Source organism: Brassica napus, chromosome C6 (genome assembly GCF_020379485.1).
Source record: "Brassica napus cultivar Da-Ae chromosome C6, Da-Ae, whole genome shotgun sequence".
Classification (NCBI taxonomy): Eukaryota; Viridiplantae; Streptophyta; class Magnoliopsida; order Brassicales; family Brassicaceae; genus Brassica; species Brassica napus.
Genome location: NC_063449.1, coordinates 15,703,655 through 15,836,500, shown reverse-complemented (window position 1 = coordinate 15,836,500; position 132,846 = coordinate 15,703,655). Strand labels below are relative to the sequence as shown.

The following is a 132,846-nucleotide window of genomic DNA, read 5'->3' as shown; positions in this document are numbered from 1 at the left end:
TCATACTTTATCTCGATCGTAACCTCATCACCTTCGTATTCTACCTTCCAAGAGAACTTCAGAGGACGTCTTGAGTCCACATCTATAAGCATACGTCCCTCCGTGAGCTCCATAGTGTCAATGTGCCCGATTCGACCTCCTATGTTTCTTAGGTTTACGTCAGTCCACAGATGGAGAGGAAAGCCGATCAAGTGTACCCAAAATGGTATGATCCACGGGTAATCATCATGCACAATGGGTTCCCAACGAACCAATACGAACATACATAAGTTGAAATGAAAGGGCCCCTTCGCCATAACGTAATTTAAATCCTCCTCATTTGTGAAATTAAAAGGAACTTTCCATTCCCTAGATCATTGGCCGTGATTCTCTCAGCCAAGCCCCATTGAGAAGGCATCGTCTGGAGTAGCTTCTCCATGTTTTGTTTCTTCGGGTTTAGAATCTTCCCGATCAAGGTCAAACCGAACTCCTTAATGACGAACGAATCATCCCGATCAATCAGTTTCACCTTATTGAAATATATATATAGATTAATATATATATAGTACATTACCTTATTGAAATCATCACGTAGATTTGTTCTTAATGTTGTTCTGAATACTTGAGTGATCTCCGGTCTCTGCTCATGTCTCCTCTTGTATCTTGTATTCTCTATATACTCGGCGATCTGATTCCATTATATATAACAAGTAAAACGAGACTAATAGTCTAGATATTCACATTCAAGGCAATATTAGCTACAAATCAAGACATACCATGGAAAATTCCTCAGAATCTTTACTTATTGGTGTCAAATCACATCTAAGGTGCTGGTAGTATGAAATAATACAAAGGATCCTCCTACATACATACCATCAATGGTTACACAAAATATAACAAAAAAATAAGGAATGCATACCTGTGAATCAGAGCTACTAGACAAAACCTTCTTCGCTACTCCAATTTCGTTTAAGGCTTCAACCTTTCATCAAAACATATATGTGTTACAAAAGCAGACATATCTAACCAAAAGTGAAAGGAAGAATAAGAAAGAAGATTCACCATATCTAACTTCTGTCTCAACTTCTCGGGTGTGTTGATAACAAACTCACATGTTATATACAAACCCAAAATCATGAGGTATGACGGTATAGAACTCTCTGTACCAAAATAAAATAAAAAAAATGTCAGCGAAATTAATGTAAACACAAATAATTAATAATAATAATGTAACCACAAAAGAAGGTAGAAGGATGTTACCACACACAGATGCTGACAGAATCAATATGTAAAACACCTTACCCGCTTAGTTCTTCAAGTCTAGCTTGCGTTTCTTCGTTTATAATCTTGTCTTGCTGTTCTTCAATCACTTTTGATATACTCTTCAGTACTTCATAACCCTGTTTCAAGAGGAGCAGTTAATCATCCGATTTTTGTTTTCTGTAGTAATCAATCTTCAGAGGCCGGTCTTGTACAAAGCCTAATGAAACATTTGCTTTGGCTTTTAAACTGTACAGAGCGAATATATATAGGTTTTACAATCTCCACATGTAAACAGAAAAATATTTTAAAAATGTCTAAAAATGCAATATAACAAAAGCAGCTAGTATAGCAGTTATTTCAGATACCATTAGAATTGTGGACTTGCTTAGCTTACCGAGTGGCAACTTATTGGCATCATAACCTATTTCAGCCATTTGTTTAACCATCATGTTATTTAAAAATGAGAGATACGAAACTTGCGACGTGAGGATCAAGTCTTGATGATTCCAAAGGTTTATCAACTTCTAATGATTCGCTAAGAAGACTCAAATTTTCCCCCGCACTGCTATTGTAGTCGGTTAGAATCGGTGTATAGAGGTTAAGACAAATCGAAGAAGGAATGAATGACGTCGTGTGAACATTCGACGGTTTAAAGTAAGTCTTTGTCTTCTCAGAGAACTTGTTAGTAAACGATACACGAGCAAAACTTTCATTACTAAAAGGGCCATGTAGTTTGGTTTGGCCTTTCACACCAACTCTTCCCCATCTCTGGTATAAATAGTAAGTAAGCTTATTATGAAACTGTGCAGGGTGAGGATCCGACTCTGCACAAACCACAAAAGATTAAGCAACCTACTTGGCTTATTAAGTTATTATCACCAGAGCTGGTCCTGAGAAACATTTTTATCTTGGTCCCCAACTTTAATAGCTTAATACATAGGACTAATGCCCCCAAATTATAAAAGATGTATTTTATTAAGTTTTACCTAAAATGTTTACTACTCACTAAATCTCATGACCGGCCTTGTTTATCATTGGTTTACAATAGAATATATAACGTACCTAGGACTTTGATAAGTTAGCAGTGCCACTAGCCTTTGTACAGAAGCGTAAGAGATCACAGAGGGAGCATAAGAGTGGCTAGAGAGGAGTATGAGATGAAGTAAAGACTCTGGAGGAGGAAGAGAGTCTTAAATGAAGAATAATGAATAAGGAGTTATACGTTGTCGTATTGTCTTTACATTTGAGTATTTATGTTGAGAAGATGTAAACATTCGCATTATCATAATTGATCATTAAAAACCTTATCTTATCTCTTATCCTTTCTTCTAAATCTCTCCCCTTTTCTAGTTACGGATAAGCTTGCTTATCATTGGTATCAGAGCCTTGATCATGCCTCCTAAGCAAGATCAGCAGTCTGAGAAGATCGTGGCCATGGAAGGTCAGGTCGCGAGTTTGGTGGGTGCTATCGATGGGTTGCGATTCGTGGCGGAGAAACACGACCGCCAAGTCGTAGATCTGGAGAAGCACGCGGAGGAACGTCATCAGCAGGTGATGGAGATGTTCAAACAACAATCGGTGAAGGGTGCGAGTCCAGAGAAGATCGATCCGAAGGAGAGCCACCGTGAGTCCGAAGGATCTGTTCCTAAGGCTCAAGGCTTGCAGATCCGATCAGAGAAGGGTCTCTTGTTTGTACCGGAGACGGCGACACCTCTGAGATCGGCGGAGAACAACCCTCTATCGTATCAGGCGGGTTCATCGGGGTTTTCAGCTCAACAAAAGCTGGATTCACCTCCGAAGAAACTCGATCTGCCAAACTTTGACGGGAAGAATCCAGATGACTGGATCTTCCGTATGGAGAAGTGTTTTTCGAGGAGAGTGAGAAGCTTTCGTTGGCAATGTCATGTTTGCTGGGGTGTGCAGTAACATGGCTAAGGATGATTCAAGACCGAGAGGAACCGTTAGATTGGACGGATTTCAAGGTGAAGTTGAGGAAGCGTTTTAAACCCACGAGAGGTGGAACGATTCTCAGTCAGATGCTCCGTCTGCGACAGACCGGCAACATCTCTGAGTATCGAGAGCAATTTGAGGAGCTATCAGCTGAGGTACCACATGTACCAAATGATGTGTTGGAGGAGATATTCCTACATGGAATGAAGCGCAGCTTGCCAGAGCAGGTGGTGCGGTTAAGGCCTGTGGGAATGGATGAGATTGTCAATATGGCAAAGATCATTGAGGAGCAGGAGAATGAGCGCAACTCGTACCACAACCGATCGTTTCAAAGGACCAGTTCTGCGCCTGCACTCAACTCTAACCAGCGAAGCTACAACTCTCAATCGAGTCAGACAAAATATGGCGAGAACACACCAGCGAGGAAATCAATGGACTCTCAACGTGATACCAAGGGTAGTGAGCAGAGGAGGACTGTTCAAAACCCTTGTCGCCATTGTGGGGAGAGGTTCTTCGCAGGGCATCGCTGCAAGGAATTTCAGCGATACAAGAAGTTGGAATTGGAGGAAAGTGAGGAAAAAAATGAAGAGGAGTTGAGTGATGATGAGAAGTCTGAAGATCAAAATGGTAATCAAGAGCAAGAGCTTCACGTACTGTCGTTAAATTCGATGGTAGGCATTACCTCTAAGAAGACTATGAAGATGAAAGGGTTGATTGGGTACAAGGAGGTAGTGGTTCTCATTGACTCGGGAGCGACATGTAACTTTATAGCGAAGAAGTTAGTAGAGGAGTTGAAGCTACCGGTGGTGGAGACTGTAGGCTTTGGTGTGGCTGTGGGTAACGGTGAGGTCATATCAGGCTCAGGGAAGTGTGAAGGTGTGGAAGTAGTAATCCAAGGAGTTAAAATTAAAGAAGATTTTTTGAGGTTTGAGTTGGGCAATATAGACTTGGTTCTGGGTTATTCTGTGGTTGGCTGAGTTTGGAGAGACTCGCATCAATTGGGGTCTCCACATATTGAGATTCCAGCAGAACAAGGAGTGGGTATCAATCTGCAGTGACCCTGAGTTATTGAAGGCGCAAGTGTCTCTCAAAGCGATGGAGAAGTTGTGTGGAAAGGAAGATGTTGTGTACTTGTTGGAACTTCAGACATTGTTCGAAAGTGCCACCACAGAGAAGGAGAAGAAGCCTGGCCAGATGGTGACAACCTTGCTGAAGAAGTTCGCAGGAGTATTCCAGATGCCAAATAATTTACCCCCAAAGCGATCAAGGGAACATGCGATAACTCTTCAAGAGGGGTCGTCGCCAATCAACGTGAGGCCGTATCGTTATTCTCACACGCAAAAGAACGAGATAGAGAAGCTTGTTAAGGAGATGCTGCAGGCAGGGATCATTCGTCCCAGCATCAGTCCTTTCTCGAGCCCGGTGTTGCTTGTGAAGAAGAAGGATGGAGGGCTGCGGTTTTGTGTAGACTATCGCGCAGTGAACAAAAGCACAATATCGGATCGTTACCCAATTCCAGTTATAGAGGAGTTGCTAGATGAGTTGGCTGGAGCTACCATCTTCTCAAAACTGGATTTGAAGTCTGGATATCACCAAATAAGGGTGAGGGCTGGTGATGTGGGGAAGACAGCCTTCAAACCCCATGAAGGGCACTACGAGTTCTTGGTGATGCCCTTTGGCCTCACCAATGCTCCCGTGACTTTTCAATCCGTAATGAATGATATATTCAAGCCGTACCTGAGAAGGTTCGTACTGGTGTTCTTTGACGACATCCTCGTCTACAGCAAAAACGAAGCTGAGCACAAGGAGCATTTGAGGGTGGTGCTACAGCTTCTCAAAGACAACCAGTTTTATGCCAACGAGAAGAAATGCGCGTTTGGGCAGTCAGAGATTGCGTATTTGGGGCATGTAATCTCGGGACGGGGAGTTGCAGCTGACCCAGAAAAGATTGTTGCAGTGGCCTCAACCTAGAAACATCACATCCTTGAGAGGGTTTCTCGGGCTCACAGGTTACTACCGATGGTTCGTGGAGGGTTATGGAAAGATAGCAAGGCCGTTAATTGATTTACTGAAGAAGGGATAGTTTAAGTGGTCTGAGAAGACGATAAAGGCGTTTGACATGCTTAAAACATCGATGACTCAGCTTCCCGTGCTGATACTGCCAAACTTCAACGAGCCATTTGTTGTTGAAACAGACGCTTCAGGAGTGGGCATTGGAGCCGTGCTGTTTCAGAATAATCGGCCCATTGCCTTCATCAGTAAGGCATTTTCAAGCAAGGGGAGAGTCAAGTCTGTTTACGAGAGGGAGCTTCTCGCGATAGTCTTTGAAGTGACTAAGTGGAGAGTACTTAACGGGCAATAAGTTCACTATAAGGACTGATCAGAAAAGTTTGAAGCACATATTGGAGCGGAGAGCTGTTTCAGTAGAGCAGCAGAAGTGGGCGTCGAAGTTGATGGGGTTAAACTACTCCATTGAATACAGGCCTGGGAAGGATAATAGAGTGGCAGATGCGTTGTCGCTCATTCCGGGAAAGGACGAGATGTTCGAGTTGCAGTTAACAGCGCCTCTTACACTTGACAAGGAGGAGTTGGCTCGTCAGTTAGCTCAGGATGCAGTTTTGAAAAACATAATGGATGAAGTGAATGATGGAGTAGCTGGAACGGAAGGGTACAATGTAAAAGATGGTCTGTTGTTTAAAGACAGTCGGCTAGTGATTCCGGAGAAGTCGCCTTTCATTCCAGCTCTCTTACGACAGTTCCATGACAGTGATGTAGGAGGTCATGAAGGGGTTCTAAAGACGTTTAAAAGGATGGTCAGAGAGGTGATGTGGATGCGTACTGACATCACAGTGTTCATCAAAGCTTGCGCCGTCTGTCAACAGAACAAATACTCCACCTTGTCGCCAGCTGGTTTGCTCAGACCACTCCCAATTCCTCAACAGGTGTGGACTGACATAAGCTTGGACTTCGTGGAGGGCCTGCCGTCCTCAAAAGGGTTTGACGTGATATTGGTGGTCGTTGATAGACTCACAAAATACGCTCACTTCATTCCGCTGCGACACCCGTTCACCGTGAAATCAGTAGCAGAGACGTTTGTTAAGGAGGTTGTGAAGCTCCACGGCTTCCTGGAGACTATGGTATCAGATCGTGATAAAGTGTTCTTGAGCCAGTTCTGGTCATCGCTCTTTAAGGCTCAAGGTACAGCGTTGCACAAAAGTACAGCGTATCACCCACAATCGGACGGTCAAACAGAGGTAGTTAACCGCTGTCTTGAGGCTTACCTTAGATACTTCGCAGGTCGTAAACCATCGTCGTGGATGCAGTGGCTTCCGTGGGCGGAGTACTGGTATAACACTTCTCACCACTCCGCTATGAACACCACTCCGTTCAAGGCCCTCTATGGTCGCGATCCTCCGAAGCTACTACGATTTGGAGATGTGCCAACGGCAAATGCGGAGGTAGAAGAGTTAATCAAAGGGCGTGATCAGTTGTTGCAGGAGTTGCGTGATAATTTGGTCACAGCACAAGCAAGGATGCAAGCTTCAGCGGATAAGAAGCGAAGGGATGTGGAGTTTGAGGTTGGAATGTGGGTTTATTTGAAGCTGCGTCCCTACCGTCAGACGTCTGTGGCCACGCGTAGAGCAGAGAAGTTAGCTCCGAGATTCTTTGGACCTTATCGAGTGGAGAAGAGAGTTGGAAAGGTGGCTTATAAGCTGTTGTTACCAGCGCACAGTCTGATACTCCCCGTGTTCCATGTTTCTCAACTGAAACTGGCTGTGGAGCCTAACACTAAGGTCCAGGAGCTCCCTTTAATCCTATCATCTACACTGGAGTGGAATGCAGAGCCTGAGGATTTGTTAAGCATCAGAAAGTCGAGTAATGGGCAGCAGGCAGAGTTTTGGTTAAGTGGTCTGGACTTCCGGAGTTCGATAATTCATGGGAGCCGCTTCAGAGTCTTATGAAACAGTATCCTCATTGCCAGCTTGCGGACAAGCTGAGTCTCTTACAGGGGGGTATTGATAAGCTAGCAGTGCCACTAGCCTTTGTACAGAAGCGTAAGAGATCACAGAGGGAGCATAAGAGTGGCTAGAGAGGAGTATGAGATGAAGTAAAGACTCTGGGGGAGGAAGAGAGTCTTAAATGAAGAATAATGAATAAGGAGTTATACGTTGTCGTATTGTCTTTACATTTGAGTATTTATGTTGAGGAGATGTAAACATTAGCATTATCATAATTGATCATTAAAAACCTTATCTTATCTCTTATCCTTTCTTCTAAATCTCTCCCCCTTTCTAGTTACGGATAAGCTTGCTTATCAGACTTGCATGATTATGAACTTGTTCTTGTTTTCACCAAGATGAGTCTGACTTAAGGTAGCATCGTAAATGTAGCTCCCCGACACAATTCATCGATAAAGAAATATGGTGAGTCTCAAAAGCCATTGAAACTTGAGACAAACGGAAACAGGAAAAAACTTGTTTCAAGCTAGGGCTTGTTGAATTAGAGTTTAGTAGTGACCTTTTGTAGACATGTCAATTAGGGCTGAAGCCCGTAGCCCGAGCCCGCCCAGCCCTAAAAATTACCGGGCTTGGGCTTAGCTTTATAAGCCCAAAAAAAATTGGGCCTTTCGGGCTAAGCCCATTTGGGCTTTGGGTATTTTGGGCTTAAGTCCGTTTGGGCTAGGGCCGGCCCGAAAACCCGAAATTTATATTTTAGCGTAAATATTATCATTTTTTCTTGTAATCGAAACTATTATTAGTATTGATATATTATTTTAATATTTTTATCTAAACTCTAATAAAGCAAATATAAAAGTTTTTAATGCACTTTATTGTTTCATCATTACAAGTGTTACATTTTAAATTTTACAAAAATACATTCTTCTTTCATGTACAACATGTTTTTATTTTCAAAATATAAAGTATAAAACGTTTGACCATGTTTATCATAAATTTTGTTCTCTTATATTTTTTGTTTTAATTGATATTTGATTATTTAAATCTTATTAAATTTGGTTTGTGTATAAAATGTTTTTAAAACATACGAAAAAATAAAAAATTTGTGATATACAAGAAAATTTTAAACTCACTTTATACTTTTTTTATTTTTTAAAAGTGAAACTCTTTTTTTAATAAAAATTCACATGTATTAAAACGATGGAAGTGACAATGACAAATTATTTTTCGAAAAGCCCACAAAAGCCCGAAAAGCCCTGTAGCCCTATAAGGGCCGGGCCGGGCTTTGAATTCTAGGCCCAAATTATTTTCGGGCCGGGCCGGGCCGGGCTCAAATATTTACGGGCTTAGCGGGTTTGGGCCGGACCGGGCCGGGCCAGCCCGAATTGACACCCCTAACCTTTTGTAAAACATGGAAACTGCTTTTGATTTCATCAGGAATCCAGGGATCCAATACTGCTGCACCTTTCTTTGTTGCTACGACTGTTTTGTTTTTCTCCTCAGCTTTAGTAGTCCTCTTCACTCTTTTTGTTTTATCTTTTGGTGTAGTTGCGAAGCATCCTGTGAGATCATTGATGACATTGTGACTTGTGAGAATAATGGTTGTTTAAGGCTGCATGAAGAATCCTATGAGAACAACTCTTGCACCACTGGCCGGGGAAGCTAAACCAAGTGCAGAGGTGATGGAAGATCTTTCTCGTCATCCTAAGACGCTGCAAATTCGCCATTCCTCCAATCATCAATTCAGATATTCACAAACTCAAAAAGAGGAAGCGTGTTGTTCAATTTAGGGCGTGCAAAGCTCTGATTAGGGTTTTTAATCTATTAATACCATATTGTGTGTTTTCTAATCGCAATGTGTTGTAATTGGAAGGTTAAAGACTGAATATTTCTGTGTTATTATTTCATAATATGAGGTTCCTTATATAAGGATTACAAGAAGAGATAAATAGAAATAGTACAAATCCTAATCTTACTAGATTTAGGATAACTACCAAATACATAAATGGAAAGATTACATCTACTAGGAAAATACATAAATGGAAAGATTATATCTACTAGGAAAAGGAAAAGAGTTTCCTTTTCTCTAAGCTTGTGGCCGCCTCTCTCTCTCCTCTAGGACATGCAGCTGCTCTCTCCTCTCTCTAGGGTTTCGGTTATCTCTCTTGGTATGGGCCGGTTTATGGACCGGGCCGGTTTATGGACCGGGCCGGTTATGGACATTTATTACTTGATTTATAACACTCCCCCTTGGATGCCATAACCATACAGGATTCGTAATACGCTTCACGTTGCCTCATTAAAACCTTATCAGGAAAACCCAGTGGGACAAAACCATGATGAAGGAAAAAGAGTACAACACGCACTACTCCCCCTGATGTGAACCTCAGTGGAAGTTCTTTAGTCTACGCATCTGATGCGTGAACTGTCCTGAACATGCAGGTGGGGAATTCGACCAGTTTCCTTACTAAGCCGTAACTAGACCACTTCGACCTCTTAGGTCGTTTCTCATGTCCTTTGACATCGAGTGTCCCGGTAAAGCATGTGTGCTAAACAATGTGAACCACATTGTCCTCGGAGATCACTATTGGGTTTTTGCAAATCGTGTTTGCATGTGTCCATGGTCTAGACATGATCGTCTACTGTCAACTGCTCTTTACTTTGGTCGGACAAACTAAGTACTTATGGACAATATACTAAACATGGTTATCATGAACCTATGTCTTGGTGTATCTTCTATACACGGATGTATATCAATGGCTTTATAATTTTATCATACTATGGCTTATTGGCCAGAATATATTCATGGACCCATACATATGGTCATCGATCTTTCTTGCCTTAGACAATACCATATATATATCTATCTCGGACATTGCAGTCCTTTATCCATCTCTTGATGGCGTCCTATGACCTATCTTTCCATTGGACCATACCACGCACTGGTATATATCTATTAGGTCATGGATCTCGATTGTACATTCTTATGGACTGCAACCTATTGGTATCCGATCGAGAGGGATAGATTTAAACGTCTTCTCTCAGCCTCACGGCAATGTCAGGTGAGAGTAACAGCAGTAGCAAACTATTCTGCTATGCCAGATCCTTACTAAAGGATCTGATGTCGGATTGGTCAATCCGGAGATCATGCTATTGAGATAGTAAGCTGAGGCAATCACCTTTCTTTAGGCTGATCTTTCTTTTCTACTAGCCCGTACTATGATCTAGTCGGTTCATGCTAGGGTTACAGATTAATAGATAATCTGTATAAACCTGTCTTTAGGTTGGTTTAGTATAAACACAAGGGATTTCGAATTTCTTTATAAATTCTCATATGGACTGGATTTGATCGTTCTTATAGAACTCCCTTTCATAATATATGCAGCTGCTTTATGTTTCAGTCCATGAACAGCTTAGAAACAATGTTGTTCTTTCATCCAGTGATCCATATGCTGCTTACTACATCTTTATATGTGAATCTAATTCTTTCATATGACCAGACCATTGTCAATTTCGAAATTTGTAGCAGCACCCACCACATAAGAGTTTATCTCCTTATAATATGTTCCATGGTCTCTGTGAGTATCCTTGTGTAACAATCTATGATCGAATGCTGTTAGTAGGAAACATGAACACCTTTAAACCTCGTGATCATGTATCATATCTCACGGTTTCGTTTCCCTCACAAGACCCATCTATTTCACTGGTTTATATCAGATGGCGTTTCTATGGCCAATACGCCTATCTCTTCTATAGATACTTTAAACCCCACGTTTATCTTTTCTTTAATCTTTATGAGTACTCTTTCGTAAGCTCATGATCCTCGTTTATATCTTTAAACTCAAGTGCTATTCTCTTTATGTATTTCTATACAAATATCTTTAATGTGTGTGTCGACACTTATATATGTATGTAGTTCCATTATGTTCCAGACATGATCTAATAGATTTGAGATCTTATTATCCAGGACCTTTGTTACCTAGTAGCTTGGCGTCCCAAGCTACATGGTTTGGTACCTTAGATGTGTAGCTGCGCAGCCTTTTCTCAATGTCTAGTATGGTTTCCTTATAACCTTGGATTGTCATTCTATGCACCATTCTTTCTTTTCCGAGGTTCCTTATCTTATGGAACACTTGGTCTATCTTGTATATACTTTATAGCAACTTGACAGTGTCTCTTTCAAGGACATCAGATTTCGTTTGATGCTAAGCTGGTTATGACTTAGTCATTCTGTTCTTTTCGGGTCAGTGTCTGGCATCTCGATTAGCTAGCCTTTTATAACCTTTTCTTTGGACGTCTACAGTTCTAATCCGAGGATCTTGCCAAGACCATGATGGTTGATACCATTCATTCTTATCATTCTTTCTTTGCTCTTTATACCAGCTTATAACTTTCTCTTCATAATGTTGGATAGCCGGATCCATTTGGTCATGCAACCCGTACCTTGCCACTATTTGATCACCCATGTTTTTGGCTCACGGTCTCTTTGAATTCGTGGAGAAATTCATACTCTTATCCAACATATATTCCCAATCCTTTTCTGAGATTCCATCTTAGACGGCACACATATGTATGTGGTGGTTTATTCAAAATCTCTTAAGATGGTGTATGTCTGGTTTATGACCCGTATTCATTCTGAGATGGGAATATATATGCTCACTTATATGGCCTGATGTAGTTGAACTTTTTATACATGTAAATCCATAATGTCCCTAAGCTCTAGGATGGATGTCCGAACCTTTATAGGTAATGGACTGTGCGGCCAAGCCTGCACAACACGGCCAAGCCGTTTATATCATGGTTCTAGACCATGTTTCACGAATTTGTAGTGTGATCATGGATTTAGGGTTTTTTTTTTATCCTCTCTCCCCTCATGAACATACTACAATTTTGTGGTGCTTAGGATAATAAAGCCTTAATGAGTTTTCCTTTGTGTACATGTTTCACAACGTGAGTTCTAATGGGAATACCTCTTTGTGCCTTTCAAATTTCAACCTTTTCATCAGTTGTGGACCAAGAAGGCTAATCTGGTCTTTGCCATATAGTGTATAAAATTTTGTGGGATATATATGAGTATAATCACCACGGCTCTTGCCTCTTATTCATACTGATATGTAGCATAGTTTTGATCAGTAGAGTACACATGTATAGTCTTGACCACTTTCTTATAAGGTCTTAGGCTATTTTTCTTTCAAAATCTGAAGGAACTTGTTTCCTTTTGTTTGCCCATTGTTTCTATTTAGAAACCATATTATCATAACACAATGGGTCACATATTATTGGGTGTATATAATGTCTTTTAAGGCAATGCCTTGGCCATAGTTTCTTACTAGGCTACTATACCCGTACTATAATGCCCTTCAGGCAATTCTTTATATCAATTAAATCATTCACATTATCAAACAAACTCAGACAAGATATAATAGCAATGAAATCAAAGCAATTCATAAAACAATAAGACAAGATGTCGATTTTAGTCTTTGAGACAATCAAAAGTCTCAAAATCCAAGAGGTCGTCCCTTTCAAGGTCGGAATCATCATCAGCATCATACCCGGTATCATGAACCATATGGGCTTCTGGGTTCGTGTTCTTAAGGCTCTCTTGATAGAGCTCAAATAGATGTTTAGGGGTTCTACAATTCTTTGCCCAATGGTTTTCCATCCCGCATCTGTGACAAGCTGATTTGGTCAAGTAAGACGGTTTGGATATGCCACCTCGACCACGGCCATAATTGCCTCGGCCACGGCTGGAACCACGACCACGGTTATTGTGGTTTCCTTGCCGGCCATAGCTGTCACGGCCACGTCCCTTGAATCTACTACGGCCTTTGCCGTGTGACTTCTTATTATCATGGACGTGGTTGCATTCTTTGGGATCTTTCTTTTCAGCCTCATTGGCTTCTGGTAATGCTGATGTTCCGATCGGTCTCATCTCACTGTTTTTCATCAGGAGTTCATTATTAGCTTCGGCCAGGAGCAGGCAGGAGATCAGATCAGTCTATGAGGTGAAGCCTCTCTCTCTATACTGCTGTTGCAGCAACACGTTCGTCGAATGGAACGTGGAGAATGTTTTATCAAGCAACTCTTTCTCGGTTACTTCCTCACCACATAATCTCATCATTGAGACTATCTTAAACAATACTGAATTGTATTCATCCACAGACTTATAGTCCATGAATCTGAGATTCTTCCACTCATGTCTAGCCTTTGGTAATAGCACCGTTTTCTGGTGATCATATCTACGCTGTAAAGCGGTCCAAAGGTCTAGTGGATTCTCCATGGTGAGGTACTGATCTTTTAGACCCTCAATGAGATGGTGGCGTATAATACTTATAGCCTTGTACCGATTCTTATCGGTCTCATTGTTACCCTTGATGATAGTATCACCTAGTTCATTTGACCTCAAGTTAATCTTTGTGTCAAGTGCACATTGCAAATAGTGTCTCCGGAGAGATTAAGGGCAGCATAGTCTAGGTTTGAGATTTTCGACATCTGAATCACATTGTCATTCGAAATTTAGGGTTTCACAATGTGATCATGTGGCCGCAAGTCAATCAAATAAAATCGGCCACAATCAATTCTTATTACAATCATGTTTCAATCAATTTAATCGACCATGGTGCGGATCAAACATAGTAACAAATAGATCAGGCCGCACGGCCATACAATTTTGTGATGCAAACAATTCAAGTTTGTAAAATCTATATGCTAGTCGATATTTAGAAACAAGACGAATGCAATTCAAATTCAGTTTCATAACTTATGCAAACAACCTTAGCCAATTCGATTTCTTATTTATGAAATTAGGGTTTTGATTTAAACAATGCTAGGAGTTGATTTTAGCAATATGTGATCAAGGTTTCAAGGCCTTTAGGATTCAAATTCAAGATTCAGATTATACAATCAATCTATCAATCCTATAACCTCAGATCATCAATCAAACAATCAAAACAAGAACCATTAAAATCGAATTCAAGTTTCTAGGGTTTAGGGTTTCGATTCCAATATTAGGGTTTCATAACTTCAGATTAGAAACAAATAAACAATCAAACATGTTCTAGTTGGAATCGATTCAATTACTAGTTATGAGATTGTTGTTTTTAGGTTATACCGATTTTAGGGTTTGATCAAGATCATAGAATTCCATAATAATGGATCAGGGTTTTAGGGTTTGATAATAACGTTCTCAGATTAACGGTATACCTTAGTCTTTGTAGGGTTGAGCTGGACCACCTAGGGAGAACGGATGGACCTCGGATGCAAGACGGATGCTGTTTGATCGCTGATCGTCCGGGAACGTTTGCCGGCTGCACTCGTCTGCGAGCTGAAGCTGATTGTCTTCTGGTGCGAGCTGGTTGATCACGAACACGAGCTTGCTGAGGACGTCAGGACACGAGCAGGGAACACCAAGGAGTTGAGCTGATCGTCGAGGTCTGAAACGGACAGGAAACGCCTTAGGGTTTAGGGTGGTCGCCGGCTGAGTTAGGGATTTTAGGGTTTTAGGTTTTTAGCTTAAATTGCAGAGAACAATCGTGCTGATAACGTGTTGTAATTGGAAGGTTAAAGACTGAATATTTCTGTGTTATTATTTTATAATATGAGGTTTCTTATATAAGGATTACAAGAAGAGATAAATAGAAATAGTACAAATCCTAATCTTACTAGATTTAGGATAACTACTAAATACATAAATGGAAAGATTACATCTACTAGGAAAAGGAAAAGAGTTTCCTTTTCTCTAAGCTTGTGGCCGCCTCTCTCTCTCCTCTAGGACATGCAGCTGCTCTCTCTCCTCTCTCTAGGGTTTCGGTTATCTCTCTTGGTATGGGCCGGTTTATGGACCGGACCGGTTATGGACATTCATTACTTGATTTATAACACAATGACCATTTTTGGGGTCTATCAAAAAGGAAACTTGCGCTAGGAAAGGCCCGATTATTTCCGAAGGTCAAGTTTATACTTTACTAGTGGTATGTCCGCGCTTCGCGCGGAATGTGGTTTAAGCAGTTTTGTACGAAGATGGTGGATGATGTATTTACGAAATGTTATTTCTGAACCGTGAAATTTTATTTATACGTTATTGTGTTTTGTATTTGTTACATTGTTGAACATGGTATGTGTATGTTGTTGTGTTTTGTGTGCATGAAGAGAAACATTTTTTTTTTTGTTCATTTTATATGATTGCAGTCTGCAGACATGGGTAAGAGAAGAGATGAGGTTAAACAACTGGCTGGTTTCTGATGGGCGTGGTGAGATGTTGAGGATACCCCTTCTTCCAGGGCATGTGTCTTGATTTCTATCAACCATGATCACTTCTGTTGTTTGTTGTAGATTTTTCTTAACCATTAGGAAAGCAGAGGTTATGATGCAGAGAAGTTTGAGTTTAGCTGCAGTAGGAGCTAGAGATGTAAACGGGAGTAAATGTCTATCGTTGGTGTAAGTCAGACGTTTCAAGACGGTTGGGGGTGGTTCATTAATTTATTTAACGTGTTTTACAATGTGCTGGCTCTTTTTTTTTTTTTTTTTTGGTGTAGGCTGATATTTTATTAAGATAAAACAGAAATCGTTCATTTGAGAGGTAAGGTCAGCGTATGTTGTTGAAACCTTAACTCAAGCTAGTGTTAATCAGAAGTGGAGAAACCAGAGTGAGTCTTACTTTTAAACCTCTTAAACAGCTGTATCACATAACCGGAAATCTACCCTTCAAACTTCAAAGGAATGATTTTGGAAAGTATGCCTAACATGTTGTATGAATTTGAACGTTATGCCTGAGTAGTCATTAAAACTTCCTAAGCAAATGCTTTAATTTATTGTTTTAATGCTTTTGATACCATTCTGGATATATCGTTGGGCAGATTTTCATTGCCTTGATCCGCTAGGAATCATAATTCGGCATGTGTTCTAATAATTTTGTTGGTCCCCTATTTCTCTCTCAAGTTGGTTTGAAAAGTCAGCAGGAGTTTGTCATTTTGAAAAAAAAAATATAACAGAACTTTTCGGGGTGTTTGCCTTTTAAAAATAAACAATGAACATTCACCGAAAAGTTTTTATAGATTTTGATAGAACTGGTTCTTATAGAGCATCCAACAACAATTGTTTCTTAAAGAATTTCTTTAAGATAAAAAAAATGATAATTAGAAACGAAAAGAAAGAATATACTAACGTAATAAGAAGTATATATTAGATAGAATCATAAAAACTCCATTAACCACTTATATTTTTGTATTATATTGTTTAATAAACTTTTTTTTGTCATCGTTTAATAAACTTACATTAGAATAATAATACATTTTCTTTGGTTAGAAACTTATTTGGAGTTCTCCCCCAATAAGGATGCTCTTACTGACCAAACTAAACAAAATATAAATTTAAAAAAAAAAACAAATAAAAAAAATCCCAAAAGATTCCTAAAGAAAGGTATTTCCTAAACTCTTTATTTAAAACAAAGTAATCAAACCATTGATTAGCCTTGGGCTTGGACACTCCATATGATGCGAAACTAAACATTGCAGGCCTTCTTGACTGTGAGCACGTCAACCTAAAGTTCTGCACTCTCAGCTTTGACTATGTTGGGGTCAAAAACAGTTACGACAAAGTTAACATTCAAAACGCCCGAAGAAGAAAATGAGAACTTTCTTCGACAAATATTTTTTCGAAATAGATACTTTCTTACGAAAAGCTTTGCGGAGAAACACGAGACATCAGACAAGAGCTCGAAAAAGGTCGCTACGCAATGACCGAACGCGTGTTCCTCTCGGTCGCTACGTAGCGACCGAGCTCTTCCAAAACGTCGATACGACATTAGTCCATGCATTCTCGTCTACCCTTTGATACTATCTCCCGAAGACCGTAGCGAACCCATTTCATGTTTCCCGCCATTCTAAGTCATTGATCAAACTTTACGGTAAAAACCGCGGAAAGTTCGTTCTTTATCGAAAGAAGCCGTAATAAACGTTTCGAGTCAGAAGACGGCCCAAAGGGACCTAAGACATGACTCGAGGCCCAACTTACGATTTCTTGACCAACAGCCCGTAAGCCGCATGACGGTTTACGCTTGGTTCGTAAGGAAAGATAAATGTCAAGTTTCCGCGGATAAATATGAAATTTTGAAGATAATTACGAAGATCGGAAAAAATGGAATATCTCCATTTTTATGTTATAACGGCTTAAGGGCAGAAGAGGAAAAGCGTAAACCGACCTAGGAGCCAGTATATAAGGAGTCCTAGGCGAGAGGCATGGGGAGGAATTTTTGGAGAGAAAACATAGCACTTAGAGCAATTAGGCAACTTTCCGTTTTTGTTATTTCAAGCTGCGACTCAATTAAGTTTAGCCGTCTTAGGGTTGCTAGAACTATGAATCTCGCCGACAGCTCTCGAGCCCAGGCTTATATCTTGTTGTAAACGCTCATACGCAAACTCGGAATAAGACTTCTCTTTGCTCTCTTTTTACGATTTTTATACTTTGTCGTAGTTATCTCGTGTTCTGATTGCTTGGCGTGTGGTATTAACAGATCTCCGGGACCTCTGGGAAATTTGGATTTTCCTAGTTTTCTAATTTAAATGGAAATCGACAGTGCGAATTTCGGTTCCCACAGTTTGGCGCTAAAAGGAGGGGGCTCTACGGATCAATCTAACCCGTAAAAGCCACTCAACAATCAGGAACGATATGCAAGACTCGACGTGCGCGAACGTCATCTCGTTCAAGGGGGGAGCAACGGTCGGTCGAGCCAAACCTCGAAACGATCTCCTTGTTATCGAGCTAACGATCCGAGATGTCGACGTCGCCAGGGTGCTAATCGAAACCGGAAGTTTGGCCGATATCATCTTCAAGGATACTCTCGAGAAAATGGGGATCGATCAATCCGAAATCGTTAAATACCCTAGCCCACTACTGGGACTTTCGGGAGAAACAACCATGGCCTACGGGTCGATTAATCTCGCAGTCAAAGCCGGAACCGTGACAAGAGTCACCGAGTTTCTAGTCGTTGACCGCCCCCCATCTTACAACGTTATCATGGGAACACCATGGTTGGACACCATGCGTGCCATCCCATCAACGTACCATCTTTGCCTCAAGTTCCCAACCCCTAACGGAGTCGAGGTAATATGGGAAAACCCAAGAGTATCACAGGTGTGTTACGCCGCAGAACAAAAACGAAAAAGACCAGACCTCGAGACCACTCCTAGAAAAGCGGAGAAAAAGATCTCCAACAAGGATTCGCGAAGTCAAGATTCAGCGGAACTCTTCTAGCAGTCTCGTAACATCACGGCCCTAGAGGAAAAACGTGAACCAACTTGCGAACCTGTGGTCACAGTCTGTCTCGACGAAGCATTTCCGGAACGATGCGTCGAGATCGGAGCCAATCTCCGCGAGCCTTTGAGGACAGAGCTCATAACCTGTCTAAAAAAGAACCTCAATACTTTCGCATGGGCCGCGGAAGATATGCCAGGGATCGACATTAACATAACGTGTCACGAATTAATTATCGATCCGACCTTCAAACCCGTCAAACAAAAAAGGCGGAAGCTAGGACCCGAACGGGCTTCCGCGGTAAACGACGAGGTCAAAAAATTGCTTAAAGTCGAGTCAATAACGGAAGTGAGGTATCCAGACTGGCTCGCTTACCCCGTAGTAGTCAAAAAGAAAAACGGGAAATGGCGAGTTTGCGTGGATTTTACCGACCTAAACAAGGCCTGTCCAAAAGATAGTTTCCCTCTGCCACACATCGATCGATTAGTAGAAGAAACGGCGGGTAACGAACTTCTGTCTTTCATGGACGCCTTCTCAGGTTACAATCAAATTATGATGAACCCTGACGATCGCGAGAAGACTGCGTTCATTACCGATCGCGGAACCTATTGCTACAGGGTAATGCCCTTCGGCCTCAAAAACGCTGGCGCAACTTACCAACGACTCGTGAACCGTATGTTCTCCGAACAACTCGGTAAAACGATGGAGGTTTATATCGATGACATGCTCATCAAATCCCTCCAAGCAAAGGATCACGTATCACATCTCGAGGAATGTTTCACGCAGTTAAATTCCCATAACATGAAGCTCAACCCGTCAAAATGCAGGTTTGCCGTGGCATCAGGGGAATTCCTCGGCTACCTAGTCACATTCCACAGCATCGAAGCTAATCCAAAACATATCAACGCACTGATCGATATGGCTTCACCGAAGAATAAGCGGGAAGTCCAAAGGCTGACCGGTAGGGTCGCAGCACTTAACCGATTTATTTCACGATCAACGGACAAGTGCCTGCCTTTCTACGATGTCTTATGGGGAAATAAAAAATTCGAATGGTCGGAAGAATGCGAAAACGCTTTCCAACAGCTGAAACGGTATTTAGCTTCCCCTCCAGTCCTTGCAAAATCCGTGGAGGGGGAACCTTTGTTCTTGTACATCGTTGTGTCGGCAACAGCTGTGAGCGGCGTCTTGATCAGGGAAGAACGCGGCGAACAGAAACCTATTTTCTATATAAGCAAAACCCTGTTGGATGCCGAATCTAGGTACCCTCTAATGGAAAAATTAGCATGCGCAGTCGTAACATCTGCCCAAAAACTAAGACCATATTTCCAATCCCACACGATCGTCATCCTCACGACTTTTCCCCTACGGAAAATTCTGCATAGCCCAAGTCAGTCGGGCCGATTGGCCCAATGGGTGGTCGAATTGAGCGAGTACGATATCGAGTATCGACCGAGAACAAGCGCAAAATCACAAGTGCTTGCAGACTTCTTGGTCGAACTACCGACAGGGACCATAACCAACGAGGAACCAAATTCCACCTGGCTCCTCCACGTCGACGGATCCTTATCCAAGCAGGGATCAGGCATCGGAATTCGCCTCACATCTCCAACGAGCGGGATCTTAGAGCAATCATTCAGGCTGGAATTCCATGCCTCAAACAACGAGGCCGAATACGAAGCACTCATCGCAGGGCTGCGCTTGGCTCACGGTTTGAAGATACGAAACATCCACGCTTACTGCGACTCCTAGTTAGTGGCAAGTCATTTCAGCGGAGAGTATGAAGCCAGGGATGAACGAATGGACGCGTACCCCAAACTGGCCCAAAATGTTGCTTAAGAGTTTGACTGTTTTGCCCTTACGTGAATTCCCCATTCCGAAAACGTCCAGGCAGATGTTCTCGCGGCATCCGAGCTACGTGGCGACCGAGCGGAACGGCGACCGATCTCGAGCCAAGCTCGGTCGCTACGTAGCGACCGATCTCGAGCCAAGCTCGGTCGCTACGTAGCGACCGAGCTTCCGTCCCACTCGGTCGCTACGTAGCGACCGAGCATCCATCCCGCTCAGTCGCTACATAGCGACCGAGCTCGAGCCAAGCTCGGTCGCTACGTAGCGACCAAGCGTCCGTTCCGCTCGGTCGCTACGTAGTGACGAGCTCTTCCGAAACGTCGATACGACATTAGTCCATGCATTCTCGTATACCCTTCGATGCTATCTCCCGAATACCGTAGCGAACCCATTTCATGTTTCCCGCCATTCTAAGTCATCGATCAAAATTTACGGTAAAAACCGCGGAAAGTTCGTTCTTTATCGAAAGAAGCCGTAATAAACGTTTCGAGTCAGAAGATGGCCCAAAGGGACCAAAGACATGACTCGAGGCCCAACTTACGATTTCTTAACCAACAGCCCGTAAGCCGCATGACGGTTTACGCTTGGTTCGCAAGGAAAGATAAATGTCAAGTTTCCGCAGATAAATACGAAATTTTGAAGATAATTACGAAGATCGGAAAAAATGGAATATCTCCATTTTTATGCTATGACGGCTTAAGGGCAGAAGAGAAAAAGCGTAAACCGACCTAGGAGCCAGTATATAAGGAGTCCTAGGCGAGAGGCATGGGGAGGAACTTTTGGATAGAAAACTTAGCATTTAGAGCAATTAGGCAACAATTGTATAATGTTCTCTCTGGTTTACCATAAGTTGAGCGACTTCTACTGAACGCGCGTTTGGTTAGTTTAGTCATCTCCCCATCAAACGCGACAAACCCAACCGTATCTGTCTCATCAGACACACAACTGGACACAGTACCTGCATGAGTTACATACATTATATTGTTTGGTAGTGGTGAGATTGTAACCAAATCTTAAACGCTTGTTACGAAAGAAAAAAAATTTAGTTGATCGAGTATACCTGAGAACACCAACTGTGTTGTTGTTATTGCATGATGCACATGTAATGGATGAGAATCCACGCTGAAGCTTTCTATAACATTTAATAAGTAGGTATTTGTTTTAGCCAGCAACATAATCTCATCATAACTTCATCAGTTGGTATACGATTACAGGTGTCTGTTACCTCGACCATATGTTGGCTGAATCTAATAGACACATGTGATGTGGGGTCCTTGAAAGAATGATTACTCCTTTTACATCGAATCCGCTTAGCTCAGTTTCCACCCTCTCTGAGCACTTGTTGGAAGGTGTTCAAGCGGTGAACGCTAATAGTGGGATCACCGTCGACTGCAATGCATAGAACACCACCGATAAGAAAAAAACGACTATGGGGAAATGAGTTTACATATATCAGATTCAGTGAAGCGAAATTACCTGCTCATCTACCAGACCAATATCATCCGCATAAGCTCTCCCCCTTTCTTGAATCTTGACAACTGTTTCCTTACTCCGACCAGCTTTCAACTCAGGCAGAAGCAGTTGAGGATTCACCATTTTCGTAACCTTCGTAGAGATGCTTTTGTATAATAAAAGAGATTGAGAAGAAAATATGAGCCGCCACGTTCCCTTCAGCTCCATACATATATATATAGGGTTTGAAATTATTGACCAAGCCATGGGAGGTGAAAGGATTAAAGGTCGTTCAATGCTACGATTGAATGCCATCATAAACATCAAAAATTAATCGCCGGGGAGTGGTGCCTCGCATTAATTTCGTCGATTACAAAAAGGAGAAAGATGTGTAATTCAAGACGACAGAGGCAAATACGGAAGGGATGAGATGATTTGTCTGATTTACATGGGCCACATAGCTAAACCAAAATTTACAAAACACAAACAAAACCATTTAGTTGGACTGTGGAAAACAGACCTGATGGATACATTGGCCCAACCTGAAAATCACATTACGTTTTGTTAATTAACGAAACGAAAATAAAGAGAACTGCAGAATAAAGAAGTGTCAGCTGTCAACAAAAATCTTTATGTACTTGCTGACGTGGTAGCGGGAGAATACAGATGAGCCTACTTTATTAGTACAGATAGATAGATAGATACCACGTTGATTTACTCTCTTTTGGAAATTAGCTGTCTAGTGGTTTGATTAAAATGTTTTTAATTTTCTACATTAGGTCTGAGTTTAGTCAAATTAATAGAAAAAAGGCTTTCGGGAAGCCAAAACTATCTCCAAGTTTCAGATTTCAATTTGATACACGCATTCTTCTCTTGACAATGGTTATGACCCAACAGATACCATCTTCATATTACTGTTCTTGTCTTAACGCCTTCAAGTTTCCAACTGTAGATGAAACTAGGGTTTCACCGGCGATTACAAAGGAGTATCAATGTCGAAGGCGCCGTCAGTTTCCAGATCACACACCACTGGGAAAGGGTTTGCTCAATCAAATCATGGTGAGAGATACTGTACCGAATCACTCTTGCAAGGTTACAAAGTTAGGCATCTATTTTTTTAGAAAAAAAAAATATTTTTTTTATTTACGGCTACAATAATTACAGAGGAATTACAGAGAATGAGAATAAAACCCATGTGAACATAAGTTTCTTTTGTCAAACTCAAATCAAAGAAATAAAGAAAAGTCTTTGGTCTTTGTCTACTTCAGAGTTGACCTGTTCATTAGCATACAAGAAGATACAAGTTGTTTAAAGAAACAAACTAAAATTAATAAAAATAAAACTAGTTGGCTTTTCTTGATTAGTGTCTACTAGTTGTATAAGATAATGATTTATACATTATGTGACTTGTGAGCACAAAAAAAAAAAAGAAGTTGACATTGTGTTAGAAGAAGTTGACTTGGACAAAACAAGACAAACTCTTACGTTCTTTTGCTTCCTTTGTCAGAAATGGATAAAACAGTCGCAATTTAAGAGATGATGACTTCCTGAAAGCACAGAGATGATGGTATCCAAGGCTCTTACGCTCCTTTGCTGTGTGGTTCTCATCAATCTTTCCAATGCACAAGATCAAACAGGTTTGAAAATTTTCAAATCTTTATATGGTCAAACAACGATTATGCTTTGGTCTCTCTTTCTTGTTATGTCTGAAAGTTTGTTAAAACTGGTTACGAATCAGGATTCATTAGCATAGATTGCGGGTTACAACCGGATAATTCGAGTTACACGGAGTCTTCAAAAGGTATAAAGTATGTTTCGGATTCGAGTTACACGGATACAGGAGCCAGCAGCTTCGTGGCGCCTGAGTACAGAGCAAACATGATGCAGAGCATGTGGTCCGTTAGAAGCTTTCCAGAGGGAGTCAGAAACTGTTACGAGATTGGTGTTAACGTCAGCGCCAAGTATCTGATCAGAGCGGCTTTTATGTATGGAAACTATGATGCAAGGAACGAGTTACCTGGGTTTGATCTTCACTTGGGACCAAACAAATGGGGCAGTGTTAAACTGGAGTCTTCTGAGGGAACAGTGTCCAAAGAGATTATATACTCTGTCTTGACGGACACGTTACAAGTGTGTTTGGTGAATACAGGAAACGGTACACCTTTTATATCGGTTTTGGAACTTAGACAGTTGCCAAACTCTTCTTATGCAACCAAGTCTGAATCACTCCAGCTCTTTCAACGGTTGGATTTCGGGTCATCGACCAATCTAACGGTCAGGTATCCAGATGATGTTTTTGATAGAATATGGCTTCCATCTACACCAAACGGGTCTAAGCAGTTTAGTGAGCGGTCGACTTCTTCCTCACGCAACAGTAGCGGTAAGTTTCATCTTCCACAAGCTGTAATGAGAACAGCAGTTGTACCGGAAACCTCTGGTGGGTCTGTAGACTTTGGATGGACTCCAGATGATCCTTCTCTTGAGTTTTACTTCTACTTGTACTTCTCTGAACTTCAAGAACCTAGTTCTGGTTCTGTATCAAAAAGAGAGTTCATCATTTCGTTCAACGGAAACAGTTTTGGGAGACCGTTTAGTCTTACCTACTTGGAGACCTTAGTTCTGTCTATTTCTAATCCTTTGTCGGAACAGAGCTTCCAGTTTTCTATTAGTCAGAGTCGAGATTCAACTCTTCCACCTCTTATCAACGCTATGGAGGCTTACTTTGTAAACAAGCTTCCGCAATCTTCAACAGATCAAAACGACCGTAAGCTCTCTCTCATCCTTGTGCTGTCCATTTCAGTTTTGCTGGTTCTGTCTTACTGTTTTTCTCTCTGTGAGCATTATATAGTTTCTGCTATGAGGAATATTAAGTCTACATATAAAGTCAAGAGAAACTGGGAAGGAGATGTGTGTGTGCCTCAAGCTTACACATGGGAAGGTGTGAATTGTAGCTACAATGGCACAAGCACGCCTAGAGTAATAGCTTTGTAAGTGTTATATCAACAGGTACATGCCTAGAGCAATATTTTTGTAAGTGAATCTCATTGGTTTATTTCTCTATGAAACAGAAACTTATCATCAGCCGGATTAACAGGAGATATATTATCTGATATATCGCTTCTTACACAGTTGCAAGTCCTGTAAGTTTGTAGCTTTTGTTGGTAATTACTATATCCAAATAGTAGAATTCTCTAACGTGTTTACCTTTAGGGACTTGTCTAACAACAATTTGACTGGACCAGTACCAGCTTTCTTGGCTCAACTTCAGTTCCTTAGAGTTCTGTGTGTATTTTGCTCAACCACACCTAACTAGTTATAGTATTTATAGCCCCCAGTAATTAGTAAATGACATTAGCCACTCTATATTTTTGCAGAAACTTGGGTAACAACCAGCTTAGTGGGCCTATACCGTCTATTCTCATGGGAAAAAGCGGCTTGTCGTTCAGGTACTCAAACACACTTCTCTTTCTCATTCATTACGTGCTTCAAAAGCGTTATATGATTCAACTCATAATCAATTGTATGTATATCTGCAGTATCGACGGGAATCCAAGTATTTGTGCTACTACAGGTGCCTGTGAAGAGCTCACACAAAACAAATCCAAGAAGAAGAAACTTCCCAGTTTTGTGATTGCCTTAGTTGCATCACTTGCAGGGCTCGTTCTCATCGCTACTATATCTGCAGCTATACTGTTTATCTTCATTAGAAAGAAAAAACAAGGTATGTTTCTTAGTTATGTTACTTGTTTTCTTAGTTTACATGAAATGGTCATTGTTGATTCTGAACGTGGCTTAAAATCTTGGTGCACCAGTAAATTGTCACCATTCGGTATATCTGTTAGGATTATTAGGAAAACCGCTTATACTAGATAATGTAGTTTGCCTAAAGAATATTGGGTTTTGATGCAGTATAAATACGGATCTAAGGGGTTTTAATTTATCCATTCACACAATTAATCAATATACAAACTTTAAAACAATTTGCTTCGATAGAATTTTTCTTTATAGTTTTCTTGCTTTCTTCAAGTATAGTTTGCGGGGTCATTCACAACATTTACGGTAGGTTTTACTATTCTGCTGCAGGTCGAACGGTCCACAGAACAATCACAGCTTCAAGTAATGGACTGTCATTACTTAGGAGAGATACCGGTTCAATGCCTCCATCAATGCAGCGAAGAGAAACCGGTTTCTCTACACGTCCGTCATTACAGAGAATAGAGAGTGGAATGACTGACCATGACATGAATGAAACAGCAGTGGATGGCTTTGATATGGAACCTGCAAACAGAAAGTTTACATACGCAGAGATTGTGAATATCACAAATGGGTTTGAGAGAGATCAAGGGAAAGTAGGTTTTGGGAGAAACTACCTCGGACAGTTAAATGGTAAGGAAGTGACAGTGAAACTTGTGTCTTCATTGTCTTCTCAAGGCTACAAACAATTAAGAGCAGAGGTATATGCCAAATCTCTTTCTGTAAGACAATAACTTGCCATGAATTTTGTAATGGACGAGATAAACTGGCGGTTATCTATGACTTAGAAGAGCTCATGTGCATGCTAATTGTAGGTCAAACACCTTTTCAGAATTCATCATAAAAACCTTATAACCATGCTTGGTTATTGCAATGAAGGCGATAAACTGGCGGTTATCTATGAGTACATGGCTAATGGAAACTTGAAACAACACATCTCAGGTTCTTTACTGCATTCACACTTGTAAAATGCTTTATATTCTTTTTACATTTTTGAATCCCGGGCCTGTAGCCCCCATACATCCTCTAAAGCAAGGCTCATGCCATGTAGTTTAACTCTTCTTTGGATTTGAACCTATGACCTAAAAGTTACCTACTAAATAATCTCTGAGTTTTATACACTAGGCCAACTCTTCATTAGTAAAATGCTGTATATTCTTCTTGAGGTAAAACCAGTGTTTGATTTTTGAAACTTGTCTTGTGCAGAGAACAGTCCAACTGTTTTTAGCTGGGAAGATAGACTTGGAATTGCGGTTGATGTTGCACAAGGTTAGCACTTGAAACCCACTCTGTGCTTTCTCTCTTGGAGTTTTGTGTTCTGTAATAAAACGTAAAGTGTGAATTACTCCCTTGCCTTTATATAGGACTTGAGTATTTGCATACTGGCTGCACGCCACCAATCATTCACAGAAACGTCAAGTGCACAAATGTATTCTTAGATGAAAACTTCAATGCCAAGTTAGGCGGTTTTGGCCTTTCGAGAGCGTTTGATGCAGCAGAAGGAAGTCATATGAATACAGCTATAGCCGGGACACCTGGATATGTCGACCCCGAGTAAAGATCTAAGCTCAAATCTTTGCTAAATTTCTCAAAAACAAAAAACTGCTATTTTCAAATAAAGATTGGATGTTTCACTGCAGGTATTACACATCAAACATCTTAACAGAGAAGAGTGATGTGTACAGTTTCGGTGTTGTTCTATTAGAGATTGTTACAGCGAAACCCGCTATCATAAAGGATGAGGAAAGGATGCATATAAGTCAATGGGTTGAGTCTTTGCTCTCAAGAGAAAACATTGAAGAGATTCTTGACCCCAGCCTTTGTGGAGACTATGATCCAACCTCTGCGTTTAAGACCGTGGAGATCGCTGTGGCTTGCGTTTGTAGAAACTCTGGTGACAGACCTGGAATGAGTCAAGTAGTGACGGCTCTTAAGGAGAGTTTGGCTGCAGAAGTTGAGAGGAAAAAAGATTTGCCAGTTGTGTCAACAGACTCAGTTGAAGATCTTGCCCTTGGCTTTGGTTCTAATCCACCTCCTCGTTTGCGATGATAAGTTATTGATTTTATGTTGTAATGATTGGGGTGTGAAAAACATTTGTAATATATATTTGCTTTTTGTGAGTTGGAGTAACAAAATGCTACAGCTACCACCCTAATTTAGGCTTTGTATGGTTTTGCTTTACAATATACAAACTCATTGCACTCCTAACAAAAAATGACTAAGATGTGAGGTGGTTATATCAGGAAAGACTTAGCATCTTTGTTGAGTGAAAAAAGAGTAGTATAGTTGTTGTGCTGGTAAGCTCGGGTATATGAAGAATTGGTCAGTGTCGGAATCACACAAGTGTAATAAGTAGACACCTAACCAAGGATGACTGACAAAGAACTCAATTCTCTTTATTCAACATCTCTGAGGTCAAAAATATGTTTGAATATCACAATACCTCAAGTATCATTGTGTAAGAAGAGACTTATTAATGATCAGTTGTGGTGTTCACAGTCCAAACTCAAGCACTTTTCCAGAACAAAACCAAGATTGACAAGTGTAAGATCTATTAGAACCCAAGAATCTTGGGTGCAAGTTCCAATAAGGGCTCCAATGCGCTTGGAGCAAACTTTCTAGCAAAGAGATAACAAACAGGAGACCTCTGATCATTGTAGAGGCAGGCTTTAGCTCCAGGAAGATTCTTGAGGAAAGCTTCTGTTACATCAGCCTTACCAAAAGTAGCTGGATGAGCACCACCACGTGACCAATCTGTATATGTCAGTGTCCGGTTAGCCAGAAAAATTCTATGTTTCATAGACAACATTGTAGGGAAGTAATGTTCATCAACATAACATGGTGGTTTACAAAACTCTTTGAATTTGGGATAGTAAGTGGTGTCTTGAACAATCTCAAGAGCGAGTTTCCGGTTAATTTCAAACCACTGAGACCCTTTTCTCCACTGGCTAAGTGTGATCTCAGGTTCCATACCGTTTCTGTATCTTCCTCTCCCATCAGGTCCTTCCTCGTCAGCACAACCCATGAAACTATATCTTGATCCAGAGACATAACCATAGATAAAGCCGAAACCGCTTAGAGGAATGCATGATTCAGACAGCAGAACAAACCATTCATTAGATATATCAAGCAACGCACTAGCTAGAAGCCTCCTTTCAGCGTCACACATACTCATCTCTCCCCATGCCACAGCCTATAATTCATAAGAAAAATTCACACACGTGAGGAGGAACACTAATAAAATGGCTGTAACCTGAAAAATCAAAGACAGTACCTGACTTGGGATGTATCTTCTGTAAAACACAGATGACCTATCAAAATCTGATCTGTAGTTAGGCAATGCATGAACATAGATTGAGTAAAGACCCTCATGTCCCTTAAAGAACATCTCCCAAAGTGGAGCAAATGGTAAAGGCCCCTTGGTGAGAAACATGAAAGCCAACTTAGGAACCCGTTTAAACGGATAGTCATGTCTCTTTGGCTCCATGGAAGCGCGCCAAAGCAATTCACCGTCATTCATAGTGTGCCAAACATTCAAAGGAGGCCTAAGAAAGCTCTCTAATGTAACGGCCTCGTGATCATACATAGAGACCAACGTGGTTGAAGACACAGGATCTTGAATCTTGAAGAACTTGATCATGTGTATACTAACAACGGAGATCCCAAGAGTCAAAACAAGAAACAACAACAAAACCTGAAGCAGACGTATTGACACAAGGGCCCTAGATTGGTTTGTGATTCTTGATTTAGGGGGTGGTGATGCAGCATTATCTTTAACCCCTTCTTCCATATCCATCACTTTCATCTAAAAGATCTCAACTTTTTTTTATTTTATTATGCTTCGACAATGTTTGTCTGACGAATCCATTGAGAAATGTTATTCTAAAAACTCTCATCTGATTTATCATTTTAGTGTAACATAAGCATAAACCTAGGAAACGCATAACGTCGCCATCCTCTGTAGTTTGACGGTTTCAGCTTTTAGTTTCACATTGGAACAGTGTATTTAAGAAATATATATGCCTGGGCATTATGGTTTTCGATTCAGTTAGGTTAATTTGGTTTAGTTTTTTCGGTTATAGGATCAATTCGGTTATATATGAAATTTGGTTCGGTTTCGGCTCAGTTCGGATAACAAAGTTGGAAACCGGCTAATATCCAATAAAATTTTGGATCCAATTGGTTTGGTGCCGATTTTTGGATAATCTCAATTAATTTGAATAAATTTTATGGATAAGTCAAAGTTTTCAAAGAAAATATCTGGGTAGCTCTGGTTTTGAAATAAAATATCGAGTAAAAATTTCAGATAGTTAGTTTTCGAATAATTAGATTTATAAATAATATTTTTAGGATATTTTTTATTGTAAAACTAAATATAAGTGATATTTTAAGTATTTAAAAACCTAGGTATCTATTCAGTTATTCTTTCGGTTCCAAAGATATATAATCACTTTGAATATTTATAAAATTCAGTTTGGTTTCGATTTTTTTGATTTGGTACAGTTTTGCTCTGGGGTTCCAAATAAATGTACACAGGCCTAGTTATAAACCTAATAGAATGATGAAAACTGTTTATACATTTAATACTCCACACTTAGAAACATATGTTTCCATTACAATGAGACTCTTTCATTACAATGGCCAAATCACTTTGCAGTAAAGTTCTTATATATCATATCCCCAGAAGCTTGACATTGCATTACACTTTATTGATCTTTACATGGAAGCCTCTGTAAAAAAATGACATTTCGACGAGTAGGGGAGATAGAGAGAGAGCCAGCAATGGCATCAAAGTTCATCTTTTTGGTAACTCTTATTTGGCGATGAAGTTTTCAAGTCGAGAAGATATCTTGTGGCCATGGAGGCATGAAGGGAAGCACCATAAGGTAGCAACTCTTCATTGACCTCGAAATAAGGTGAGTGAGGGCTCGCCATTGGTGAATGAGCTTCGTTTTGCATACCGACAAAGCTGAAATGTCCAGGCATTGCTTGTTGGTAGAAAGAGAAATCCTCTGATCCCATCAATGGTTGCATCTCGACGTAGTTCTGAGTCCCTAACATATCACCTGAAACGTTCTTGAAGAACATGTGCAAGTCTTTGTCGTTAACAGTTGGTGGGAAGAATGGTTTCTCCTCTTCAAGGAAATCAACTGTTGCATTGCACATATGCACGCTTGCTTGCCTTGTGATAACCTGAAACATTGTTTAAAAGCTTTGCTTTATGAGTAAGACAAAAGTCTGAACCAGTTTTTAAAAATCGGACCGACTCGGACCAGGTTCAACCATCAACCGGTCACGTAGCCGGGTTGAGTCTAATAACCAAATTAGATCTCAAAGCTATTGTACTGGATATAAACCATTAAAACTATAAATAATCCATAAACCAACCAATGAACTAAAAAACTATTTATATTTACAATATTTTATATTTGATACTTTTGAATTATGTATCATATTTACTAATATTACTTTTAAATTTATGCATTTAAAATATTTTGAGCCCGGTAAATGAACCAAGTTTAACCCGGTCGAACCATATTAACCGTGATCCGCTCCAAATAATTATCCGGTTCAGTCTCCGGTAAGTTTTTTAAACATTGTTCTCAACACTACACATCAGTCACCAGTGTGTACTAACCTGCTCAATTCTTTTCTTGAGTTGTGTAAAGCTCTTAGTTGAAAACGCTCTGAATGTACCACCGATAGTAACAGAGTCTGGAATCACATTAAAAGCACCACCGCCTTCAAATTTAGCAACTGTAACCACCTGCAAATACTCTCATATACATCAACACATTCTATGTAAAGACACTTGAACAGCTAAAGATTGTTGTATCTATATACCTGAGAGTCCAAAGGATCTGCCTCTCGTGAAACGAGGTGTTGTAAGCTAACAATAACGTTTGAAGCTGCCAGAATCGGATCTATGGCGTGCTGAGGAAGAGCTGCGTGACCTCCTTTCCCGCTTATCTTAGCTTCAAAAAAGCCGCTACCAGCCAACAACGGACCTTCTCTTGAGCTCACTTGACCTAAACTCAGTTGATTTGTAACATGTAACCCAAAGATTGCGCTCACATCCTTCAATACTCCAGCTTCCACGATCTTCTTTGCACCTCCTCCTCCTTCCTCAGCTGGTTGGAAAACAAGAATCACTGTACCCTAAGATGGTCCAAGAAATGTACACAGGAATCCAGACATCAAGATACTTTCAAAGATTTTAAATTTATATTAAAGAAAACACCAACCTGTAGCTCATCTTGGTGTTCTTTGAGCAACTTTGCAGCACCGAGGAGCATTGTAGTGTGAGCGTCATGTCCACAAGCGTGCATCTTCCCGGGAACCTTACTCTTGTGCTCCCATTCCACCATCTCCTACACAATCCACCACATAAGAAACTAGATCTATAAGTCAAATATAGAGAAAGCATTTTGCTAGAAACCAGTTAGATTTTCAAAAATAAAAACAGCTTAAAGTATAGTAATTTAACTAGCACTTATAACCAAAATCTTCATGGAAAAGAGACAAAACACATGTTCCATGAAGAGAGCGAACAATGTTTCAAAGTAATTCCACCAACAATTCAAGCAATTGCATAGAAAGATCCCACACAGAATCAAAAAAGAATTTTTCAACTAAAGTATAGTAAGTTAACTACTCTAAAGAGGCACATATAACTAGAATCTTTCATGGAGAAGAGACAGAACACATGTTCCTCGTTTCAAGTGTTCCATGACAGAGTCAAACCAATGTTTTTTTTTTCTCTCACATCCAATTTTAGAATACTGAAAATCAGTTACCTGCATAGCAAGTGCGTCCATGTCTGCTCTCAAAGCAACAAAAGGGGCTTGACCAGTTCCGACATATCCAATAACGCCAGTAACAGCAACTGGGTACTTGTAAGACACACCCATCTTCTCCAGCTCTGTCCTAACGAGCCTAGATGTCTCTACTTCCTCGTAACCTAGCTCTGGATTCTCGTGGATTTTCCTTCTGATCCCAATCATCCAGTCGAAAAAATCGTCTCTTTTAGCTAAAGCAAGAAACTTTGGAGGGATTTGAGAAAACCCATTTGAGGTTAAGGAAGAGGAAGATGAAATCTGACAAGAGTTGAGCAAGTGGATGATCAAAACAAAGGAAACCCATTTGCAGAAACTCATGGCTCAGTGAATCGAATCGATTGGGTTCGAAAGTTCAAACCAATCGATTTGGTGGTAGAGAGGAGAGATGAGATCGAAGAAGAGAGAGAGAGAGAGAGAGAGTTCTCTGCGTGACGATGAAGCAGGGAAACAGGAAGCAGAGAACGGTATTTAAATCCAACATAGCTGAAGCAAAAGACTACACGGGAACTTATAAAACAAACTAACTTTAATTGTGTTTCTTTTGCAAAATCATTAAAAATAATGTTTTTGTAATTTTCTTTGATCAATTATCAAAAATAAGAAAAAATATTATTTTCCCTTTTGTAATGATCATCAATTTGATAACCGTTTGAAAAGAGTGATGGGATCTTCTTTGGATTAAAACCTAAAGTGTAAATAAGCCAACCAAAGCGGTTCTACAATTCTTCTTGTGTCTTTGTTAGAGTTTCTGCATTTGGAATTTGTAATATTATTCAACAGTTTTATGGGAATACAAGCAGCCAAATATGAAGCCTAAAAGTATTCGTTTATAAACATTTTGAGAGATCAAATATAGAAATACAAGTTGTTCCAAAAATGTTTGTTTACTCTTTAATATCAAACCCCCCCCCCCCCCCCCCCCCCCCCCCCACCCCCCCCCCACCCCCCCCCCCCCCCACCAATTCAAAATGTAAGATGTTTATTTTTAATTTACATTTTAATGAGATTTTTTAAGTAATTTTTTAAAAAATTTGTACACTTATCTATAACATCATATATTTTAGAATAGAGGGTACAAAATAATGGTTGATCCAGAAATTGTTTTTTTTTTTTCATTTGAAGTCACAGTATCTTTTACATAAAATATATATTTTATTTATAAAATAAATATTATTATTAACTAACATTTTAAAACGTGTATTCCATTTTATATATTAAACTATTTATCACTAGTTTGGATCTTAAATATGTTTTCACTTTATATATATATATATATATATATATATATATATATATATATATTAATTTTATTAAAAACAACAATGTTCAACAGATTCACAACATCGAAAATATTTATGTGAATAATTGTTTCCTACTAATTTCTTATTAAGCAAAATAATACTATTTGACTTTATATTTTAACAAGAAAAACTATTAATATTATGATTACAATAAGCTTCATGATTATAAAGAAAGAATTCCAAAAAATAAACTTGTTACCTATCTTTTTAACTTATCTTGATTTTTATGAGTATAAATTAATAAAATGTTAGAATCAGTAAACTGGCATCAAATAAGTTTTATAATAAAAATTGATCAAATAAATATATATCACACAATTAATCAAATGAATTACAGAAATTCTATTAAAAGTTAATAACAAAACATATTAAAATAATTAAAAAAAACAAAATTAAATAATATCTTATATATTTTCATATTTAATATAAATCAAATAATATAATTATATAGTTTTCCAATACACTAAACTAAAAATGTTAAAACACTACTTCCCAAAATTTTATAAAACCGATTTTAAAATGCGGGTTAAAATCTAAATTTAGTTAAATTACTGTCATGTACGTCATATTTTCATTGATAAAACGAGAAATTTAAACGGTCTGCGACATCCACATCACTTTTTGGATGAATGAAATTAAACTCGTGATGTTAACTACATAACATCATTAAATTGAGGGATGTTGTCTTGCATAACATATACTTCGTGTAGCTAGGTATACATTAGTTTAGTTTGCATGGTTAGCCATGTGATGGTCAATACTTCATGTAGTCAGCAATCAGTTTTCCAAATATAAATGCAAAAACTTAATTATTTATATTAATTATTTACATTTTATTTTATTTATCTTTTATATATGTATATAAAATATTAATTTATACATAAAAATCAAGAAAAGTTAAAAAAAAGATAAGTAACAAGTTTATTTTTTGGATTTCTTTCTTTATAATCATGAATCTTATTGTAATCATAATATTAATAGTTTTTTCTTGTTAAAATATAAAATAAAATAGTATTATTTTGCTTAATAAGTAACTAGTAGGAAAACAATTATTCACATAAATACTTTAGATGTTGTGATTCTGTTGAACATTGTTGTTTTTAATAAAATTAATAATACATATATATAAAAAACGAAAACATATTTAAGATCCAAACTAGTGATAAAATAGTTTAATATATAAAATGTAATACAAGGGGATCATTTGTCTCCTTATTTATTTATTCTATGTATTGAGGCTTTAATTGCAAATATTAAGAAGGCGGAGAGAGGGAAACAATTAACGGGAATGAAGGTAGTCAGAGCCTGTCCATCGATATCTCATTTGCTATTTGCGGACGATAGTCTTTTCTTTTGTAAAGCTCAAAGAGAAGAGTGTCATACCATTCTCAGGATCTTAAAGTAGTATGAGGTAGTTTCGGGTCAACTCTTAAATTTTGATAAGTCCTTCGATTCAATTTGGGCACAAGATTGAGGAATCGGCCATACAGGAGTTACGAGATATTTTGGGTATCCAGAATATTGGAGGAATGAGATGTTACCTAGGTTTACCATAAAATCTTGGGGGCTCCAAGATAAAAGTTTTTAGTTTTGTGCAGGACCGGCTAAATAATAGAGTCAATGGTTGGACTTTTAGGCTTTTCACAAAAAGAAGAAAGGAAGTGATTATTAAATCAGTGGTTACGGCATTGCCAAATCATGTGATGTCTTGCTATCGTTTACCTAAGGCAACTGAAAAAAAAAACTGACGACCGCGGTAGCACAATTCTGGTGGAGTCCAGGGGGAAGCACAAGAGGCATGCACTCGAAATCATTGGACAAAGTATGTGTAAATAAGGATGAAGCAGGTTTGGGGTTCAAAGACATCACTGATTTTAATATAGCGATGCTTGGTAAACAATTATGGCGTCTGATAGAGAAGCCAAACACATTATTTGCTCAAGTTTTAAAAGATCGGTATTACAGGAATGTCTCACCCCTTGAACCGATTCGTTCGTATTCTCCGTCATATGGCTGGCGGAGTGTGGGAACCGAAATTAGCACTATCGATTTCCGTTTAAATTAGGAAAGTTAGGAAAACCCTAATTTCTCAGAGGTCCCGGGTATCTGCTAAACCATACGCCAAGCAATCGGAACACGAAATAAAGACGAGAAAAATAAGAAATCAAAAAAAGAGAAAAATAGATCTTATTCCGAATCCGCGTTTGAGCATTACAACAAGGTAAGAGCCTGGGCTACGAGAGCTGTCGGCGAGATTCCTAGTTTTAAAACCCTAAGACTGCAAGACCTAATTGAGTCGCAGCTCGAATAACAGAAAAGGAAAGTTGCCTAAAATGCTCTAAGTGCTAAATTTGATGTGTCTCTGATCCCCTTTTGCCTCTCGCCTAGGACTCCTTATATACTTGCTCCTAGGTCGGTTTGCGCTTTTCCCCTTCTGCCCTTAAGCCGTCATAGCTCAAAAATGGAGATATTCCAATTTTTCCGATCTTCGTGATTATCTTCGGAAACTTCACATTTATCCGCGGAAACTTGACATTTATCTTGCCTTACGAACCAAGCATAAACCGTCATAAGGCTTATGGATTTTCGGTTAAGAAATCGTAAGTGGGCTTCGAGTTGCGTTTTAGGCCTCTTTGGGCCGTCTTTGACTCGAAACGTTTATTACGGTTTCTTCGATAAAAACAAACTTCCCGCGGTTTTTATCATAAAGTTTGACTGATGACTTCGAGGGATGAGAAACAAAGAATGGTTTAGCCATGGCCTACGGGAGATAGCATTAAAGAGTAGACGAGAATGCATGGATTCGTGTCGTATCGACATTTTGGGGAAGTTAGCGACCGAGCCGTGTACGTGCTTGGTCGCTACGTAGCATGTTGCTGTTGATGACATTTTATATCGGACCTTTGTCGGCCTTGAAACTACCCTTGTTGGCTGTTTGCTTTGGCCAAGTGTGGCCGTATTTATGTTTTCGGAACTGAAAGCATGTGGCTTCGAATCCCAGCCGCTTTACGACTTTTTAATAAATTGTGTTTCGCGTTTTAAGAACATGTTTGTATTCGTTTGATTGTAGAGGGAAGAGTATGAGTTGTCATCTCATATCTAACTCTTTGTAGATCGTTATATTCACTGTTCGTTTTAGATGAGAATGTACGAAAATTTTGCTTTTCGGAACTTCATGAACATTGGAATACAAGCGAAGAGACATATTTGGGGATCTCGTATCTTTTGATATCATGCCTAGAGATGTTAGAGACCAGTGTGATGGGTTTAGGGCAAGACCTAGGCTTACTTCTGGGTTTAAGGGGTGCGATGACTAATTCGGCTTACGTATCCCGTTACAGTTTCAACTTGATTCCATACCGATTTAAAGTCCGCGATAGGTTCTCGGCTTATACGGCTTGTATGGTTGGAACCGAGCATCTCTCCAAGGACAATTTCTAAGTCTCCTGGAAGTACTGACCAAAATTTTGGATTTCTTTTATAGCGCTATTACCCTTGTGTCGGGTGTATGAGAGTTATCTCTACGAGATGGCTAAGTCTGTTTAGGACTGTTAAGAGTTTGTTGTGATCAGCAACAAACTTATTTTTAGATATTACCGTTTTTGAATCTTCGCGAAGGATATATGTTTTAAGAGGGTGTTAGTGCGTATGATTGTTTGGTCCTTCAAGATGGTGTTTTTATCGAGGAAGGTATTTTTGTCGAAAAATGTTTCTTCAAGCGTATGCGACGTCTCGCAATGCTGAAGATTGGTTTCTCTTTCGTATGCCGCGTTTCGTGCTCGAAATGTTCGCGGGCTTGAAGATGTTATGTGGTATTGCAAGGGTTTAGTCTTAACCCTGCGTTTGAGAAACATTTTGGTTTGTCTACGGATGTTCGCAGCCAAAATTGTTGTTCCTGTTTGGATTAGATTTGCGATCGAGGAGTTAGGACCAAGGGGTCGCGTAAATTTGTCCCCGGAAAGAGGCATCCTCCGATACTGTGTTTTGTGAGGTGTTGGCCTTCCGAGATTTCTTTCGTGTATATTTGAGGATGTTTCGTATAGCTATAGGAGCTCTGTTACGAGATTTCCTTACATGCCGCATTTTACGAGTAAAACACAGCAGGCTTAAAGTGAATCGTAGTATATGGAACTTGGTCGATTTTTGACAAGTTCAACCTTTCCGTTAACTGTTTGGTTGTTAGGGCTGAGTTTTGTTATGACGAATTTACTGTATGATTCCCGTTTCTGGGTCATACGATAATTGTTTGTGTAATTGTTACTTGGCGTTTCAAGACAAATTGCGGATTACCGTTTAGCCGTCAAGTTATTGGAGCGGTGGTCGCTCAATTGTTTTGGCTTTGCATGAAGGTTGTGCTCAGCTTTATAGCCAAGGACGTTGTTGGTAAAGAATTAAACCATGGCACTTTTGTGTTAACACCAAAGCCGTGTTAGTTTACGATTTTCCCTTAAAGGGATGCCGAATTCTGGTTCGGGCTTTACGGGAAGGCGTAGTTAGCCGAGGGCCAAAGGGAGTTTGTCGAGATTGATAGGCCAAGTAAGCCGGAGCTTTCATGTAATAAGATGGCCCATGGGTGTTGAAAACGATCTTTGCTTTAGGTTTCAGTTATACGACAAATATTTCGTATAATGTTTCCTTTAGTCGTATGAAAATTGTTTCCTTTTTATCCGAGGAAGACGAAGCCTAAGAGTCTCGACCCAGAACCCCTGCAGAGTCAGTTTCGAGGTTATTTCCTGCTCGGATATATCCGAGGTAAGTGAAACGTAGAAGTCAGTGCTCTACGATGATAGTAAATCAGATATGTCAAAGTAACGATGTTTCCGCAGATTTTACGGGATGCGTTTCTGCTTTGATTTCGATCTTTGGTGAGATTTCCTTGGAATCACTCATGGAGTTTTACCAAAGGTTATTTTGTTATGATCTAGTTGTGAGAAACTTTATCGATGATTTTCCGTGACTTACCAGGTTCAACGGAAACTGAAAGAAATGCTGGTGGTTGAAGATTTTCTCGTATAATTTTTGACTTTTTTACGAAACTCGTTTTATTTAAGTCGAAAGGGTCTTCCAGACTTTGGCTAATCGTCGAGTTTTAGTTTGATATTGGTACAGGTTTTCTAAACGCATGATCGCGATAAGAGGTGCTGTATAGTTCTCGAGATTATGTTTGTGATGTTTTAGATATGTTGTTGGCGTTTAGACAAATCTTAGATTGTCGTTTGCCTATTGGAACGATTTTATTGAGGCATCCGATCGCCTAAGTGTTTTCTGCCTATTACTGCGAGAATTTACTTTGTCAAAAGCATTTTCTTTTATGCCGAGGCAAAACGTTTTTTGAAGTAAGGGAGTATGCGAGTATAGTATACGTACCTACTCCCTTCCTTTTTTTTGAGGAATAGAATGACCGACAATCCGGGTCGGTTTGAAGACGACACTAGGATTGCGACTTGGTGGTTTTCAGGTTGGTAACTTGGAAGATGTCGGTTTTTAAGAAAGTTGCTAGGAACGAATCGATTTTAAGACGATTTGCGTGCCTCTAGTTCTTTTTTTTTTTTTGGGAAGCGAGCTAAGTATGTGTGGCAATCGTTTCTCATTTTTGCGAGAGTTTAGATCGGTTAGCAAGATCTGCGAGAGCAATAGGAAAAATTGCCTATGACTTAGTTCACTAGACTATCCACCTAAGTTTTAAGTTCCTTAAAATTCTATGGCAGTCTCAAAAGCGTTTTATTTCTTAGTACCTTCCTACGAAAATTCCAAGTTTGATCTTGAAACAAGTCGGACATACCTTAGTGTTCTCGGAGATGCAGTTTTGTCTCTTCTCAGTTTTGCTTGCTTATTTCCCATTCCTCTTCTCGTGTATGTTCGCCATTTTTGATATTGGGGTTTATCCTTTGAAACTTGACAACTATCTTCCGAACTTGACTATTATCTTCTCCTTAGATACGACGTAAATTTTTATAAAAAGGTTCAACGTAATCGTATAGTTGAGGCGGCTAAAGTGTTAAGTTAACCGTTGTCGTTTTATACGATTAATTTGAATTCATGCGAGAAAACAAGTCTTTGCGGTTTTTTATCGTAAAGTTTCAATGGTAACTCCAATCGAGACGACACAAGAGACGTTTCGATCGAGATTCGAAGGAGAACACAAAGGTGGAGGTAAGGGCGAGTAGGAGCAAGCCAAGGAGTTTAGACGAGTCTTACTTGTTTTCATCGTAAAATCTCAACGGAAACTCTGATTGAGACGAAACCAAAAGCGTTTTGGTCGGGATTCAAAAGAGAACGCAAAGGTGAATCTTTATGAGGCCTGACAGGTCGCTACGTAGCAAGTTTGATGCGGTCATTTCGTAAATGCTGCCAATTTTTCTACGAAAGTCTCATCATAAAATATTGACTCTTTTCACTTTGCAAATGATGTTGCGTAAAACATTTTCGAGTTTACTTTTACGAAAGCTGTGTCAAAAAATGTTCCTGAGTTTAATTTTACGAATGATGTTTCGTAAAATGTTATCAAGTTCGGATTGACGAAAGCAGTCTCGTAAAATGTTGTCAACCTTAATTTTACGAAAGTTATTCCGCAAAACTATTATGAGTTTAATTTTACGAAAGCTGTTTCGTAAACATGTTTTCGAGTTCGGATTGACGAAAGCTGTCTTGTAAGATGTTGTCAAGCTTAATTTTAAGAAAGTTATTCCGCAAAACTAATATGAGTTTAATTTTATGAAAGCTGTTTCGAAAACATGTTTTCGAGTTCGGCTATGGAAGAGCCCTTTTTCGGAAAAGTAATGTTTTGCGGCTCTTCTGCAACTTTAGTTTCTGGGTTCAAGTACCATAAACTTTGGCTGTGACGAGCTTAATTTATTGCGACTCACTTAATCAGAAATTTTCTCGTTTTCCGCAGGATTGATCCGAGGAAGTTTTGAGTAATTTTTCCGTAATAAGCTCGAATCCGACGATTCATGTTACCATGGAAGCGACTCTTAAGTATTTTATGAAACCTTAGGTTTCAGAAAACATTTTAGCAGTGAGGGAAACGATCTCCCGTTTTGCTTGGTTTCGTCTCCGTCAACCGTTTTTAGGTTTCAAATGATTTTTAAGAAATCAACTTTGTTTCTCCGAAAGTTATCAAGAAGAAGTACAGCCGTGGGGGTTGCGTACCAGATTTCATATTCCTCTTCTTTCTGCGAGTAATCTAAGGTTTTTCCGCGCGTAACCTAGGAATTTTCCGCAGTTTTTGGGAGAGCAAGTTTTATTTTTCCGAAAAGTTTTCGGAAAAAGTCTTTTGGTCAAACCCTAACACGCTGAGATTTCTCCAACTCCGTAATAAGAAGAAATTTACGGGGTTGGATAGATTATATTGTTGCATTAGTGTTCAGAGGGAGAAATCGCGAGCTCGTTTTAGTTCTCTTCCTGTGGCGGAAGGTCGCGACTAAGTTTTTGATTTTGTTGAACACTACGGCGTTTCCGTAAGGGTTTGCCATAGGAGCAGTCAGTGCTGCGAGTTTGTCTTTCATATATCCAGACATCGTTTCGATCAAGCGTTTTGTGGCCATGAGTAAGAGTAATCCGTAACCCCCCCCCCTCCTTCTAGCGCCAAACTGTGGGAACCGAAATTCGCACTGTCGATTTCCATTTAAATTAGGAAAGTTAGGAAAACCCTAATTTCCTAGAGGTCCCGGATATCTGCTAAACCACACGCCAAGCAATCGGAACACGAAATAAAGACGAGAAAAATAAGAAATCGAAAAGAGAGCAAAATAGATCTTATTCTGAATCTGCGTTTGAGCGTTACAACAAGGTAAGAGCCTAGGCTACGAGAGCTGTCGGCGAGATTCCTAGTTTTAAAACCCTAAGACTGCAAGACCTAATTGAGTCGCAGCTCGAATAACAGAAACGGAAAGTTGCCTAAATTGCTCTAAGTGCTAAATTTGTTGTGTCTCTGATCCCCTTTTGCCTCTCGCCTAGGACTCCTTATATACTTTCAACTAGGTCGGTTTGCGCCTTTCCCCTTCTGCCCTTAAGCCGTCATAGCTCAAAAATGGAGATATTCCAATTTTCCATATCTTCGTGATTATCTTCGGAAACTTCACATTTATCCGCGGAAACTTGACATTTATCCGCGGAAACTTGACATTTATCTTCCCTTACGAACCAAGAATAAACCATCATAAGGCTTATGGGTTTTCGGTTAAGAAATTGTAAGTGGGCTTCGAGTTGCGTTTTAGGCCTCTTTGGGCCGTCTTTGACTCGAAACGTTTATTACGGTTTCTTCGATAAAAACAAACTTCCCGCGGTTTTTATCATAAAGTTTGACTGATGACTTCGAGGGATGAGAAACAAAGAATGGTTTAGCCATGGCCTACGGGAGATAGCATTAAAGAGTAGACGAGAATGCATGGATTCGTGTCATATCGACGTTTTGGGAAAGTTTGGTCGCTACGCAGCGACCGAGCTGTGTACGTGCTTGGTCGCTACGTAGCGATCGAGCTTGGGTGGAGCTATGTCGCTACGCAGCGACCGAGCCGTGTGCGTGCTCGGTCGTTACGCAGAGACCGAGCCGTGTGCGTGCTCGGTCGCTACGTAGTGACCGGGCTTGGATTGAGCTCGGTCGCTACGTAGCGAATGAGCCGTGTGCATGCTCGGACGCTACGTAGTGACTGTGCTTGGCTTGATCTCGGTCGCTACGTAGTGACCGTGCTTGGCTTGAGCTCGGTCGCTACGTAGCGACCGAGCCGTGTGCATGCTCGATCGTTACGCAGCGACCGAGCTTGGCTTGTGCGTGGTCCGATGGCCATACTTGAGCTTGTCCATGGCCGATTTCGATACGTGTCCGTTGCCTCCGGACAATCGGTATTTAACAGTTCGATTGAGATTAGAACAAGATTTTACCGCAAGGTTTTTTTGTGAAGATTCTTTTTACGAAGAATAACTTTCGTAAAAAATGTTCACGCTGATTTTTCCGGAGATTTGGATGTTAACTTCGTCGTCACCGTTTTTGACCTCAACATGGAGTATCATATCTGCTAGATCTCTGGTAAGTAAAGGACTAATCAAACGGGTGGGATCAGGATCATCTATATCTATATGGAAGGATCCATGGCTCCCAACCACTCGCCCGAGACCAGCTAATAAAAATAAACACAACTATTACCTAGACCTCATAATGGATTCTCTCATTGATTCTACTTCGCGAACTCGGAATTCACAGGCACTTCAGACTTTAGTGGACCCACAAAATGTGAAAATTATAGAAAGTATACCACTGAGCAGAACTCATATGGTAGATAGGGATGAATGGCATTTCACAAACAATGGAAAATATACGGTCAAATCAGGATATCAGGTAGAACGGGTTTACCCAGACAGAGACAAACCACCATTAATGTTTGGACCCATGGTGGATGTATTGAAGGCGTTCTGTTGGAAGATACGATTCCCACCGAAGATGAAACATTTTCTATGGCAATTGGTCACGGGGTGTATAGCAGTCAAGAAGAATCTGCAAGCGCGGGGGATACATGGGGATATACGTTATGCACGGTGTAGAGCTGATGAGGAATCGATAAACCATGTGTTTTTTGAATGTCCCCCAGCACTTCAGGTTTGGGCTCTCTCAAAGATACCATCAAATCCAGCTATTTTTCCAACAAGCTCTCTCTTCACTAACATGGATCATCTCTTCTGGATAGTTTTCCCGGAGATGGATGATCATCAGTTTGCATGGATACTATGGTATATTTGGAAAGGAAGGAATAATAAAGTTTTTAGTAATCTGGATTTTGATCCTACAGACACGCTAAATTTGGCAGAAACAGAGTCAACACTTTGGGTTGAGGCACATATATTGAACGAACAGAGGAATGTACGACACATAGAGGTTACGACTTTACCGTCAATTCCAGGAAGATAGTGTTTCACATATGGTTTCTGGAAAGAGAATGATATTTTCTCCGGACAGGGTTGGTTTAATACTCTAGAAGGATTTGATGGGCTGTTGGGGGCGAGGAATGTTCGGGCTAGTCTTTCTCCTCTTCATGCGGAGATGGAAGCACTACTCTGGGCAATGGAATGCATGCGAAACTTATGTCAATTTCAGGTTTCATTTGCGACAGATTGCTCTCAATTGGTGAAGATGGTTTCGGAACCAGAAGAATGGTCAGCTTTTGCAAACTATTTAGAAGATTTAAAGGCCCTGAAAGAAAGTTTCTTCCATTCAGAGATTATCTATGTACCAAAGACGCAAAATACAAAGGTGGATGGCCTAGCACGCAGTGGCAGGAAGAAATCGTCTTTCGTCGTTCACATGGATCAAGATCTTTCGGTTTGGTTCACAGAGTCAGTATAAGTCGATGACAAAAAAAAATATATAAAATGTTATACACGTTTTAAAATGTTAGTTAATAATAATATTTATTATATAAATAAAAAATATATTTTATATAAAAGATACGGTGACTTCAAATGAAAAAAAAAACTCTGGATCAACCATTATTTTGTACCCTCTATTCTAAAATATATGATGTTATAGGTCAGTGTACAAACTTTAAAACAAATTACTTAAAAAGTCTCATTAAAATGTAAATTAAAAATAAACATCTTACATTTTGCATTTATATTTGGAAAAATGATTACTGGCTACATGAAGTATTGACCATCACATGACTAACTATGCAAACTAAACTAATGTATACCTAGTTACACGAAGCATATCTTATGCATGACAACATCCCTCAACTTAATGATGTTACGTAGTTAACATCACGAGTTTATTTCATTCATCTAAAAAGTGATGTGGATGTCACAGACCGTTTAAATCTCTCGTTTTATCAATTAAAATATGACGTACCTGATAGTAATTTAACTAAAATTAGATTTTGACCCGCGTTTTAAAATCAGTTTTATAAAATTTTGGAAAGTAGTGTTTTAACATTTTTATTTTAGTGTATTGGAAAACTATATAATTATATTATTTTATTTATATTAAATATGAAAATATATAAGATATTATTTAATTTTATTTTTTAATTATTTTAATCTGTTTTGTTATTAACTTTTAATAGAATTTCTGTAATTTGTTTGATTAATTGTGTGATATATACTTATTTGATCAATTTTTATTAAAAAACTTATTTGATGTCAGTTTACTGATTCTAACATTTTATTTTTTAATATAAATTAAATAAATTAACGAATTATATTATTTATATTTTTATAAACAAAAATTTCATTCATTTAAATTTAGTAAAACTTTCATATTAGATTCTTATTCTTAGATATTTCAACTTTCACTACGGTACCTTTCACTACCAATTGTAACTATATAAGATGTGAACTTTATATACTATTAGTAGACAGTAATAGTATAGTACATGTTTGTTTGTTGTTACATGAAGATGTTGTGTTGTTCACCTCAAGTCTTCATTCCGAGTTTTACCTCGTCATGATATTAATGCGTCCATAACTGTAAGTAATCGTTTAAATGGTGAATATTGCAAATGTGTTTGTAAAATAATACTATCAGGGGCGGACACAGAAAATTAGTAAATATGGTACACATAATATAAAAAGTGTTAATACAGGGATATCTAAACAATAAGTATGAGGCACATGATGCAATAACACTTAAAATAAATGGCATTTTTATAAATTTTGAACAAAAATTTCAAAAAAAAAAGAGTGGGGTACCTGCCACACTCTAGCCCCACCTTCGTCCGCCCCTGAATACTATACTATGAAACATTTTCGAATAGTATGGATACCACTTATTTCATACAAGTTAGATCTGTTTGATTAGTTGGAGACTATACTATAGCTTTGGTATAGCTTGGAAATGGCGACTTATTCTTACATTTTCCGTCTTACTTTTACACTTACATGTGTTGCTTGTGAACTAACATGTGTTTGGACGGTTGTTCTCATGGAACTAAATGCAACATGACAACTTAATTGGTACGACGCCTTAACAGAAGCCTCATTTGTGATAGACCATGGATTTGACCCACTTTTACTCATAGTTTATAAGTGCTTTAACTACTATTTATTATATTATAGACTCTATTTAGTATATTTATAAGATCATGAGTGATTTGGAAGAAAGTGATGATTTTGGAGCATTTTGGAGATATGATATCACTCAAATTACCCAAAAGAGTGAATTTACTCTCTCAAATAAAAGGTTCAATTGCAGTACTTAGGGATCGAATCCACAAGGAGCTAGGGAACCTAATGAATCTAATACGATTTGTTAAGTATGATGTTTTATGATTTAAAATGTAAATTTGCAGTTTTGTTGAGCAAGTAATTGCTCGATTGATTGGTTGAGGTTTTGGTGCTTAAAAGGAAATAGCTAGACTTAGGGTTTTTATTCAGGAAACTTGGGATTATAATCCTACAAATACCTAATGAGTTGCATGCATGATAATGTAAAGCTCAACTACTAAATCAACAAGTCAATCAGCTCTCGCATGTCTGGACTTGTCTATTAACTAGATCTAATGACCCAAACAAATGTGTTCGATCAATAGCAGTGCCGATCGATGATCCTATAGGGATATCGATCGATACACCTTTCACTCCGTCGATCGATTATCCAGTATGTATATCGATCGACGCGTTTCTAGTTAAGCTTTATGCACGGGTTGAATGATGCTTACTAAGCTCACTAGATCAGCTCTCGCCTTACTCTTAGCAAGAAACTTAGCTCAGTTAGAATGTTTTCAGGATGAGAATGAAGCTATCGCTTTTATCTATCAATCCAAGGGCATGTTCTAGGTAGCTAATCTAGAAACAAGCATTAATGACAATCCTAATGACTATTATCACAACTCAGCAATCTATAGTTGGGGCTAATCTCTCATTACCTATTTAAACTCTAAAATCTAACAGTGGAACTACTCAGACATGGCCAAGCAATTCATGAAAGCAATTAGGTAAGAAAACTTCATTAGAATAGTAAATAAATATTAATGGAGTTCCAATCACAAATTATAAATTTGGATCTTCTCTCCAATCTATCAAAATCATAAAAACCTTTTGCTGCAAGTAATAAAACTAGAAACACAAGAAAGCACAATCTGCCTCTAACATGGTGGCAAAGCTTATATAATTAGGTTAAAACTCGTCAGGTGTAATCTTGTAAATTGGTGAAGACTTGGGCTTCAAGTCGGCTGTGACCAAACGGGCTTTCTGCGCGCTTCTCTGTCGATCGATGTTCTGATGTGAACATTGATCGATATTTGTTCCTCAATATCGACCGATGGTCTAGCTAGATGGTCATCTCGGGTGCTTGCTCCAAATATCTCCAAAATGCTCCAAAATCATCACTTATCTCCAAATCACTTCTGATCTTATAAATATAATAAATAGACTCTATAATATAATAATTAGTAGTAAAAACAACTATAAACCATGGGTGAAAGTGGGTCAAATCCATGGTCTATCAACTCCCCCAGACTTACCCTTTTGCTTGTCCTCAAGCAAAACAAACAGGCAGTCTCTCTGAAAGAAGTTTGAAAACAGTAGGGACTCACACAAATTTAAACTTAGAATCATCACCTCTACAATATTGCAATCCACATTTAAGAAGTCATAATCACAAAAGCACATTATATCATATCATAGCTTAGCAACCAAATTCACCTAGCTAACAACTTAGCAAATCTTGTCTGACATTCCCCTCTACCAACCTCATTTCTTAGCATAAATAAAAGTGCAGGCTTTACCTTGAGAGTATCGATCACATGATGCAAGGATTTTCAAACAAGTATCTGGACCTGCAGGTAAACATTAGTTCTTATCCTCTCTCTCTACTAATTTTCTCTCTTAGTAAAAGTCTGCTTATATTTGCAAGATCATTGATCAAGATTGGACAGGCTTCCATGAATCAAGCCTTAATGGTGGTTGCCACCAAGTCATATTCACTTCTTTTTGACCTATATCCTATGATTATTTGTGAAGCAAGCCTTAATGGTTGTATCCACCAAGTCATGGTCTAATCATTTACCTATAGAATTCTTATGAAGCAAGCCTTAATGGTTGTAGCCACCAAGTCCTGTTCGAATCCCTTCCTAATAAATCTGTAATAGATATGTATATATATATATATATATATAATAATAATAATTTTTTTATAATATCTATATTTCAAAAATAAAGAGAGAGGGTGATAAATGTATATACACAAGGCTTTACCTTCCAGACTTGTTTGAAGAATCTGATCCCATGTATACCAAGCCCCAAGACAAGCAGTTGTGTCAAGTTTAGTGTTGGATGTCAGCTTTGGTTCTTTCAAACAATCTCAGCAAGTGTAACATAGTTGACAGATTGATCCACTTTAGTATCTTTAGTACTATCTGCAATCAGTAAGTTCTAGAATGGTGCTAAAGAGTGGTTAGATAACAAGCAAAAATCTAATAAGTTCATTATCCCTTTCTTGACTCAATAAAAACTTATGTTTGAAAATATTTTTAAAATTCATGAATAAACTAATATCAGTAAACCTCCCCCCAGACTTAAGCTACACTGTCCCTAATGTAAAATTCAGTCGGAGTTATGGTGATAATCAATCATAAGTACTCAATGTAACGAGTTAGAACGATATACTAGACTGGGATGGATGTCGACCGATGTAAGGATGTTGATATCGGTCGATGCAGGTACTGCTCTGTCGATCGATGTCGACAGTGTCTCATCGGTCGATACTTAGGGCAATCGTCTACTCGGATCTATTTTTGTTTCTTTTTATTTTTATGACCCGCAATAATTAAAAACCAACATAAATAGTATATTAATAAAAACTACATAAATAGTACCTAATAGTGGATTGTCTCCCACTCAGCGCTTTGTTATAGTCATTTAGCTTGACTTTGGAGGTGATTGGGCTAGTGATGTTGAAAGCTAGCACTTGTTAGGAAACTAGTCTCCATATCTTCTTTGCGCTTGTAGAACCATGTACCAGTGAAGTCTCTCATTGCTTCATCTCCTCTGCGCCATTTGTCCTTCATTATTGTAGTTGCATCTTCTATCTTCTGCAATCTATCTCTAAGACTCTCAAGAATGAACTGATGTCTCATAAGTCTAGCGTATGTGTCAGCTGAGATCTCCTCTCCATGGTTGTGTGTATCAGGCATATCTGATGTCAACTTTTGTACTAGCCTCCCTAGGTTTGAAGCTTCGTCGACCGATGTCTGATGATGAATGTCGGTCGATTTGTTGTTGCGTCTGTCGATCGATGCTGATGCTTCTGGTCGACGGGCAATGTAACTCTGAATCTCCACCAATTCCCCTTGAATAGCTTCTATCTTTGAAGTCAAAGCACAAATGCTAAGATCCATTAAGAAATAGATGTCATCACATCTCCCATCAAGCCTCTCTTATGTAGTTTCCAGAGCTCTGTAGATCTCTTCTACTAACTGATCTATCTCTTCCCTGGTGTGTAAATCTGGTTGAGACTTCATCGAATATGAGTGTGGTAGGTTGTCGTTGACCGATGCTGGTTTGCGGTTGTCGATTGATGCTGGTAGGAGACTGTCAATTGATGCTCATTGATGTCTGTCGATCGATGTAGGTCGAGCAACGTCGATCGCGCGCTGAATTCTGGCTATGTCTTGCTTCATCTCCTCCATGCAAGTAGTCAGCCAACTGATACTATCATTCAATGGATAGTAGACACTATCAAGTTTCATCTCGAAGGTTTCTTTGTTCTTCTCTTGTTCTCCACAAACTCCATAGAACATCTCATTGATCTCGTCCTTGGTGTAGATCTCTGGTACTAGCTTTGTTTGAGTGAATGAGCTAGCATGTTTTGGAAGACAAATGTAGTTTGGCTCATCTCTTGAAGCTCTTTCCAGAAGTCTTCTGATATCCTTGCTGTGAACACGAATGGCGTGTCCATCTAGATCTCTGGCGTATCCCTGATCATCTCTGTAGATACCATACTCATCCTTTTCTTCCCAGTAGAATCTCCTAGTACCGAAAAGATCAAAGGCCCTTCTGCCAAATTCTGGACGTCTGTCGACCGATTTTGGGACGTCAACGTCGACCGATTGTTGAGTTGGATGGCGAGACCTTTGTTTGAAGCTTTTGTCTATGCCACCAGCTGTGTCATAGAACTCCTTTGTAAACTTATGTTGGTGTTCTGGAATGTTGCATTGATGCATGAACAGATTGTCTGCTCCATTGGATGTCTGAAGGATGTCTGCGATATCTTCTCGAGATACGTGTAGTGTGTGTCCGTCTATTTCTTTTGCATAGCCATCTGGGTCCCTGAAAATACTAAATTCATCTGGAGTTAGATACTGGTTATCAAATTTATCTTTTTCTCTTACAGTGGTTTTTGGTTTTGGACGGATGTCGATCGATGTGGTATGATCAACGTCCATCGATGTTGAAGGATTGATGTCGATTGATGGACGGATTGCTCTGTCGATCGGATGGCTGAAACGTGTTCTTCCCCAAGCAGCTTCTGCTTGATTTTGATATGTTTCATCTCGTCTTTGCATGTTGAGAAGTTCCTCATATGTGAAACCCTCATGAAGTTCATCAGCTCCATGATCACAGTATGATGTCTCTGCTGCGTAGCTCTCGTGATAGCGATCATCTGCCCAACTGCCAATTGAGTAATCTCCCTCTCGGGTCGCGTCGACGTTAGTGTCGATTGATGGGAAGTAGGCAATGTCGATCGATGCTCGAAGGTGGTTTGGTTGGTGAGGTTGAGTGTCGATCGATGTTGAACCATATCTGTCGATCGATGGCGACTTCTTTTTCCAAGAGGAATGACAGAGAAGTCTATCTTCCTCGTCAAGATTCGCCCTTTGTTCTATGGCTCGTTCTTCCTCATAATCTTCATCATACTCCTCTGTATGCATGTTGTGTGTTGCCATGATGGGATTGTAGTAGTCGTTCTCCCATTCTTCTAGACTACTGTCGACAGATTCTTCCTTTGGTGTGTCGGTCAATATCTAATGTGCACTGTCGATCGATGTTGCAGTGTGAGTTTCGATCGATGCCGAGTATTCTGTCCTGTACTCGGCTCCACAGTGGCATGTTGCAATGATTCCTGGATCATTGATTCTTCTGGGTGTCGTCTGTGGCTTCTTGACTGGAATAGGGTTGTAGTGGATATGAGGATCTATGAGCGTTAGGCACAACTAATTGGTTTGCAAGTTGCACACTGCTCCCACTGTTGACAAGAAGGCTCTCCCAAGTAGTAGAGAAGAGTTCCAGTTCAGCTTGATGTCCAAGACATGGAAATCAACTGGAACTAGGGCTACCAATATGTACATCTAGGTCTCTCACAATTCATCTTGAATTCGTCTGGGAAAAATCCACAAAAGTGAATAATTCCTTGGAAGGCTCCACCTGCAGACCTAGATGGTCTGCCATAACCCTAGGTAGGATGTTGACTGATGCTCATGTGTCGTACAAGGCATGTGGAAACTCAATACCCTTCACCGCGCAAGGTATTGCAAATTTCCCAGGATCACTCTTCTTCTTCAATGTAACCCTCTTCCTCATCTGCTCTCTAGCTTCACAGAACATTCTCCTAATGTCTTCTTCTGTCTCTCTGGTTTCTCTGAAGAACATCCACAATCTGTGGGTATAATAAGTCTCATCGAATGGCTTTTCTAGAGGAATCCTGAAGACTCTTTTTCGGAAACTTTTCTTTTCCTTTTCATTAGCCCCCCTCTTCAGATGTTTCACCACTTTTTTCTTTCTTTTCGTTAGGGTTCTTTCCGTAGGAACCTTATCAACCTCCATAGAATCTATTCCATCATCTGAAGGTGTCCTGACGGCCTTTGGTAAGTTTTCTGAAGGTTTGGGTTTGGGCCTGAGTGCATTAAGACGTGCAACATCTATCTTCGGCATCTGCACTCGGTACGTAATAGGTGCTCGTCGATCGATGGGTGCTCGTTGTTGTCGATCGATTATGGTCTCCTGATGTCGATCAATGAAGGGCTCCTGATGTCGATCGATGACAGGGTCAGAATGTCGATCGATTTTCACGTAGACAGGGCTGAGCGGATGTGGGTGTTTTGCTGCGAACTCCTCGTGAGTCATGATCCTTATGGGTTTGCAAGATGCGGTTGATTCCGTAGGTGTTGTCAGTCAATGTCCAGGAGAGGATGTCAATCGATTTTGGATGACCTCTGTCGACTGATGTTTGTTGCTTGGTGTCGATCGACACCAATGTGAACCGCCGAAACTCATCAGACTCTCTACGTCGAAATCTTCTTCTTGCAGCTTCGTTTACTTTACAACTTGCCAGAAATCATCCCCAATGATGGCATTCACGTGGTGCCTCATCACATTATCTTCTACCCCTCTTGTCAAGGCTCCCTGCCTCTTAACAGCTTCACCTGTCTGAACGACCTGCATCTCCAGCTTCTTCACATGAGTGCTCAAAGTCTCAAACTTTGTGTTCAGGTTGGTGTAGACAGAATCAATCTTCCCATTGAAGTCCATTGTCATGCGCTGCTGTCCCTCCAGAACTCTATCAAGCATCTCCTCAGTCTTGCTCACTTGAGTTGGCGGTGGTGGATTCTGGTAGTAGGAGCTTCCATAACTCTTGTTGTTGCTATAGTTGTAGTTGTTGTTGTAGGGTTTCTGGTGCTGTGAACTCTGGTTGAAATTGCCCCTATTTCATAGGAGTTTTTGTTTCCACCCTGGTTTCCAGAACCTTGAAATCCAATTCCACTGATGAAGTTCACATCTGCTTCCTATGTTCTCCCCTCTGTGTCTACAGCATCTGCATCTTCAACCAAGCAGACCTGCTTCCTGAGAAGCTTGTGAACACTGTCCAGCTTTGCCTTCACCTCATCCATCTGATCATTCCCAAGGATGGTGGCATATCTCTTCCTCTCAAAATTAGTGTTCTTGGTCCTGCTGCTAGATGCTAGGTTTTCAATGACCTTCACTGCCTCCTCTGGATTCCAGGTGTTGAAGTTCCCATTGCTGGAAGCATCAAGAGCCATCTGGTATTGTACCGCGATGCCTCTGTAGAAAGTACTTAGCAGTTGTACTTCATTGAATCCATGGTGTGGACAGTCTCTCTGGTAAGACTTGAATCTGATCAAGGAGCTTCTGAATGATTCTGTAGGCTCCTGAGTGAATGTAGCAATCTTGCTCCTCAAGTCTTCAGCACGCGCTTCATCAAAGAAATTGCATAAGAATGCATTCTTGATGTCTCTCGAGGTTGTTAGAGATCATGGTGGTAACTGCTTAAGCCAATGCGAAGCATCTCCAGCAAGTGAGTACTTAAAGAGCTTGGTCTTCAAAGACTCCCTCGACTTTAATAGCAGATATAAGATCCTCGAACCTCTCCAGATGGTCCATAGGATGCTCGTGAGATAACCCATAGTAAGGTGTCTGTCCCACGAGTGTGTAGTACTGTGGCTTCAACTCGAAATCCCTCTGAATAGTGGGAGGACGAATGGCTGATCGGTTGGTGTAGAACTGATCTGGACGGTTGTAGTTAGCCAATGATCTGGTTCGAGCAGCCTCATCTACAGGTAGAGTAGTGCCTGTAGCATCAGTATCGGACTCAGGGATTGCAGCCCCCTGAGCATTTATTCTCTGACCTGCTGCATTACGCAGATGACCCTCCTGGTCATGAAGGTTTCCTCTATCATCACGTACAAGTATCAAAGTTGCAACCATGTCTCGCGGCTCAGTATCGATCGATGTTGGATGGAAGATGTCGGTCGACGGAAGATGAGTTCGGTCGATGGTGGTGAGCAGATGTCCTATCCATCAATTGCAACGAGAACATGGATATATTTTATTATTTTTCCTATGAATATTGAGCATAATCACTTTAATGTTATATGGGTTGGAGTCAACATAAAACATTTAATAATAACTAAACTAATTTTGGGTTACATTTAGCCCTGGGACAGATCCGGATCTGGAATATCCAGATATCCGGGAAATTTAGGGTATCCGGATCCGGATCCGTCGGATCCGTAGATTTAATATCCGGATCTGGATTCGTGGTTTCCGGATATCTGGGTTTCGGATATCCGTCTCGATATTCTATTATCCACGGATATCCGGATCCGGATCCGTCCAAATAATTAAAAATAATTTTTTTAACAAAAAATACTAATTTTTTTAATATAATACATAAATTAAATATTTATAAATATATTTATATATGTTTATAATATTGTAAAAACTAAAATATAATATTATAAGATTAATTCATGTATAAATATTAATATATCAAATATAAATATTAATAAAATTTAAAAATTTAATGTATTTTAAAAATACGGATCCGGATCCGGATATCCGGACCTAAAAATTAAGATATCTGGATCCGGATTCGGATCCGGACACCCCGGATATCCTATTTTCGGAGCGGATCTCGGATCGAATCCGGATCTCGGATAATAAGTCTCAGGCCTAGTCACATTACCCCGTACGAACATGCTGTCTTAGACACTGATCTGAAATGTTTAAAGTTGACAAAAAAAATAAAAGTTTGCGTCTGAGTGCATCTCACTTTCATGTACTGATTTTCAAATCATTTTTTTTCTTGTTTGGAGAATCATTTCATCTTCTTCAGTATCATTTCAAGTAATTTGTGACACGTGAAAAGGAAGAATAAATATTGAATGGTTCTAATTGAATTTGTTGGCCGGTCCATTTGTTGCTGATACAAACAGCTAGAACATACACATGTAGAACGTGTTCAATGTATTCCATTGGCGTTTTCCATCTTTCCAGATATTTTTCTCAATTTTAAATCCTTATATTGCAGAATATTCAGTTGGTTGATATTGATGACACGATGTCGAAGGTGATATCCACTAGCTTAACTTTATAAAAATCAAATGTACTTATCGAAACAAAAGAGGCAACAAAAGACACACACACATAGAGTTGAGTTAACTTTTTCCATTGCTGATCTCTAAAGAACAAAAGTTTCAATCTTCTAAGAAGAAAAGCTTTAATCTTTTTGTTCTCTCTTAAAGAGTTAAACCAAAATGTATGAAGGAACTGAGACTCAAATGACAAACACATAAACAAGAACTTGAGAATTCAAACAAACAATGAGTAAACAAGCAACTTTCTCATCTTACTAATCTAAACCCTTCAGTTTTACACCTCAACGACTAACTACTGCTATATATACATTTGCTCACTTGCAACTTCTCTTTTGTTTCTATGTCTCTGCATGACTCAAAAAAAGGTCTCAGTCTTTGTACCCAAAACCCATCAGTGATGACTTCTCCTAAAAATTTATCTCATGTTTTGACTGCAGATGGCAATGGTCGGTGTTGCGTTTGTCTCGCTGAGCCTTTCAACACTTGGTTTATCCTACTGAAGACCACTTTCAGCGGTATACAAGCTACAACCGTTTCCTTTGCCTTTCCTGTTGTCTGCATCTTGCTTCTTCCCGTCAGCTTCTGGCTCGTTAGAGTAGAGAGCCGCCTTGTCTTTATCGATACCGAAGAAGAAGACGATTTCTTCTTTGACTTTCCAAAAGCGCCCTGTGATTTCCTCTTCTTGCTCTTCTTTTCGGACAATAATGGCTTCGCCTTCACAACATCTTGAGACATCACCGTACCATTGCAATATCCTTCTTCTTTCAAGGCCTCAACACTTACAGGATGCCCGACAATAGCTTTCCCATTCAACTCACTCATTCGAGAAACCAGAGGAACACGGGGTTTGTTAGAGCTGGCTTTCACCTCAATCTTCACTTCGAACAGCGCAGGAAGAGGCAAAGGACTGCTGTTATTAGCTTCTTCGCCGTACACAAATCTTCTCGCTTCTTGTTTCTTGCTCATCTGCCTTGAGTTCCTCTTCCCTTTAAGTTGCCACTCAGAAGTGCTCTTCTCAATCCTGTTCAAATCACAGATGACAAGCTGTGTATCTGGTGGATTTGTACTACAAGCAGATCCATTAACTGCCTTTCCGGTCAGTGGAACATCATATAGTTGGTAAGAAGGATCATCCTCCGCAGAGACTGATAAGCTGGAAATGTCACTGTCTTTTGCCTTGGCTCCAACAACATTCTCGCATGAAACCCCGGTGCTGTCTGAACTATTGTTGATAACGACAGAGACACTTTTCATGGATTCCACAGGCTCCATTCCAGAGGTGACAGGGACACAGACTATAGCCGTGGTCTCTAGCACCTTAGTCAGTTGCCTGCGTCGGGTTTTTCTTTTAGAGCAGTCATTAGCATTTATGACTACTTGTGATCTTTTTCTTTTCAGTGACAACGGGGAGCATGCCTTGTCTCCTCCATTGGAGACTGAATCACAACCCACTTGTTGCCTGTACACGACAATAGCACCGAGATCATGTTCTTTGCCAATATCCTCAAGCCCTCTCATTCGCTTGATTCCTTCAGTCCCATCATCTTCTGAGTCATTCGGTGTTCTTCTTCTTCTCTTTGGCTGCACCTTCAGCAACGTTTCTTGGAAAGACATAGTGGGGTCGGGAGCTGAATCCAATCCATCTTCTACAGAGCTACAGAGATGTGCATTCTCAATCTGGAGAGCAATGTTGATGGCGTTTTCTCGGCGAGTAAGCTTGGCAGTCTTCTTCTTAGTAGCCTTTGCAGCAGCAACAGCCTTTGCTTTCTCAATGTGAGCATCATACTCTCCACAACGAAAGGCCTTGACGCTCTTGGACTTTTCAAGGACATACCACTCCCTGGAGTGAATAAGGAATCAAGTACACACACAAAAAACACAATGATTCTAGATATCTTAGAAATGGGCTTAAAAGAGTAGACTCACACGTTAACGTCGTCACGACCTAGAAGCTTTATAGGAGTGCCTGCTTGTGGAGTAAGCAGAGAGGTTTCAGGAAGTTCCTCAAGAAGCAGAGTTTGTGCGGGCCACCATGAGGCGTTACGGAGGCGAACCCAGACTAATCTTCCTACCGACGCATTAATGGCCTTCAAGTTTAGGTCATCATTAGCCTCCATTACCCACAAAGAACACAACCCCACCCCAGAGCTGCAAAAAAACGCCAAAACTTTCCAACCGAACTTTAAGAAAAAAAAATCGAAACTTTAGAATCTTGAAAACCTCAATGGAAGTCTCTCTCCTTTGAATCCTGCAACCAAGAAAAACCCCACCAACATGCAACCACAATGGATGAGCTGGTGGTCAAAGAAGCAGATCTGGGAAGAGAACCTACACTGAAGAAGCAGGGATCTCTGCGGCGGCGGCGTCTCTTGTCTATGTAAAGTTAGGTTTCTCCATCTGTTTATCAATCGGTAACCCGCATTTCCCTTCAGTTTTGAGAAGGGTCAGAGAGAGTAAGAGGTGAGAGAGAAACGGCTTGTTCTGTCTGGAGAGAGAGGGGTCAAAGCAGCCTATTCAAGATGAGAGACTCTAACTACAGAGCGTAACGACACCGTTTTAGGGAACTTTGTCCTCTCCTTTAGGTTATCTATCTCTCATAGCCCCACGAGTCAAATAAACTGTCAAGACATCTCAAAGGTGTCAACTTTGATAGCAATGACGGTGACTTTGATCAAACACCTTTCCAAATTTTCATACTTTTATGCTTTTTCAACAGTTAAAATCTACACAAACTGTGTGTGTGAGGTTTGTTGGAGATTGAATGGTGTTAGACTCTTTAATTGTACCAAGACAGAGAAAGTAAGGACGAAGAAAAACATCAAGACAAAGGTTCTGCTGCTGCTGTTACGTTTGATTGCTTGTGAAAGCTCCTTGTTTCCAAGCTCCACGTTCTTCGTTGCATTTTTAGTGTCAAATCTGAGTTAGAAACAGGCCCACAAGATACACACACAAAGAGAGAGAGATCCCCTAATCCTGACAGTGGCACTGACACATACAAATGGGGTTTTAGCAACTTAGCACAGCTGAAAACAGTAACAGTTCCAGTTCATACCACAAAACAGCGTAACATGACCAATACGAAGTTTCTTTCCCGTTTATAAAATTCCAATTCGAGGTAGCAATGAAGAGGCATCATGAAATTCTACTAAGAAAACAAGTGCGTTAACATGAGGGTTTGACTTTGAGAGGAGTTGATAAGTACTAACCTGGTCATATAGAAACTCTATCTGTTGGGCTTGTTGCAGAACATGAGTTGCCATCAAGTGGTTCAATGCAGACATCTCCACCATCTTAGTCTCCGTCTGCCTCGCACCATCTAAAAGATTACTTAGCTCCACCTACAAATATTACATAAATTGTCAAGATTTAGCAAGTACAAAACACATGCAAGTTTTAATAAACCATATAGAGTTGTCTTGTTACCTGAAGGGCTTGTGTTTCATCGTCTAAAAGCTGTTGTTGTTGTTGTATTCTACGAGGCTGGGCTTGAATTTCATCTGGTTCTATGGCCTCCGGAAGCACTTGCATCCTTTGCGTTCCTCTTGGCCAGAGTTGTATGAACTGCACTTGCAAAGCTCGGTTAATAATATCTTGGAAACGAGTAGCTCTAAGCTGATCAAACTGTAAAGTGACTGAATGAAGCTTTTCGCTCAGAATCAAAACCTTCCAACATAAAACTACCATTACGTCTACACATCTGAACGGAAAAAAATCTATAACAATAAAGTTGGGTTACTACATTGGCTCATACTCATACCACTCCATGTTTGTGTGCTATAGTATCAGAGCATTGAAGTTATCCTCCGCTGCTGCGAGGCCAAGCCATCCTTTGGAGTTTGATTCTTCATTTCTAATGCTGTTCTTGAGAATATCGATCTGTTCTTTGCAAGCTTTAATAAAAGCAGTAGTAATCTGCAAATAAAAGATTTTCTCGATGATACTACACAAAGTTATCGATCCAATCAACACAAAAGAGATAAAAGAAATGTAAGATCAAAATAATAACTCCCTCCCTCTCTATCTAAAATATTAATATATCCTGAGTTGTCTGAATGGTGAGATGCTACTTTTCTTAAGAATCATATGATATGGTCTGAAGCCTAGATAGTAACTTCAATAGCTATCTAAAGTGATAATTAATATACATTCATCTTCCTGAGTTTTTCTCAATGGTGAGATGCTACTTTATTCAAGAACCATATAATATGGTCTCAAGAGCTCAGATGAGTTACTTCATGTTCAATGCTATCCTTTTCATGTTCAGTAGTCCGGTGCAGATCAACATAATCCTTACGATGCTTCATCATAAACTGATCCAACTCCTTGATGCTTTCCAGCTAAACCAACATCACACACAAGACAAGACAAGATGCTAAATCTAATCAAACATCTTTCTTAAAAATGCTGAATCAGCAGCTCTAGTGAAAGAAAGGAGATGTCACCTTTGGCTTATGTATGATAAAAGACGCCATTGTCGATGCCTTTAACGTCCCTCATTTCTCACCAAGACTGACCCCATTGGATGTTTGGGGGTAGTTCAACAACACCCAGTGTCCAAGTTAGCAAGACCTTTTTGTCCTAGACAGACGTTGATTGAATGCATAAGTTTAATAATATAGGAACAATCTGATCATTGTTGGACACACACACACGAGAACAGATGCAACACAACATCATCTGTCAACATCGTCAGCAAATACTCTTACAGACACGATAACATATCAAATTAGGATTCTATTACACAAATGAAAAGACATGTAATGATTTCTCAAGGCATCTCAACAAACACAAGTTCGCATGTGCTTGAAGCTCGGGAAGAAAGTGTCAACTCCTTGATCATCTCAAGGTTTGGAACATCATGTTCATTTGTATCAGCCCAAATAGTTGCTGTCCTTAAGTGACGAGCGTTTTTCAAAATATAAACCGCAATATCTCTATCTTGTGGTCTCCCAAAGTATCCTTCCCAGTTCAAAATCCGTAGACTGGACAGCAAGCATTCAGGAACAGAACTCGGTTGGTTCCAGAAACCCATCTCATTGGTCTTTAAATCTGCATGTAACTAAAGAAGACCCCCAACCAGAAGAAGAATTAGATTTAATTAAAAACTATATTTGTTTACTGATTGTTAATCCAAAGAAACTTACATCTAGTTGAGAGATGACTAAGACTCTTAAGTTAGGAGAATCTTTGAGAAACTGAGCAAGGAGATTCGACGAATCATCTTTGCAAATACATAGCGTCAGATGTTCAAGCTGGTCGAAAACATTACCATCACCATACACATCCTGCCCCCACCCACAAATATTATAAACTTCATTAACAAGATCGAAGACTTGAAATTGATAAAAGTAAAAACTAAGTGAATACCTCTGAGCATACTGTAAGATGCTTGACAGATGTGACTGATCGAATAACATTCTTGACAGCAAAGGATACAACATCCACATGTGCTTTCTTCAGCTTAGGCATATTCTTAACCAAACAAGGACTATCATTCCAATCCGCAAGTTGGAGATATTCCAAACAAGGAGTATCAATCTCATACCGCTCCAATGAGGACCCATAATAAGATATATGCAAGCACAACTTCCGCAAAGACGGGACGCTAATAGTGAACTCTTGGATACTTTCATCCTCACGGAACCACACCTCTAGATCTTCAAGGACAGGACATATCGAAAGAAGCGCTTCAAAGGGTTTTTGATCTTCGTATACCACAAGCTCAAGTAGCAAAGTTTTCAAAGAGGGAAGACAAGCCTTGGAGGGAACATCCATGAGCGTCAAGAATCTGAGTTTCAAGACCACGAGAGATTTGCAAGTAAACAAGCTGTTGGGAACCATGTTTTCTTTCTTATCAGAAGAATAAGAAACGTCCAGCTCACGTAGATGGCGAGATACTGCAATCTCAACCCATTGTCTGATATCTTCAGGTTTAATGTTTTTCTCTCTTGACTCGTACAAGGAAAGAAGCAAGCGTTCTATGACCGGAGCTCTGTGTAATGGCAGACTCTTGTTGATAAAGTCCTTGAGTACAAGGAGAGACTCGTCTCTATCAGTGAAGTCAAGTTTAGGCAAATACATCCAAAGAAACTTCCATCGCTTAGAGAGAATGCAAGTGGATACAGCAACCTCTGTTGGAACTAACGATAGTATCCTCACCAACAGTTCATCAGGCAATCCACTTATGTTGTCCATTTCTTACAAATACAAGATACCCTTCAAGAACACAAAGACGATAAGAAACAAATAAGGATTTGTCTTTCAGACCATTAGACAAGGACTGATCTAAACTAAGACAATGACTCTCACCTTGTGATAACCGATTCAAACAGCTGCTCCACGGACAGAACTAGAATAGACAGTTTGTTTTTCTCAGGAGATTCGGAGAAGAGGGTCTCAAGTCGAGACAGGGTATCTATCTCCGTTAAAAGAAAAAGTTGGAGAGTTACTTCAAGAGTAAGAGAACTCTTCGAAGGAAACGACACCGTTTGGGACCTAAAGTTATATCGCCTTTTAGGCCAATCTCTCGTTAACATCGAGGCGACTCACTGTCCAGTTCGATATTCAGAGACAAATCTCAAACCTTTCACGACAAAAGGTTCCAAAGTTGGCCATCATGACGGGTTAGTTCGATCAAATGCCTTCATACCTTTTTTTTTGTTTAACATCAAATTTGAGCAATTGATGTCGGATTTTCTGATGTAGAGTACAAGGAGGAACAGGAGATGGAGATTGAAGCTCTTGAATCTATACTTGCTGATGACTTCAAAGGTGTTTTCTTCCTTCTTGAGAATTTTAGTTTCCTTTGTCTATTCAATGAACAAGTCTTCTTTACTACTTTGTCTTGACTTGTGTGGCAGAGATTCATTCTAGTGAAAGTGGGCTTAATACTTCTAACCGATGCTTTCAGATAACAGTCACTCCTCATGTATTATATTTCATCTCACCCTCTTTCAGTAATTTGCCACTGTCTTTGATTCTTCTTTGCTCTCCCTCCATAGGATGATGATGATCTGGAGGAGTCATCAATCCCACCAGGTTACTACTCTTTAAGAAGATCCCTTATGCCTCTGATATGCTTTTTTTCAGTCTTAGAGCTCTCAAATTTGTCTCCCACACAGAAAATTATCCGGATGAGGTTCCACTTTTGGATGTTAAAAGGTGATTAATTACTTCCACCCTTTTTTTATTAACAAAGATATGTGATGATTGAGTGTTCTTCCTCCAGTATCCGAGGAATCCATGTTAGTGATCTCACCATCTTAAAAGAGAAGCTTGAACAAGAGGTAAAGATCTCCCTTTCAACTTTAGTGTTTGATGATGATAAGAACTCTTCATGATACCGTTTTTCACAGGCAGCAGAAAATCTTGGAATGGCCATGATGTATACATTGGTCTCATCAGCAAAGGACTGGTTGTCTGAACACTATGGGCAAGACGATGGAGATGACTATGCCGAGGAAGAAACTGCCAAAGAGGATGAGGCATTGTTGTCTGCTCTGCTTTTTTCATGAGCTATATATGCTGTTCTCTTCCTGTCTAAATACATGTTGATTCAGGTTATTATTCCTCATGGAGAACCTGTTACGCTGGAGACGTTTGTGGCATGGAGAGAGAGATATGAGGCAGAGCTTGCACTTGAGCGAGCCAAGTGAGTAACTTTTCCTCCATATTCTTGTTCCCCTTGCTCTCATTTGTATACACTAATGAATAAGTATTGTTATTGAATAAACATCCCAAGGCTGATGCCTGAGTCTGCTCTTACGGCGCCTAAGGAGAAGAAGCTTACAGGAAGACAGTGGTTTGAGAGTGGCAAAGCGGTATTTCTCAGAAATCTACTTTTTCACAACAGATACCTGTTGTTGTTAACCATCCCATTTTTTCAGAGAGGAACAGTGGTCGCTGCTGATCAAGAATCTGAGGAGGAAGATGATGAAGACATTGACTTTGAAGACGATGACTTTGAAGGTAAAATGGTCTTTTTCTGTTTGGTTTGGTTTCCACGCTGAAGCAATGTTTCTTAAAGGATCATATTTGTTTTTTTTTTTTTTTTGATACACAGATGATGAAGAAGACATGCTTGAGCACTACTTGGCGGAGAAATCTGATGCAAGGGCCTGAAGCTAGGGAAAGCTTTACATAATGATTTTTCAAGCTTTTTTTCTGAATAGAGATCAGGATCACCTTTCATTGAGCAGCATTATTCAATCTCATATCCTCAGTTTTCCAAGCTTTGATATGCTCAAGACTTACCTCGAGACTTGCATTTCTCATATATCACTTTCACAGTCTGTCATTTATAAGAATGCCACTGAGATTTTGTAACTTTTTTGCTAGTATCAGAGCACAAAGCAGTTCTCTCAGATCAAATATCAAAAGACTGAGTAGTTGAATTCTTATTTAGAAACCCCTTGTTGAAGCTGTGAGTCAATTCAGTATGTCCCCTTATTATAACTCTTTTTGACCAACCTAGTAAAACTGCCAATACCAGAGCAAGTTCTCCCTGCCAATATCTATCTAAGACTCATTTTCAACATCTTTCGGTTCTGTTTAGACTTTTAGAGACACATTGCTGTATTTCTAAAGCTTCAATAATAAGAAATTGTGCCAAAATTAGCCAGTCTTTCTGGTGGGTGATATTTAATTGAAATAAAGATCTGAGATAATAATAAGTCATTGATAGTTTGTCATGTTTTTTTTTTTTTTTTTTTTTTTTTTTTTTTGATAGTTTGTCATGTTCTCGTTCACATTCATGCATTGTTATTCGTCATGGAAGCGAGTCAAAGCCACATTGTGAATATTTAAACTATGTTGATTTGCATACGTTCTGCAATTTAAAGTATAAAATCCACATCACTCTGCTTTTTCAAGATTTTAAATAATCGGTGGTGCATTTTGCAGATTATGGCTCAAATTCTCTAATTAAAATTTGTATTATTCAGGAAAAGTCTTGAAAAATAATAAAAAAACCTCCAATATATAAATAATGTGGTCCTTAGAATCAAACCAGCCATGAGGAATACAAATAGAATCACCCATCAAAAATGACAAAAGAGTCAGTAAGATGATAGATTTCGCAAATATGATTGGATAACAACAACTCATCGGTGTCAACATTTCAAATCATTTTATTTACAGCCACGAAGTGGAGGACTGACTACTATATCTGTTCTGATTTCCTTAGTGTTAAAAGACTTGGACCACACTTTCATTTTTTCATCTTTGACTTTTCTTTCAATATGTTCTTTTCTCACATAAATATGAGTGATCATGACTATATAGATGTATTTGTGATCATACAATTTATAATGACACGTGTAAACGCTGTGACTTTCTTCAAAGAAAACTAAAAAATATGTCAACTTGTTATGAACCAGATTGTGGATGGCTCATAACCAAGAGATTATGATTTGTAATCTTTCCATTTATCTATGACGGTGTAATCTCCTATATAAGGAACCTCTATGATATGAATAAAGATAGACTTTTCCATTACTTTTATAACACGTTATCAGCACGAAACTCTAAATCCCTAAGCTAATACCCAAATCGAAAAATCCTAAAACCCTAACCTTAGCCGGCGATCCGACGAACCCTAAACCCCGATCGCGTCTCTTGTTCCCGCATCTGTTCCAGCTCGCGTCCCCGATCAGCTTCAGCCCAAGGCGTTCCTGATCCTAGCTCAGACGTTCGCGACCCGAGAGCAGCTCCAGCACGCGACCTCTTCCTCGTTCGCGACAGCATCAGACAGCTTGCGTCCGACGATCAAGGCGTTCCCGATCAAGCAACAAAGGACGTCCGCGACCCGATAGAAGCGACTCGATCCATTCCAGCTCGCGTCCCGTTCGTGTCCAGCTCGCGGCTCAACTCCTTTGGTGGTCCGATTCAACAATCATCTAAGGTTAAAAGGTAATTCAAAACCTAAGAACCCATAATCGAACATGGATTGATTGATAAAGAATGAAACCCTAAAACCTTAATCTTTATGAATCAAAACCATAGGGTAATAGATCAAAAATCCTAATTGAGTAAATCGAAGCTCTAAAAGTTCGATACCCCCAAACCCTAAATCATGTTCCTACATGATTAAAACCCCAAATCGGTTTTTACAAGTTAAAATCCGATAAACCCTAACCCTATATCTATAAACCCTAAATAATATAAGTATCAGAATTAATTATAATATAATTATCAAATCACATATTAAAACCCTAATCAAATATTTTGAAATCAAAACTGTTTTCGGTTTTGATCATTGAAGTTTTAAATCTGATTGAATCTGATGCTATGTTGCTAGAATTGTTTGACCGTTAAATTGATAGATTTTTTTTCTCATCCTGTTTGGTTAATTGTTCATCTGATTTAAAATTGTTTAAACCGACCAGCCTGTTAAAACATTGATTGAATCCGATAGGTTGCTAGCTTGCTTTGCTTATATAATCCGATCCGATAGGTTGATAGATTGATTGAGGTTTATTTTTTTAAAATCCGAATGATCTGATTGCATGATTCTTGAGGTTTAATATCATCTGCTAGAATTGATAGTTTTGTAATCTGATATGTTTTAAATAGAAATCCTAAATAATCCGTATGATCTGATTTGGATGTCTTTGAGAATTGAGAATCCGTATGCTAGGTTGATAGATTCATGATAAAATCTAATGTCTTGAGGTTTAAGATTGTATGCTAAGTTCGATTAAATTGATTGATCTGATTATATGTTTTTGAGGTTTGATAAATTCAGATACTAGATAAATTATTTACACATGGTTTATGATAAATACCAATCAGCCTTGAAACTGATTCATTGAAATTCATGCTTGAAATCTATATTCGAGTATTGCTAAAATCAGCCTTGAAACTGATTCATTGAAATTCATGCTTGAAATCTATATTCTAGTATTGCTAAAATCAGCTTTGAAACTGATTGAGTGATTAATAAATCTTTTTACTAGTCTTACTAAAATCCATTGATTGCTAAACCCTAATTGCATGATTAATTAAATCCGTTTTTGCTAATCTTGATAAACCATAATATTATGAGCACATAGAAATAGTATTGCTGAGACTTGCTAGAAATTGACTGATTGATTAAATGCCTTTAAGATTGATAGTCTCATTGTCCTCACAAAATTGAAATCCGAATTGATTGTTTTTAAGAGTAAGGCCGCATAAAAATTATACCTAAATACTGAGTTTTAAAGATATAAGAATGAATGGTTTCCATATTGAAACTATGGGCGAAAGAAACAAAGAGTTTCTTCAGATATATGTATAAAATCTCCCAAGGCCATAATAAGTCCTAAAGACTATACCTGCATTCTCTACTGACCTAGACTATGCATAAATCAGTATGATAGAGGCTAAAAGCCTGCGAAAATATACACTTTATGGCACGACCGGATTGGCCATCCTGGTCCAAACATGATGCAAAAATTGATATTCAAAAGGCACACATTAAAAGATAAGAAGAGTTATCCCAAAGAATCTCACGTGTGTAGCATGTACACAAGGGAAACTCATTAGGCCATCACCAGTAAAACGGCTACGAACCCCTTTTTCATAAATAAAGACTATATGTCTAGATAATACTGGTGATTACATGTCTCAAGCGTTTAAATGATTATGGTATGTCCACGGGGGTAAGTGTGGACAATTCTGTGATACATGTCCATACCAAGAACGGCTTGGTCGAAATCTTTTAAAACGCAAATAGCTGATTGATAGACCATAACTTATGAGGTCAAAACTCTCATTCACAGCTTGGACCACACGAAATTTACATGCACCTAAGTTAATACGCATCAGACCATTTAGTGAGCATAGATATCCCCTATAACAATTATTAACGGGTCAAGAGCCAGACATACCCCATCATAAAACATTTGGATGTGCTGTCTATGTACTAATTGCTTCACCACAGAGAACTAAGATGGGACCTCAAAAGGAGGATGGAGATATATGTTGGATATGATTCTCCCAAAATAATAAAGTACTTTGAGCCAACTATGGGTGATTATATTTGAGGCCAGGTACACGGATTATTTTAATACCAGGAGGAGAAAAATAATAAAGCTGGTAAAAGAAATAGAATGGAATCAACCATCAATGTCTTGGTAAGATCTTTGGACTAAAGAATGTGAAATAGACGTCCAAAGATTATACATTTACAAAGCTAGTTAATCAAATGCCAGACACATTTGCTGACCCGAAAAAGAATGACTAAGTCATATATAAACCAGCTTGTAAAGGGTTTGAAGTTAAAGTTCTTCCTTGGAGATGTGGCTGGTTTTTGATATAATCTGATGCTGTCATCGGCTTTTTCATTTTCTGATCACTCATCTTGAATATCTTGTAGTTGTTGATTTTCTGTTGATTTTCCCTGTACATATTCTCTTGTTAGAAAGTCGGGTAAAGAATTTTTTTTCTCCTTTAATATATTGAATTTCAAAATCGAAAACTGATAATATTGCTTGCCATCTAGCAAATATTTGTTTTGATACTAGGTTTTTGACATCTTTTTGCAATATTTATTTTGCTGATTTGCAATCTACTCGCAATAGAAATTCTTTATTGACTAAGTCGTCTTGGAATTTCGAGATACAGTTAACAATCGAAAGAACTTCCTTTTTAACTGTTGAATAATGTTTTTGTGGCCATAACCAGATTCCCGAATGAAATCGAACTATAGGTTCTTCTTTTGAGTTTGGTAATTTTTGCTTAAGAATTCCTCCATAACCTATTTCTGAAGCATCAGTTTCAACTCATGTCAGCTTCAGGATTTGGTATTGATAGACATGGGAGTGTTTTTACCTTTTGCTTAACTTGTTTAACTAAAAGAGTATGTTGATTAGTCCATGGTTTTGGATTTTTTTGTAACCGTTGAAATAAAGGTTGAATTGTTTTTCTAAGGTTGGGTAAGAAGTCTGAAACATAGTTTAGACATCCTAAAAATCTTTGTAACTGGGTTTTCTCTTTTAATTCATCAGGAAATTTATCTGCAAATTCAACTGATCTTGAAATAGGTGTGATTGTTCCTTGATATATATTCTGCCCTAAGAATCTTATTTTTGCTTGGAATAAAGAAATTTTCTTAGCTGATATAACCAAACCATGTTTTTTGACTATATTGAGGAATGTGTTTAAGTGACTGATATGTTGATCTATTGAAGTTGAATATACTAATACGTCGTCTATATAGACAATTGTAAATTTCGAATAATTATTGATTATATCATTCATTATATGTTGAAATTCAAAGGGTGCGTTTTTAAGGCCAAAAGGCATTACATTCCACTCATAATGTCCAAATGGTACGGTGAAAGCTGCTTTATATTTATCTTTTTTGGCAATTTGAATTTGCCAAAAGCCACTTTTCATGTCGAATTTTGAATAAATTTTTGCGTTATAAAGTCGTTTTATTAAATCTCTTTTGTTAGGTATTGGATATTGTATCCATTGTAATACATCATTTAATGGTTTATAATTTATTACTAACCGTGGTACTCCACGTTCTTTTTCAGCTTGATTATTTACATAAAAGGCTGAACAGCTCCAGGGAGATTTGGATGACCAGATTAATTTTTTATTTAATAAATCTTTTATTTCCTTTTTACAGTGTTTTAATAATTCTTTATTCATTTGAATAGGTCGTGCTTTAGTTGGTATATTTCTTTCGTTAAATTCTTTTATATATGGGAGTTCAACTACATGTTGTTTTCTTTCCCAAAAGGCGTTTGGTAAATTTGAGCATATTTGGTTTAATATGTCATTTTCAATAGCTTTTATCTTGCTTATTATGTACGGCATCTTAATTTGTTCCTCTATTTTTTTGTATGCTATTTCATCCTGTAGATATTGTATATGATTTTGTTATCCTTTGATTAAGTTAATTGTCTTTTGGATTGAATTTTGTTGTAAGTTTAATATTTCTTTTGTTTTCATTAGTGATAAAAATTCAAACGATAATCTTGTTCCAAGTACTTTCGTGGTTATTCCTATTTCTGTTACTTTGAACGGATATATTTGCGTAAAAAATGGAATTCCTAATATTACTTCTTGTGTTAAGTTCTTTACTAAAATGAACTGATTTTTGAAGCAATATCCTTGATTACATATTTTTGCATATGGTAATTTATATTGAACCTTTAAATTACTTCCGTTTGCTCCACTTAATTTTTCAGTAGTTTTTTCATAATATTTGGTTGGTATAATTCCTTCGCGAATACAGTTGTAATCAGCACTTGTATCCATTAATGCTATTATATTTATTTTGAAATCATATCCTATGTGTAAGGCAATATTTGTATACCATTTTTGATAATTGATCTTATTAATTATTTGAATATAGTCTTCACAAGAGTTATTTTGTTTAATTTCTTTAATTTCTAGATTTGTATTACTTGTGGATACTTGAATATTATTTTTTGCTTCGATTAATGATAATCTAGCATCTGTTTGTAATTGTTTTAATTCGTGTTGATTTACTATTAATTGTAATTCCTTGATCTGTGTCTTTAATTGTTTAACTTCATTTTGTAGTTCTCCGGTAGTTACTTGTTTGAATAACGACCTTTAATCAAGAAATATCAAAAGATCATTTACCTCATATCAATCCAGAACATATATATCAAATAGGAACTTTTGATTTTAAAATGGCTTATTCAATTAAAGAACATGAACAAACCTTATCTCTACAAAATGAATTTGAAGAAATTAAATTATTGTCTTCTCTAGCTTTAGACAAATATAGACAAAGGGTTTTAATTACATCCATTTTGGACTAATTCAAATTGCTATAAAACCTCTGTCAAGGACAGGAATAGATTCACCAATATTAATGTTATTAAGAGATAAAACTCTTTTAAAAATTGAAGATTCTCTTCTAGGAGCAGTTCAATCAAATTTATGCAATGGGGCTGTATATTTTAATTGCGCCCCAATTTTCAAGTAAGCTTGCATGACCCAACCATACTCAATACTTTAACTTTAAATGTACATTTACCTGAAATAAAATTTCAAAATGAACGGCATGAATTTTATTACTCTATCGAGTTTACTTTAAGCAATCAATGTCTGAATTTAACCCAAGATGTCTATTACAAGATGATAAAGGGGAAACAACAATTCTAGCAGTTCATAGTAAAGATACACCAACAGCTACATACACACCAAGACAATTAAAATGGGATGAAATAACTATTTCATATCAATGGAAAAACGAAATTACTCAACCACCTAGAAATTTTGAACAAAAGAATATATCTAAGATAATTGAGCAAAAGGATGGAAAAATATTATTAAGGTTTGGATCTTATAAAGATCCACTTCCACCTAGAATAAGTTCATATCATTCAAGAGCTTATTTTTCTGAATATTGTACGGGTCAATCTAGTACAAATTCAGAAACAGAAAGTATAAATCAAAGTATTAGACAAGATGAACCAATAAGATTTAAAGCACATGTAGCAGAACCAGATCAAGATATGTATCCAACATCACCTACCCCATCATATTTTAAATCGATAAATGCTATAACTAAAAAATACGAAATTGATAAAAAATATATAAAGGGGACTTTTATTCAAAAGAAAATGAAGAAAAACGAAACTGGCATTTTAAAACTTTTTCTAAGCAACCACTGAGTATAGAGAAAAATGGTATGATTGTATGATACTAAAAGAAATGAATATTCCATTTTTCATATGGTTTGAATTTATTCAATAGCTCACAATATCGATTATCCATTTAGGACGATTAATGCAAGTACATCATTAAGCCAAGTATGGGAACAAGTGAATGGAAATAAAATTAAATCAATCCATCCACCTTTAAATGATTTAAAAATAAATACTCTAAACCGACAAATTTTAGCTACGCCCTTCAAAACTGGAGCTAACAAAGATGATAAAGAACCAGTGTTAATGCAAGATATTAAATCTATATATCAACAAAATAATTATCAAAGTCAAATACTATATACAATTTCTAAACAAATAGACAGCATCAATAATAAAATAAATGATAATAAAAATAATAAATTAGACCAACGTACTCAACACCCTTTCTCATCAACAACCTACCCAATCTTTAAACCAATAACAAGACAAATCAAATCTCCTGAAAACAAAATTTTAAAATCAATCTCGACAAGATTAGACAGATTAGACGTGGAAGCAGTGTTCATGGGGAAAACGGCTTATATAACTTTTGTGTATGGATATCCAAATCAACAACTGAGGGAACACGTATGGGAGCGATTAACTAGATATGGACTCGCACGGTCCGAACCCTGGTTCGTTATTGGCGATCTAAATGAGATTAAAGGTAACCATGAAAAAGACGGAGGATCTTTAAGGAACGCGTATTCTTTTATTCCTTTTAATAATATGATCAGAAACAGTGGATTACTGGAATTCCCGGCGAGGGGAAATAAAATGTCATGGCAAGGGAGAAGAGAGAAAGGAAAAGGGGCAGTGATGGTTAGATGCCGTCTAGATCGTGCTTTGGCAAATGAAGAATAGCATACTTTATTCCCATGCTCTTATACAGAATATTTAAAAATGGTGGCATCTGATCATCGTCCAGTGGTGGCTTATTTAGAAGACAAAGCTCCTAGGAGGAAAGGACAATTCCGATTTGATAAGAGATGGATTAGAAGAGAGGGTTTCATGGAATCAATATCAATGGGATGGTCGGACTCTAGGGGAGACAGAACTGAGGGTGCAGTGAAGAGTATAGTGGCAAAAATTAGTAATTGTCGTCATGAAATTGCTAAATGGCAGAAAAATAATCCACCTTATGGAAAAGAAAAAATAAATGAGTTACAACAAGCCCTTGAGGAGGTATAGACAGATAACACAGGGACTCAAGAGGATATAATGGAAGTATCTAGGAAATTACAAGATGCTTATAGGGATGAAGAAGAGTATTGGCATCAGAAAAGCAGGAATATGTGGCACTCATCTGAGGATCTTAACACAAAATTCTATCATGCTTTGACAAAACAGCGACGGATCTGTAACAGAATTGTTGGATTACATGATGTAGATGGGAATTGGATCACAGAGGATAATGGAGTAGAAAAGGTGGCAGTTAGTTACTTTGAGGGTTTATTTACCTCTTCTTCACCATCGGAGTTTGAAAATTTCCTGATTGAAATCCCACCGACTATCACCCCTCAAACAAACCAAAGATTGTTGAGAATAGCTACGGAGGAGGAAGTTAAGGAGGCTCTTTTTATGATGCATCCAGAAAAGGCGCCTGGACTGGATGGTATGACAGCGTTATTTTTTCAACACTCCTGGCACATTATTAAGGAAGATTTGGTGGAGTTGGTGAATGATTTTTTGGTTTCCGGAGAAATGGATGCTAGACTAAATATTACTAATATATGTATGATTCCAAAAACGGAGAGGCCTACAAGGATGACGGAATTGAGACCAATCAGTCTTTGTAATGTAGGGTATAAAATTATCTCGAAGGTGTTGTGTCAGAGATTGAAATTATATCTTCCTATGCTCATCTCAGAAACTCAATCGGCATTTGTGGCAGGAAGGTTGATTTCTGATAATATTTTTATAGCGCAGGAAATGTTTCAGGGATTGCGAACTAATAAAGCATGTCAAGGAAAGTATATGGCAATTAAAACGGATATGAGTAAGGCGTATGATAGAGTGGAATGGGATTTTATTAAGGAATTACTTCGGAAAATGGGCTTTGACCCTCATTGGATCAAATTGATGATGGAATGTATAACCTCAGTTCAATATCGAGTTCTACTAAACGGTCAACCGTGCGGTCTCATTGTTCCACATAGAGGCTTACGTCAGGGGGGTCCTCTATCTCCCTACTTGTTTATTCTTTGCACCGAGGCTTTAATCGCAAACATAAAAAAGGCAGAGGCAGAGAAACAGTTAACGGGAATGAAGGTGGCAAGAGCATGTCCATCAATATCTCATTTGCTTTTTGCGGATGACATTCTTTTCTTTTGTAAAGCTCAAAAAGAAGAATGTCAAACCATTCTTAGGATTTTAATGGAATATGAGCAAGTATCAGGTCAACTTATAAATTTTGATAAGTCATCGATTCAATTTGGTCATAAGATTGAGGAAGGGATCAGACAAGAATTAAGGAATATTCTGGGGATTCAAAATTTAGGAGGAATGGGCTCTTATCTGGGTCTGCTTGAAGATTTGGGGGAATCTAAGACACAAGTTTTCAGCTTTGTCCAGGATCGGTTAAATTGTAGAGTTACCAGATGGGCTTTTCGGTTTTTTACAAAAGGAGGAAAGGAGGTGATCATTAAATCAGTGGTCACAGCACTACCAAACCATGTGATGTCATGCTATCGTTTACCTAAGGCAACTGCAAAAAAGTTGACGAGTGCGGTAGCCCAATTCTGGTGGAGTCCAGGGGGAAGCACCAGGGGCTTGCATTGGAAATCATTAGACAAAGTATGTGTTGATAAAGAAGAAGGAGGTTTGGGGTTTAAGGACATCACTGATTTTAATACAACGATGCTTGGCAAACAGCTTTGGCGTCTCATATAGAAACCAAACACTTTATTTGCCCGGTTTTTTAAAGGTCGGTATTACAGGAATGCTTCACCCCTGGAACCGATTCGCTCATATTCTCCGTCCTATGGGTGGCGGAGTTTTGTCTCTGCTAGATCTCTGGTAAGCAAATGACTAATCAAAAGGGTGGGAACTGGCTCTTCTATATCTGTATGGAACCATCCATGGCTCCCAACCACTCGCCCGAGACCAGCTAATAAAAATCAACATAATTTATATCTGGACCTTACAGTGGACTCCCTCTTTGACTCCACTTCGTGTACTTGGAATTCACAGGCAATTCAGGCTTTGGTGGAACCACAAGATGCAAAACTTATAGAAAGTCTACCACTGAGCAGAACTCAGAGGACAGATAGTGACGGATGGCATTTTACCAAAAATGGAAAATATACAGTTAAATCAGGATATCAGGTAGAGAGGATTTACCCAGATAGGGCATGACCACCCCTTTTGATTGGTCCCACGGTTGACGTATTGAAAGCTTTTTGTTGGAAAATACAGTGTCCACCAAAGTTGAAACATTTCCTATGGCAGCTCGTAACAGGATGTATAGCAGTTAAGAAAAATTTACAAGGGAGAGGAATTCAAGGAGATATTTGATGTGCCAGGTGTGGAGCTCAGGAGGAATCGTTAAATCATGTTTTTTCGAATGTCCTCCAGTAATTCAGGTTTGAGCTCTTTCGAAGATACCGTCGAACCCAGATACTTTTCCAACAAAGTCTCTTTTCACAAATATGGATCATCTCTTCTGGAGAGTTCTACCACAAATGGAGGATCATCAGTTTGCTTGGATTCTATGGTACATATGGAAAGGCCGTAATAACAAAGTTTTTTGTAATTTGGACATTGACCCCATGGATACGCTCAAGTTGGCAGAAACATAATCTACACTTTGGGCGGAGGCTCAGGTTTTAAACGAGCAGAGAACAGAACCACGAACTGTGGTTACGTCTTTGCCGCCGATTCCGGGTAGATGTTGTTTTACAGATGGTTCTTGGAAAGAGGGTTATATCTTTTCCGGACAAGGATGGCTTAGTACGCTAGCAGGTTTTGATGGTCTATTGGGGGCGAGGAATGTTCGGGCTAGCCTCTCTCATCTTCATGCGGAGATGGAAGCGCTACTCTGGGCAATGGAATGTATGAGAAACCTACGTCAATTTCAGGTTACATTTGCAACAGATTGTTCTCAATTGGTGAAGATGGTTTCGGAACCAGAAGAATGGCCAGCGTTTGCAGATTATTTGGAAGATTTCAAGACCCTGAAAGAGAGTTTCATGCGATCAGAAATTATCCATGTTCCACAGACCCTTAACAAAATGGCGGATAGTCTAGCCCGTAGAGCTAGGAAGCAACCATCTTACGTTGTTCACATGGATGCAGATCACCCAGTTTGGTTTATAGAGTCTATATGAGTCTGTAAAAGTCGATGACAAAAAAAAAAGACAGATTAGACAAAAATAAAGGAATAAACATTATATATGAAGATGACAATGAATCTATCCAAACCTCATCTCAATCAGAAAATGGTATTTAAGAAATAAATCGAATAAAAAATAAATCAAAGAAACCATATTATCCTAGACATATTCCACCAGATTTACTATTTGAGGAACACCATAAATATACCAGTAACGAATACACTGGAGAGAGTATACACGAATGGAATATAGATGGTCGATTAGAATATGAAATGATGAACTTATTTCAAGAAATGGGAATGGCTGCAATGGCTTACAAAGGTAAAGGAAATGATGATAAACAAGCATGTATTTTGTTAGTAGTTGGATTTACTGAAGCATTAAGATATTGGTGGGATAATTCATTAGATACAATTACGCAAGATTCTATAATTAATCATGTTGAAATAAGACAACAAGAAGATGAAGAAGGATTTATGCATGATATAGAAGTACCAAATGCAATGGAAGTATTAATACATACTTTAACAATGCATTTTATTGGTAATCCTAAAGAAGAATAGAAAGTAAAAAATTATATTAACAAACTTAAGATGTCCAACATTAGGAGATTTTAAATGGTACAAATATGTTTTTATAACTAATATATTCCAAAGAAACGATTGTAATCAAGCATTCTGGAAAGAACGGTTTATCTCAGGATTACCATCTTTCATTGCAGAAAGAATAATTAGTAAATTAAAAGAATATTCAGGAGGACAACCAATCCCTTGGAATACAATCACTTACGGTCAACTATTTGCATTTATAAAGAAAGAAGGATTAGCTATATGTCAAGAACATAAAGATAAGTAACGTAATGATAAATTTAAATTCAAAATAACTATGGGATCATTTTGTGATCAATATGGTTATAATCAACTTAACCCTCCGTCAATAATTAAACGATTAAAACATAGATATAATAAAACTAAATATCATCATAAGAATAAATTTTTTTATAAAAAACCAACAAATCAGTACTATGCAAAAAATATTAAACACAAACCTAATAATAAACAAAAGATAGTATGTTGGAATTGTAAAAGACCTGGACATAAGTCCACAGAGTGTAAAATGAAAAAGAAGATAAATGAAATATTCCAAGATCAACCAGATATACAAGAAAAATTAACTAAACTACTAATATCAGAGTCAGAAACATCAGAAGAATCGAGTAGTGATAACTTTATAGATGAAATAGGAAATATTAGTGACTCTTCAATAGAATCACAAGAGTTGTCAGATAATTTTTGTAATTGTAAAGCTATTAACGTTATAACAAAAGTTATTGATAAACAATTTCTGCTAGATATAATTGATAAAATTGACGACCCAAAAATTAAAAAGGAATATTTAACCAAACTAAAAGATATAATATACCAAGAAAATCAATTATTTAGCCCTCAACCCTTTAGTTTAAATAAAATATTTGAAAAATATCCTACACAAAGTTTATTCAAACAAGTAACTACCGGAGAACTACAAAATAAAGTTAAACAATTAAAGACACATATCAAAGAATCATAAGTAATAGTAAATCAACAAGAATTAAAACAATTACAAACAGATGCTAGATTATCATTAATCGAAAGCAAAAATAATATTCAAGCATCCACAAGTAATTCAAATCAAGCATCCACAAGTAATACAAATCTAGAAATTAATGAAAATAAGCAAAATAACTCTGGTGAAGACTATATTCAAATAATTAATAAGATCAATTATCAAAAATGGTATACAAATATTACCTTACACATAGGACATGATTTCAAAATAAATATAACAGCATTAATGGATACAGGTGCTGATTACAACTGTATTCGCGAAGGAATTATACCAACCAAATATTATGAAAAAACTATTGAAAAATTAAGTGGAGCAAACAGAAGTAATTTAAAGGTTCAATATAAATTACAATATGCAAAAATATGTAATCAAGGATATTGCTTCAAAAATCAGTTCATTTTAGTAAAGAACTTAACACAAGAAGTAATATTAGGAACTCCATTTTTTACGCAAATATATCCGTTCAAAGTAACAGAAATAGGAATAACCACGAAAGTAGTAGGAACAAAATTATCGTTTGAATTTTTATCACCAATGAAAACAAAATAAATATTAAACTTACATTAAAATTCAATCCAAAAGACAATTAACTTAAACAAAGGAAAACAAAATCATATACAATATCTACAGGATGAAATAGCATACAAAAAAATAGAGGAACAACTTAAGATGCCATACATAATAAACAAGATAAAAGCTATTGAAAATGACATATTAAACCAAATATGCTCAGATTTACCAAACGCCTTTTGGGAAAGAAAACATAATGTAGTTGAACTCCCATATATAAAAGAATTTAACGAAATAAATATACCAACTAAAGCACGGCCTATTCAAATGAATAAAGAATTATTAGAACACTGTAAAAAGGAAATAAAAGATTTATTAAATAAAAAATTAATCAGGTCATCCAAATCTCCCTAGAGCTGTTCAGCCTTTTATGTAAATAATCAAGTTGAAAAAGAACGTGGAGTACCACGGTTAGTAATAAATTATAAACCATTAAATGATGTATTACAATGGATACGATATCCAATACCTAACAAAAGAGATTTATTAAAACAACTTTATAATGAAAAAATTTATTCAAAATTCGACATGAAAAGTGGCTTTTGGCAAATTCAAATTGCCGAAAAAGATAAATATAAAAAAACTTTCACCGTACCATTTGGACATTATGAGTGGAATGTAATGCATTTTGGCCGTAAAACGCACCCTCTGAATTTCAATATATAATGAATGATATGTTCATTAATTATTCGAAATTTACAATCGTCTATATAGACGACGTATTAGTATATTCAACTTTAATAGATCAACATATCAGTCACTTAAACGCATTCCTCAATATAGTCAAAAAACATGGTTTGGTTATATCAGCTAAGAAAATTTCTTTATTCCAAACAAAAATAAGATTCTTCGGGCATAATATATATCAAGGAACAATCACACCTATTTCAAGATCAATTGAATTTGCAGATAAATTTCCTGATGAATTAAAAGAGAAAACCCAGTTACAAAGATTTTTAGGATGTCTAAACTATGTTTCAGACTTCTTACCCAACCTTAGAAAAAAAATTCAACATTTATTTCAACCGTTACAATAGAATCCAAAACCATGGACTAATCAACATACACTCTTAGTTAAACAAGTTAAGCAAAAGGTAAAAACACTCCCATGTCTATCAATACCAAATCCTGAAGCTGACATGATAGTTGAAATTGATGCTTCAGAAATAGGTTATGGAGGAATTCTTAAGCAAAAATTACCAAACTCAAAAGAAGAATCTATAGTTCGATTTCATTCGGGAATCTGGTTAGGGCCACAAAAACATTATTCAACAGTTAAAAAGACGGTTCTTTCGATTGTTAACTGTATCTCGAAATTCCAAGACGACTTAGTCAATAAAAAATTTCTATTGTGAGTAGATTGCAAATCAGCAAAAGAAATATTGCAAAAAGATGTCAAAAACCTAGTATCAAAACAAATATTTGCTAGATGGCAAGCAATATTATCAGTTTTCGATTTTGAAATTCAATATATTAAAGGAGAAAAAAATTCTTTACCCGACTTTCTAACAAGAGAATATTTACAGGGAAAATCAACAGAAAATCAACGACAAGAAGATATTCAAGATGAGTGACCAGAAAATGAAAAAGCCGATGACAGCATCGGATTATATCAAAAACCAGCCACATCTCCAAGGAAAAACTTTAACTCCAAACCCTTTCTCAGCATTAGCTGAATATCCTCCTCTATCCTATTCAAAAGAAGTCGCTGACACGTCATCAAAGGCGAAAACACAATCATCAACAGCAACCCCAAACACTACCTCAAACACAAAACCGGTCTACTATACCAAACCTCAAAAGCAACACCTAATGACCACCCCATTCACCAAACCAATAAACCTTACTCAACTTAAATCCTTCGTCAATCGAGTCTTCTACGAAGACAGTCCTTGGCCAACAGACAACATAACCAAAAACCAATCCTTTTATGAGTATATTCTAGTAGACTCTAAATCCGTAGAAATCACCCATTATAAAGACAAGACAAACCCAAACCTTATCAACTATTCAACCTGCAAATTCCTACAAATTTGTTCTACACAAGACCTTGGTTTTATCTATCACCAAACAACAAAAGCTTTTTCAACCCCAGGCTATCATATCAATGGCTACACCTATACCGATTATAAAAATGCCTTTTTCCGAGACTTTTTACTCAGACCCTATGACCACTCTTGGTTCTTCAGTTTTGATCAAAACTGCACGAAGACGATACTGGGATGGTTCAACGAATGGTGGTACTGGTTCGGACCACTAGATTCAATCTACCCCGAAGAAGTAATCAAGACCTCCTACCCATTCTACAAAAAGCACGTATTTGATCAGCCAGTTGGAACCCTAAACAAAATCTGGTTCCACATTGACATGGGCATCCCATGGATATGCTCATGGCATTTTACCCTAGCTATCGCTCTTCAAGACATGCCTTATTCCCTCCTTCGGGAATTCAGAGTCAAGTGGTGGGGGAAGTATAACATCGACAGATGTTCCCTCGGCAATATCCAAAAATATTTCCAAATTGTAAACAAGACCAAAACAGCGATCCAAACCATATCCAAATCCACACCTCTCCTCAACCCAAGCCAAATATCCCAAAAAAATCCAAACTCACAGACCCATAAAAGACCAACTTCAAGTCCAACAAGTTCAACTACCTCTTCCTCTTCCCAAATATCATCAAGAAAAGAAAAAATGAAGACCTTCCTAGCCGAAATGCTAGACAATTTGAGGCAGAAAACAGTGATATCGAAGAAAGTAACCAACAAGTTAACGATACACAAGCCGAAGATCCTTACGGTGTCCCATTGGGTCAGGATCCGTTTGGATAAAAAAAATTGTCTATATTTAAATTCTGTTTTAATTTTCTGTTTCAGGTATATTCTAGTAGACTCTGTACATTATTTCTGTATTTTCTTTTCTATGTTCTCTTTTGTCTTTGTATTTTACCTACAAAATAATATACAGAGTATATCTCTATAAGAAGACTCGGGAAGTATTTCGAAGAAAAAACCTGTCCGACAATGGTGGAACCCACATGAAGATTTATGCATTCTGCCAGCAACCCACTCAAAACCGTCGGCACCACCCAAGACTCAACACGTGTTAAATCAAGTGTCGGCACCACTAGAAGACGACACGTTGCAAGACTCTATTCAAGCAACCTTTGCCTATAAATACGCACTCATAATGAAAGCAGAGGACACGAGCAATTTCACTCTCAAAACTCTCATCTTTCTAAAAGCTCTCCCTTCTCTCTAAAAACTCCCAGAAATTTTCCAAATTTTAAAGTTTTAATCTTGTAATCTCGAAAACGTGTATTCTATTTCAAGATCAATAAAAAGTAAGTTTAATCATATTCTGTGTACAATTTTTAAGTTTAATACATATTAAAACTTTGCTTATCATTGTCATATCAAAGTAACAATAATTTAAATACTAAATTATTTATGTATCGCGCTCACCAATGGTTGATTACACTGATACCCTTAATAAATTAAAAATATTACATTTAAATACTATAATTAATTTTTTATTTAGTTTCCTTATTAAATTTTCCAAATAACATATATAATAAAAATGAAATATTTATACAGTTTAAAAAGCAAATTTAAAAACGAAAATATATGTATATATAATATGATTTCATTAAAAAGGAAATCTCAGAAAATAATAATATTCCATTTAAAAAAAATATTTATAAGTAACATAAAATATACTTTTGAAATAATAAAATAGTTTCTTTATATCTATATTTTCTTATATGAAAAATATATATTTGTATATAATGTGAATACCAAAGCAAATCAAGTAATTACATAATATTTTAAAATAGCATAACACTATATACTTTAACGAGAGACATATATTATATTTTATTATTATTAAAATTATATGTTTTCTTAATATATAATTTGCTTTTAAATTTTTATGTTTATAGAACTTAATATATAATTAAGACACCAAAGAAAATCTGAATTCTCATTTTAAGATTATTTAAAATAAATTCCAATTTACCATTCAATAAATCTAAGGCATAAAATTATTTAGAATTTATAAAATATTTTAATTATTGTAAATATTGATATGTGTTCATGAACTTTCAAAAATATATGAGTTACTTTTGTATGTACGTATTTATATATATATATATATATATGCATGAGACTTTAGAGTATTATCGTTATATTAATTTATGTAATTTGGAATCAGACACTTTAGTTTATTTTTTTATTTTATTTTAAGTACAATATATCTTAAGGTATACATAATTTTCTTAAAATATATTTACATATTTAAGATAACAACCAACCTAAATGCAAATAAGAAAATTAATGAAAATTTTAATATATTTAGAATAAAAAATTTAATTGTTGAATTCAAAAAAATAGATGCAATCGAATATATCCAAATGATAACTAAATCGACTGTAAAAAAAACCGACTAGATATTACATATCTAAAATAATATGTATAACTAAAGTAATATAATATTATTAATATAAATTATGCATATAAATTATAAATTATTTATGTTTTAAATATTTATATCCGTGCATTAGCACGGAAAAATCACCTATTAAGAAATATATTAGTTCTAACAGAAATTATTGATTTTTTCAAGAGAAAAAGACAAAAATAGCATTAAATCAAGTTTTTGTTCCCAAACTAGCACTCAAGGTCCAAAGTCACAAAAATAACACTTAATGTTTTATCAAAAGTCACAAATTTAGGGTTTAGAGTTAAAGGGTGGGGTTTAGGATTTAGGATTTAGGGTTTAGAGTTTAGGGTTTAGGGTTTAGGGTTTAGGGTTTAGGGTTTAGAGTTTAGGGTTTAGGGTTTAGAGTTTAAGGTTTAGGGTTTAGGGTTTAGAGTTTAGGGTTTAGGGTTTAGGGTTTAGAGTTGAGAAATGAGGTTTTGGGGATAAGATTTCAAATTTTGAAAAATAAAAAAAATTAAAATTTTCAAAGGATAAACTTAGAAAGATGCTATTTTGGTCATTTTAGTTTTTGAGTGCTATTTTGTGATATAAACTTAGAAATGTGCTATTTTGTAGATTTGCCTTTTTTCCAATCTCATTATATACTTTCATTAGATATATATTATCATATATAGTACGCAGTAGAGCTAATTATGAAAAGATAAACAAAAAATACTGACTAAAAAGTGAAATAAAATACTATATCACTAAACGGACCGACATCCTTTGTTGTGTTATATTGATGATGTCTAAAAGAAACAGATAACCATATTGAATTTACTAAATTACCCTTGACGTTATTTCATTCAGTTCTTCTCCACTCTATTACTCTTCACGCGCGTCATCAATCATCCCTCGGGATACCCGGACCCAAACCCAAATGTATACCCGGATACCAATTCGACCCGGTTTCGTAACGAATCCCGACATCCGCACCCAACAGCGAAGTGAATCTCGGATCTCCAACCGGTAACCCGTATAACATCCGGGTCGGATCCATTTCCTGACCCGTCATTCTCCTCTCTTCTTCCACTGGTTTCGGTCGGGACTCCTCCTCAGAATTAGGTTTCTGGTCGGGAACAGCGACGGTTTTGTCCTTCAGATTGCTGCTCGACGGAGAAGAAGAATAGGACCGTTTAGTGTTCTTACGAGATCCGCCGCCGACGGGGATGTTACGGAGGGAACCGCCTTTGGTCCAGTAACGACGACAGTTTTTGCAATAATGACGTGGCTGAGACAGGTTGTAGTTGTTGTAGTAACAGAATTTGGTGTTGGGTGAGTCACAGCGAGGGCACTTTAGCTGCTGTTGCTCCGGTAACTCTGGCTGCTGCTGCTTAGCCGCCATCATTAGCATCGATTGGTGGTGGTAATACGCTGACGTCAGGTCCTGCATCTTTTTTTGTTTGGTTCCTTTGGATCAAAATGACGTCTTTCTTGAAAAATAGAAGAAAGTGAATGAAATCTAATGTCTTCAGAGTTTTTTAAAAGAGAAAGATGGAATATTTTTTGATGGTGGCAATTGCAGGTTATGAATAAGAGAGATAAAGAGTGGAGATATTTGGTTGGTTTATAGTGTATGTATGTGTGTGTGTGTGTGAGAGAGAGAGGATTATTTGAATGGAATCACAGAATGACAAATTCAACACTTACTTTTTGTCGTTTGCTAGATTATAATCAAATCAAAGTACCAACCTCGCAAGCTGAAATTAAAGAGTTTGTGATGATTTTCTAATTGACATTGGTTTGTGCTGATCGAAATTTCAAGACTAAATTTCTTATTTTCCTATTCTGTAAGTACGCGAATAGCTTTCTATTTCCAACTTTGAAAATTGAAATCATGGTTATGTTAATTTTGACAGATATTAATACTATTAGAAGACATTCAATTTTTATTTTACTTTTTTTTATAGCGAGCTAATCTTATATATTAAAACAGAAGTCACAACTTTGATTCATGTATGATTTTTTAAAAAATTGACATAATGGACCTATTTATAAAAAATCATGTTACATTTAATCTCTAATCTTATCATTTAAATTTTGGGCCTACCAGGAATTTTTATTGAGTTATCAATAATTGGATTTAAAGAATAAATGATCCATTGGACTTATAGATAATATAAATTAAATAGATATAATTTAATGTTGTAATACTATACCTCCATATGTTAAAATATTTAAATATTTGTAGATGTTACTTTTTAAAATTATAAAGATTTTTTTTAAATAACAAAAATCATATTATCTAACAATGATTAATCTTTACTACCTTAAACCAATGAAACCAAATTTTAAACTATATAGTTTATTTTAAAAATTAAACAAAAACTAAATGTTTAAATATTTACTCGATAATATAAATCTATGAAGCGAAAATTTTAATTTTTAAAAAACATTCTAAATTTTTGAAATATTACAATATCTTTGAATATGACAATAAAACAATATTTTACTAATTTTTATATATATAGTTACGATTTTAATAATAAAATAATAATCCGAAACTATATATATATATTGAAGAAGATACAAATACATGTGAAAGTTTAAAACAATCTATTCAATGAAAAAATATACCGTAAACTTATTATGTTTTAAAAATTTATAGACATACCAATTTAGAATTGAAAACAAAATATTTATATAAAATAAAACAAAACAAAAATCTGCGCGGTTGCGCAGATCGAGATCTAGTTATAACTAACATCACAATAAAATATGTTGTGAATGTAATCAAAATCACACATTTGGAAGTTTGAAAAATAATTTTAACTAAATAATAACATGCGCCTTGCGGGATGTAATTATTAGTTTTGTTATTTTTTAATAAGGAGAAATTAAATATGTTTAATCTGGATATCAGTTCGGTTTTCAGTTGTTTTTTGTTTTTAATTTCCTAAGATATAGCTATAATTCTAAATCGACATTTATTTTGGTTTGTTCGGTTCAAAATGTTGATGTTTTTGGTTTTTCTGGTGATAACCAAAAATTATTATTATTTATTTGGTTTCAGATTATATGAATTTTAGATAGTTCTCATGTCGAACCAATGGTTTCATATTATAGTTTCTAAGCATATAATAATTAAATAAAAATAAAATAAAATTATTGAGACATCATTTCACTACAATTTGGCCGATAACGAAAGAAACATTAAAAAAGAATATTTCAATTTCTGAAAGAATTAGATACTTCAGTTGTGGTGAATATTTGGTTATATAAGTGATCACGTCAATGTCCACTTGTATGTGTATGTAAAGTATATAAAAGTGGTTGATAAATATATAAAGATATTGTTAATCAATTTTAAATGACAATTTTATTCAAAATAACACATGAAAGATAAAATTCTTAAAATAAAATTAATTAAAAATAAGATAAGCCTAGATATTAGTGGATTTTTTTCATATAAATAAAATCAAAATTGTATCCGTAAATAGGAGTCGGTACGGATCGAATATCCAGGTATTCGGAGGTATTAGTGTCGATTCGATCCGTAGCCACCCGGATATTCAGTGCTCAGATATCCGGATAATTTTAGAATTTTCACGGACATCCAATTTGATCCGTAAATAAAATAATTTTTTTTTAAAAAATGAAAAATATATAAAACAATAATAATTCATTACAAAAATAAATTATTATTTAACTTTTTAAATTCTAATACCTAGTATTATAAATTTAATACATAAAATATTGTAAAAATTATATAAACTATAATATATATAACTTATATATAATTCTTTAAATATATTATATATGCATATAACGGATCAAATCGGATATCCGTTCATAAAAATATTAGTATTTGTTATTTTCTTCATTTTTATATTGCATTTTTGTATTTGATTTTCTTCGTAGGGTTACGGATATTCGGATTTTTCGGTTTTAATCAAAACGGATAACAAATTGAATCAAAAAATTATGAATATTTTTCTCGGCCTATCCGTAAATAATAAAAATAATATATGTATAATTGGACTTTTGATTTGTTATCCATTTTGATTCGAATCGGAAAATATGGATAGTGTGAGTTTTATTGGAACGTTACATGTGAGTTTTATATTTAAAAACAAAACGTAAAATACATAGTGTGAACACATTTATGTAGAGTTTGCTTGAAAACTTTCTACACGTGGCATGTCAGTGCGCAAATCACTATAAGACTATCACGTGTCTATTATAGTGTGAACATATTTATTACAATGTTTTTCGTTAATATATAAGGGATATATAATAAAATATTCAATTCTGATTAGTACATGATCTTTTAGGAAAGAATCCAAAACTAAATTTATCTAGGTTTATCTCTTAGGTTTAAAATGGATAATATCATACTAATCATTCGCGAAATAGTTGGAGATAAACTTGAAAAATCTGATAATTGGTATTAAAGTTAGGACGAAGAAAATTTGTAAAAAGACCAAAATATTTTCCAAGTTCGAGGATGACGATCAGATCATTGGTGAGAAGGGAAGATGTGTTGCAGAGAACAACAAACAAATTCTTTAAAGTTCAATTTTTGGAAGAGCATTCTCAAAGTGACCTTACGATTGAAGGTGCAAGAGACTTGTGTAGAAAGTCTTTCCCTAAATACAAAGATTAGGTAGATAAATCTTAATGGTGTTGTAAGGATTAGGTTATGTCCTAATGGTGATATTAAGGTTAAGTGAATAAATTATAATAGCGTAACAAAGACTAGGTGAAGAATCATGTTAGTAACTACGGAAATATAAGATGTGTGCTAAATTTCGTTGGCGGTTGGAGGCTAATGACTTGTGTGGTATTTGGCTTGTAGAGAAAATTTGATGTGGATACAATTAAAGTCCCACATTAGAAGTTTAAGCAACTAATGTGGTACTTGGCTTGAGACTGGTTGTTTTTTTTTTTTTTTTGACAACAATAATAACTAAACTATGATAAAGGCCCTACCGACTCGGAAAGTCCAGCCGGTGGGATGGAATCAACATAGAACACATCTGATGGGGAACTCCGAGCACCTCGTGCAAGCTTGTCCGCCACTACATTAGTTTCTCTTGGTATATGTTGAATCTTGAAGGAAGGAAAAAAACTCTTACTGCGTCGAAACTCGTCCAAGTGTGTAGCAAAAGCTGGCCATTCGTCAGGTGAGGACACCATCTTCACCAATTGAGAACAGTCTGTTGCAAAAACTACGTCTGAAAATCAAGGGTCTTTATGCACTCCATAGCCCATATCAAAGCTTCACATTCTGCATGTAGAGCTGATAAGCTTCTTCGGAGATTCATCTGCCCCATCATCTTCTCTTCTGATCCTACGCCCCTGCAGAACCATCACTGCCCGGAAAATTTATCATTCTCCTTCCACGCACCATCTATGAAACAAGTCCTCGAGTGACCCGAAGATTGCCAGTCAAAGGTTTGTGTATCCGAAAACTGCCTTTCTGGAATTGTTATTTGAGCCTCCGCCCATACCTCACTCTCCACTTCCGCAATTCGAAGAATTTCCTGAGGGTTTCCATCTCTATTATTAAAAACTTTATTGTTTCTATTTTTCCAAATGTACCATAATATCCATGGAAAGTTGTTAAAATCATATTGTTTTGGCAATCTCCAAAAAAGATAATCCATATTAGTAAACACCGAAGCGGTGGGGAAAATACCAGGGGCTGAAGGGATTTTTGATGAAGCTCAGGTTTGCAGAGCTGGTGGGCATTCAAATAAAGCATGATCACTGACTCTTCCTCGGCACCACAAATACTGCATCGTGTATCACAATTAATACCATGCGCCCTTAAATTATTTGTCACCGAAACAGTACCAGAGAGAATTTGCCAAACAAAGTGTCTAAGTTTCGGAGCACATTTAAGTTTCCAGCAGAAAGTTAGTAACGGTTTAATATTTGGACCATAAGGAACCAAATCTTGTGCTTTATCTGGAAATAATGATTCCACCCTATATCCAGACTTAACTGTATATTTTCATGACTCTGTGAAAGCTCATCCATAAGAATCTTGTCTATCATTCCGGCTTATAGCCAGACCTCTAATAATTTTGACATCCTCCGGGTGTATATATGCATTGAGCAAGTTCACATTCCAAGATTTTGTCAACGGATCGATGAGATGAACCACCTTCAAAATTTCGTCAAGACTAGTTGTTAATGCAATCAAAATTTCACATTGATTTTTTTTTTTTAATAATATCTTCTATAATTGGATATATAACTTTATTAATACGAAGTCTTTGGAAAAGGAACGCAAAACTAAATTTATGTGAACTTATATTCTTAGATCCATAATAAACAATATCATACTAATTTTTGGCGAAAAATTTGACATAAACTTGAAAAAGGCCAACAAAAAGAACATTGCTTCTGAAATTTAATTAACTTGTAATGAAATTGTAACAAAATGCACTACTTTAAAAAAAAAAATCATTATAGAGTGAGTCATTAAATTATGTATGTTCAATGCTAAATTATTTTTTTTTATCAAGTTCAGTGCTAAGAATGTGATTGGTAGATAGTGGAGTAAATAAAAGTAAAAAAAAAAATAGAGTAAAAAGGAAAGATAAAAGAGTAAATAAGTAAAAAGGAAAATAGTAAGCAGCGTAAATCATTTTCCAATCTAGAAACAATGAGATAAAAAAGTAACCTATTTACCCTTTTTCAAACAGTAACCAGTGCAAACAAAGATAACTTTTATTTTACCTGATTGGTAAAATATGAGCTGAACATGGAGTAAATAGTTTTCTCGATGTGTGACTCTATTGATGACATTCAGTCAGACGCTAAATCATTTAAATTTAAAATTTGCGCACAGAATTTAACTTTTTGACTTTTGAGTTTAACGGTAGTGTGGTTAAATATCAATGTTTTATTTTATTTTGGCAAAAAAAAATTAAAAGTAGGAATTAGTGAACTTTTTTTTTTTTTTTGAGCAATTTCTTAGAATTTTCCTCCAATGCCTTTCATTGACATCACTTCACGCGTTGAAACTTTGTCATTGACTTGTTGACTTAACTAATCTTGTAGAGTTTGTTTACTTGTGCTTGTCATTTTGATCATATTTTCTCTTAAATTTTATTAAACCACATTTATTTTTGTTTACTTGATTTTTTAGTTAGCAGTAAAAACAGTTTAAATTTATAATCAATGAGGACACACAAACTCAGACGATATGGTACTCTTGACTTTAAAAAAAACACAGACGATAAGATGCTTTTGAGTCTTGACCCCACTATGGCCTCAGAATTAACCGACCAAAAACCAGATTGCGTGCTTAACAAGCCAATTTTATTTTTCTTGGAGTTTGGATCGTGAAACTAGAAAATAAAAAAGGCATCATTAGACTTGAAACCCTACCTTGGAACATCGAATCACCATCGTCACTTTTTATCGTGATACACTGAACCAAAGCCGCACAAGAGTCAAAACCAGTTTTGACAATCTTTGTCGTCACGTTAAGCTACCGTCATCCATGACCGTTTGTATCCCGACCCTGACATCACTTCTACGGCTATGATCTCTGGCTCCCTCTCCCTCGGTCGAAAAATGCATCCCTCATGCTATGAAATTTGGTATCTGATTCATATGGACTTTGTCGGACTCAATTTATTTATCGCTCGCATGGTTCAATGTTGAAGTGTTGATAAATATCGATTGAATATGTTTTCATTTAAAATAAAATCTTTTTGCTATAAAATCATCTCAAGCAATTTATTAACACAATGTCAATGTGTAACACAAACATTTTCATTTATGCCCACATGATTGTGGTCAAGTGGTAGATAAGACCTGAGAATGTGCTATTACACTCGCCTGGGGTTCGAGTCTCCCTTGAAACAAAATCACAGTTACGTGGGAAGTTTGGATTTGGGCTTTCACCCAAACAGTTTACTTGGTAGCTATTAACCTGTGATAAAGCTATACTCTGACATTAATCGGAAAACATTCTAAATTTGGATTAGGCAGTGTAATAATCAATTCACTTTTTATCACTAAGTGTGTTATTTCTGAAACCAAACGGATCGGCCGATAGAGCATATCGAAAAAAAACTTTTCATTTATACATTTTTAACAAAAAAAAAATCTATACTCGTTTTGAATTTTGTTTTGCCCCATATATTTAATTTGTAATACTTAAGCATTTGGAATAATTTAATTTATCTCAACGAGAAATGGATTTAATAACCAAATTATTCGTTCAGTTTTAAAATTTAGTGAGAATGATATCTACAATGCTTGTTTTGAAAACGTTATTTAAATTTAGCGTCCCGATTTTATTAGAATATTATAAATAATACTTTTTAATATCCAAATTGTCCATTTTCAAATACTTGCATGAACCATTCCTATTATGGAGGGGTTGCATGCTTTGTTTTGTTTTTGTTTTATATTGAAAAAGTCAAAACAAATAAATAGGAAAATAATATTAGTAAATGAAATGTATTATTTTAATAAGTCAACAGAGGAGAAACAAGTTTAACAAAAAAGAATCAATAAAACAATGATTACACAAGACAGAAAAGATTGTAAAATAAACTAATCTTATATCCAATCCAAAAGTCATATGAGATTAGCTTTTACTAAAATCACGATTTCTTTCAATCGGATTTTCACCTCTTTCTTTCTTGATCCTGTAAAGTAGTTTCCAGGTGCACAAGTCCAGCATGATGATTAAAGAGCTTATGTGATCAATGATGATGATGTATACAGCGATTTCCTTTTTTTTGGGCTGAGTAATGTGGCTAACCATAGTACATGTACAAGCTATTTCCAGCGGCACAAGCAATAGAGTTCTCATTTGGATGCCAAGCAAGATGCAGCAACTTTGTTTTGTAATCAAGAGCATTGCTACTCCCATCGACTCCTCCTGCACTCTCTGATCCTGCTTTCACCATTTCAGTGTATTTACTTACTAATTTGATCTTAAAAGGTAGCTTAAATGAGAAAGGGAGAGGGAGAGAGAGAGAGAGACTGACCTCTACCTACAACACGCGCTATACTGCCTAGTCTGGATGGCCTCGAGGGAACTGGGACATGTCTCCTATGATAAAACCACAAAAAAAAGGTAAGGAAGATAAGATCGAGTACACTAACTCTTAATAGCTTTTACCTCATAGGATTCCTGCTTGCTTCTAAAGTTGCAGACTCGGTACTTCCGGGGGAAACACCAAACACACGGAACATATTGCTGGATAGAGCAATGTGAGCGAGCGGAAGGAATGAGTATAGATGATAATGCTAATAACAAAGAAACATGCTCTGCTTTCCGGGGCATATACCTGTAAGAACCTGTAGCTGCTCGCAGTCCATTGCCACTTATGCAACACTCAAACTTGTCAAAGATGGAATCATTTTCATATAAATCACAGAGCTGATATTGGCCAAGGGAAATGGAGTACCAATCAGCTACGCACCAGTTGGACAAAAGCAGTTCACTCAAAAGTATAGGAAACTTACCTTCGGTTTCAGATACTCATGAACCTGGAAAGTTGATACCGGACCTGAATCCATGTTGATGTCCCATAACTGACAAGGAGAAAACATAACTATAAGTTCAGTTTATCTTACGAGAAGAATTAGAAACCAGCCACTGATAGCTTTAAGGGCATAGTTATATCTAATGCCAATGAAAGTGTATGGACCTTGAGTGTCATGTAGTCACGGCTAAGGAGATATCTTCCTTCTTTTGCAAATTTGATGTCTGACACTGAAGCAATTATCTCAGTGAAGAACGACTTAGGACCTGCTGCCTCTGGTTCCTCAAACCTGCAGAAACACGCAATGTTAGCTTCAGTGTTTATATTCCAAAGAAAGGAGGTGCGAGAGATATTTTGATGAAACAAACTTAAACAGAATTGCAAAGTCTCAAGACTTACAATTTGGAATGTGAATCACATAAAGCTGATTGGCGCAGATCAAGCAGGCGAATAGAGCCTTTGGAACTGCTATAAGCTAACATATTGCAATGAGTAGGATGAAACTCTGCTGATGTGATAACCTCTGCAAGAACCATTGCCGTATTAGCATCCTATTGCTTATTGGAGTGAAAGAGCAGCAGTTACGCAGGGCTTTACCAGATAGATCTTCCATTTTCTCAGGCTTGACATCAACGATATTGAAACTCTGATTGCTAATCTCCAGATTCCAAAGATTTATTCGCAAATCATCAGCCGAAATAAATGTTTCTCCGTCGCTGATTTAAATAGAGAAGAAACTTTTACAATGACATCATAAAAAATTTCTCACAGGGAAAAAAAGCAAAAAATAATAATCAAAATCAAAATCAAAAAGGGTTAATATGATTGATTATATGAATAAGGTACCTGTTATTTGAGATGGAATTGATGTGATAATCATGGGCATGAGAATAGACTCTCCGACATCTAGCCACAGGGCTCGACTCATGGCTAGTTACCTGTATAAGCCAAAATTGAACTTTTAGTCTACAGACGAGTAGTAGTAGTATCAAGAAACTTTGAGAACCAATTCCAAATCAGAAGAGCACGGGAGATTAGAGCTAAGAAGCACAAGTCTAGCATCAATGAACTGTAAAATTCGAGCAAATTTGATCATTCAGAATGCATTTATTTATTTACCACTGGGAACCGCAGCGATGAGATTACTCCTCCGTTCCCAAGGCACGCGGTTGTAATGCTTGGATTGCTAGAGCTTGCGAGCGCTCCAGTTTTTGAAGGATCTGAATTTACTTCACAAACTTTCTTCATCTTCTTGTCTTGAACCTGTTAACACTCACATGAGTAAAGAAAAAGAAAAGATTTCACCTCTACATACACATCTCAACTGTTTATAGATAGAAAAAAAATATAACACACAAAGAAAAATTCTTTACAACATTCACGACTTAGAACCATTTAGATACAGTACGCAACCCAACAAACAATATTGTCAATGAGCATTAAGGTATCAGCTTAATCGTTGTACACCCTAAATATCGAGAAGCAACAGACACGATAAATAAAGGATGTTCTCACCTTCCAATACTTGATGGTTTTATCGTTTGTGGAAAGGAGAAAAAGAGCGCCATTGGCTGTTTGACACCATCTAATTTTGTTGATCTTCTCCTCTATCTCCAAACTCTTGAGATAATCAAACTGGTAGACAAGGATCACATATGAAAAGACAGAAAATAAAAAAAAGGTATAGCACACAACGTATTAGGAGAAGAGAGTAATGAATCATCATACCTCAGGGTCATGACTCTGAAACTCTGTTTTATAACGGAACTCCGGATGCCTCAGTGGGTGGTGATCAGTTTCTTCAAGATCCCTTCTAGCTCCTCCACTGCTCTGTAAATGATAATAGCATGCAACAACATATAACCAAATGTCAAATTCCCATTTTTTCAGATATGCTTCGCAAAGGCAAAAAAAAATAAAAAAGGTGGGGAAGTTACATTTCTGACATCGCTCCTCTCAAAGAGAACAACACGTCCTCCACGGTCCCCAGTAGCAAGATGGTCGCCGTAATGATCAAACTCGATTGCTGAAATCACATCAACTGCGGAGGAACACACAAGCTTCCAGTTTTGAGGATTTCAACATACATAATGAAAACAATACAATGTAATCTAGTCACAAGCTCAGCTACAAGCATACATAATAAGCCATTAAGCATAATTAACAATTACAAAACTTGACCAAAGAAAGAAAAAAAAAAACAAATCTAGTCACATCCTCTCCTCAAAAAAAAAAAAAAAAAAAGGGAATCAAAACTTTGATTAAAAATAGATCAAAGATGCCTTAATTCCAATTTCAGAGATTAGATCGATGAGTTTAACCTTCTTGAACTTCTTCACCAGCGCTGCGTTCACCGAAGACCTGAGAGAATCTCCATTCTAGAGGCAGATATGGATCTACCGAAGCTGCGACCATCTCCTCATCGTCACCGTTCATTCCCTCCCTCTCTCCGATTCACACAAAACACTCCTAAACTAGGTTCAATGGTTGATCCGACGATCAGGGGCACGCCTAGAAATCAATTACGATTGAGTTCGCCGGTTGTTTTTTTTCTGACGGCAAATCGAGGAAAGGAAGAGGAGAGAGTATGAGATGATTCCCAGATTTCGACAAACAAATAAGATCACAACACAACACAACACTCTCCCTTCTCTCTCTCGACTTAATTAAGAATGTATTTATTTTCTTTATTTTATTTAAATGTGATTTAATCATCTTTTTGGTTTTATTAGCTTTTTTATGGTAGGAGTTTACCGTATTTTTTCTTCTAAAGTTTAACATATTAAGGCAGAGAAATCACATTGTTTCCGAATTTACCTTCTCTGTAAATGACTATTTGACGATTATTATAAAAAGAAAGAAAATATATCTATATTTTGTTATTTTGCCCCACCCCCCAATTCTCTTATAACGTGTTGAGAATTTTTTTTGGGATAAAGATCTCTTGTTAGTAAAAACTACAATATTTGAGTATTTTCACATGAATTGACAGTGTTTTTTTTCCAATGTATTAATTGGTAAGAATGCACCCAAAAGCTCATGTAATTTGTCATATATCCTTGTTTCTTTTTAATATTTTTTATGACTATAATATTTTTATCTCTATCTCTCTCTTTTCTTTTTTATGTGTTCTAATCTCTTTATCTCTCGTATAGATTCTTCAAATCATCTTCTAATTCAACACAAATCTTTATTTTTTTATTCTGATTCTTTTGACATCCATAATGCTAATCTTATTATCTCACTCCAATTCCAATGTTTCTAATTTCGTCTCACAATCAACTTTTAGATAATATATACGTTAGTAGGTATTTTATTATTTACCTGCTATTATTTAGATTTTAATGGATTTTTAATCGAAACATGAAGTGTTAGCTGTTACAAATAGTTTTAGGGCTATTTGATAGATAACTAATTAATTGTTAATAGTTCCATTAACTGATATATGATTTGTTAGTCGATACATTTGTTTGATACATAGATTGTTAGATGATACTGAAATTATTAGCTGATATGTTAGTTGATAGGTAGATTGTTACCTGCTATGTAAATATTTAGTTGATAAATCTAGAATTACTTGTTTTCGATAAAGCATGAGGGTATTTTCGTCCGCACAGTGTCAAAAAATTACTCATTCTTGAGTTATCCATAATTATGGGCATTCAGCTAATTTGAACTTTAATTGAGTATATTCCACGCATTCACTCTATGTTGATGTGTATATAAAGACACTAATTGCAATGTGAGATTTATGTCTTGTGACACTATAAATTATAGTACGTTTTTTGTTTTGTTGTTGTTTTCAACATAAATTATTATTTTTGTTTAAAGTCGATTTGATAAAATACAATTAACTAGGATAAGACCTGCGCCTTGCGCAGGGTGAGTTTATTTGTATATATTATCGATAGTTTTTTTTATATATATGATCATTTTATTTATATATATATAGTATTTTTTGTTGTTATTATATAATTTTTTTTCCGATGGATCGGATCAATTTTTATTAAAAATAATAGAACAAACTATAATTAATACATCATGGGTTGATCGGATTGGACATTAAACAAATTATGACATAAAAACCTTATTTTTTTCATCGAACACATTCTTGAAAAAAGTGAACAGTATTGTTTTCACAGTTGAATTATTTTGACTTTTATCTTCCATATGGTTTTGAAAGCTTTCAAAATCAACCACCGAATTGATACATGTCATTTTAATATTTTTAGTCGTATACTTAAGGAAAACTTACATTTTTGTAATTTAAAGTCGTTTTAAAAAATTCAAAATATAACATCTAAGAAAAAATCTAACATATAAGAAAAATCTAACATATAAGGCGTCCTCATTTTTGTATTTTAAAGTTGTTTTAAAAAAAATAACATATAAGGTTTCCTCATTTTTGTAATTTAAAGTCATTTTAAAAAATTCAAAATATAACATATGAGAAAAAATCTAATTTTTTATTATATGGTTAATGTGATTATTTGTTTTTTTAATAATATAAAATTAAACAAAATGAAGAAGGATGCCAAAATTGTTATCAAATATTTATTATTCATAATCATTAATTGCCATATATATGTAAATCATATTAGGTAATTTCGTAACTTTTAATTAGGGAACGAATACACACTTCTTATATTTTAGGTTAATACAATGTTCTCTAGTGGACATTAAACAAATTATGACATAAAAACCTTATTTTTTTTCTCGAACGCAATTTTGAAAAAGTGAATAGTATTGTTTTCACAGTTGAATTATTTTGACTTTTAACTTACACATGGTTTTGAAAGCTTTCAAATCAACCTTCGAACTGATACATGTCATTTTAATGTTTTTAGTCGTATACTTAAGGAAAACTTACATTTTTTTTTAATTTAAAGTTGTTTTAAAAAAATAAAAATATAACATATAAGAAAAAATTTAACATATAAGGTGTCTTCATTTTTGTATTTTAAAGTCGTTTAAAAAAAAATAACATATAAGGTTTCTTCATTTTTGTAATTTAAAGTCATTTTAAAAAATTCAAAATATAACATATAAGAAAAAATCTATTTTTTTATTATATGGTTAATGTGATTGTTTATTTTTTAAATGATATAAAATTAAACAAAAATGAAGAAGGATGCAAAAATTGTTATCAAATCTTTATTATTCATAATCATTAATTGTCATATATATGTAAATCATATTAGGTAATTCCGTAGCTTTTATTTAAGGAAAGAATACACACTTCTTATATTTTAGGTTAATATAATGTTCTCTAGTGGACATTAAACAAATTATGACATAAAAACCTTATTTTTTCCGGCGAACACATTCTTGAAAAAAGTGAACAATATTGTTTTCACAGTTGAATTATTTTGACTTTTATCTTCCATATGGTTTTGAAAGCTTTCAAATCAATCATCAAATTGATACATGTTATTTTAATGTTTTTAGTCGTATACGTAAGGAAAACTTACATTTTTGTAATTTAAAGTCGTTTAAAAAAAATTCAAAATATAACATATAAGAAAATTCTAACATATAAGAAAAATATAACATATAAGGTGTCCTCATTTTTGTATTTTAAAGTCGTTTAAAAAAAATATAACATATAAAGGTTTTCTCATTTTTGTAATTTAAAGTCATTTAAAAAAAAATCAAAATATAACATATAAGAAAAAATCTAATTTTTTTACTATATGGTTAATGTGATTGTTTAAGTTTTTTTAATAATATAAATTTAAACAAAAATGAAGAAGGATGCAAAAATTGTTATCAAATCTTTATTATTCATAATCATTAATTCTCGTATATATGTAAATCATATTAGGAAATTCCGTAGCTTTTATTTAAGGAAAGAATACACACTTCATATATTTTAGGTTAATATAATGTTCTCTAGTGTTATATAATTATGGAATAATGTGATACCATTAGATTAAACTATACTTTATATTAGATGTTCTAGAATTCTTTGAAATGGAATTTAGAAGACATTTAGAGTGCCACCTAGGATTTGAGGTTTTTTTTAATTAATACAAAATTAAGGTTCTAATTTTTCAAATGCTTCTCAATTAATATATAGGGGATTTTGTATATTTGTGAGAATTTCCATATTATCTCATCATTAAAAATTATACTATTGATTAGTTTAGATGTAAATGGACTTTTTGGATAATTCCTCAAAAAAAAGAAATACAAGTTCAATTTTTCGATTGGTCAGCACACTTCTTATTTTTCTTTTACCCCACGTTGATCATCCATATCACAGACTGTGACTAGCCTCGGTGAGTGTAGGGATCATTCGTCATAGGAGAAAAAGGAAAGCTTATGTGAAGAAAAAGATTTAGTGCACAAAGGAAAAAAATGCGAAGAAAAAGAATGATGTTTCAACGAATATCGTTAGGAGTGCTTTACAATGTCGAGTGTTTGGATTGGTAGAAAGTTTCTTTTGTGAATCAATTCGAAGCTAGCAGATACACAATTCTTGCAAATTTTGAATCTTTATCTATTTTGCTTCCATTTATGTTTAATCTAAATACATTCCACATGTGACATGCTTTCCTCCTAGTCAATGTCTATATACCTTTGTTGTAAAGAAAAAAGGAAAAACCAAACCGGAGATCTTCCTTATCGGTTTAATTATTGTACCAACCCTATTTCTATTTCGAAATTTGAAATTCGAAATCCACAACCCTATTGTACCAACCCTAGCTTTTACAATTCTAATCTCGCTATCTCTCTAAAATGATCCCTCTTGCGACGATTTCTGAAAACCCTAATTTTCAGTTCTCCACAAACTCTCTTCCTATCTTTCAGTTCTTCACACTCTCCTTCCATTTTCGCCTCCGTAACACCGCCGTTCTCAGACTTCCGTATCAATCTGCCGCTGTCAGTCTCCTCTCCTTCCAGTTCAAGTCATGCAAGGTTTGATTCTTCCTAATATACACCTATTATGTTCGAATCCAGTAACGTCTGTTTCTCGATTCCAACTCAGAAACCAGATTTCACTGTCTGTTTATTTTTAAGAATTTCAACCCTAAAACTCAATTTCAACCCAGAAACTCGATTTCACCGTCTCGTACTCATAAACTCGATTTCACCGTCTTTCATTCAGATTCACTGAAGTTAATTTTTTATTCTAATCTCTCCATTTTAATTTTTTCAGGTAACAACCAACTGGACCACCGTCTCCCGCCGAGACTTTTCACCACCGACCGGTTCCCAGTGGACGTCTCAACATTTACTCGAAGCCAGACCTTCTTGCTTTCATCCGACATGTTCTCCGGGACACCCTAGAATTCCAGTTTATTAGAAGCTCTTGCTTCGGGAAGTTATTTGACCTCCCAACATGTCAATGTCCGGTTTCGTGTAAATTAACACACGCTATGTTGACCAGACACCTAGTTTGTGAAGACAAACACACTTTCTGGTCTATTTTCGGAAGCGATCCTATCAAGTTTGGCCTCCAAGAGTTTGGCACCATTACCGGTTTGCCCTGTGGAGCTTTTCCTGTTGGATACACCACTGATAAAGAAGACCAGTCTAAAGCATACAAAGATCCTTTCTGGATCAAGCTTATTGGGAAAAAGAGATTCACCACCATTGCTGATTTACGTCGGAAGCTAGAGATACACACATGTCGGGGCGTCAGAAGATACAACTAGCTTTGATAATAATTATCGATGGTGTCCTCATTTCTCATCAACAAACGCCACACCCTACTCTGAAGTACGTTAGGATGGTTCAAGACGTTGACACTTTCTGCTTACACCCTTGGGGGTAGAGAGTCTTTTCTCAAGACTATTGCTTTCATGAAACCTCCGAAGTTCGTCCCTTTGAAATGCGAAGACCATGTTTGAACACTGGTCTAGCTACTCAAGCAGGAAACATTTAGGCTTAAGGGATTCCCCCTGGCACTACAACTGCTCGCATACCAGGCGGTCCCAAAATTGCAGTCAACGATTCCAATTCCGTTTGATTCTCTTACAATCATGGACCTCATCGAGCCTCACCTTCCTCTCTACCCAGCGCCAAGCATCAGCGACATTCTAAGCGTCGAAGCCGACCCTGATTTGAGTTCTAATATAACTGTGTTTTTAAATTAGTCTGGCCGTGGTGTTATGCAGATTTTAACAAATATTTAATAAACTCTTGTCAAACTCCAGCTTGAAGTTACATCGTTGATAAAAATACATAGCCAACCACAACCTGGATGGGGAGTTTGGCCCGATGTATCCAACGAGATGACCGTGTGTCATACAAGGAGCAGCTTATAGCTGACCATCGTCCCTTCAACAAGGACCTTTGGCATGGTGGAGACACATCTGTGCCCATCATCAGCCCTCCTTCTGATGAAGATGAACCTATCCTTGAGAGAAAAACTCGCAAGCCGAAAGCACCATGCAAAAAGGTTCTCAAGTCTAAACCAGCTTCATCCAAAGTTCTCAAACCAAGGAAAACATCAAAGAAATCTGATACGGGCCATAAGCAGAGATGCATCAGCAGCTACTTTCATGCTGTGTCTTCTTCCCGTACCTCTAACGACAAAATACTGGAGCTCCTGTCTGGAATTTCAGATCAAATATCCAACAGACAAAAGGAGCAGAAGCTGCTGCGCAAATTGCTTAAGCGCAAGAAGACTCCAACTAGTCTCAAGCGCTCTGCCTTCCACACTCTCCGTGATCTCTCAAAGAAAGGCCACCAATCACACAAAGGATGTCTGGCTGAGCCAACAAACCAAAAAACTGCTGATTTTTCTCATCAGACGGTAACGTTCCTGTTTTTGCTACTTTGTAAATTTTCACCATGTAACTTTGACGCTTATCTATATTGTATGATTGGTTTCCTATACTTGTCATAGTCTCTACCGCCGATGGAGGAATATCACCCTTTCACCCACTCTCCCGTCGTCAGCCAGTACGCGGCACAGCTTTACGGCTCAACATCTGTCAGCAAGTCAACTGGTGAACCCGTACATGAACAAGCCGTCGAAACTCCAGCCGTTCACACTTCACCTATCCATACTTCCCCCGTCCATGACACAACCGACCACCTTGTTGCCGTCCACAACTCCCCAACACACAATTCCCCTATCAACAACACACCCATCCACGAGAAAACCCCCTTCCATCCAACTCTAACTACTCTCCCATACCTTCGTCGTCCTTCGGTCATCTACGATGCTAGTGACCACCCTAATAGCTCCGAAATCCACCACATCCTATTCCACGGTAAAGAAATCTTCGACCCTATTAGTCCTGACCCCCCTTCTCTCTCTAAACCGAAATTCGACTCATTACCCCTACCTTTCACCCCCGATACTTCTTCCAATAAGAGTTCAGACAGTCTCCCAGGTTTCGTAGGCCATGCGACAACAATCAACGCATTCTCAGCCCCAACTACATCCAACCCCTTTTCTGTTGCCAACTCCATTGTACCCAATATCCAGGTTCGAATTGTCTATTGTTAACTCCATCAAAACCTTTGCAAGTTTAACTGTCTAGTGTCTTAACTCCATTTTTGTTGTTTTTGTCTAGGATCAACAAACGGAAGACAACGACATTGTTGAACTGAGCGTCGGCTCTCCTGCTAGAGAAATGCACATACACATTCCATCAATTGAGGACAATTTCCTTGCAAAAGAGTTCTACTGCTGAAAATATGTCCCTTCGCTTGATCTTATCAGCCCACTACTTCAAATTCAATGGGATCTTTTCAAGAAGACTATTTCAAACTTTAAAACTGTGTAAGTTCAATTTAACTTGTCATTACTGTTTTCATTTTTTAAAGCTTAATCTAAAACCTATCGGCGACAGGTTCCATATAACTCCCTCCAAATTCGACTTCTCCAACAACTTCCTACTCCAACTAGCGCAGCCTACGCAATGGACAACAACTTATGTACACTTCCATCACACACTTTACAAGTTTATAAATTATACCGCCTCCTTATCTTGTCATTTGCTTACCAATAGCTTGTTCAAATTTCCTGTGCAGCACATGGAAATCCTCATGCACATGCTAGCTGCAAGGCATTGTCGCCTACTCGAGGAGCAAAAATTTTCTTTCATTACTCCTCACCTTACAGCTGGAATCCAGGCAATATCCAAAGATTTCTACAAGTCTAGGAAGAAAGAAACCTTTAAATGGGAGAGCAGCTGACTAATCTTGTTCTCCAGCCAGGCAGGAAATGGATGGAAGATGTGTTTCTTGTCTACACACCAATGATATGGGGCGCAAAACACTGGGTTGGTCTCGCTATCAACCTTGACTTGGGCCTTGTTGAAATCTTAGACCCCTCCCCACTTTATATGGCGACATGAGTGTTGGTCGTTTCATGGCTCCAGTTCTCAAGTCATTACCCTATTTTGTTAAGAAGGCTGCAAACTACCATATCGCTCAGTTCTGCGGTCTTGAACCTTTCCAATGGCATCGTATCCAAGACCTCTACATCAACGAAAGAGGAGGCGACAGCGGACCTGTAACTGCAAAGTTCTTGGAAATGCATGTACACGGTGATCCTGAACCTAACATGTCAAGCATCACATACCGTGAAGTTGATGAAATCCGCAAACAGTACGCACTTAACATTTACAAGACCATTGTAATGCCTGCTTACTACGGTCGAGCTTAGGCTTTTTCACTTTCCCCCTTCAAGCTGTCTTTTGTGTGTTTTTGTGGTTGATACCCACAACCAATGTAATATGTTAAACGTACCTCTATGCACTTTCTTTAGGATTTGTAATTTGTTAACGATTAGCAGTACAAGGATTTTATCTTTTCCTTTTTGTCTGCACATCTTCTAGATGGATTACATTTGATAATGGAATATGTGCAATAGGTTTGTATGAGTTATAGACGTTCAAAAGATTTTGTAGATAGAGTAAAACTATGGGACGTTGTGGACAGAATACATACTTAGGCCGAACAAATTTTAATATCGGTCCACTTTGGTTTTTACCAAACTGGTTATCCTATTAAATCAAATCAAATCAAGTTCAAACCAACCTAAACCAGTCTTTATATATCGCTCTATCAATCTTATTTGGGGCTTTTTGAGTAGGGTTCTTACTCAATATTTGTTGACACAAAACCACCGACAACACAGATCCACCGACGATGAGCAGCTCCCCATCCGCTACCTCCCATCAAGGAAGCCGCAAAACTGTCTACGGAGTCCAAACTAGATGCTGGTGTGAGCAAGGACTCGATACGTGGGTCTCCGAGACAAAGGAGAATCCTTACCGGCGATTCTACAGATGCAAAATTGCTTTACAAGTTTTGATTTAGAATTCCTATTGACTCAAATTTAACCTACCTCTTATAAAAACCCCCTTTATTTATGTTGTTGTTAACAAAAAAAAACAGAGACCCATTTGTTTAAGTGGATAGATGAAGCACTACTTGACGAGATAAGAATGGTAGATGCCAAGCGTTTGGATCTAATTCACGACTTGCAAAGACTCGCAGAAAACACTAAGGTCACGCTTGAGTCTCAGCGTTCTTGGATTGTGGGTCTGGATGAAGAGTTGCGGAAGGAAATCAACGCAAATCTGCTGCAGCTGACTACGACAATTGATGAGGCAACAAGGCAGATGAAAGAAGAAATTGATGCAAAGCTCAACCCTCACATCAGCTCAATGATCCCTACCAATGGTCCCATTCAAATATGGCAGCAGCTGTGGCAATCTTTGGAGCTATGACTTACCTCTATTGGAAGCTCCTATAAAACAATCTACTACCAAACAATCTACTTCAACAATTGTTCTTTTGTTGCATTGCAACCTTTGTTGTTGTAGTTCTAAGTGTTTGGATTGTTCTGATGTTTGTTTTAACTCTAATTGACTGGATTGCTCTTTTGTAGTTGCAATGCAACTTACGTTTGTATCTCAACTATTCACAAGTCGACAAACATGATCTTTTAGGACCAGCTCAAAGCAAATTGATCTGACAACCTCAAAACAAGTTGACCATAACCCAAATAATCTCCAACATAACATTCAATTCAACAAGAGTATTCATTCATTAAACACGAAGGTTTTTTCGTTTCAAAACAAAACACAAATCCGAAAATTAAAAATCACGTCGTGGATCTCAAAAACCATTTTCTCCACAGACAGCCCATCCCCGGACCTTCAACCAAAAAAAAACCAACATCCACATTAACGCCGTCCAGAATTTAACACGCTCATCCATGTTCAAGCCGTCCACTCTAAGCTATATTGGGTTTGTGCAGCTAGAATGGTTGTGCCCTTCCATACGATACCTACCACACTTGTTTGAAATCAGCTTCGTTTTCTTGGTTACATGAACCAAGAACATATGTTAAGTAACTCTGCATATTCGTCCACATGTTATGGGTATCTACAAATAATAGGCTTACCGAAAATTCACCAATCGAGGGAATCCTATTTTTCCTACGGCGACCCGGTTGTCTCTTTGTCACAAGGGGCATCAACACCATCTACTTCACTTCCTCAGGGATATCCACATCACGAGGATCTCATTCTGGACTGGTTACCCCAACATATGTCTCCCTCTATGTCGTTGTCTTGTAACAGTGACCCACCAAAGTCTCATAAGGAACTCCCAAACTGTCAGCAGCAATCATCGCATGGCCACATGGTATTTTGATTTTATCAAAATACTTTCAACTACACTGCTTGTTGGCGAGATGCACACGTTCTTTCTGACCAAACTTCCTTACAATTTCCAAGTCCATTCAGTCAAAGAATTGACTTTACTCCCCTTTATCGTTGCCATATTGTTTTTCATCTCCTTGTCCACCTCCACACTTACCATACCCATGTGTTTCTTTGCCTTCTTTCTCCTTGCACTGAACCACCTTGTCATCGTCCTTTGAATGAAAATAACCAACTCCATTATATGCGACGTTCTCCCCTCCACTAGGGCATGGTTCAACTGTTCCACTATGTTACTAGTCATGATGTTATAGCGGTCTCCCGGGAAGTTTGCCCATGACCAATGAGCAACACCAATCTTACCCACATACACGCCACACTCACTTCTCTGAGCCCTAACTTTGCTGTACAGATCCCTATAATCTCCCAAACGGTAAACCATTTCAGTTGCCGTCACCATTTAAGCCGAATTTTTGCTTGAGTAACGAGAGTTGACGTTTCTTGCCAAATTAACAATGCAACAACCGTGATTAGCAGAAGGATACACATGTTTCACAGCTATTTCAATGCATGCTGCACGGTCAGATATGATTGCAAGCCTAGGCGAATCACCTAATATCCTCTCCAGCTTCATCAAAAACCAAGTCCATGATTCTTCATCTTCGCTGTCCACAATGGCATAAGCTAGAGGAAAAATCTGAAAATTTGCATCTTGTCCGCTTGTCGTGAGCAACACACCTTTGTACTTTCCTCCTAAGTGTGTTCCATCTACAATCAGCACAAGACGTAGCTTCTTAAACCCTTGGATCGAAACCCAAAGGCAAGATATAGATAAAGGAACCGCTCATCACCATCCTCATCTACCTCTGTTTCAATATCAGCCACCGTCCCTGGATTTGCAAGTTTTAACATGTGCAAATACTCAGGCAGTTTCAAATAAGAATCTTCTTCAGAACCAAACATACCGAATACAGCCTTCTCTTTTGCCCTTTAGCATTTCATGTAAGAAGCAGTCATACTAAGGTCCTCTAGCACAAGCTTCTGCAATTATGATGGCACTGGACCTTTCCCAGGACAACCAAACTTCGATTTGTAAACAGCTGCAATCACCCGTGATGTTGCTTTACTCTTGTAGTCCTGCCTAAACTCTATTGGACAACTATGATCTAGTTGTGCTTTCCAGATCTCGTAATAGCCACACCCTCTAACTTCATGCACTGTGACACGTCAATCACACCTTGTATCAGGGCACTCCACAACAAAAGAATCAACTTTGGTCCTAGTTTGCAAGAAGTGAAACTGATTCCTTATAGCGTATATAGTCAGAGATATTTGGCAATCTTCTTTGTTAGCAAACAACTTCCCCACATAGATCCTACCATCACCTTCTTCCAAGTCCATATTTGGTATCTCTGCTGCAGCATAGCTTGTATCATCAAACAGTGGTGGAATATCAAACTCCTCATCATCTACCTCATCCAGCTTTCTTGTTGAAACCTGTGGCCTCCTGTCCACCCTCGGATTACTCTCGTTCCCACCCGTCCATGGATTATAATTGTCCCCCCATCCACGGTTTTTTGTCATCACCATAGTCAGCATTAACGTTTCTTGTACCACCCACTTCAACAACATGATCAAAAGCGTCTTTTGTGGTGTAATTGTAGCGGTAAGGACCACTCTTCTTTTTCAATTTTTCCACAGTCTCGTCCTCATTGTAAATAACAGTTACAACATTAGACCCCCAGAAATCGCTGTTAAGAAGTGGACTCCAGAACTCTTTGTCATAGTCTTTAGGTAGCACTTCTATCTCGTCAACCGCATCCCCAACATCATCTTCACCCACACTACTGCCGCTTAAATTGTTTCTCTCCCACTGCACTCCCATCCTTCATTTCTTCCTCAACCCTCTCAACCTCACGTACAAACTCAACATCCTCAAGATTCACAACACGCGCTTTGGGAACCTCCTTTCGAGCCTCTTTTTGAACATTTTTGGGAGCCTCCCTCGACAAAAAACCACGTCTCGACGAACCATAACTCACATTTGAAGTTCCCGTCGGTTTACAAGTCGCCAGCGTAACAAAACTCATCCCTAAGTCATCAATGAATTTGTTATTTGTGCAGCCAATCTCAAATCTAACAAACAGATTCATAGCTCCTTTCACTCTCAAGTGTTGAAGAAAGTATTTTATGGCTCCATCACTTGTTAGTAGTACCGGTGGAGTCTTTATCCCGGTCGCTAGCTCCAAACACGTCGGCAGCCAGTTGCTAAGCGCAGCCACAAACAAACCCTCGTCGACGCCAAACTCACGCAAGTGCTGCAGAAAGTATCTTATGGCTCCATCACTTGTTAGTAGTACCGGTAGGGTCTTTATCCCAGTCGCTAGCTCCAAACTCGTCGACGGCCAGTAGCTAAGCGCAGCCACAAACAAACCCTCGTCGACGCCAAACTCACACAAGATGTTGCCTTCAAGCTCTCTCAAGCTAATTCCTTCGTACAGAGGAACCAGCCGCGCCATCTGACATTTGTCAAGCACAAAATCTCACTTCCCTCCATTATCACAAACCCACTCGCCGCACATGACCATGCACTGGTCCTCCATTGAACTAACCTGCAACACAACGACAACTACTTAATAAAAACAGATCGATAACTTGCCTCCAATGTTTAACCAACAGCAAGAACAAATCTTACCTTCAGTTTCTCCCAAGAAAAAACTCAAAACATGACAAAACTGAGTTAGTATGCTCAGCTCCACAAAACCCAACACAATAAATTCACGTCGTTATCTGTCTGACTTACTTCTCAAGTTTCAATGTTGGCCTTTGATTTATAGCACAAGATCCAGATCCGACGATCAAGAATAAGACACTACAATCAATAAACCTAACCAATTAATGCCTCCTAGGTATAGAAAATAACGCGCTTCAGAAACCAAACCGATTTCTTTTTGGGAAGCAAAACAAAACAAAACATAACCGATTAATGCCAGCTTTCGGTAAGGGCATTATTGTCCGATTTTTGGCTTGGGCCCAGGTAAAGTGTCTCTAATGTGCAATATGCCTCGCAGTGCAAGAGAAAGACAGAATGTGGCCCATGATGTAAACAACACTTTTAATCTAACTTGTTGGTGCGAAAACATCATTGTAGTGTATTTCTTGTTATGGAGTTATACAGCAAAAAAGGTTCTAAAGCTTGTGGATTTATACCATGATACACTAATTCTGCTTGAATTTGTCTAGTATATAAGGATACACGATTACATGGTCACATGACACAACACAAAGATCTTCCACGCTCTTATGCTCTGTCTTTGACACTCTTATGCATTACCACCGAAAATAAGCATATATCTTTCGCACTCTTGTCCATTCACTGTTAACACTTAACACTTTAGATGTCGGCTGCAAGATTACATGAAATGTAAAGACTGTGAAAGAGATAATAAAGGTGAACAAAATTGTCAATATCTAGTAATAATTTTGAACTATGATGCATTTTCCTTATTCGACTGGTGATTATCGAGTGAGTGAAGGTTTTTGATAAATGTATTATATGGTTAGGCTGTTGGTTACACAATTAGGTGACTAATGACTTTTGTGTATAAAGACTAAAGAGTGTACAGTTGGGGTCAAAATCGGTCACGACGGAATCAATGTCTAAAACTCCTCGAAAAACATTTCTCGATTTGTGAATTTCGTATAATTTTTATTGAAAAGATTATACGACAAGTTATTAATATTGTTGGGGTCAAAAACGGATAAGACGAAGTTAACATCCAAATATCCGTAAAAATTAACATGAACGTTTTTACGAAAAGTATTCTTCGTAAAAGATTACTTTTACGAATAGTCTTGCGGTGAAACATTGCATTAATCTTGGTTCATTGATCGGAACTAAATAACACGTTCATGAAACATCGGAAAAGAATGCAAACAAGGTCGCCACGTAACGATCGACCCACGAACAAGCCGGTCGCGACGTAGCGACCGACCCGCGCACGAGTCGGTCGCTACGAAACGACCGACCCAGCCTCTCGGTCGGTCGCTACGTAGCGACCGACCAAGCCTCTCGGATGGTCGCTACGTAGCGACCGACCAAGCCTCTCAGTCGGTCTCTACGTAGCGACCGATCCGCAATCGAGTCGGTCGCTACGTAGCGACCGACCAAGCCATTCGTTCGGTCGCTACGTATTGACCGATCCATCACGGACCCGGTCGCTACGTAGCGACCGAGCTGTTTTGGACATCGATCAACGAGTACGAACCAAAACCATGCATTCCCGTCAGTTCCTCAATGCTAGTTCCCGAGTACCACAGCCATATCATTTCTCAATCCCATCGATTGGAGTTATCACTTAAACTCTACGATAAAAATCGTGGAAAGTTTTTTTTTATCGATAAAAATCGTAATAAACGTTTCGAGTTGAAAGACGCCCAAACATGTCTAAAACACGATTAGAAACCCACTTACGATTTTTTAAGGAAAAGCCCATAGATACTATGACGGTTTATACTTTGGCCGCAAGAAAGGATAAATGTCAAATTTCCGCAGATAAATGTTAAGTTTCCGCGGATAATCATGAAGATCTACAAAAATGGAATATCTCAATTTTCGAGTTATGAGGGTTTAAGGGCAGGATGGGAAAAGCTCAAACCGACCTTGGAGGGAGTATATAAGGAGTCCTAGGTTAGAGGCACAAAAGAACTCTCGGCACACAGAAACTTTGAGGCATTATTCTCGACATGCTCTATTTCTATGAATGGCACCCGATTACCAGACGAACGCGCACAAGCAGTTCGATCTCTTGGTTCACTCTTGAACTACGTTCGGCTTGATCCTCGAAAGGGGTACGTAGGCAGCCTTTCATAAGGTTCAGTCCGAAATCAATCAAAACCATTTTCATATCTTTTTCGTCTTCTGTTATCGAGTTGCGACTCAACTAGGTTTAAGGTTTTATGTTGCTAGAACTAGGTAATTCGCTGACAGCTCTTGCGGCCGAAGCCTTTATAATCTCTTGTAAAGATCGCAACGCTCTTACGCGGATTCGAAATAAGATCTACCTTTTCTATAAATTCGTTTTGTTATCTTTTCATTTTTTCCGCATTTATTTGGTCACTTGTCGTTGGTCTCGCAGAGAATTCGGAACCTCAGGGAATGTTAGGGTTTCCTGACTTTCCTCCGATTACGAAAATCGACGGTGTGAATTTTGGTTCCCACAGTTTGGCGCTAGAAGGAGGGGGAAGTACGGATTACTCTAACTCATAGCCGCAAAACGCTTGATCAAAACAATGTCTGGAAATACGAAAGACAAAATCGCAGGTCACAACAATGCTGGTAAAACAACTCCAGCAGCGACTGCTCCTATGGCCAACACTTACACAAACCCCTTAGTGCTCGAAAAAATCGAAAACCTAGCCGCGACTTTTCGCCACAGGAAGTGCTACGAAACGAGCTCGCGATTTCTCTTTCTAAACATAAAGGGAAACGATAAATTTTATCAAACCCCGTAAGTTTGGATCATTACCGAGCTAAAGAATTCTCAATGCGTAAAGGTTTTTACCAAAACACGTTTTCCGAAAACTTTTCGGAAAAGTAAAACTTGTTCTCCCCAAAAACGCAGAAAAACCCTAGGTTAATCACGGAAAAAAAGAAGCACATCAAATCGGGTACATAACTCACCGCTATACTTTTTCCGAATATCTTTCGGAAAAACCTTAGGTTAATCGCGGAAAAAGGAAGCACAGCAAATCGGGTACATAACTCACCGCTGTAGTCCTTCCAAATATCTTTCGAAAAACCTTAGATTAATCGTAGAAAAAAAGGAAGCGCAGCAAATCGGTTACGAAACCCCCGCGGCTGTACCGCTTCCAAATAATTTTCAGAGAAACGAAGTTGATTTCTATAGAATCACTCGAAACCTAAAACGGCTGACGAAAACTAAATAAAGCAAAACGGGAGATCGTATCCCCACCGCTAAAATGTTTTTTGAAGACTAAGATTTCGTAAAATTCATGTATCACTTTCATAGTAACAACCTCCGCGAGTCGTCGATGTTTGTCACCTAAATCTAACTTCGGAAAAAACTACACGGAACTTCCACAGATCAATCCCACGGATAAGAGAAAACCTTCTGACTAAGTTTGGTTGCAATATTTAACCTCGTCGCGGCTCTCGTTCATACAAAACTTGAAAACCTCGTTACGGAACATATCTCGTAAAAATTATCCTCGACAACATCTTGCAAAATAACCTTCGCAATAATTAAGCTCGACAAGATTTTACGAAACAACTTTTGTAAAATTAAAATCGATAACATTTTGCGGGATAACTGTCGTAAAATTAAACTCGATATTATTTTTTCGGGAAAAATTTCGTAAAACTAAAATTGGCAACATATGACAACCTTTAAAAATTTAACAACGATCATAGAAAAAAACTCTCGGATAAGGAAAGAGATGGAGCGAAATCCGAGAATCAAAATTCGCCCAACCGCTGTTGGGGTCATAATCGGTAACGACGGAATCAATGTCTGAAAATCCGTAAAAATCGGCATGAACGTTTTTACGAAAAATAAATCTTAGAAAAAGATCTATTTTTACGAAGAATCTTGCGGAGAAAATACATTTACGAAAAATCGGAGAAAGACGCGAACAAGGTTGCCGCGTAGCAACCAGCGCAAAAGCTGGTCGCTACGTAGCGACCGAGCTCTCTCCAAAGCTCGGTCGCTACGTAGCGTGCTCGGTCGCTACGTAGCGACCGAGCTCGAGCCAAAGATTGGTCGCTACGTAGCGACCGAGCTCGAGCCAAAGCTTGGTCGCTACGTAGCGACCGAGCTCGAGCCAAAGCTCGGTCGCTACGTAGTGACGAAGCTCTTCCGAAACGTCGATACGACATCAGTCCATGCATTCTCGTCTACCCTTCGATGCTATCTCCCGAATACCATAGCGAACCCATCTCACGTTCCCCGCCATTTCTAAGTTATCAATCAAACTTTACCGTGAAAACCGCGGAAAGTTCATTCTTTATCGAAAGAAGCCGTAATAAACGCTTCGAGTCGAAAGACGGCCCAAAGGGACCTAAGACACGACTCGAGGCCCAACTTACGATTTCTTAACCAACAGCCCGTAAACCGCATGTCGGTTTACGCTTGGTCCGCAAGGGAAGATAAATGTCAAGTTTCCGCGGATAAATACGAAGTTTTGAAGATAATTACGAAGATCGGAAAAAATGGAATATCTCCATTTTATGCTATGGCGGCTTAAGGGCAGAAGAGGAAAGGCGTAAACCGGCCTTGGAGCCAGTATATAAGGGGTCCCAGGCGAGAGGCATGAGGGGAAACTCTTTTAGACTCAGAACTCTCTGCACTTAGAAACTTAGGCTTATTTCTCGACAAGTTCGGTTTCTATGACTGGCACTCAATCACTAGACGATCTCGCCTAGGCAGTTTGATCTCTTGTCCAGCTCTACCAACTGAACTACGTTCGGCTTGATCCTCGAAAGGGGTACGTAGGCAGCCTTTCATAAGGTTCAGTCCGAAATCAATCAAAGCCTTTTAGATATCTTTGTCGTCTTTTGTTATCGAGCTGCGACTCAACTAGGATTAGGGTTTTATGTTTCTAGAACTAGGTAACTCGCTAACGCCCCCTGCGGCCAAAGCCTTTGTATTCTCTTGTAATGATCGCAATGCTCTTACGCGAATTCGAAATAAGATCTACTTTCTTTGTAAATTCGTTTTATCATGTTTTCTCATATTTTCCGCATTTATTTGGTTACCTGTCGTTGGCTCTCGCAGAGATCTGGGTCCTCTGGAAAATTAGGGTTTTCCTAAGTTTCCTTATTTTACGGAAATCGACAGTGTGAATTTCGGTTTCCACAGTTTGGCGCTAGAAGGAGGGGGGTACGGATTACTCTAACTCATAGCCGCAAAACGCTTGATCAAAACAATGTCTGGAAATACGAAAGACAAAATAGCAGTTTACAATAACGTTGGTAAGACAACTCCAGCTGCCACTGCGCATACGGCGAACGCTTAGGCAAACGCCACGGTTCTTAAGAAAATCGAAAACCTAGCCGCGACTCTTCGCCACAGGAAGTGTAACGAAACGAGCTCGTGATTTCTCTGTCTAAACGTAAAAGGAAACGATAAATTTTATCAAATCCGGTAAGTTTGGCTCATTACCGAACTAAAGAAGTCTCAACGCATAAGGGTTTTACCAAAAAATATTTTCTGAAAACTTTTCGGAAAAGTAAAACTTGCTCTCCCCTAAACCGCAGAAAAACCCTAGGTTAATCGCGGAAAAAGGAAGCACATCGAATCGGGTACATAGCTCGCCGCTGTACTTTTTCCGAAAGATTGAGCGACCAAGACACTCGGTTGGTCGCTACGTATTGAGCGACCTAGCCGCTCGGTCGGTCGCTACGTATTGAGCGACCAAGCGACTCGTCAGTCGCTACGTATTGAGCGACCAAGACACTCGGTCGGTCGCTACGTATTGAGCGACCAAGCCACTCGTCGGTCGCTACGTATTGAGCGACCAAGACACTCGGTCGATCGCTACGTATTGAGCGACCAAGCCACTCATCGGTCGCTACGTATTGAGCGACCAAGACACTCGGTCGGTCGCCACGTATTTAGCGACCAAGACACTCGGTCGGTCGATACGTATTGAGTGACCTAGCCACTCGGTCGGTCGCTACGTATTGAGCGACCAAACCACTCGTCGGTCGCTACGTATTGAGCGACCAAGACACTCGGTCGGTCGCTACGTATTGAGCGACCTAGATACTCTGTCGGTTGCTACGTATTGAGCGACCAAGACACTCGGTCGGTCGCTATGTATTGAGCGACCTAGCTACTCCGTCGGTCGCTACGTATTGAGTGACCAAGACACTCGGTCGGTCGCTACGTATTGAGCGACCAAGCAACTCGGTCGGTCGCTACGTATTGAGTGACCAAGCCACTCGTCGGTCGCTACATATTGAGCGACCAAGCCACTCGTCGGTCGCTACGTATTGGTCAACCAAGCCACTCGTCAGTCGCTATGTATTGAGCGACGAAGACACTCGTTCGGTCGCTACGTATTGAGTGACCTAGCTACTCGATCGGTCGCTACGTATTGAGCGACCAAGCCACTCGTCGGTCGCTACGTATTGAGCGACCAAGACACTCGGTCGGTCGCTACGTATTGAGTGACCTAGCTACTCCGTCGGTCGCTACGTATTGAGCGACCAAGACACTTGGTCGGTCGCTACGTATTGAGCGACCAAGCCACTCGTCGGTCACTACGTATTGAGCGACCAAGACACTCGGTCGGTCGCTACGTATTGAGCGACCAAGACACTCATCGGTTGCTATGTATTGAGCGACCAAGACACTCGGTCGGTCGCCACGTATTTAGCGACCAAGACACTCGGTCGGTCGCTACGTATTGAGTAACCTAGCCACTCGGTCGGTCGCTACGTATTGAGCGACCAAGCCACTCGTCGGTCGCTACGTATTAAGCGACCAAGACACTCGGTCGGTCGCTACGTATTGAGCGACCTAGATACTCCGTCGGTTGCTACGTATTGAGCGACCAAGACACTCGGTCGGTCGCTACGTATTGAGCGACCTAGCTACTCCGTCGGTCACTATGTATTGAGCGATCAAGACACTCGGTCGGTCGCTACGTATTGAGCGACCAAGCAACTCGGTCGGTCGCTACGTATTGAGCGACCAAGCCACTCGGTCGGTCGCTACGTATTGAGCGACCAAGCCACTCGTCGGTCGCTACGTATTGAGCGACCAAGCCACTCGTCGGTCGCTACGTATTGAGCGACCAAGCCACTCGTCGGTTGCTACGTATTGAGCGACCTAGCTACTCGGTCGGCGCTACGTATTGAGCGACCTAGCTACTCGGTCGGTCGCTACGTATTAAGCGACCAAGAAACTCGGTCGGTCGCTACGTATTGAGCGACCAAGCCACTCGTCGGTCGCTACGTATTGAGCGACCAAGCCACTCGTCAGTCTCTACGTATTGAGCGACCAAGACACTCGGTCGGTCGCTAAATATTGAGCGACCTAGCTACTCGGTCGGTCGCTACGTATTGAACGACCAAGGCACTCGTCGGTCGCTACGTATTGAGCGACCAAGACACTCGGTTGAGCGACCTAGCTACTCCGTCGGTCGCTGCGTATTGAGCGACCAAGACACTCGGTCGGTCGCTATGTATTGAGCGACCTAGCTACTCGGTCGGTCGCTACGTATTGAGCGACCTAGCCACTCGGCCGGTCGCTACGTATTGAGCGACCAAGCCACTCGTTGGTCGCTACGTATTGAGCGACCAAGACACTCGGTCAGTCGCTACGTATTGAGCGACCTAGCCACTCGATCGGTCGCTACGTATTGAGCGACCAAGCCACCCGTCGGTCGCTACGTATTGAGCAACCAAGACACTCGGTCGGTCGCTATGTATTGAGCGACCTAGCTACTCGGTCGGTCGCTACGTATTGAGCGACCTAGCTACTCGGTCGGTCGCTACGTATTGAGCGACCAAGCCACTCGGTCGGTCGCTACGTATTGAGCGACCAAGCCACTCGGTCGGTTGCTATGTATTGAGCGACCAAGCCACTCGGTCGGTCGCTACGTATTGAGCGACCAAGACACTCGGTCGGTCGCTACGTATTGAGTGACCAAGCCACTCGGTCGGTCGCTACGAATTGAGCGACCTAGCCACTCGGTCGGTTGCTACGTATTGAGCGATCAAGCCACTTGGCCGGTCGCTAAGTATTGAGCAACCAAGCTACTCGGTCGGTCGCTACGTATTGAGCGACCTAGCCACTCGGTTGGTCGCTATGTTGCAACCGACCCGCGAACGAGTTGATCGTTATTATTTTTTCGGAAAAACTTTCGCAACATACGACAACCTTCAAAAATCTAACAACGATCATAGAAAAAGAATATCGGATAAGGGAAGAGATGGAGCGAAATTTGAGAAACAGAATTCGCCCAACCGCCTGTCTCCATGGTCTCACCATCCGTCCTCTCGCGCCTTGATATGTGGCCAAAACTTCATCACCTGGCGAGTCTTACTGATCATCCTTGGCATCTCTCGATCGTCCCTGGCTATTCCTAAACGCTAAAAAGTTTTCGACGAGATGCCTATTCATTTTCGTAAATCCAATGATTCTAAGATTGAAACATGGATTACGAAAAACCGCAGACATGAAAGCAGAGAAGTGCATGAAAAGTTAATATTCTTGCTATTCGAAGTGGGCAGACAGACACAAAAAGAGAAGGGCAAATGAGCTAGCAAAACTGAGAAGAGACAAAACTGCATCTTCGAGAGAACTAAGAACTTTAGGGAACGTAAAACCTAGGTGGATCGTCTAGCGAACTAAGTCTTAGGTGATTTTTCCTGTCTTGATATATTGTCCCATTACTGTTCGTCCAGATCTTGCAAACCGATCTAAACTCTCCGAAAATCGAGAAACGATCGCCACGCATATCAAGCTCGCTTCCTAAGGAGAGAAAAAACTAGAGACATGAACGTCATCTTAAATTCGATTCGTTTCTGGCAATTCTCTCGGAACCGACATATTCCAAGTCTTCAACCTGAAAACAACCAAACAGTTAGCGGAAAGGTTCCACTTGTCAAAAATCGACCAAGTTCCATATACTACGATTCACTTTAAGCCCGCTGTGTTTTACTCGTAAAATGCGGCATGTAAGGAAAACTCGTAACAGAGCTCCTATAGCTATACGGAACATCCTCAAATAGACACGAAAGAAATCTCGGAAGGCCAACACCACACAAAGCACGGTATCAGAGGATGCCTCTTTCCAGGGACAAATTTACGCTACCCCTTGGTCCTAACTCCTCGATCACAAATCAAATCCAACAGGAACAACAATTCTGGCTGCAAACATCCGTAGTCAAACCAGAATGTTTCCCAAACGCAGGGCTAAGACTAATCCCTTGCAACATCGCGAAACATCTTCAAGCCCGCGAACATTTCAAGCGTGAAACGCGGCATACGAAAGAATAACAAATCTTCAGCATCGCGAGACGTCGCAGACGCCTGAAGATTCGTTCTTCGACGAAATTTCCTTCCTCGATAAAAACACTTTCTTGGAAGACCGGACAGTCATACGCACTAACATCTTCTCAAAACATATCCTTCGCGAAGACTCGAAACGGTAATTTTAACCATTAAGTTTGTTGCTGATCACAACAAACTCTTAACGTCCTAAACAGACTTAGCCATCTCGTAGAGATGACTCTCGTACATCCGACACAAGGATAATAGCGCTATAAAAGAAACCCAAAATTTTTGGTCAGCACTTCCAGGAGGCTTAAAAATTGTCCTTGGAGAGATGCTCGGTTCCAACCATACAAGTCGTATAAGCCGAGAACCTATCGCGGACTTTAAATCGGTATGGAATCAGGATGAAACTGAAACGGGATACGTAAGTCGAATTAGTCACCGCACCCTCTAAAACCAGGAGTAAACCTAGGTCTTGCCCTAAACCCAGCGCACTGGTCTCTAACATCTCTAGGCATAGTATCAAAAACATTGATACGAGATCCCAAAATTTGTCTCTTTGCCAATATTCGAGCGTCTTCAGAAATCCCGCAAGTTTACACACTGCGGAAAACTCTCGAAATAGATCACGGATATAGCAGTTCAAACAGAGTTAGATTACGATTTTTTAACCAAAAGCCCATAAACCGTCCCACGGAAACGAAGGAAAGGAAAGATAAATGTCAAGTTTCCGCGGATAAATACGAAGTATACGAAGTTAGATTACGAGATGACAACTCGTAATCTTCCTTCTACACCCGAATAAAATGCCATCGGCAGCAACACGCCTGATAACCGCTACATAAAAACTAGACCGTAAAGGTCTCGCTGGAAAACAAGTCATAAGAACCTTAACTCCAATACGAACTACGAAAGGCTTGATCCCTTCAACAAGGGTATGTAGGCAGCCGTCATAAGGCGCAGCCCCAATCTTATCGCGTTCTACTCTTAGAAGAGCGAGAAGACCACTTACCACGAACCTTTTCGACCATTAATTCCGCCTAACTCACCTAACTTGCCAAGCCACTCGCTAAAACCTCACGCTAGAAGCTCATGGTTCTAACGAGCTGGGGGGCTAACTGTTGGGGTTAAAATCGGTCACGACGGAATCAATGTCTGAAAATCCGTAAAAATCGGCATGAACGTTTTTACGAAAAATAAATCTTAAAAAAAAGATCTATTTTTACGAAGAATCTTGCGGAGGAAACACATTTACGAAAAATGGGAGAAAGACGCGAACAAGGTTGCCGCGTAGCAACCAGCGCAAAAGCTGGTCGCTACGTAGCGACCGAGCTCTCACCAAAGCTCGTTCGCTACGTAGCGTGCTCGGTCGCTACGTAGCGTGCTCGGTCGCTACGTAGCGTGCTCGGTCGCTACGTAGCGTGCTCGGTCGCTACGTAGCGTGCTCGGTCGCTACGTAGCGTGCTCGGTCGCTACGTAGCGTGCTCGATCGCTACGTAGCGACCGAGCTCGAGCCAAAGCTCGGTCCCTACGTAGCGACCGAGCTCGAGCCGAAGCTTGGTCGCTACGTAGCGACCGAGTTCGAACCGAAGCTCGGTCGCTACGTAGTGACCGAGCTCTTCTGAAATGTCGATACGCCATCAGTCCATGCATTTTCGTCTACCCTTCGATGCTATCTCCCGAATACCGTAGCGAACCCATCTCACGTTCCCTGCCACTTCTAAGTTATCAATCAAACTTTACCGTAAAAACCGCGAAAAGTTCATTCTTTATCGAAAGAAGCCGTAATAAACGCTTCGAGTCGAAAGATGGCCCAAAGGGACCTAAGACACGACTCGAGGCCCAACTTACGATTTCTTAACCAACAGCCCGTAAACCGCATGTCAGTTTACGCTTGGTCCGCAAGGGAAGATAAATGTCAAGTTTCCGCGGATAAATACGAAGTTTTGAAGATAATTACGAAGATCGGAAAAAATGGAATATCTCCATTTTTATGCTATGGCGGCTTAAAGGCGTAAACCGACCTTGGAGCCAGTATATAAGGGGTCCCAGGCGAGAGGCATGAGGGGGAACTCTTTTAGACTCAGAAGTCTCTGCACTTAGAAACTTAGGCTTATTTCTCGACAAGTTCGGTTTCTATGACTGGCACTCAATCACTAGACGATCTCGCCTAGACAGTTCGATCTCTTGTCCAGCTCTACCAGTTGAACTATGTTCGGCTCGATCCTCGAAAGGGGTACGTAGGCAGCCATTCATAAGGTTCAGTCCGAAATCAATCAAAGCCTTTTAGATATCTTTGTCGTCTTTTGTTATCGAGCTGCGACTCAACTAGGATTAGGGTTTTATGTTGCTAGAACTAGGTAACTCACTGACGGCCCCTGCGGCCAAAGCCTTTCTATTCTCTTATAATGATCGCAATGCTCTTACGCGAATTCGAAATAAGATCTACTTTCTTTGTAAATTCGTTTTATCATGTTTTCTCATATTTTCCGCATTTATTTGGTTACTTGTCGTTGGCTCTCGCAGAGATCCGGGTCCTGTGGAAAATTAGGGTTTTCCTAAGTTTCCTTATTTTACGGAAATCGACAGTGTGAATTTCGGTTCCCACAACCGCCTGTCTCCGCGGTCTCACCATCCTTCCTCTTGCGCCTTGATCTGGGGCCAAAACCTCATCACCTGGTGAGTCTTCCTGCTCATACTTGGCATCTCTCGATCGTCCCTGGCTATTCCTAAACGCTAAAAAGTTTTCGACGAGATTCTTATTAATTTTCGTAAATCCAATGATACTAAGATTGAAACATGGATCACGAAAACCACAATATTGGCAGCAGCCAAAACACGGCCATGAAAGCATAGAAGTCCAGGAAGAATTAATATTCTTGCTATTCGAAGTGGGCAGACAGACACAAAAAGAGAAGGACAAATGAGCAAGCAAAACAGAGAAGAGGCTAACCCGAATCTTCTAGAGAACTAAGGTATTTCCGACTTGAAATTTTGTAAATCAGACTTGGAATTTTCGTAGGAAATTACTAAGAAATAAAAACGCCTTTGAGACTGCTATAGAACTTTAGGGAACTTAAAACCTAGGTGGATAGTATAGCGAACTAAGTCTTAGGCAAAATTTTTTGTCTCGATATATCGTTCCATAACTGTTCAGTTAGTTCTTGCAAATTGATCAAAACTCTCTGAAAATCGAGAAACGATCGCCATGCATATCCAGCTCGCTTCCTAAAGAGAGAAAAAACTAGAGACACGAACGTCGTCTTAAAACGATTCTTTTCTTGCGATTTTCTTAAAACCGACATATTCTAAGTCGTCAACCTAGAAACAACCAAATCACAGTCCCAGCGTCGTCTTTAAATCGTCCCGGATTATCGATCATTCCAAACCTCGGAAGAAGAAACGTACACAACCCTTCAAAGTATCAGTTCAACCATTTTCTCTCTTAAAAAAAAGGGAGTAGGTACGTATACTATACTCATATACTCCCAAACTTCAAAACCTTTTGCAAATCGTCAAGAAAACGCTTTCGTCAAAGCAAATCGTCCCAAGTAGGCAAACGACAATCTAAAATTCGTCTAAACGCCAGCAACATATCTAGACGATCATGAACATAATCTCAAAGACTATACAGCATTTCTTGTTGCAATTATGCGTATAGAAAACCTGTACCAATATCAAACTGAAACTCGACAATTAGCCAAAGTCTTGAAGCCCTTTCCGGCTTTATAAAGCCAGTTTCGTTTAAAATTTTCTACGAGAAATCTTCAAGCACCAAAGCATTTCTTTCAGTTTCCGTTGTACCAAGTGAGTCACTGAAAGGCATCGAAAACATTTGTGACGAAGAAAACTCAAGAATAGATGTAATATCGTGCACATTAAAAGGAACACTTTCTTCCCGATCGTTGGCTAGATCTACCTCTGGTTGACCAATTCGTTCCAGAAACGAACGTGTCATGCGACTAGATCATAATGATAAACTTCGGTAACACTCCATGGGTAACTCCAAGCAACCTTCACCTAAGATCGAAATCACAGCAGAAACGTTTCTCGTAACTCCAAGCAACCTTCACCTAAGATCGAAATCACAGCAGAAACGTTTCTCGTAAAACCTGCAGAAACAACGCTACTTTGACATATGTATACATATCACCGATTTACAACCTTCGTAAAACCGGTCCCCATTACTTACGAGAAAAATCCTTCGTACAACCAAACCAAGTCTTACGAAGAAATTTTCGAAAATTAACATAACAGGTTTTATGAAGAAGTATGTTTTGTATAGCAAACACAAACCTGTAGGATCTGATTTTTGATGATCAATCTAAACTTTATCTCTTTGCATTACGATCTAATAGATCTCATTGTTTAGCCCTGCGGCTCGCTGGCTTCTGCCTTTCTTTTCCCTCGGTCACATCCGAGAAGGCAGTCATCCTGCCGCTGACTCCACACTGGTTATGTAGCAAACCTCTTGGGCTTCGTCTTCCTCAGACAAAAATGACTTGATTTTCATAAGACTATAGGTCACATTATACGAAATATTCGTCGTATAACTGAAACCTAGAGCGGAGAATTGTTTTCTATGACTATCGGTCATATTAACACGGATAACCCCGGCAAACTTGGCCTATCAATCTCGACAAGCGCTCTTTGGCCCTCGGTCAATTACGCCTTCCCGTAAAAATCCGAACCAGAATTCGGCATCCCCTTTAAAGACAATCGTAAATTAACATGACCTTAATGTTAACACGAAAGTACCACGGTCTGATGCATGACCTACAACATCCTTGGCTATCTGAGTGAACACATCCTTCACGCCAAGCCAAAGTATTTGAGAAACCATCGCTCCATCACTTAACGGACTATCCGCGATTTGTCTAAAAAAGTCATGTGACTATCAAGAAAATAATTATCGTATAACCCATAGTCGGAAATCATATGATAAATTCTTCGTAACAAAACTCAATCCTAACAACCAAATGGTTAACGGAAAACCTAAACTTGTCGAAAATTGACCAAGTTCAATACGTTCCATCGATAACTTTATAGCCCGCTATGTTTTACCCGTAAAATGCGGCATGTAAGGAAAACTCGTAACAGAGCTCCTAGAGCTATACGAAACATCCTCAAATGTTACAAGAAATAAATCTCGGAAAGTTAACACCGCACAAAGCACTAAGAAGGAAAACACTTCTTCCCAGGGATAAATTTACGGGACCCCTCTGTCCTAATTCCTCGATCGCAAATCAAATTATTAGCATCCGAACAGGAACAACAATTTTGGCTGCGAACATCTGTAGACAAACCTGAATGTTTCTCAAACGCATGGTTAAGACTAAAACCTTGCAATATCGCGAAACATCTTCAAGCCCGCGAACATTTCGAGCATGAAACGCGGCATACGGAAGAAAAAATCAATCCTCAGCATTACGAGACGTCGCAGACGCCTGAAGAACCATTTTTCGACAAAATTACCTTCCTCGATAAAGGCACCTTCTTGGAAGACCAAACAATCATACATACTAACATCTTTTCAAATACGTATTCTTCGCGAAGAATCAAAAACGGTAATATCTACCGATAAGTTTGTTGCTGATCACAACAAACTCTTAACGTCCTAAACAGACTTAGCCATCTCGTAGAGAAAGCTCTCGTACACCCGACAAAAGGGTAATAGCGCTATATAAAAAAATCCAAAATTTTGGTCAGCACTTTCGAGAGACTTATAAATTGTCCTTGAAGAGATGCTCGATTCCTACCATACAAGTCACGTAAGCCGAAAACCTATCGCAGACTTTAAAGCGGGATGGAATCAGGTCGAAAACGATACGGGAAACAGAAGCCGAAGTAGTCATCGCACCCCCTAAAGCCGTGATTAGACCTAGGTCTTGCCCTAAACCCATCACACTGGTCTCTAACATCTCTGGGCATAGTATCAAACACTCTGGTACGAGATCCCAAAATTTGTCTCTTGGCTAATATTCAAGTATCTTCAGAAATCCCTTAAGTTTATGCACTGCGGAAAACTTTCGAAACAGATCACGAATATGGCAGTTCGCACAGAGTTAGATTACGAGATGACAACTCGTAGTCTTCCCTCTACACCAATATAAAATGCCATCAGCTGCAACATGCCTGATAACTTCTACACGACATATAAACTCGACCGTAAAGGTCTCACTGGAAAAAAGGTCTTAAAAATCTTAACTCCATGGCAAACTACGAAAGGCTTGATCCCTTCGACAAGGATACGTAGCTAGCCTTCACAAGGCGGAGCCCCAATCTTATCGCATTCCACTCTCAGAAGAACGAGAGGACCACATACGACGGACCTTTTCAACCATTAATTCCGCCTAACTTTCCTAACTTGTAGAACCTCACGCTAAAAGCTCACATTTCTAACGAGCTGGGGGGCTAACTGTTGGGGTCAAAATCGGCCATGACGGGATCAATGTCTAAAACTCCCCGAAAAATATTTCTCGATTTGTGAATTTTGTATAAATTTTATTGAAAAGATTATACGACGAGTTATTAATATTGTTGGGGTCAAAAACAGACACGACGAAGTTAACATCCAAATATCTGTAAAAATTAACATGAATGTTTTTACGAAAAGTATTCTTCGTAAAAGATTACTTTTACGAAAAGTCTTGCGGTGAAACATTGCATTAATCTTGGTTCATTCATCGGAACTAAAGAACACGGTCATGAAACATCGGAAAAGAATGCAAACAAGGTCACCACGAAACGACCGACCCGCGAACAAGACGGTCGCTACGTAGCGACCGACCCGCGCACGAGTCGGTCGCTACGAAGCGACCGACCAAACTTACTCTCGGTCGGTCGCTACGTAGCGACCGATCCGCGACGAGTCGGCCGCTATGTAGCGACCGACCAAGCCTCTCGGTCGGTCGCTACGTAGCGGCTGATCCGCAATGAGTCGGTCGCTACGTAGTGACCAAACAAGCCTCTCGGTCGGTCTCTACGTAGAGACCAATCCGTAACAAGTAGGTCGCTACGTAGCGACCGACCAAGCCTCTCGGTCGGTCGCTATGTAGCGACCGATCCGCAACGAGTCGGTCGCTATGTAGCGACCGATCCGCAATCGAGTCGGTCGCTACGTAGCGACCGACCAAGCCATTCATTTGGTCGCTACGTAGCGACCGATCCATCGCGAACCCGGTCGCTACGTAGTGACCGAACTGTTTCGGACATCGATCAACGGGTACAACCCAAAACCTTGCATTCTCGTCAGTTCCTCAATGCTAGTTCCCGAGTACCGCAGCCATATCATTTCTCACTCCCATCGATTGGAGTTATAACTTAAACTCTACGATAAAAATCGTGGAAAGTTTATTTTTATCGATAAAAATCGTAATAAACTTTTCGAGTTGAAAGACGGCCCAAACAGGTCTAAAACACGATTAGAAACCCACTTACAATTTTTCAAGGAAAAGCCCATAGATACTATGGTGGTTTATACTTTGGCCGCATGAAAGGATAAATGTCAAATTTCCGCAGATAAATGTTAAGTTTCCGCGGATAATCATGAAGATCGAGAAAAATAGAATATCTCCATTTTCGAGTTATGACGGCTTAAGGGCAGGAAGGGAAAAGCTCAAACCGACCTTGGAGGGAGTATATAAGGAGTCCTAGGCGAGAGGCACAAAAGAACTCTCGGCACACAGAAACTTTGAGGAATTATTCTTGACATGCTTTGTTTCTATGACTGGCACCCGATTACCAGACGAACGCGCACAAGCAGTTCGATCTCTTGGTTCACTCTTGAACTACGTTCGGCTTGATCCTCGAAAGGGTTACGTAGGCAGCCTTTCATAAGGTTCAGTTCGAAATCAATCAAAACCATTTTCATATCTTTTCCGTCTTCTGTTATCGAGCTGCGACTCAACTAGGTTTAAGGTTTTATGTTGCTAGAACTAGGTAATTTGCTGACAGCTCTTGCGGCCGAAGCCTTTATAATCTCTTGTAAAGATCACAACGCTCTTACGCGGATTCGAAATAAGATCTACCTTTTCTATAAATTCGTTTTGTTATCTTTTCATATTTTCCGCATTTATTTGGTCACTTTTCATTGGCTCTCGCAGAGAATTCGGGACCTCAGGGAAATTTAGGGTTTCCTGACTTTCCTGCGATTACAGAAATCGACGGTGTGAATTTCGGTTCCCACATGTACTAACATTTGTTGATTAATGAGAAAAAAGGTATTCTTCTTAAACTGGACATGAAGATGAGATTTCTCGATCATTCCTTAATGAAGTGAAATAAAATGTAAAACAATGTTTTCTCAATGAGTTTCAATTATTTGAAAAGAAAATGAGATTTGAAAATCAATGTTTCATGAACTATTCTTTTTGCAGGCTCTTAATAAGTGTTATAGCTGAAAAGCCATAAGGTTTCACTGTTTTTTTTTAACATCAAGCTTAAGGTTGTTTTTCTAATGTCAACTCATGGAGAGAGAAAGCCCTAGCTCTCTAATGGCGAAAGCGATATGAAGATAGAAGTTAGTGCAATCTCCTACTTCTGTTTGATTAATCCTTGGTGATCAAACAACCACTCACAACAGATTGATCTTTGTCGTATGTTTGTGCTCGAATTCTTATACATCATTCTCTATATCCTGATTCCTTCACCTTCACGCTTCCTCGACGCCCTCTGTTCTCGATCTAAAGGAAATCAACTAGTGTATCTTTGTACGGTAGAAATCAAATCAATGGCATCATTCTTGAGGAAGATGATGATGAGCCGATACAATTGCTGGATCAAGCCGATGAACATCTCATAAGAGAATAAAGCTTGTATCGTATTGGAAAGTTCTTAAATTTAAAAAAAATGTGGAAAGACTCTTTGTAGCTATGCCGGAACAATGGGGTATGTCAGAAAAGATTACCGCTTGCGATTTGGGTAATGGACATTTTCTATTCAATTTTGATAATGAGGAAGATCTTAATTGTGTTCTCAACCAAGGCCCTTTCCATCACAACTTCTCTATGTTCGTGTTGGTACGCTGGGAGCCGGTGATAGACGAACACTATCCGTCGATGGTGCTGTTTTTGATTCACCTCCAAGGGATCCCACTTCATCTCTGCACTCATCAAAATCTAGAATCTATTGGTAATCGACTTGGGAAAGTGGACACGATTGATGCTGCAAAGGGAAAGATCAATGTTGAGATGGAATCTTCTAAGCCCTTGAAGTTCTCAAGGAAACTTCAAACAATAAATAAGGAGGATATTACCATTAAGCTCCACTATGAAAAGGTTTTTAAGCATTGTACCACATGTGGTCTTATGTCACATGAGGCTCAAGATTGCTTGACGAAGTAGAGTAATGTGATAAGCCAAATGACAACTTGAGAAACAGTGTTTCATCGAGTTCGTTCAAATGCTAGTAGAGGCGAACAGAGAGATGCTGGCTAAAGAGTAACCACTGGAAACGCATGAGTGATAGATGAGACCAGTTATAGGCCTTACAAAGAAGGAACAAGCTCTTATTCTCGTGTGCAACAGTCTTCTCATTCAATCCGTGTTAATCGAGCTACCAATCCTAGAGACTCTCGATACAATCCGTACTCCTATGTTCGCAAGCAGGATATTGCAGGAAGACATCAAGACGCTAGTAAAGAGCGAGTATGGAAGAAGAAACAGCTCAGGCCCTTGAAGATAAATGATCATCAAACTAGGGATACATCATCAAGTTCAGCTGGTGAGGCCCTTAAGCCTCGGTCAGCGATAACTGGTTCCATTGAACCAAAATCAAGAACAGCTACTGAGCAGCCTCTTATTGATAGCAATGTAACCTTCAGGTCAAACTCATCCACACGAACTCTTGTCTCAGATGTGGAAGCCAGAGCAGAGGACCTAATCCCTCCGTACAATGCTCTAAAAATTGCTGCCATGAATGAGTATGATAACGATAATGAAGAAGGAGATGCAGCTGATGCTGACATGGAAGAGCCTATTGGCAATGAGCTAATGATAATGGAGGAAGATGACTTGTTGGGAGAAGATCTTGTAACTTTTAAATCCCCAGACATGGAAGCTAACATTCAAAATATACTAGAGAGCTCAATCCTTATGATTGAAGCAAACCAAAACGCAGACAAGGATGAGGCTGATGAGGATGCGGCTGAGAAAACAGTAACAAGAAGTATCACACGCTCTCTGTTCCCAACATCACAATTGGGAAACCAGCGTCGAGCTTCGCCGCAAATCAATGCTAAAACAACACAAGTGGGGAATGTTTCTCGTGGTAGAAGGGGCTTACAGTCATCAGGTTCGAGGAAAGCTACAACAAGTGTTGGTAATCAACATAAAGTTATGGTGGATGTCAAATATCTGCCCCCCTTTCATCAATGAAGACACTCAGTTGGAACTGTCGAGGGATAAGAAACGACGTCACAGTTCGACGCCTCATGGAGATGTGTCAGAAGCATCAGACTCTTCTTCTTTTCTGAGACGCTGATGTTGTAAAACATTTAGGCTGGCTTAGGTTTTAATAAATTGTTTACCGTTGAGCCACTTGGCCTGGTTTAAGTTTATTTTTTATGGATGATTTTCAAGTTGTTGTTTTATTTTCGAATAATGTAAAAGCAGTCATTAATGGAATAAATGTCTATAAGATATTCATTTATGGGGACCCTGTTTTAGAAAGAAGAGATCAAGTTTGGGAACGTCTTAGGTGTTTTGCACTAGAGATGGTCTTTGGTTTATGATAGGTGATTTTAATGAAATAACAGGATACCAAAGAAAGAGGAAAACGAAGATCTGACACATCATTTCTTTCGTTCAATCAGATGATTTCAGATTGTGGTAGGCTTGAGTTTTCATGCACTGGGAACCAATTTTCATGGGCCGGAAAACGCCCCAATGGATATGTACAATGTCGTTTAGGTCGTGCTCTTGGAAACGAAGATTGGCATTAAAAATTCTCACATTCAAAAGTACAATACTTATGTATGTGGGAATCAGACCAACGTTCGATACTAGCAGATATCTTATCCAAACCAACAAGGAAAAGGAAAACATTCAAATTTGATGAGCGATGTCTGAATAGTGAAGAGATAAGACAGGTGATTATAGATGGCTGGAATTCTCGTGAGCTCTCTCCTAATGCAAGTATCATGGATCATATATCCAGTTCTAGGAGAGCTCTAGGACATTGGAAAAGAGAAAAGGACTTAAATGCTGAAAAACTAATAGAAGACCTCAAATCTAAGGTGGACAACCTCTACTCTGACGATGATGCCACAACAGAAGAAATAGGAGCAACACTTAAAGAACTCACAGCGGCCCTTAAGGAAGAAAAACAGTTTTGGAAGCGAAAGAGTAGAGTTTTCTGGCTCAGAGAAGGGGATTTGAACACAATGTTCTTTCACGCCATTACAAAACAGAGAATAGCCAGGAATAAGATCATGAGTCTTTTGGATTTTAATGGGAATCTAGTGGAGGATGAATAAAAAATGGTAGCCATTGCTACTAAGTATTTTAGAGATCTATTTACAACTTCCAATCTAGAGCTCATTGAGGAGGCCCTGGCAAATGTCACGACAACAATTTCTGACCAAGTCAATGCGGATCTTACGTCTTCTGTAACATAATGGGAGGTAAAGCTGGTCCTATTTGCAATGCACCCAGAGAAGGCACCTGGACCTTATGGCTTCACAATCGTATTCTATAAAAAATTATGGGACATTGTGAAAGATGACTTAACCCGTATGGTTATTTAATTTCTATTCGATGGAATTATGGCGGATGGTCTCAATGATGCCAATATTTGTCTGATCCCTAAGAAAGACAAGTTTAATGAAATGTCACAATTTCAACCCATCAGTCTTTGCAATGTCTATTACAAGATAATATCGAAGGTATTATACCAGAGATTAAAGAAAATCCTACCATACCAGATATCTGGGACACCGTCAGCTTTTGTTGCTAGAAGACGGATATCCGATAATGTACTGATAGCACATGAGATATTCCATGCTCTTCGGACAGATCCCGGCGGAAGAAATATGAGGATGACTATAAAGACAAACATGAGTAAAGCCTATGATCGGCTAGAATGGGATTTTATCAGTGCGGTAATGACTAAAATGGGATTCTCAACCTTATGGATTGAATGGATAATGTGATGCCTCACGTCGGTGAATTATCATGTCATGTTCAGCGGTTAACCTAGAGGAAACATTACCCCACAAAGCGGATTGCGTCAAGGAGATCTTTTGTCTCCTTTCATATCTATCTTATGCACGGAAGAGTTCGTTAGCCTTCTCAATCACGCAGAGAATCATGGTAAGATAACGGGAACTCATGCATTAGCCCTCCGGTATCACACCTTCTCTTCGCTGATGATAGCATGTTCTTACGTAAGGTGGAGCCTCGTAAATGTGATGAAATCATGAAAATTCTTAAGACTTATGGGAAAGCTTCTGGACAATGCATTAACTATGAGAAATCATCCTTACTTTTTGGTAAGAAAATACCTGGAAATGTGAAGGAAGCTGTCAAAACATCAACAGGAATTACAAATGAGGGGGAATGGGGATCTTGGTATTTCTGAAAAAAATAATGGATCAAAAAGGAAGCTGTTTGATTTCCTGAAGGAGAGGTTGCAAAGTCGGGTAAATGGATGGACAAGTCGATGGCTAATAAATGGAGGAAACGAAGTGCTGATAAAGTCTATCATTTGGCCCTACCTATTTACGTAATGTCGACTATGCTACTACCCATAGAGACATGTGAAAATCTAGGTAGTGTTATTGCACAGTTTTGGTGGAGTTCAAATCTGTCTAAAAGAGGAATACATTGGGTAAAATGGGAAAAAGAAAAACTGTGCAAATCAAGAGAAGAGGAAGGGATAGGATTCAGGATGATCCATGAATTCAATCTTGCCTTACTAGGCAAACAATTATGGAGACTAGTACAAGTCCCATATTCCTTAGTGGTTAGAGTCTTAAGGAGAAAACTAGATTTTGACCCACGTTTGGAAAACACGGATTTTTTTTTGAAATTACAAAAAAAATATTTAAAAAATATTTTTATATGATTTATTGTATAGATTTGATCACATTTATTCGGAACCACGAACTAAATTGTACCAAACTGAAAATCCTGAAATTAAAAATAAACTGAATTTCATAAGTAACAGAGAACCAAAAGGGTAAGTGAATTTTTAAAATACAAATTCTATACTTACTAATATTAATTACATTTAATTTCTAAATAACTAAACATTTTAAAAATAATATATATAAAAAATAAATTACCAAAAAAAAATTCTTTAAATTATTAAAATTATTTGAATTATCTGATATTTTTATCCTAACAACCGAAATTACATGATATTTAAACTGATAATCCAAAATTATCTATAAATTCGTAATTATCTGGAAAACCAGTATCGAACCATAAATTAATTGGACCCAATTTATTTTTTGCATATTATGCGATATTCAACTTTGCTAATGAACCAAATAAAAAAAACAAAACAACCCAACTAAAACCAAACCAAACTTTGTAAATAACTGTCCTAAATTCCGAGAAGCAAAACTCAAAATACTCAAACCAAAACCGAATGCTAAAGACTAGTGCGAAAAAGTATTCTATTTTTACAAATTGTTTAACTCCTTTTAGTGGGGGTACATATGTTGTTTATAGACGCATTAAGATATAAGCAGTATTTTTATCCGATCCTGACCCGTGGTCGAACTGATAAACCCGATAGACATATATAATCTGGATTGACATATGTTCTTCATGTAGCATTCTATCAGAGGTTCTACCAACTGGTATTTTTTTTACAAAATTTAGATTTAATAAAATTGAATTATTAAAAATCTGATAAAACCTTAAAACTTATAATTGCATAAAATTTAGTATAAATACACATAAGAAGGCCAATAATTTTGTAATTGTATAAAATGTAAATTCTAATATTTTACAGTTTAATAACATGATCGAAAAGTGATTAAAATTAAAATATGAATATATGCTCAATCGGTCAATAAATTATGTTACATATATAAGGAACATAAATTGAATAATATGCTTTGAATATTACACATTTACGTATTATTATGGAGATACATATATTTCACTGATAGTACTATACCAAAAATACATTTAATAATTTTTAGATGAATAAATAAATGACAATGGCAAAAAATATAATATTGAAAACAAACCAACGATATTCCCAAAATCTATATTATGTATTTATTGTTTTGACTGTTAGAGAAAATAAAAGTAAGACCAAAATATAATGAATAGTTAATGAATAGGTGCAACAACCTTTCATATGTAGATTTTTTAAGAATTCTTTCCTTTTAATAGTATAGATACTTCAGATATAACACGCCTTTGCGGCTAAACACAGCTGATGGGCCTTCATATGGGTGGACGAGTATTATGGCAGCAAAACCATTAGTTTTGTTGGGAATCAGAAAAAGGTACACTCCGGGAATGAGATTAGAGTTTGGGAAGAGCTTAGCTTACCAGCGATACCAGCAAGACCAGCTAGACCAATAGCACTTGTGGTCCACCCAATGATGTCAGTATGGAATAAACCCCAAAAGATGAGATTCAGAGATGCTTGAGAACTATGTCAATCCGTAGGATATCCCATTGATTCAATCTTTGGCCATAATCCAAAGATATCATTAGAAGGAGCATTTTAGAAGCTATACTAAGAATGAGATGTACACTGTTAAATCAGAATACTGGGTGGCCAGAAACGTTCTCAACAGGGACACAGTTGAATCCTAGGTAGAGCCGAGTATTACTAAACTCCAAGCTTTTGCTTGAAGGGTACAAGCTCCACCAAAGCTAAAATACTTTGTTTGGCAAACAATATCTGGACAATTAGCAGTGACAATCAACCTAACACATCATCATATGTGATGCGACAACCACTGCCCCAGATGTGGAGCAGAGGATGAACCTATAAACCATGCCTTATTTGAATGTCCCCCAGCTCTAAATACATGGGCACATGCAGAAAATCCAACTCCACGAGAGAGGTTCTCCAGTGCAAGCCACTATACAAACATAGATTATCTTTTTTTTAGCGGAAGAACGATATAGAAGACCCTGAGATGGACAAAGACCCGTACCCTTGGATTATGTGGTACACTTGGAAAGAGAGAAATGAAAAATTATTCATAGGAATAGACAGGGACCCTTGAGGCAGAATGTCATGCTTGGTTTGAAGCAAATCGCAAACATGAAGCAAATTCTGAACATGTCGCAAATTCTGAACGATGCATGATAGATGGATCATGGACACATGATGAACTCTTCAGTGGTTATGGATGGACATGGATAACTTCTAGGGGAATAACTCAGCTTTTGGGAGCACGAAACCAACGGCGAAGAATCTCACCCCTTCACTCGGAGCTCGACGCCCTCTCATGGGCGATGGAGTGCATGCTCCAGCTATCGACATGTCATGCTTTTGGCACCGATTATAAGGATCTAGTTTCCATGATTCAAGACCCTGGAGCTTGGCCTAATTTTTCCACTGAGTTAAAGGAGCTGATGAAACTGAAGAGTAGATTCACTGATTTCTCGATTTTCTTTATTCCTCGTTCTGAAAATGTATCGTCTGATTTATTAGCTAAGATAGCAAAATCTTTTTATAGGGACATGTACTATATGTTTCACATGTTTTACTGTCTTGATTTCTTTTTTTTTGGTAAAAATAGATATCATTTCAGAAATGAACCGTCTAAGTTTTACAAGTTGTGATTAACGATAATAAAATTTTCAAACTTGGTCTACGACAAAAAGATAAAAACATGAAATCACAAGCAATCGATATTTTAGTCATTCTATTCAAAATAGCGATACAAATCTTGAAAATCCAAGCGAAAGGACTGACCGAGCCAAGCAAAAAAAAAGAGAAGCCGAAGACAAGCGAAAAGAGGCACACAACGCTAACAAGAAACTGATTCATCCGGCTGCCCGAACAATCAAATCTGATGAAGAGTTATAATTCATTTTGTACAAGTCGTGGCACTAAGCAATACTAACACATCAGATTTGATTGTGAAAGGACTTCATATGTTAAATGTGATGAAAATTAAAATTTTGCCTTTAAAATCATGACTTGGTTATGTCAAAAAAAAAAAAAAAAATCATGACTTGGTCAAACCCACATGCATGGTTCCTCCAGAATTTGTTTGGTGTGGACTATCGAATTGACGGTCATGTCTTTTACCAACAATATCTGATTTGTTTCGAAACTTCTAGTTAATAAGTTAGGCTTATAACTTATAAGAGACCCAAATAGAGACACAAATAGAGAAATATTCTCCAATCATTTCTTTTGCATGTTTTGTAAGAAACTATTTGAAAGGTAAATCATCCAGCACAATATTCATATTTGTTAAAATTTTGATTAAAATATTTTATACTTTTTGCCTAACCTTAACATTTGGAAAAAGACATGACACACTGTAAGAATCGTAGTATTTTTGCCGTATCCAACTAAACATGCGTCTTGATTCTTGCCATTTTTTTTTTTGACAAAAAATTCTTGCCATTTGCTTGTATAGTTGTATCCTTTATCTTCAAAACATGATTTTACATAGAGACAGTGGTTTTATGGTCGTTTCATTCTCAGATCTATAAAATGTTATATATAATATAGTTATTTTTGTTCATATTTTTTTGACAAATATTTTGTTCATATTTGAACCAATATTTCATATATGTATGGGTTCCCCACTAGATCTTTCCTGATATCATTATTCATGTTTATCAACACTAAAGAAACATTTTCAAAAATATAGTCTTCATTAAGTGGTAAAAAACTTTTATACCATTATTTTCTATATATATTATAAAAAATTATATAAATAAATAAATAAATTTAAAAGTAAAAAAAAAATTCTTTTTATATGTTTTCGAATTATACTTTTTCAAATTCGAACTTTTTTATAATTTTTTTTTTTGAATTTTTTATTTCAAATTTTCTTTTTTCAAATTATTTTTGAAACTATTTTTTAAAATTTCTTTATATTTTTTAAGTATTTATTTATATATTTATTAGAATCCTAAATTTCACGTTTCAAGAACCCTATACTCCACCCACCCCTCAACTCTAAACACTAAGTATATATTAGTTAACTTTATGGTTATAAATATTTTTTTCTTTCATTAAAAGTTAGGGTAAAAATGTTTAGTGTAAACATGAAAAATGGTACTATCAATGTAGTATTTTTGGCAATTTTCCTTGATTTGCACCAACCGTTATTTCTCTGAAGGTTTCTATTTTTCTTTTTGTTGATAGAGGTTTATACTTATTTGACATTTTTTTTATTATTTTCAAGAATGCAATATAGTGAAAATATATCAAAGAATTTTATATTTTTATTAACCTAACAAAAAATTAAAACAATGTAGGACTATCAAAAAAGTCTTAGTTTAGTTGTTTGCATGACCCCTTTCAAAAGAGTTAGAAATCTGACTCAGATCCTTGGTATAAAACTACTTGGAAATAATTTAAAAATGTTCATCCTGTCTCAAGAGGATTATAAATTATTGACAATTAAAATGATTAAGTTAGTCCAATCGATGGTAAAAAATCGACATAAATCACTGCTAAAAAAATACTAATTACAAACACTGTGTG

General features: G+C 38.2%; 11 protein-coding genes across 16 annotated transcripts; 3 read left to right on the top strand and 8 right to left on the bottom strand.

Moving 5' to 3' along the window:
• Nucleotides 1-2,634: 2,634 nt before the first annotated feature.
• LOC106349777 (uncharacterized protein K02A2.6-like) lies at nucleotides 2,635-5,217 on the top strand. Its single transcript, XM_013789746.2, has 3 exons — nucleotides 2,635-3,094; nucleotides 3,166-4,076; nucleotides 4,138-5,217. Exons 1-3 carry the CDS (start codon nucleotides 2,635-2,637, stop codon nucleotides 5,161-5,163), a joined length of 2,397 nt encoding a protein of 798 aa, XP_013645200.2. The 3' UTR covers nucleotides 5,164-5,217.
• A 7,404-nt stretch (nucleotides 5,218-12,621) lies between these two features.
• On the bottom strand, nucleotides 12,622-13,428 carry LOC106408207. The gene is made up of 2 exons (XM_013849018.2): nucleotides 13,175-13,428; nucleotides 12,622-13,084 (listed from the first exon to the last, which is right to left on the bottom strand). The coding sequence occupies exons 1-2, from the start codon at nucleotides 13,426-13,428 to the stop codon at nucleotides 12,622-12,624; spliced, it is 717 nt and encodes a 238-aa protein (XP_013704472.2).
• Nucleotides 13,429-22,387: 8,959 nt separating this feature from the next.
• On the top strand, nucleotides 22,388-27,654 carry LOC106346507 (probable LRR receptor-like serine/threonine-protein kinase At1g51880). Of its 2 annotated transcripts, none has more exons than XM_048761789.1 (13): nucleotides 22,388-22,580; nucleotides 22,651-22,757; nucleotides 23,206-23,335; nucleotides 23,437-24,685; nucleotides 24,767-24,838; nucleotides 24,909-24,980; nucleotides 25,073-25,144; nucleotides 25,235-25,419; nucleotides 25,782-26,152; nucleotides 26,267-26,393; nucleotides 26,658-26,720; nucleotides 26,816-27,005; nucleotides 27,092-27,654. In XM_048761789.1, exons 3-13 carry the CDS (start codon nucleotides 23,260-23,262, stop codon nucleotides 27,498-27,500), a joined length of 2,886 nt encoding a protein of 961 aa, XP_048617746.1. In that variant the 5' UTR covers nucleotides 22,388-22,580; nucleotides 22,651-22,757; nucleotides 23,206-23,259; the 3' UTR covers nucleotides 27,501-27,654. The 2 variants fall into 2 exon arrangements, with proteins under 2 accessions (XP_048617746.1, XP_013641317.1); XM_013785863.3 differs by having other exon boundaries at nucleotides 22,391-22,757; nucleotides 23,437-24,462; nucleotides 24,547-24,685.
• A 172-nt stretch (nucleotides 27,655-27,826) lies between these two features.
• Nucleotides 27,827-29,773, bottom strand: LOC106351259 (glycosyltransferase BC10-like). The gene is made up of 2 exons (XM_013791075.3): nucleotides 28,726-29,773; nucleotides 27,827-28,644 (listed from the first exon to the last, which is right to left on the bottom strand). Exons 1-2 carry the CDS (start codon nucleotides 29,254-29,256, stop codon nucleotides 28,006-28,008), a joined length of 1,170 nt encoding a protein of 389 aa, XP_013646529.1. The 5' UTR covers nucleotides 29,257-29,773; the 3' UTR covers nucleotides 27,827-28,005.
• Nucleotides 29,774-30,010: 237 nt separating this feature from the next.
• On the bottom strand, nucleotides 30,011-32,819 carry LOC106346506 (IAA-amino acid hydrolase ILR1-like 4). Its single transcript, XM_013785861.3, has 5 exons — nucleotides 32,249-32,819; nucleotides 31,697-31,822; nucleotides 31,296-31,610; nucleotides 31,090-31,218; nucleotides 30,011-30,644 (listed from the first exon to the last, which is right to left on the bottom strand). The coding sequence occupies exons 1-5, from the start codon at nucleotides 32,606-32,608 to the stop codon at nucleotides 30,240-30,242; spliced, it is 1,335 nt and encodes a 444-aa protein (XP_013641315.1). The 5' UTR covers nucleotides 32,609-32,819; the 3' UTR covers nucleotides 30,011-30,239.
• A 21,756-nt stretch (nucleotides 32,820-54,575) lies between these two features.
• Nucleotides 54,576-59,092, bottom strand: LOC111213544 (uncharacterized protein At1g51745-like). Of its 4 annotated transcripts, none has more exons than XM_048761786.1 (7): nucleotides 58,856-59,092; nucleotides 58,171-58,750; nucleotides 57,837-57,974; nucleotides 56,746-57,751; nucleotides 56,634-56,661; nucleotides 56,340-56,561; nucleotides 54,576-56,253 (listed from the first exon to the last, which is right to left on the bottom strand). In XM_048761786.1, exons 6-7 carry the CDS (start codon nucleotides 56,528-56,530, stop codon nucleotides 54,834-54,836), a joined length of 1,611 nt encoding a protein of 536 aa, XP_048617743.1. In that variant the 5' UTR covers nucleotides 56,531-56,561; nucleotides 56,634-56,661; nucleotides 56,746-57,751; nucleotides 57,837-57,974; nucleotides 58,171-58,750; nucleotides 58,856-59,092; the 3' UTR covers nucleotides 54,576-54,833. The 4 variants fall into 4 exon arrangements, with proteins under 4 accessions (XP_048617743.1, XP_048617741.1, XP_048617742.1 ...); XM_048761784.1 differs by having other exon boundaries at nucleotides 56,634-57,398; nucleotides 57,620-57,751; XM_048761785.1 differs by having other exon boundaries at nucleotides 56,634-57,751; nucleotides 58,171-58,325; nucleotides 58,646-58,750.
• LOC125575383 (syntaxin-81-like) lies at nucleotides 57,428-58,097 on the bottom strand. Its single transcript, XM_048759670.1, has 3 exons — nucleotides 57,837-58,097; nucleotides 57,620-57,751; nucleotides 57,428-57,436 (listed from the first exon to the last, which is right to left on the bottom strand). Exons 1-3 carry the CDS (start codon nucleotides 58,095-58,097, stop codon nucleotides 57,428-57,430), a joined length of 402 nt encoding a protein of 133 aa, XP_048615627.1.
• LOC111213542 (FBD-associated F-box protein At5g38590-like) lies at nucleotides 59,003-60,936 on the bottom strand. Its single transcript, XM_022715328.2, has 4 exons — nucleotides 60,723-60,936; nucleotides 59,781-60,629; nucleotides 59,558-59,698; nucleotides 59,003-59,472 (listed from the first exon to the last, which is right to left on the bottom strand). Exons 2-4 carry the CDS (start codon nucleotides 60,606-60,608, stop codon nucleotides 59,182-59,184), a joined length of 1,260 nt encoding a protein of 419 aa, XP_022571049.1. The 5' UTR covers nucleotides 60,609-60,629; nucleotides 60,723-60,936; the 3' UTR covers nucleotides 59,003-59,181.
• On the top strand, nucleotides 60,797-62,776 carry LOC111213543 (RWD domain-containing protein 1). Of its 2 annotated transcripts, XM_022715329.2 has the most exons (11): nucleotides 60,797-61,036; nucleotides 61,119-61,184; nucleotides 61,274-61,341; nucleotides 61,415-61,451; nucleotides 61,535-61,574; nucleotides 61,642-61,699; nucleotides 61,769-61,897; nucleotides 61,973-62,064; nucleotides 62,155-62,233; nucleotides 62,300-62,381; nucleotides 62,476-62,776. In XM_022715329.2, exons 1-11 carry the CDS (start codon nucleotides 61,030-61,032, stop codon nucleotides 62,532-62,534), a joined length of 717 nt encoding a protein of 238 aa, XP_022571050.1. In that variant the 5' UTR covers nucleotides 60,797-61,029; the 3' UTR covers nucleotides 62,535-62,776. The 2 variants fall into 2 exon arrangements, with proteins under 2 accessions (XP_022571050.1, XP_048617745.1); XM_048761788.1 differs by having other exon boundaries at nucleotides 62,155-62,381.
• Nucleotides 62,777-81,736: 18,960 nt separating this feature from the next.
• LOC106430578 (dof zinc finger protein DOF1.7) lies at nucleotides 81,737-82,456 on the bottom strand. Its single transcript, XM_013871371.3, has one exon. It carries the CDS (start codon nucleotides 82,454-82,456, stop codon nucleotides 81,908-81,910), a length of 549 nt encoding a protein of 182 aa, XP_013726825.1. The 3' UTR covers nucleotides 81,737-81,907.
• Nucleotides 82,457-89,459: 7,003 nt separating this feature from the next.
• LOC106430603 (serine/threonine protein phosphatase 2A 55 kDa regulatory subunit B alpha isoform-like) lies at nucleotides 89,460-93,199 on the bottom strand. Its single transcript, XM_013871390.2, has 14 exons — nucleotides 92,849-93,199; nucleotides 92,465-92,568; nucleotides 92,256-92,357; nucleotides 92,043-92,162; nucleotides 91,647-91,790; nucleotides 91,374-91,465; nucleotides 91,125-91,243; nucleotides 90,927-91,050; nucleotides 90,693-90,816; nucleotides 90,508-90,576; nucleotides 90,330-90,421; nucleotides 90,161-90,238; nucleotides 90,027-90,091; nucleotides 89,460-89,932 (listed from the first exon to the last, which is right to left on the bottom strand). The coding sequence occupies exons 1-14, from the start codon at nucleotides 92,961-92,963 to the stop codon at nucleotides 89,793-89,795; spliced, it is 1,488 nt and encodes a 495-aa protein (XP_013726844.2). The 5' UTR covers nucleotides 92,964-93,199; the 3' UTR covers nucleotides 89,460-89,792.
• Nucleotides 93,200-132,846: the final 39,647 nt, after the last annotated feature.

What these genes read in the sequence shown, in the direction of transcription:
- LOC106349777 (XM_013789746.2), top strand. Translation starts at nt 2,635, where the DNA reads ATGCCTCCTAAGCAAGATCAGCAGTCTGAGAAGATCGTGGCCATGGAA. An exon ending in TCCAGATGACTGGATCTTCC is followed by an intron (nt 3,095 to 3,165) that starts GTATGGAGAAGT and finishes TGGGGTGTGCAG; the next exon opens with TAACATGGCTAAGGATGATT. An exon ending in GGAAGTGTGAAGGTGTGGAA is followed by an intron (nt 4,077 to 4,137) that starts GTAGTAATCCAA and finishes TGGGCAATATAG; the next exon opens with ACTTGGTTCTGGGTTATTCT.
- LOC106408207 (XM_013849018.2), bottom strand. Translation starts at nt 13,428, where the DNA reads ATGGAGAATCCACTAGACCTTTGGACCGCTTTACAGCGTAGATATGAT. An exon ending in AACGTGTTGCTGCAACAGCA is followed by an intron (nt 13,085 to 13,174) that starts GTATAGAGAGAG and finishes GATGAAAAACAG; the next exon opens with TGAGATGAGACCGATCGGAA.
- LOC106346507 (XM_048761789.1), top strand. Translation starts at nt 23,260, where the DNA reads ATGATGGTATCCAAGGCTCTTACGCTCCTTTGCTGTGTGGTTCTCATC. An exon ending in CAATGCACAAGATCAAACAG is followed by an intron (nt 23,336 to 23,436) that starts GTTTGAAAATTT and finishes GTTACGAATCAG; the next exon opens with GATTCATTAGCATAGATTGC. An exon ending in ACGCCTAGAGTAATAGCTTT is followed by an intron (nt 24,686 to 24,766) that starts GTAAGTGTTATA and finishes TCTATGAAACAG; the next exon opens with AAACTTATCATCAGCCGGAT.
- LOC106351259 (XM_013791075.3), bottom strand. Translation starts at nt 29,256, where the DNA reads ATGAAAGTGATGGATATGGAAGAAGGGGTTAAAGATAATGCTGCATCA. An exon ending in GAAGATACATCCCAAGTCAG is followed by an intron (nt 28,645 to 28,725) that starts GTACTGTCTTTG and finishes TATGAATTATAG; the next exon opens with GCTGTGGCATGGGGAGAGAT.
- LOC106346506 (XM_013785861.3), bottom strand. Translation starts at nt 32,608, where the DNA reads ATGAGTTTCTGCAAATGGGTTTCCTTTGTTTTGATCATCCACTTGCTC. An exon ending in TGGACGCACTTGCTATGCAG is followed by an intron (nt 31,823 to 32,248) that starts GTAACTGATTTT and finishes TGGATTGTGTAG; the next exon opens with GAGATGGTGGAATGGGAGCA. An exon ending in CAGATCCTTTGGACTCTCAG is followed by an intron (nt 31,219 to 31,295) that starts GTATATAGATAC and finishes GAGTATTTGCAG; the next exon opens with GTGGTTACAGTTGCTAAATT.
- LOC111213544 (XM_048761784.1), bottom strand. Translation starts at nt 56,689, where the DNA reads ATGTTGGTGGGGTTTTTCTTGGTTGCAGGATTCAAAGGAGAGAGACTT. An exon ending in GGAGAGAGACTTCCATTGAG is followed by an intron (nt 56,562 to 56,633) that starts GTTTTCAAGATT and finishes GTTTTTTTGCAG; the next exon opens with CTCTGGGGTGGGGTTGTGTT. An exon ending in GGTCGTGACGACGTTAACGT is followed by an intron (nt 56,254 to 56,339) that starts GTGAGTCTACTC and finishes TATTCACTCCAG; the next exon opens with GGAGTGGTATGTCCTTGAAA.
- LOC125575383 (XM_048759670.1), bottom strand. Translation starts at nt 58,097, where the DNA reads ATGGTAGTTTTATGTTGGAAGGTTTTGATTCTGAGCGAAAAGCTTCAT. An exon ending in ATGAAACACAAGCCCTTCAG is followed by an intron (nt 57,752 to 57,836) that starts GTAACAAGACAA and finishes TAATATTTGTAG; the next exon opens with GTGGAGCTAAGTAATCTTTT.
- LOC111213542 (XM_022715328.2), bottom strand. Translation starts at nt 60,608, where the DNA reads ATGGACAACATAAGTGGATTGCCTGATGAACTGTTGGTGAGGATACTA. An exon ending in ATCTTACAGTATGCTCAGAG is followed by an intron (nt 59,699 to 59,780) that starts GTATTCACTTAG and finishes GGGTGGGGGCAG; the next exon opens with GATGTGTATGGTGATGGTAA. An exon ending in TAGTCATCTCTCAACTAGAT is followed by an intron (nt 59,473 to 59,557) that starts GTAAGTTTCTTT and finishes GGTCTTCTTTAG; the next exon opens with TTACATGCAGATTTAAAGAC.
- LOC111213543 (XM_048761788.1), top strand. An exon ending in ACTTGCTGATGACTTCAAAG is followed by an intron (nt 61,185 to 61,273) that starts GTGTTTTCTTCC and finishes CTTGTGTGGCAG; the next exon opens with AGATTCATTCTAGTGAAAGT. An exon ending in AAGAGAAGCTTGAACAAGAG is followed by an intron (nt 61,700 to 61,768) that starts GTAAAGATCTCC and finishes CGTTTTTCACAG; the next exon opens with GCAGCAGAAAATCTTGGAAT.
- LOC106430578 (XM_013871371.3), bottom strand. Translation starts at nt 82,456, where the DNA reads ATGCAGGACCTGACGTCAGCGTATTACCACCACCAATCGATGCTAATG.
- LOC106430603 (XM_013871390.2), bottom strand. Translation starts at nt 92,963, where the DNA reads ATGAACGGTGACGATGAGGAGATGGTCGCAGCTTCGGTAGATCCATAT. An exon ending in GCAGCTACAGGTTCTTACAG is followed by an intron (nt 90,239 to 90,329) that starts GTATATGCCCCG and finishes TGCTCTATCCAG; the next exon opens with CAATATGTTCCGTGTGTTTG. An exon ending in GCAAGCAGGAATCCTATGAG is followed by an intron (nt 90,092 to 90,160) that starts GTAAAAGCTATT and finishes GTTTTATCATAG; the next exon opens with GAGACATGTCCCAGTTCCCT.